Source organism: Grus americana, chromosome 12, assembly GCF_028858705.1.
Source record: "Grus americana isolate bGruAme1 chromosome 12, bGruAme1.mat, whole genome shotgun sequence".
In the NCBI taxonomy this organism is placed as follows: domain Eukaryota; kingdom Metazoa; phylum Chordata; class Aves; order Gruiformes; family Gruidae; genus Grus; species Grus americana.
Genome location: NC_072863.1, coordinates 11664794 through 11771085, shown reverse-complemented (window position 1 = coordinate 11771085; position 106292 = coordinate 11664794). Strand labels below are relative to the sequence as shown.

The 106292-nt window shown below is 52.2% G+C and overlaps 1 protein-coding gene across 19 annotated transcripts; it reads left to right on the top strand.

Moving 5' to 3' along the window:
• The first annotated feature begins 36952 nt into the window (after positions 1–36952).
• FRMPD3 (FERM and PDZ domain containing 3) lies at positions 36953–106016 on the top strand. Of its 19 annotated transcripts, none has more exons than XM_054839792.1 (17): positions 37094–37227; positions 37618–37715; positions 62402–62563; positions 68402–68564; positions 68812–68914; positions 69297–69342; positions 70611–70715; positions 71774–71881; positions 72433–72564; positions 73114–73233; positions 73379–73515; positions 74340–74463; positions 75172–75261; positions 76791–76970; positions 88110–88254; positions 98156–98977; positions 99797–106015. In XM_054839792.1, exons 4-17 carry the CDS (start codon positions 68414–68416, stop codon positions 102649–102651), a joined length of 5118 nt encoding a protein of 1705 aa, XP_054695767.1. In that variant the 5' UTR covers positions 37094–37227; positions 37618–37715; positions 62402–62563; positions 68402–68413; the 3' UTR covers positions 102652–106015. The 19 variants fall into 19 exon arrangements, with proteins under 19 accessions (XP_054695776.1, XP_054695778.1, XP_054695779.1 ...); XM_054839790.1 differs by lacking the exon at positions 68402–68564 and adding an exon at positions 61603–61721; XM_054839801.1 differs by lacking the exons at positions 37618–37715; positions 68402–68564 and adding an exon at positions 61603–61721 and having other exon boundaries at positions 36953–37227.
• Positions 106017–106292: the final 276 nt, after the last annotated feature.

Sequence of the window (106292 nt, the reverse complement as noted above, 5' to 3'; positions counted from 1 at the left end):
CCATTTTGATTTGTTCCTGCCTTCTGTCAGAACTATGGTGGTGTGCTAAAGTGCACAGCCCAGCTTGTTCCATGTGTTTCACCTCTTTTCGTACTCCCCTTTGTCCACATACTGACCTTCTGAGGCAAAGATACTTTCCTCATTCTACAGCACAAGAAAGAGAAAACCCAGAAGAGTTGCTCCATATAAACACCTGAAACAGAGCAAGAACTTAAATTTAGATTTTTCTCTTAAACCTGCAGTCTAGCTTCTGGGCTGCTCTCATTCCCATCTTCCTCCAGGTCTGTTGCTGGTACCATCATATACCCCTTGTATTTGTTTTAAAAGGAAGACTACTTAATTTTTCTGCTGTTCAGTTTAAAACTTGTATCTAAAATTTCTATGTACTTCTTTCATTGTGTGAAACACTGCTTTATTGGTATCTGCTTCCCTCCAGATAAAGTTTATCTAAACTGTATCTATGTGAACAGAAAGATCTCTCCTCTACAGCCTACAGAGGAAGAAGACTGGTATTGCTTCTGTCTTTCTCATCTAACCTTGGGCCCGGATGCTCAGTGCATGAGATTGCACTCCTGTGGGCAAAATGGAGCTCTGCAGCATCCCTTGCAGGCTGCAGTGCACACTGACACTCAGAAGAGTGTGAATACACAAAGGAAACTCTCAGTGACATAACCTCTGTCCCCAAGGCCTCCCAGACTTTCTCATTCAGGTAGCAGGTGACTGCTTTTAGCAGTATCTACTCTGGCTGTTTGGCAGCATGGGCTACTGGATATGCAGCAAAACAGACCGATGGGCAAGGGCACGCACCAATGCCAAGCCCTGCAGGCAGCGCCTCGAATATGTCCAGCAGGCTCACTGCATGCTCACATATCCATTTCTTGTGCAGCTCCTCATGCTGGAGTGGGTGCTTTTGAACCTGCTTGTGTTGGCAGACCTTTAGCCTCTTCTCTGCAGCACCTGCAGCTTGGATTCATCCTTATTCTCTGGAATCCCCTTCAAGAGCTGCTGCCACAGTCAGTCACTGTTGTCTGCCTATGGTCTGGGCTCCAAGGAAGGTGCCTGAAATCTGCTGGGGGTTGGGTTGTTTCCTATAATCTTCACAAACAGAAGACAATTTCTCTATGCGTTTCTCTTTGTCTTATCCTTCAGGTAGATTCTACTTTCAAATTGTGATGCAGAACAGCCAGTCCCCATTTTTCCTTTTCCCTCCTGATCGTTCCATGCTCGTTTCAGGGGACTCTGATTTCTTCTTTCCCAAGTGCTTTATCTCACTTCCCTCCGTCATTTTCACATTAGGACATTTCTCACCAGAGTCTCCTCACACGTTGCAGTTGACATACCTGACCCTTGCTGAATGTGCCAAATGTTGGTGAAGTGTGTGATTCACCTCCCGCAAGCAGAAGCACCACAGGTAAGACCTGGATTACATTAAGGCAGTTATAGTGAAGATCACGGCACAAAAGCAGCAGATGCTGCAGGTCAAGGCAGAGCTGTGTGAGGAGTGTTGACAGAATTGAGGAGGAGCCTCTCAGCACAGGCACAACCTGCTTGAGTCCATGCTTCAAACACAGCCAGCCCCACAGCTCCCTGGCGCAAATAGGGCTGGGAATGAAGGAATGAGCCAATTCAGAAAAAGTCAGAATCATTCAGAATTTCAGCCTGTCCCAAGGCCTGAAAAGTTTCTTTTTGCTTCCCAACATGCCTTTCTGTGTCCCTATCCTGGTTTTCAGCTAGGATTGTGTTAATTTTTCACAAGAATCTGGGAGGGGACACAGCCAGGAGAGGCGACCCAAACTAGCCAAAGGGGCATTCCATGCCATATGACGTCACACTCAGCATAAAAGGGGGCTGGTCACCTACAATTCTTAGAGACCATCTCTCTTTAATTGTGAGCATCTTTTGTGGATCCCAGCAGCCTGGCAGCTCACTTCTGATGCTGATCAGCATTTTTTTTAATCCACACCATTTTAACCTGGTGGTATCACAATCCAGCAAAGACTGCCAAGGCAGCTAGGTTGTATTTGGCAACGTATCTCCTGCAGCTGCTCAGCAGAGAAGAAAAAAGCCATAAACCTCTCTGGAAAATTCTTTTCCTGATGAAAAGCTGCATAAAAAGGAAGAGGATAGGAATTGAGATGGACACAGCTGATTTTGTTAACTCATAAGGAGATGATGTAGGCAAACCAGACAATTTTCAGACAGCAGCAGACTAGAAACTGTAGCAGATGTAAGCATCAATGCTTGAGCTTAAGGATGCTGTGAAATTTGGGTTGGTTCCACCCCTCACACATGTTTAAGTAATGAGAGTCTACTATCCCTGTGGTTTTCTCTAGCTGGGGACCCAGGTGATGGGAGCTCCTGAACAATAACTTTCTTCTTGGAAGACTCAGGTTCCTGTAGCATTATCCCTGAAGCAGAGCCTTGGGTAGCTCTGTAGCAAGCTAGCAAGTATATAGAGGGGAACAAGGGGTTGACTTTACCTAGGATAGTCAACTCTACCTTGTCTCACCTGAGCTAATCTCAGCCACCTGGGAGCCAGAGTGCTCCACCCAGGAGAAGTTTAATGGTTGCAGAGCAGCACTTGGAGAAGCTAAGCAAGTGGGGGAGCTAGCAGGGACAGTATGTGCTATGATCATGGTATTCCTGGGGTAGGGAGCAGAGGAGGAAAAGTTGTATGACTACTGTACAAGGAACAGTAAGGTAGCTGGAAGATGTGTGATTTATCTTGGCTTTGGGACTATGTGTGCTGTGTCTGGGAGATTCAAGAGGCAATTGGCCAACAGCTGAGTGTGGGAAGCTCTGACAGGGTGAGAAATGTTTCTGGTTTTGTTCTGGGTTACAGGCACTGTATGAAGGCTGGAGTGTCAGTGTGACTTAGCTGGATGTATGGCTCTTGGTCAGCTGCAACTGTCAGAACCATAACAAGCTTCTGGTGGGAACCTGAGGTGCTGAGAGGAGCTACACAAGGTCACAAGACACACTGAAAATGCCACCCTGGCTCTAAGTACAACTTGCATTGTTATTTGCCTTTAGTAACTTGCTGCCAGACCTGGATGAGGGTGTATTTGTGGAGCTGCTTGGAGGCCAGTGAATAAAGCAGGTGAAGGTGTTGCAGGCCATTGCTGATACATGTGGTAGAGTGCTGGGCAAGGCCTTGGTACAGAGAGCACCAGCGGGGCTGAAGGGTGCAGGCAGAGCTATATGGGAATTCAGGGCTAGGGGTGTAGGGGGTCATGTAGGACTGGAGCTGTGTGGTAAGGCAGTGAGTGACAGGTGAAATGGTGCGTGAGGGAGTGATGTGTATTGGCCAAAAGCACAACTATGAGGAGAAAGAAATTGTCAATGTTTCTTTAAAACCACTGTGCGGAAGGGAAAGGTCAGAGCAGACAGTTGATCACCCCAAGCTCAGGACGGATGAGATTCCTTTGCTAGAATGTCACCAGCACTGGAAATCCTGTGCCAAAAGTAGCTATGGGAAGGGGACCGTGCCTGGAATAGGTATGGTCTCCAAGAGGACCTGAGTGCTAAGATCACGTAGATCTATTGAGCTACAAACTCTATCTTGCTCCAGGGGTCAGCCCAAGGTGTTACATGGCAATTAATTTTAACACCAGTGGATGAAAGAAGAATCAGTGTGGATGGAGTGAGAAATGTGGCTGCAGTTCATGAACCCTCTCAAATGCTTACAGCAACCTGATACTGTGCTGTCCTTGCTGCACCTGTTTCTGGGTAAGCAGAGTTAGTGTGCAAAGTGCCTGGGTGACAGATTGCTGTGCCCTGGCCTGGAACAGTGATTGTCACATCTAGTTTTAGGCCCACGCACATACACTTTCTTGCCTCTATACATATGCCTATTTAGAGCAGGCCTTGTTTATTTAAAAAAAAAGAAAGAAAACGAGCCTTTGCTCGAAGAACAGTAGGTAAATAGTAAATGAGGAGATTAGAGTTCTTATTCTGCAACAAGGTGCTACATTCAGACCAGGGGCAGGGCATCTCTTGGATGAAGAGAAGGATTTAATTATCTAGAAAGATCCCCCAAGCTTGTCCTGAACCAGTGCTCAGATGAGAGAGATGAAAGTGATCAACTGTTTGCTGCTATCTGGGTCCTGAATGAAGAGAATAGCTAAAGCAGTATAAAACCCCATTTGTGTTGTTCTCTTTAATCATCAATTCCTCAGCTTATGCTTTGTGAGTTTATTTAAATCAGATCTCTGCTTCTATTTGGAAGTATTTTTATTTTTTTTAATAAAACATCTTTTCCAATGCTGTTGCCCCTCTCCAAGCCACAGTCAAGCAGCATCTCAGCCTAGTTCTTTAAATCAAGAGAATTGTTTATGTCCTTGGAGGCTGGAATAATAACATCTGAAGAAAGCCATGCGACACAGCAGGAATTCATTTGTAAGTTAATGAAGGCTGTGCAGTGCAGCGTAAGGATGATTGGGGCTGTTCCTGGGCAGCATTTACCAAGCTAGATTTCTTTCTGTTGGTATTGTTCTCCCTGGAAGCATCATGGACCAGCTTAAATACCACTTACATATAAGTTTATTATAGTATTTCTTGGTACAAAGATGTATGCTGTGTAATAGAGCAGCGTCCATGACAAAAATAGGTGAAAGTGTGATATGGATCAAAAGAGAGAATCTACTTGCTTATATGCCCTACCAAAATGAAGGGGGGGGGGAAACATCTAGGAAGTGTTTGGTTTTTTCCATGTAATAATTTGTCACCTGGAAGCAGGCTAATGCTTTGGGACTTACTGGAATGGATCAGACTGAAGTGGAGATGGGGCTGACCCATGTGCTGTGTTTCAGGCATTAGCCTGCTATGTAAAGTCCAGAACCACTTGGAGGAAAGTGTCGGTGATCTGCATGGGACTGAAATCAGAGCACTTGTGGGGTGAACTGCTGAGCAAGTGGACTGCAGGAAGCAATCTGTTGAGCAGCTCTTTCCATTTGGTCCTTGATTTGGAGGAGTCCTAGTGGGTTCTGACCTTGTTTCTCAACTGAACGGCATGCAGGTCCCTGGGGTAGAGGGTGGCAGTTTAAAGCCCTGACCCCGTGTTCACTCCCCTGCTGGTTGTTGCAGCCTCGGCAGTGCTCTTTAACCGTGCTATGACTGCATTTTTCTATTGGAGACACTCTAACTTGCATGACTCTCTGCTGGCCAGTTACTCATACATTGTACCTACAGACATAGAAGTGATGGGGGGCCACGTCTTCCCTCAGAGGGGTGCTGCCAAGAGATTAATGGAGAAGGCTGCTTCTGTAATAAGGATTATGTGCTGTGGACACTTGAGCTGGTGGGACTTGAGATTGCTGGAAGAATATCTATTGAGAACAAGTTAACTTGTAGGCCTACTGTGCACCATGCTGTTCAGCCCCCACAGATCAACAGCCCTGCAGTGGAGTTTTGATCTTTATAAAATAAATGCTATCAGCCAAACTGCAAGGGAAGAAAGGGTGTACTGTCACCCTATAACATGATACAACACTGGAATGTATGGTGGGTAGACAGTTGTCCCCTGTATGTGAGCTTTGATGCAGCTTGTGTGATCAGTTTGCTTAGTGCTAAAGAGGTGGAGAAACTTAATTCCAAATTTGCAGGCAGAGAGGCAGGAGATATCACTGCAGAGGACAGGAGGGGAAGAGGGTGTGCCATATTCAACCCATCTTCAGAAAGCAAATTCCTTGACTTAGAGGTGGTAGAACATTCAAGTGCTGCTGGGAGACAGCTTCTCCTCCAGTAAAATGAAAGCTGGCATACAGCATCACACCACCAGAGCGCGCCATGCTGCTCCGTCTCTCCCAAACCATTCCTGCTAGACACGCAGGCATTGTTTTCTTCCGTGCGGTGATTTTACTACTGGAAGCTGCAGAATAGCTGAATCCTACCTTTGTCCTGGGGAGGACAACTTCACCAAGGCTGTGGAACAAGTGTGCAGCAAAGTCAAAAGCAGTGGCCGAGTGATCCAGAGGGATTCTCAAAGGGATGGAGAGCAGCTTATTCCTTGTTATGCAGCTGGCTTGTGGCACCTGCTGTTGCCTCTGACAGATCACAGTGGTTGTGGCTTTTGGGATCTGGATACCTTTTCAAGTACAAATGTGCTATTCACTGGCTGATATGAAACAAGTAACCAGGTAGTAAATTGGGCTTTGGAAATCATAGAATGGTTTGGGTTGGAAGAGAACTTAAAGACCATCTAGTTCCAACCCCCCCGCCAGGGGCAGGGACACCCTCCACTACACCAGGTTGGCAAAGCCCCATCCAACCTGGCCTTCAACACTTCCAGGGAGGGGGCAGCCACAGCTTTTCTGGGGAACCTCTTCCAGTGCTTCACCACCCTCACAGTGAAGAATTTCCCCCTAACATCTAATCTAAATCTACCCTCCTTCAGCTTAAAGCCATTACTCCTCATCCTATCACTACACACCCTTGTAAACAGTCCCTCTCCAGCTTTCCTGTAGGGCCCTTTAGGTACTGGAAGGCTGCTATAAGATCTCCCCGGAGCCTTCTTTTCTCCAGGCTGAACAAGCCCAACTCCCTCAGCCTGTCCTCATAGCAGAGGTGCTCTAGCCCTCTGATCATCTTCATGGCCTCCTCTGGACTCGCTCCAACAGCTCCATGTCCTTCTTGTACTGGTCACCCCAGAGTGACCAGTGCTCCAGGTGGGGTCTCATGAGAGCAGAGTGGAGGGGCAGAATCCCCTCCCTTGACCTGCTGGTCTTGCCAATAAATTATTATTTCCCTCTAAATTATCAATAAATTATTATTTCCCAAATAATTATTTCCCACCCTTCAAGACCAGCAGCACAACTGAAAAATTCAACTTAGATCAAAGTGGGGGGAGGGGAGGGAGAGCGACGAGATGAGACTGTGCCATGGTTCAGGCCACTTGCTCACACCCCCCACACCCCCCCCCTATCCCACGGTGGGATGGGGAGGAGAATTGGAAGAGAAAGGTAAAACTCATCGTTTGGGATAAGGACAGTTTACTGGGACAGCAAAAGGAGGGCAAAATAACAGTACTTATAACAGAATGTACAAAGCGGGTGATACACAGTGCAGTTTGCTCACCCCCGGAGCCCAATGCCCAGCCTGTCCCAGAGCAGCGGCCCCTCCTCCCTGGCCAGCCCCCAGTTGTATACTGAGCATGATGTTATATGGTATGGAATATCCCTTTGGCCAGTTTGGGTTACCTGTCCTGGCTCTGTCCCCTCCCAGCTTCTTGTGAAAATTAACTCTATCCCAGCCAAAACCCAGGACATCATGAGTTCTTCTTTCCTTGCCTAAAGAAATTTTCTGTTGTTGTTTCCCACAGCTTCTTTTGGTCTGAAGGCAAATCAGCTGATTTGGGGTTTCTTTACAGAAAGCCAGGGAATTTGGAGACTGGACTCGAGAGTGGTAGCGTCTGCTTTTCTACCAGCTAGTGTGCAACAGGATAGTCAGAGAGATGGGACATGCATGTGCCCTGTCACTGATGATGTTGAGCTGTATGTTTCACATGTATATATGCACACAGACAACAGCATTCTTCACTCATTCTTTTATTCAAAAAAAAGTTCCAGTATCTATCTACCCACTTTCTGAGCAAGTGTGTTAACTACAGACTACTGGCAGAAACAGAGGCTAATGGCAACTGCATTCCCACCTACAAAAGCCAGAATGCAGCTTTGAAACCCCAAAACATATACTTTTCCAGCAAACATGCAATATGTTGGAACAGCCCAACTCTTGCTTGCATTTAGTGAGTTTAGGAATCAGTCATTGCAGTACACAGCTCTTGATGAGAATCTGCTTGGGACCTTCCTGAGGCAATGAGAACTTGCTACCCCCCAAGTCTGGGGCACAGCTCATCAAACCTGCAGAGCTTTTTCCAATGTTTATTGGAAGTACCAATCAGCTCAGGTGACCTGCATTAGTGTAACACAGTGCCACTGCAGGGATTTTGTTGCTTTTGTTGTTAATGCATCCCTGCTTTGAAAGGGAGTGTGCAGAGAGCACGCTATTCAGGTTGTTCCTATGGTGATGCCACTGTGTGTGTCTGGGCTTATTGGGAGTTGCACATCAGGATTTTTCCGGAGCACCCTAATGCTAGTTGTTCGTACTCAAACACCTGATAAAACCAAAGTACACAGAAAGCCCAAGTACAACTGAGGAAACACTGGTAACGTTTCCCCGAGAGAGCTGGGAATGAATTTGTATGCAAGATCTTAATCAGAAGACAAGCTGCTACAGTAAGCAAGGATAACTCTCCCCCTAGATTTGGGATTGCTCTTGGGGTGGGAAAATGGGGTCCTACAGTAAATACGGACACAAATGCTAAAGCTCTGCCTCCGTGCCCATGTGGGCAGAGCAGGCCAGTGGTGGTATATCACAGCATTGCTTGGGCTATGAGTCAGATCCAGACTCATCACCATCATGTGGCTTTCCAGTCACAAGGACATGTTTGTTCCCTCTCATACTTGCGTTGCTGTGTGCTTTGAAGGAAAAGGAGCCAGAACTCAGTTCTGTGGCTTACTCTGCCACGGGTCTGCAGCAAGACATTCAGCACCCAAAGGAACAGACCTGCTTCTGTTTTCTCCTTCTGCAAACCCAAGTGGCAGTGTGGGGACTGAGATGCAGGCAGCCCATGGCCAGCTGCCCTCCCAAGTCACAGGCTGGAGGAGACCCTGGGGTTGTTAACTGCACTCCCACACAGAGAGGGTCCCGTGCTCCTTCCTGGCTATGGGTACCTGGGAAAAGACCTTCAAAACGCATTTCGGGTACAGTTAAACTGAGTCAACTTTGTGTGTGTGGACAACTTGCTTCAAATGAGAGCAATGCGCTGAGTTAACAAAGCCTAGTTTCTATGCATTTGTCTTGCAGTGGATGTAGGAGAATCTAATACAGACTTTGGTGATCAGAGCAGGACGTGTCTGTCATCCGCATGGATTCAGATGCCTGATAGAGCCTGAATCAGCACCCTGGTTTCCCCAACAGTACAAGCATCAGTGTGTTTATTTTCCATCCAGTTGCTGTTGATATGCAAGGTGTAAAAAAACATCATTCCAGCTAACACTGATAGAGGTGTAGAGGTCTCATAATAATTAAACACCAAGCTCAGAAGTTGTTGAGAGTGGAAGGGGAGAAGAGATGCAAATAGCACAATAGTATCACTGCCTCTTTCCTAAAAAAAAAAAATATCTGCCAAACAAATTGAAATTGCTTAGAGAGCTTTGGGAGTGGGAAAACAAAACTGAAATTGCTTGGGGAGAGGAAGAGAGAAGCAGATTTGTGGTACTGTAACAGAGCTGCAAAGAACTCAGATCAGAGTAGCTAGAGGTGATGAGCATCATGCTTGCAGTGACTTCACAGACTTGAAGGGGTTAACCATGCTGTTAGCCTCCCCATTCTCAGCACCTTAGGCTACATGATAAAGTTGGGTTCCCAGAAAACACCCATATCTCCAAATACAGGCAAGGAAGCTGTTTGCTGCAACTCTTGTTTAGTTAGAGGCTAATCCTTGAAAACCCAAGTGCCTGCACTCCCAAGGCTGATCATCAGCTTGAGCCTCAAGGGAAAGACAAACACACAGCACCTGAAGCCCCTGTACTAACAGGTAAACAGGAGATACTGGCTTTTATGTTCACTGCAATACCATTTTTTTAAAATTTCTTTTTTAGCGGATTTGCTTAAGTCAAATTTGACAGATAGTGGGGCAGTCAGTTTGGATGCTCTTCCCCAGAACTGGGCTGCAGTGCAAATGGGGGTGGCATGGGTGGTAACTTAACTGCCATCTTCACTGACCCAGAGCATCCTCACTGGTCTCAGTCCTGCAGACTCTCAAGATGCAGCTACACCTAGCACAACAAATGAGGCAATCTAAAATTGAATGTTTTCTGTTTCTGTTTTATCTTACTGAGATCTGGTCTTCTGACTTCTGGCCTGACACTTGCTGCAGGCTCATTCAGGTTGCTAAGGGAGGCAGAAATTCCTCCTGAAGTCTTAGCTCCCCATCTGCTGCTGCTGTCTGAACTCTGAAGCAGCATTTGATTAAGATAACGGACTAGCTGGGCAAGGACCACAGCTGCCCTCATTGATGCAATGCCAAGTGGGCTTTGAGCTTTCAATAAAAAGTAATTAATAGTAAAGCATACTCCTGCAATCCTGCAGAGTCTCTTCTGTTACTTAGGCTTTTAAAGGCAACAGGATCACAGTGGCTTGACTTTCTTCTCTAGCCAGAAAAGGAAGAGCACTTAATCTAGTGACTTTGCATTTATCTTCTGCCCTTCGTTAGCGCCATCTGTCTCCTTCTGCCTGTTGAAAGGCAACTGTGCCTGTCCACATTGCAGGGACAATACAAATATTGCTCAATTACAGCAATGCTCCAAATACAATTAGTCAATTGCAATGTTAATTGAATTATTTCAGTTTAGTTATTCCATTAGGAATTCTGTCAGTACAGCCTAAGTTGCTTGCTTTCTTTCTGGGCAGCACAATGCAGCATCTGGCCACACAGGGAAGGACTAGTTTTACTCAGACAGCCCTAATTAGGCTGGGGAAAGTCTGGCACTGTTCAGAAATCATGCTTTCAAGTTCAGGGACTGGTGTCGAGGCTGCAGGGACCTTCTTTCCTTCAGTCAAGAAGTTTCTGGACACAAAAATACTTGCAAGCAGAGAACAGTGACTATTTATGCAGAAATAATTTTGTGGGAGAGCTAGTGTCAAAAATACTTGTGAGGGTTTTGTGAGTGAAGGAATCCATCCTAAGAGATACTTGGCAGAAACCACAGTCAGTGAGATGGTTGCTAAGGGCTGCTCACAGGTCATGTAGGCGCTGAGACAGGACTGCAGAGCAAAGCTCACCGGCTCTTGTGGTAAATTCACCTGGGCCAACAGAAGAGCTGTTTGGGGTTTGTTTGTGATTCATTCCTAGGAGAAGTAGGATTAAAAGAGTTAGGATTAGGAAGACATAGACCTCTATGCCCTTAGCTCCCTTTGAAATTCCCAAGCCATATGCACGCAATACTGAAAGCTGCTTTCCTGCCTCTCTGAGGCAAGGACAACTGCTGCCTCTGTCCATCTCCTATCCCAATATCCTGCCCCTATCATTAGTTTCTCCTCCCTCTCAACATCATCAGAAGCCCTTGTCTCTTGACTTGTGGGACACACTATGATTAAGATCTTTCCCTCCCTTCAACCATATGAGCTCCCTTGGTTGATGTAAGACCTGCAGCACCAGTTTACAGCTGTGACAGGCAAACTGGAAACAGCCTTGCCTATCCCAGCAGGAGCTCTTCACTCACAGCCTCTTCTCCTGTTAGCAGAGCTCAAGCCGTAACACATCTGTTCTGCAGCAGTCCAGGACTCCGACTGCCATCGACAGCCCTGGGCTTTGTACTCCTGGTAACTGTGTGATCCAGACCTCCAGCTTCCACCTCAAACAAATGGAGAGGTTATGCCAAGAGAAAAGGATGAGCCTCTCTGGGGAAGGGTGGAGGCTGAACATCCTGCAGAATAACTGCGTAGAATTGCAAAAATAGCTCCTAAAAAGCTTCAGAAGCTGAGCGATCCTAATGGCTGCTCCCAATGTTTTGGGCATCCCATCTCCCTTGTGTAGCTGCAGAGTACTCAGCAGCTTGCTGCTCAAGGTACATTCAGCCCATTGTGTGGGACTGGTTATTTGAATTTCCCAGGCTTTTTTCTGTGTTAATTTCCATATTCTCCAGTATTACACTTATGGGCTCTCTCAAACTTCTTCGTCTACATGCCTATGTGTACACACACAAGTGCCCTTCTGCATCTCCAATCTGCAGCCTCATCTCTGAGAGCTGTTACCCTATCAGTATTATCTTCAAAGCTCTGCCTTTTTCCAATTTAACAAGAATTGGATTTCTATGCCCGTAGTATCTCAGCATCTCTCCCCTATGTACCTGCTTTGTTTTCCTGCCTGCTCTCAGTCTCTGCCATTCTGGCAGAGCCTTTTTATTTCATTTCTGGCAGGTCAGGTCTGTGAAGTTCAATTTTGCAAAGCTGTTTTGGTGCCAGTGGATCTACTGAGGCACTGACTAGGGCTTTTTACAAGCACCCACAGCAGTCTCCTGCTGAGGCTTGATGGCTATTCCTGTGGCAAAATGGAATGGATTTACGGGGAAAGCAATAGCCTGACATTGGGTAGCCTTCATCCATCACCCTCTTCTGCCTCAGGCTCTGTGAGGAACTCTAAGCCCTGAAAGCCTCACCTCCTGTTTGAAATGGGAGGGAGCTGAGGGGGACTCTGAGCACCACTGGGGACCCAGCGTTAGCAAGGGGTAGTGCGGCAGCAGACCTGCACAGGGCCGGAGTTTGTGGACGTGCGCTTGCCCTCCGGCAAGGGTGAGACATGGGCTGTTGGGACAGAGCAGGAGCCACCTCCTGTTCCCTGCCAGCACTGGCGCCTGTGCTTGGGCAGGTTTGCTATAAATCCATACTGGTTTACGTCACAGGCAGTCAGAGCCAAACCCTGAGGGTATTGGAAAATGGCCTTCAGATGTGTAATTTTGTTCTTTTGACCCTAACGCCTCATTTAATATTTCAAAATCTTGGCAATGCATTACAGTGCCAGAGACGCCCACAAAGGCTGGCTGGAGGTTCAGCGACTGACGTTTATGTTATTAGGCTGGGGCTCCAGAGCTCACGCTTGGTGAGGTCAACAGGGCTCTTCCTTTGCTCCTAGCTGGAAATACAGGGTTTGCAAAAGCTTTCAGTACTTGCTTTTAGCGCAGATCCAGCTGATGGTTACAGATGGCGGAGAGAAGTCAGGACAATGCTGCTTTTGGAAACTTTGCATGAGGTTTTCTTTAAATGGAAAGTCTGGACCAGGGTGAAACCATCAAGAAATGTGTTGGACCCTCAATAAACACTATTCTGAGACAAAAGCGGTTCCCCAGTGTTCCTGGTCTGAACCGCTTCCAGATTCTCTAAAGACACTGGTTTAAATAATTGCCCTTCAGTTTGGAAATATTGGCTCTTCTCTTGTATCAAATAACTTGTATCTAATGTCACTGTTGCTGAAAGTGAGTAGCATAAAATTGCCGGCCTTATTTTTCCTAGTGTGTTGACATTATGTATTTGGCAGCATTTGGCAGCATTTGGAGTTGAATCAATCTTGCTTTCTTCTCCTGAACACGTACTTAGATGTCAGGGTACAGCTTTCATGCAGGGAGGGGAGAGGAGGCAAACTGGCTGAGAACACAGGGAAAGGGGTTGCAAAGTCCCACAGGCTGGAAGGGAAGCTCCAGGCTAGTGCATGCCTCTGAGATTCGCTATATCTACCTCCAGCTCCTGCCTTGGCTGGGAGCCTCCTCTGGGCAAGCTGCTCAGTTCAAGCTGCTTATACACTCTAAGACCCCAATCCCACTCACAAGCCGGTTTCAGATTTTCAAGGGCATCTAGATGCCTACAGAGGTATCTACCTGCTATCTAGGCTTCATGGTATCTGCCCTGGCTTTCAAGTTGTTTCAGCCTCTTTATGTACCTTGGTATGGGAGGGACTGAGGTGATGCGTGTGTTTGAAAATCCCTGTGGGCCAGGAGTGAGCAGTCATTCCTGTTCTCCAAGGTAGCAACCCAACGCCTTGTGTGGCCAGAGCACCAAGCAATGCTTGGAGAGCCTGGGGAGTGAGGAGCAGGGCTGGGGTGAGAAAATGCTGGTGGTTGGAGGTTGCTGCTTCCCTGTGGTGGGTGAGGTTGGAGCTAGGCACACTGCAGCAGCCTCAACGGTGTTCCCACTGGCTCCTTTCTCCCAGGCTCTGCTCATCAGCAGGTCACAGCCATTGCTGGATGTGTAACACAGACCCCCATCAGCATGTGGAGACCCCTTGCATACCCCAGCCACTCTGGAGCTGCAAGCTCTTGGTGCCCTCCAGGAGCATCCCTTCTGCTGTAACTGCCTTTATGTGTTTTGCCCCTTTGCTGCTCTAGATTCCTTTGATTTCACTGTTGAGGTTTTCTTCTTTTATCCTGGAGCTGATGTGCCTCAGTTTCCCTAGCTGTGAAGCAGGGACAACACTGCTACCTTCTGCAGAAGAGGGCTAGCAGAGGTCTAGAGGCCTAAATTTTCATAGAATCATAGAATGGTTAGGGTTGGAAGGGACCTCAAAGATCATCTAGTTCCAACCCCCCTGCTGCGGGTAGGGACACCCTCCACTAGACCACGTTGCCCAAAGCCTCATCCAGCCTGGTCTTAAACACTTCCAGGGATGGGGCATCCACAGCCTCTCTGGGCAACCTGTTCCAGTGCCTCACCACTCTAACAGTAAAGAATTTCTTTCTAATATCTAATCTAAATCAACCCTCCTTCAGCTTAAACCCATTAACCCTTGTCCTGTCACTACACTCCCTGATAAACAGTCCCTCACCATCTTTCCTGTAGGCCCCTTCAGGTACTGGTAAGCCGCAACTAGATCTCCCCGGAGCCTTCTTTTCTCCAGGCTGAACAATCCCAACTCTCTCAGCCTGTCCTCATAGGAGAGGTGCTCCAGCCCTCTGATCAGCTTCGTGGCCCTCCTCTGGACTCGCTCCAACAGCTCAATGTCTCTCTTGTACTGGGGCCCCCAGAGCTGGACGCAGTACTCCAGGTGGGGTCTCACAAGAGCAGAGTCGAGAGGCAGGATCACCTCCCTCAACCTGCTGGTCACACCTCTTTTGATGCAGCCCAGGACACGGTTGGCTTTCTGGGCTGCAAGCACACACTGCCAGCTCATGTTGAGCTTCTCATCAATCAATACCCCCAAGTCCTTCTCCTCAGGGCTGCTTTCAATCCATTCCTCGCCCAGCCTATAGTCGTGCTTGGGATTGCGCTGACCCACGTGCAGGACCTTGCACTTGGCCTTGTTGAACTTCATGCAGTTCGCACAGGCTCACCTCTCCCGCCTGTCCAGGTCCCTCTGGATGGCATCCCTTCCCTCCAGCGTGTCGACCACACCATGCAGCTTGATGTCGTCGGCAAACTTGCTGAGGGTGCACTCGATCCCATTGTCCATGTCACCAACAAAGATGTTAAACAGTGCCGGTCCCAGTACCAAACCCTGAGGAACACCACTCGTCACCGTTCTCCACTTGGACATTGAGCCGTTGACCACAACTCTTTGAGTGCGACCATCCAGCCAATTCCTTATCCACCACGTGGTCCATCCATCGAATCCATGTCTCTCCAATTTAGAGACAAGGATGTTGTGCAGGACAGTGTCAAATGCCTTGCACAGGTCCAGGTAGATGACGTCAGTTGCCCTTCCCTTATCCGTAGACACTGTAACCCCATTGTAGAAGGCCACCAAGTTTGTCAGGCACGATTTGCCCCTAGTGAAGCTGTGCTGACTGTCACCAATCACCTCCTTATTTTCCATGTGCCTGAGCATAGTCTCCAGGAGGGTCTGCTCCATAATCTTGCCAGGCACAGAGGTGAGACTGACCGGCCTGTAGTTCCCTGGGTCTTCCTTTTTACCCTCCTGAAAAATGGGGGTTATGTTCCCCCTCTTCCAGTTGGCGGGAACTTCGCCAGACTGCCAGGACTTCTCAAATATGATGGAGAGCGGCCTGGCCACTTCATCTGCCAGTTCCCTCAAGACCCGTGGATGCAACTCATCAGGTCCCATGGACTTGTGCACCTTCAGGTTCCTTAGATATTCTCGAACCTGATCTTCTCCTGCAGTGGGCAGTTCTGCATTCTCCCAGTCCCTGCCTTCTGTGACCTCGGCAGTGTGGCTCAAGCACTTGCCAGTGAAGACTGAGGCAAAAAAGTCATTCAGTACCTCAGCCTTCTCCATATCCTGGGTAACCAGGTCACCCATTTCATTCCAGAGGGGACCCACATTTTCCCTCGTCCTCCTTCTATCACTAACATACCTAGAGAAGCTTTTCTTGTTGTCCTTAACATCCCTGGCCAGACTAATTTCTGTCAGGGCTTTGGCTTTCCTAACCTGATCCCTGCCTGCTCAGACAGTTTCTCTGTATTCTTCCCAGGCTACCTGTCCTTGCTTCCACACTCTGTAGGCTTCCTTTTTTTGTTTGACTTTGCCCAGGAGCTCCTTGTTCATCCAGCCATTTTGTGACTACTGAGGTCCTGTCATGCTTGGGGACATGTACCCACTGCAACTGATGAGGTGTTTCTCACCCTGCATGAAGAAGCCATCTTTATGTCAAATCTGACTGGCTTTCAAGTAAAGGGTACCAAATGTCCTGAAGAGGAGTTGCAAGGGACAGTCCTCCTCACTCAAGTACCTTAGGACCTGTGTGGACTCCAGACCTGCAGATGGGGTGGAAGATTACCTTTGTACAAGGCTAATATCGCAGGTGGACACACTCCACTTGCATCAAGCCATGGGATTTCCACTGCTGCCAGCACGACTCTGGCATGTGAAACGTGCACAGCATGCCCTGTGCTGCAAGTGTCTAACTAGCGCTGTGGCTCGCTGCTTGTCAGAGCTTTCCTTTCCTTACCCGTTCAGGTGCTGTCTCTTCTCTCCATCACTGTAGATGATTCCTTTCATTCTCTTCAAGAGGCCTCCTGCTGCCTCTTAAATCTTTTCAGTTCACCTCATTTAAATACTGCAGCCCACTCCAAAACCTGATAAGGCTGAGTGAGCGCAGTGAAGATTACATCTTCAAGAAATGCTTTCCCTCTTGGCTGGGAGGCTGGGAATTGCTCTTCATGTGGGGGTGCTGGGACCGATGAAGGGCAGGTGGTTGGCAGCTGGACTGTGCTGCTGCCCATCGGCCAGGGCCCTGCCATGGGAGCTTGGGGTGGCTGGCGAATGACCTCCCCGAGCACACAGATCCTTAGGAGGCCACTGTGTTTTTCAGCTGGTGCTGATGTGAACCTCTTTCACCTTTTGGGCAAAAATGGCATTCTCTGGATGGAACTTTGGAGAAAAAGCCTGTGGGTGAGGCTGCAAGCTCTGAATTTCTAGTCTTCTTTCAGCTGCAGCACCTGCATTTCTCCCCTCCTCCCACGTGCGGCTGCTCCTCAGGCTGGCTCACTGTCCCGTGAGCAACGATGGAGAGAAATCTTCCTCTCCAATTAGTGCTTTCAGTGCAATTGCAGCCAAGTGCTCCCTCAGATCCCCAGCCGCTGAAGAGTGCATGTTTTACAGTTGCAGCAGGGGGAGCATAATCTCCATTCATTGCTTTATTAGTGCTGTAACTGCTTTTGGGCTATAGTTACCTTTAATTGCTGCCTCTCTTGGGGCTGGTTGTGCTCTTTCAGTGAACAGTTTGGAGGTCCTTGCTCCCAAACAATGAAACCACCTACCATCCCTTATCTTTTAAATCAGAGCTTATATTTAGCTGGTACTTTCCATTCAGTCTGCTTCTCAAAACCTGCATGGAGAAAAGCCATGCAATCATGCTGTTCACAGAAAGATTTGAAAGCTATCCTCTAGCCCTGCCACTGCAGCTGAGTTGGGACACAGTGTCAAGGAGAACATCATGGCCCATAGCATTTACCTTGTTGTTGAGCTCATTTTTGACACTTCCTTAGCTTTGTGCATCATTATAGAGTGAAAAAGTCTTCCAAGCACATACAAAGTCATTAAGGCATACATAGCCACCGAGCAGAGCAGAGGAGAGATCAACTGAGCATCCACCTTACTATGTGAGTGTGAGATGAGCTCTGCATCTCTATTTCATGGGTGGTGAAAGACAGAGCTCAGCAAGGGGAGCAAGCATCTGCTCAGGATGCAGATGAGCTGGAGACTTCTTCTGAATATAAGTGCTGTAAACCAGGAAACTGGATTGTTTGCCCTGAAATCATTATTCCTTGGATTTTACACTAGCTGAAGGGAACCAGGGGCAGCCCCGGCATGTCCCAGCCTGTTGTTTCTCTTTACATGCAGCCTCAGGAACAGAAACTGCTGCAACAAGTTATCTTCAGCAAACGCTGGCTCCAACACCAAGAGCTTTGCTCCCAGCAGCACCACAGAAACTGAGGCAGCAGGCAGGGAAATTGTCCTTTCTGCTCATCCCCTCCCAATGACCATGGCTTTGGAAAAGCTGTCTAGAGGGACAGTGTTTGGAGGACACAGTGCCTTAAGATACATCACCATCACCTCCAGTCACTCCTTTGACCTTGAGTGACCTGCATCTAGCAGAGAGGATGCTTTCCCCCATGGCAAGGCCAGCCATGCTGTATCGTGTTGGAGCTGGCGGGTGACCGAAGCCATTTCACACCATTTCCCATGTGTTTCGGGCAGCAGCAGGAGAGCATGTGTCCAGAAGACACTACAGCCGACTGCCTGGCATGGCTGGCAGGGTCTGCAGAGGACCACGTGCCATGCCGTCTGCCTATGTGTGCTCCTTGCAGCATGAGATACCAGTGAGAAGGCAAAGAGCCCTTATGTAATTCTTGCTGCTATATTTATACATGTGTGCTGGTTTTGGCTGGGATAGAGTTAATTTTCTTCATCATACTGTGGAGGGTTGACCCTGGCTGGAGGCCAGGTGCCCACCAGAGCTGTTCTATCACTCCCCTCGTTCACTAGACAGGGGAGAAAAAGTATAACTAAAAGCTTGTGGGTCGAGATAAGGACAGGGAGAGATCAGTCACTAATTATCATCATGAGCAAAACAGACTGAACTGAGAGAAAAAATTCATCTAATTTATTACCAAGCAAAACAGAGAGAGCAATGAGAAATAAAATCAAATCTTAAAACACCTCCCCCCACCCCTCCCATCTTCCCGGGCTCAACTTCACTCCCAGTTTCTACCTCCTCCCCCTCAGCAGCACAGGGGGACGGGGAATGGGGGTTACGGTCAGTTCATCACACGTTGTTTCTGCCACTTCTTCCTCCTCAAGGGGACTCCTCTCATCCTTCCCCTGCTCCAGCATGGAGTCCCTCTCACGGGAGACAGTCCTTCACAAACTTCTCCAACATGAGTCCTTCCCACAGGCTACAGTCCTTCACGAACTGCTCCAGCGTGGTCTCTTGCATGGGGTGCAGACCTGCAGGAACAGACTGCTCCAGTGTGGGCTTCCCACAGGGTCACAAGTCCTGCCAGGAACTTGTTCCAGTGTGGGCTTCCCACGGGGTCACAGCCTCCTTCAGGTGTCTCCACCTGCTCCGGCGTGGGGTCCTCCATGGGCTGCAGGTGGAATCTCTACACCCCATCACCCTTCCTCCATGGGCTGCAGGTGGACAGCCTGCTTCACCATGGTCTTCACCACGGGCTGCAGGAGGATCTCTGCTCCGGCGCCTGGAGCACCTCCTCCCCCTCCTTCTTCACTGACCTTGGTGTCTGCAGAGTTTCTTACATCTTCTCACTCCTCTCTCCGGCTGCAAAAGCTCTCACTAGGTTGTTTTTTTCCCCTTCTTAACTATGTTATACCAGAGACACTCCCACTGTTGCTGTTGGGCTCGGCCTTGGCCAGCGGCGGGTCCGTCTTGGAGCCGGCTGGCATTGGGTCTATCAGGCATAGGGGAATTTTCTACCAGCTTGTCACAGAAGCCACCCCTGTAGCCCCCCCTCCCGCCCCTGCTACCAAGACCTTGTCATGCAAACCCAATACGAGTAGCTAGTATGAGGCTATGTTTTGGATTTCTGCTGAAAACAGTGCTGATAATTCACAGATGTTTTCCTTCCTGCTGAGCAGTGCTTACACAGAGCCAAGGCCTTTTCTGCTCCTCACACCACCCCACCAGCGAGTAGGCTGGGGGTGCACAAGGAGTTGGGAGGGACAGCTGACTCAGACTGGCCAAAGGGATATTCCATACCATATAAAATCATTCTCAGTAAATGACTGGGGAAGCTGGCTGGGAGATGGGATCGCTGCTCAGAAACAGGCTGGGCATCAGGGGTGTTTTATTCTCTGCAGGTGGTGAGCAATTGCATTTGTGCATCACTTGGTTTTTTAGTATATATTTGTTCATCACTTGGTTTTTTAGTATATATATGTAATCATTATTGTTATCTTCCTTTGTTATCCTATTAAACTGTGTTTATCTCAACCCACAAATCTTTTTTTTCATTCTCCTCCCCATCCAGTTACCAGCTGAGGTTAAACCACAACAATGAGATAGGGAAGTGAGCAGGAGACACAGACTGGTGCTGGGAACTTGATGGCCTTAGGTGAGTGAATTGAGAGACAGGGCATTCCAATTAATTTTCTTCCTTTTGCACATAATTACTCTCCTTTCCCTTGCTTGCCTGGGAGTCTGGACTATCTGCAGTGCTCCCCGAGGCAGGAGGCGGCTGCAGGGGAGCAGGGGTGTGCATTCCTGGCAGGGAGCAGGAGGGACCCAGTGGGGGTGCAGGGACGGGCAGGCAGGGCCAGACAGCAGCCGGGACAGCCTGTCCCACCATGAGGGTTTATAATAACATCCTTTTGGTGCTTGCCATGCATGGAGCGGATTGAAATGCACCGTACTTTTGACCAGGGTTTTAAAATGCCATTAAGGTATCAGAGAGTGCTCCAGCCCTGCATGCCTGGGTGCTAGCAGCAGGCAGGGGAGTGAAATAATTGATTGCTTTCTCCCTGTGATCCAAAATGGTTTCGATGTCAGGCCATTCATTGCAGTAGCTGGAATACTAACACAATTCATTTGAGCTGCAGCCCCGCAAATGGGTGGTTTTACTAATGGCTAATCAGGGATGATGGATGAGCTGGGGGGGAATGCTACTGCTGAGTGAGCAGAAGGCAGTGAGAGGAAGGCAGCAACAGGCTAGGACCCAGCAGGCACAGTTCCCAACTGTCCCCTAGCCAGCATGGGAGCTTGAGGGGGAGGCAGTGGGCAGGCAGGTTGGGCAAGCATACATGTCCCTGTCCCCTCTGCTTGGGGCGGTCACAAGAAAGGGAACATCAGAATTTAGCCACCTGATTTTTCACCATGTCTGGACTACAGATTAACAAAGAGATGACAAGTCTTCTCTCCACCCTTCCTGCAGCCCTCTTAAAAATTAGATTTATTTATTTATTTATTTTTAATTAAAAGTGCCCTGGGGTTGCCAGCATCTTCAGGTAAATGAAAGGCAAAGCTGAATGCGAAAGAGAGGGCAGCAAAACCCAATAAGATTAGTGATCCTAGGGGAGAGCACTCATGCTAATTAGCAGCAGGCAGTGGCTGGAGCATTCCCCAGCACGTTAGCCCAAGCTTCCCATGGATCCAGCGACTGGTCCCACCTCTCCAAGCAGAAGCACGTAACTGTGTTTCAGAAACATTGCTCCTGATTTGCACTGGGCTGAGTGAGAGGAGAGGTGGTAACCATGGCCTCTCCACCCTGCTTCAAGGCAGGGGAAGGGGATGCACACTGGGGAAGGTTTGACTGTAACCCACCCCCAAACCATGGCTCGTGCTGAGGATTCCATTCGTGGCAAGGCTGGTGGCTCAGGGAGAACTCCTGGGAGGAGAACTGGGTTCAGTCAGGCCCTTGGTTTGATCTGCATGGAAGTACCATGCTGGGCTCTCATGACAGTGCCTTTCCACCTGAAGAGCAGCTTCCACGTTTGCATGCACATGAACAGATTGACTTTAAATGGTTGCAGATCAAGAAGGAGCCTCTCTCAGTTATTGATCACCTACTGATTACTCCAGCACTTGGTATTCAGCTTGCGAATAAGATTACAGGGTAAATCTAAAAAGGAAGCAGACAGATGATAAGATTCTGCTCATTTACCATAACCTCAAAGAACTTTTCCCCCTCTGCCCCTCTCCAGCTTTATTACAAAGTCCAATAAAATACCCTGGGAATGGGAAGGAAGAGAGAGGAGCGATTCAAAGGGAACATCAAAAGGCACCTCTCTCCATTTTTAGCATGTCAAGTAACAGGCATGGAGAGATGCTCCCAGCTAAACACAACGGCTGCTCCAAGCACAGCAGCCCAGTGCCCTCCCTGCTGCCCTGGGTCAGCTCTGCTCGGCCCAGGCCTTCACCTCCTCCATGCTGGAAAGACAGACCCAACCCCATGTGTTTTTGTAAGATCTCAGATAAGGTTCTATTTTGATGACAAGCATTTGAAGTTTTAGATGGGGAGTTCATTACAATAGGCTGTTCTGACTGTTTTCAGCCTAAAGAGGCTGCAAAAGAGGAAAAAACCAAATGCTTTGCAGCTAAAAGTAATGTATTCCTCTTCTTTCTCTGTGCTGCTGCAGTGCTCTGCCTTGGGCTTCTAGCAGTGCCAAGTGCCCTGGATCTACCAAGACAAGCTGAAGGAGACTGTGATTTAATGGCAGAACATTTAAGACCTTTGCCAGCTCTGGAAGCATCAGTCTTGTGATATCAAGTGGCTGAAGTAAGCCCCAGCTCCTGGAGTCATGGGAATTATTGAGAATTTTTAAATCTGGAAGAAATGTAGTCTCTTCCACTGGACAACCATGGGAGGTTTCTCCCAGCTCCACCCTCCAAGGGCAGGGAAAGCATCTCCCTCCTCTAAGCAGCAGCCAGGATATTGCCACAGGGAGCTGTGCAGGCACTGTCCAAAAAGCGAGGATCCTCTGGACCTTCTTTATGGCTGCCACTGCTTTAAGGAAGGGAACAATCTCTTGTTTTGAGTTAACTTAGGACCTAGCACCATCCAGCTCCAGGTGCTCCAGCAACATGGTTCAGGACTGGACTTCCCCCTTCATAAAAGGATGGGTTGCTCTAAATTTCCCATGTGGGGTCTCAAGGAGCCTTGAGAACATTTGGTCCAAATTTTGCCTTTCCCCATGAACATTTGCAGTGATTCACCCTTGGCAGGAATTATGCCAAGTTACTATTCCTCAGTGCCGTGCCGAGGAAAGCTGTAACCCCCTGCCCCAGCCCTCCACTGGAAAGATTTGGACACCACAGTGCTTACAGCAGCTTGTGCCCTCACTGCAGTGGGGCATCTGCACCCCTGCCAGGGTTTCACACCACGTGCCAGCACTGACACCAAGCACAGAGTGGTTTTGTGGCAAGCAGTGGTCCTTCAAGAATCAGGCTTTTAAATACAATAGCATTGACTTGAAACCCCCAATACTTTCATTTTTAAATACCAGCCTTTGGATTCTTATCCTCTGCTTCTAGGTATGTATCCTCAAGCTTCCCTGGGTGTTTATGAGATCTTGAAATTTAACCCTTAATGAATACATTAAAAATTCAGTCCCTTGTGCAGTCCTGTGATTTCGGAGGCTGAGGTCTGAAGGAAAAAACAAACATTGAGAGACATGTGGTGAGACAGTGAGAACCCATAGCATTTTGTGCTGGTGGGATCGGGACAGCAGTAGCCCCGTGCTGATTCATCTGGGGTAGCAACAGCCTGCACCAGCCCAGGGCATTTATAATGTTGATTGCAAGAGCACAATGCAAGTAGTTTTGCTGCAGGAGGAGACAGGGCTGCAGCGCTGGTGTGGGCACAGGGTCGCTGCTATGCAGGAGCAGGGCTGAGGTGGCAAGGTTGGCACTCCACTGCCTGCCCTGGCAGGGCAAAGCCAGCCTGGGCAGCATCTGTGCTGCAGTGACCTGTGCTCTGGTCTTGACCTCTATGCATTAGAGACTGCCACAAGCCCTGAAACATGAGGTGTGGGATCCCCTGGACTTTCGGGACCTGTTATCAGTGACATATCAGTACACATGTACTTCCCTGCTTGGGACCTGCAGTAGTGCGAACCACGTGCTTCCCGCAAACCCCACACTTTCCACTGCATGAACTGATGGACCTTGTGCTTTTACAGCTTTTGAACAGCTACTGATGTTCCTCTTCTTCCCATGTTAAGAGGAGGCAAAAGCCTCCACTTTCTTCAGATCTGCTGTGATCCACAGACCCGAGGCGTCTGTGGATTACTGCTTAGGGTAAGGAAAAAGATAAAGTGAAGTCTGTACATGTGCAGGGTGAATTTCCGGAGGGGCTTGTACCTCCTGAGGAAAATTCAAAGGCATCTACAAAGCTGCTCACATGTGGTTTCTGGCTGCCAAGGGATGGGGCAGCTCCTGAGCCATGGAATCATTGGCATGATGCTTCCAGATATTTGCAAGCCCAGCTGAAGGTCCCTTCCCCCTTCATATGTTTTCAAGCCCACAGCCTCACCCAGCTGCTGGGGAATCTGCAGGTTTTCAACAGACTGCCCAAAAGCCCACCCGCCGCCCAAGGAATACCTGTCACATTTCACAGCCCCACTGCCTGCTGCTGCTGGGCAGGAACGGCTGGGGAGGAAAGCCTGCAGTCACATTTCCCCAATAAGAGAAGTCCCCTCCAGCCTTCAAAAAGGTATGAACTGCCCACAAAGATTCACACCCATGCTGAGAAAACTGCCACCTCCTATCCAAAAAGGTGAAAAGAGAGGAAAAAGTTATAACAACTCTGAAAATGACTGCTGGGAATAGAAATATGTGTGTAACCATGGCTTCCTCTCTGCAGTGCATGTCTGAAATGCAGATGCCTACTGCTAGCCCCACTGAGCCTGGGAAATGGCCCAGGAAAATGCTCCGCTCCTGGGGCTGGGGATGCTGCTGAGGATGGCGGGGTGGAAGTCCCTGCACCAAAAGTGGGGAATGCTTGAGCAAGGGGCAGAGAGGCAAAACCCCAGGAACACTAATGACTCCCCTGTCCAAGAGCTGCCTGCATGAGCTCAAGGTCTCCTGAGGTCGGCCCAAGCCAGCCCCCTTCCCTGTTGTCAGTGAAGGGGCCTTTCTGGGTGATGTTACTCCCACCAGCCCCCGGGAACACAGCTATAGTCCTCCTGGGACAGGCAAAGGCCACTTCTGACCCAGATACATCCCAGAAACATCCTTCCTTTCAGCCTGCTGCCCTTTGATTCATGTTGGTGCCCTTTGAGTCATGAGAGCATCTGGAACCAGAGGCTCATTGCACATACCAGATACATATGTCCTGCTGCCAGCAGCACTCCCACCCCTGCAGGGTCTCCACCATGGAGGGATTTATAATGTAGGCAGGGAACTGGGGCACGAATGTGCGCCAAGACTGAAAATGCCAATATCTGGATGCCTTCACTTCCTCCCTCCAAATAAATCACCACAGGACTCTAATTATCACGCTTGCCCTGTGTATACACCAGCTTAATATGGAAAATAAGTGTGGAGGATTTATTACTGCTGATCCTTGATCTTTCATTTTTTTATATGAAAACATGTTTAATTCATTACAACATCAATTAAAATAAGGAAGGCGACAGGCAGCCTCTGGTTTCACTTGGGGAGAATTTGCTTGCCAGGGCTGTGGCTGTGCTGCCCACATCAGGAGCTGTACCATGCTGGCTCCTGCACCCTTCCATGCTGACTGCAAGTTGAGGTCTGGCTGAATCATATTAAATTTCACCACCACACTTTCTCTGGCTATGGATTTGTCATTGTTTAGACACCAACATTAGAGAGACATGTTGTAAATGTGCTATTTTCCCCGGACAGGCAAGTTATAGCAGAGCTTATATATAGGCCTGTTAGATGCAATAGGAGTGAGAGATTTCTGAGGTTTTAAGCTTTCCTAAATAAACGGCCATCTCTGTTGGTATGAATCACCTCTTTCTTCAGAAAATGCCTTTTTTGTGCTACAAGAGCCTTTGGCCTTCAGTGCCCCGTTTGCATTGAATCTTCAGCTATCATGAAAGCATTTCTCACACAGCCTTGGGAGCGTGCTGCAGAGCCAAAACCTTTTTGGCCATTTTGTTTTTAGACAGCAGCATGGTACAGCTTCTGCAGGGCGATGGCAGCCTGGCCGTTTATGCAGGGCCTCGGCAGCTGCTCTGGTGCAAGCAGGATGCTCAGCAGGCACAGGAGCCAAGCTTACAGGCCCTGCTGCCCACAGCTATGTGGGAAGCACACAGGAGCATCAGTATCCACCATGAGGGCAAAGACACATCCAAAGGCGGGGAGGACACACATGCATTTGAACACCTGGAGTGGCAATGAATGGGCATCCCAGCAGAGCATCTCCCAGGACCAATGCAGCCCAAAGAAACCAAAGAGATGTGTGGGGCAGGGGAGGGAGCAGAGAGGCTCCAGGGATAAGGAAACATGGAGCAGGCATGTGTCCACTGCGCTTATGGTTGCCTCCAACCAGGGTAGCACAGATGGGGAAAAGGCTGAGGGCAGGGGAAGGTAAAACTGAGACAAGGAAGCTTTGGGCAGGAGGGCTCCCTGGTTGCACCGGTGCCATCCCACACAGCACTGCCCCAGGCTGGACAGCCCAGCTTCTTGCACACACACCTTCTATGACCACACCAAGCTGGGCACTGGGGGTGAACCAGGTGTATGCTGGCAGCATCTGCTCCTCTGGCATTATGGGAGTGATCCACATCAGCTCCATCCACCCATCAAAGCGCTTTTCCCATTTCCCCAATGTAAAGCTGCTGAGTACATCAATGGCTATAGCTGAGGCATACGTGAAGTGCGGCTCATGCAAAGCAAGGCAACTGGGCAGCAGCTACGCTGAATAATTCATCACCCTCAGGAGCCCAGTGTCACCCTCCCATGGGCAGGTGGTACACCATGTTACTACAGCCCAGGGCTGAGGAAGGGGATGTCACCTCAGGCTGCATGTTGCCCCCGCCTCTGGCTGGGGAAGGAAAGAGAGTCTGCACTCCCTGCTTTGCCAGTGCATCTCCAGCCCTGTGGCATTAGGCCACCCCTTCCAGGGCAGCTGCATGCAGCTCTGCAAGTCAGGCACTCTTTAAACCATCCATGAAATACAGAGGATGAGATCCATTCCTCTGATCACATCGAGCCAAGATGCATCTGCATTTTGGGGCACACAAGGAGGGGGGACTGCTGGAGGAAATCCTTGTTAACGGTCTGGAGGGAGAAAGCATGGGCAGGCCGGCAGCAGCCCAGAAGCTCTCTTTTCCAGCCAATGGCTTGCCTCTCACTTCCTCCTGTCTCAGCTCAAATAGAAATTGGTTTCTGGTGTGTGAGAGCATTTTGTCTTCCTGGGGCCCATCCGCAGCTCTGCAAAGCCTGCTCGCGTCCTGACAACACTGATGCACATCTGATGGGAGCAGAGCTAGTCCAGTCAAAAGGCTGTGAAAGGCAAGAAAGGGGAAGAGAAAAGCACGGAAAGGAAAGGAAATGGAGAGAAACCACTTAGCTCACCCCAGCACCTCCTTCCCCCACCTCTCCAGCTCCAGTGGCTCTCTGAACTGGGAGTGAGGCCAGCCAGTGCTGAGCCCTCGCTTGTGGCTGCGCTGCTGGGATGGAGAATGTGGGATGCACCACAGACCTGTGTGACAGGAGACACATCGAGCCCCAGACCTGCCCCAAGGGAAACCTGCTGCCTGGGCACCCTGCTGTTCCACAGCAGGGACGGGGATGGGGAGGTGGCAGTGCTTCACATTGCCATGGCAACCCACAGAGGATGGCTTAACCATGCGCATCCTGCATCTCAGGGATGAGCCTTGACAAATCAATAACCCTGGCAGGGATGGTGACGGGCTGAGACAGGGTTGGGCTAGGGGTCCCCTCCTGTGGGGTTGGGGAGAGGGGTGTCTCTGCCCTCTGAGCACCAATTTGCTAATCCACTCAGGAGCAGTTTTGCCCCATACCCAAAAGGCTGAGCCAGAGGTGCTCTTTCTGTGGCCACAGCAACCTAGCTCAGATGGGGGCACCAGTGTTTCTCTGGACCAATATTTCTTCCCTGACTCTTAGCAGGAATTTTCTCTCCTAATGAGGCTCTTGGTGGAGCCTTGGTTAGTGCACAGTAATTGAGAGACTGCGTCATACCAAACTGACAGGGAGCTGGCGTCCCCTGTGCTGATGGAGCTGGCTGATTAGGAAAATGCTCTTGCATTTCTAACACTGAAGAGATTTGGGCCAAGAAGCTCCTTGGAGGAAATCAGCAGCCTTGAGATGCTCTTGCAAAACTCAGTGTTTCTGCCCTGGTGGACAGCTCTGACAGGATGAGCTCCCATCCTCACACTGTGGTGTGACATGCGTGTGCCTGCCTCGCGATGCCTGCCAATGATTCAGTGCCTCTTTGATCCTCCACTCTCCTGTCTCATCATCATGGCCCCGTGTGGGACCACAGCATGGCTGGGAGAATGGGGCTCCCTGCCTTTACCTCTGCCTTTTCTGAAGCCACAGATCTACTTGCACCTTCCAGAAAAGGAGGTTTCATTGAGTCCTATTTTGGGAGAAAGCCTTTGGGGCTGGGTACAGGCAGCACTGCCTGTCCGGTTCTCCACCCTCCTGGCATCTGCCTAGGGGTGATGTCCTGCCTGGACAGCTTTGCCTGGCCCCAGGGAGCCCACTCTGCCCTGACATGTCCCTGGGACACGGTGTACATCCCAGGGCTGCCTGGCATGGACACAGTGCTGTGCCCGAGGCTTCCCCAAAGCAATGGCCAGCAGTGAGCTCGTGTATGATGAGTCTGTGTGTGCTCAGCATGGGGCAGTGCCCCCCCATCTCTGCTGGTGTCTGTCAGCGGCTGCCCTTCAGTCCCAGCTGAACCATGGGACCATTTAAAACATGGATGAACGTGCCATCACTCCCCAGCAGCAGCTGAAGCCTGTGGCCACCCTGCTGAGCTGGCTGTCCCTTGCTTAGGGCCAGACCTTTGCCTGCGGGTGCCAGCCAGACTCCTGGCCACACCTGTCCTCCTCTTTCCCAGCTCTGGCCTGGCCACCACTTACAGCCTGCAACCAGTACCCATGTTTATTTAAGTTTGATTTGTGCTGTGGCAGAAAAGCCATTGAGGTGGTCTTGTTAGTACAGAAGGAAAGTGGTCTGCTCTATGCCCATGGCCACTTTAGAAAGCTGGGATGAGGGCAGTAAATAAGGTTTCACTGTATTATGATGATTAGAAAATCTTGAACAAGAGCAGCAGGCTAGCAGAGCTGCAGAGAAGGTATCCTCCGAGGGGCAATTGCTGAGCAGCAATCTGCCAGCACAGTGCTTTGCTCTCCATTTATCTTTCTGCCAAGCCACAAGATGGTTTCAAGCTCCTTGTGCTGCCTGAGGTGGCTGCAAGTGGCCCTGAGATTCTCCTGTGGGACAGGTCAGGGTGGAGGTCTCATCCAGCAGCAGAGGTCTGGGATTTGGCTACATTATGGGCAGCAAATCTGCTTCCTGGGGATCATGAAGCAAGGTAAAACACGTGAAGGGTCTGTCCTCCCGCAGGTGGTGTGGAGTGGGAGCAGTAGCTGTCCCCAGCTAGGATGCAGAGGGTGGTGGAGGTCTCTGCTCCCACTGTCTCCCTGACCTCAGTACCTCTGTGTGCCAGCTTCATTCCCAGTGCAACAGCAGCTCAGCTTTCCTCTCCTCGCTGGGTGATGGGAGACTTAATTCATTAGCATTAACAAAGCATGCCTGGCTCTGCTGCAGGGGCATGGTGGTACAGCTCATCTGAAGGTGTCTCCAGCCCCAGGGAGGTGCTCAATGGAGAGTATGTGCTGGGTGGTTATAGCCCTTGGTTTCCCCTGTTGCTGAGTTACATCAGGGCTCAGTCACAAAGCAGGCTGTAAAGTAGCTGGTTAGGGTTTATGGGGTCCCTGCTCTGATACAGCATGTCTGAGCAGCTCCAGTGCCCCTGCAATGGGCCAGGCTGACAGCAAGGGCTGATCTCAGTGAGGTTCTGCCCCAGCCCCAGGCTCTCTCCCACAGCATTAGGAAAGGAGCAATGTACACCCAAGCCCTTGCAGCACTTAATTCATCACTCTGAAGCACAACGCCAGGTACCTAAAATTAGACTTCCACCTCCTAGTTTAGGTACTTCAATAGACTGACTTGCCTCTTCCTTTCTGCTCTCTGGCACTGGCACCTTCCAGGGAGGTGCTCTGGTCTGGGGCATGTTGGATCAATCCAGCAGCCCCAGGTGTAAGAAGCCCAAATCCTCCTGTATGCCTGATTTACCTGGGTAGAAGTCAGGGCCTGGAAATGGAGGAACTGCAGCAGTTCCCCCACCCCTGGAGAGGAGAGCCTGGTGGCTGGCAAGTGGCTGCTCCAGCAGTTATACATTAGCATCATAAATAAGCAGGGTGGGCTGGGGGATGTACCTCAGTCTGATTATGCCTCAGGGGGTTTCTGAGACACCACCGAAGTGCCCCTGTAGCACCTCCCTGCTGCACATGACCTCCCCAGCCTCTGTGAGGGACCAAAGCAGTTTGACCTCTCTGGATCCAACGACAGGTAACTGATGCAGTAGGAACGTGTTGGACACAGCCAGCAGCATGGAAACCTAGCTGGGGCCATAGCCCTGTGTAAAGGGAGCCACAGGGGCAAAGCGATGCCATCCCGGTCCCTGCCCAGGGGTGCTTGCTGCAGTAGGACCTGCTGTTACCTCCCCATGCCTGGAGAGATGGACAACTGCCCAGCAGCTCCCCACTCAAGGCTGCGGCTGGAGCAATCTGCCTATGCACGTTTTGTAGCACACGTGTCCCATTAAGAAAAAGATCAGAGTTTCCGAGAGCTAAAAATAACACCAGGCAGTGAAGTTTGGCCAGAAAATGGTAAGGGAATGCGGGGGTGTGGAGCGGAAGGTGTAATTTGACTGCCAGCTCTGCCAGTAACAGGGCACGAGGAGAAGGGTAATGAATCAAGCCTGCCATCATGGAGGTAAATCGCTGCTGAATGAGTAGTGTGCGTGCTGTGGTAATTCAGCTCTGTGCTGCATTGCTCCTTGTCTGACTCGCAGCAGGTGCTGGGGGGGTAGCACAGCTGGGGCGCAGGGTACCCTGGGGCTGTGCTGGGGTGCAGTGGGGAAGGGGCAGAGCTGGAGGCTGGGCACTGCCAGCATGTCTCCCAGCAGGCAGTGGTGTTGAGATGCTGGGGCAGCAGCGTCTCAGCAAGATGGGGTGTGAACTGTTCGGCCCTGTAATCTAGTAGTGACAGGGCTGCTTTTGAGTATGGCAACCTCTGGTGCTAAATGAAAGAGTGAGTGCAAACACAGACTCTAATTACCACAGCTCCTCCAGAGCCAGCTCTGTCTGCTCTCCCCAAGCTGTCAGATGCTCTCTAGTAAATGCCTCCATCTCCTTTCCACAGCCAAATCAAAGCTATTTATTCTCTCCTTGAGATCCAGCCTCTTCTGTTTTACCACTAGCTGAATGTCAGGGAGAAAGAGCAGGAGGAGTGAGGAGGGGAGAAGCCCCTGTAGCTCCTTGTAGCAGGATCAGTAATACCATGAGGTCCAAGCCCTATGTGACACAGAGGGGACAGAGGCCACTGGCCCTCCCTGCCAAGGGAGCACCTGGCCCGCAGCGAGCCTTGCTGAGGGAATGATCTTTGTTCCCTGTAGGTGGCATGGGGAAAGGCATGGTCAAAGGAATTTGCTCTTTAAGATACTTTAAGGCCTTGTCCTCCAGGTCTTGCATCCCAGCATGGGTAAGAGCACCTGGCAGATCCCTCATAATCCCAGCAAGCTCCTACCACAGTCTGGAAGGAAAACAACAACAACAACAAAATCCATGGTAACAGGTCCAATTAGCAAAGGCATTTATCTTCCCAGCACCATTCCCCATTGCCGCTGGCTTTTGGAAGGGGCTGGGTGAGATGACTGGCAGCCCCAGCAGCTCTGTGCAGACAGACCAATTTAGTCAGGTGAGGAGCTGGAGAGCTGCTGTCTCCCCGGCTGGCTCTGGCGTTTCTCTACTCTTTAATTGCTGCTGCAGGAGGGAGCAGATGGCCAGTATTCATCGCCTCTCCTGCACCCAGCCTGATCCTGCTGGGGCCTCCTGTTGGGTCAGCACCCATGGCAGCACCAAGGAGGTGCTGTTCCCTGGGTGCTGCATCCCTGCAGGGGCTGGGCTTGGAGCCCCAGCTGAGCAGCTTGCTCTGCGCTGGGGCTTTGGGCTGAGTGCTCCTGGCATTGGTGGTTCATGCTCTCTCAGCCTGGCTTCCCTGGGTGTCTATGCTGACTGTCCATGCTTGGCCCCCTGGCCTGCCCTCAGCTTTGGGGTGAAACCAGATACCGGGTTAAATCTGAGATCCCAAAGATGATATCTGACAGGTTTCTTGAAAATCAGCAACTGAGTGGAAGACAGAAACCCCACATCCTGCCCTTCATGGTGGGGAAAAAAATCTGCTGTGTAAGATTAATGACTCCTTAATAACACCAGATGGGAGACTTTGAGTGTCCCCTCCCAAAAAAGCTTCACTTCAGGCTGACATCTTCAAGGGAGGCTGATTTCAGGTCTGAGAGACAAATCCACAGGGGAATGGCCATCATCGGTACCTGTCAAACCCCTGTCTTTCTCCTCTGTTCATTTGGCCCAAATGTGAGCAACTGCAGCATCCCTGGTACAGAGCATCCCTGTCCTGGGAGGAGTGTGAGATGTGAATCCAGGGCTGTCCCAATCTGTCTGGACCAGAAAGGCTCCCTAGCACACCTATAGCAATAGCACTGAGCTGAAAACTACTTTATAGACCCAGCCAAAAACCTCCACCTTGCTGTGATTGCCAGAAGTGAGTGCCCATTGCCTTGCACCCAAAGCTGTGTCCCATGTAAAGGCAGCCTTGAGGCACCTGTGTGGCAGTGGCTGGGCTGCTATAGATGCTTCCCCATAAGGAAGCACGTGAGGCCTGGGGCAGGAGCACGTACAGCTCCTAGGGCAGGAGTCAGCCCCTGGCTGGACTGCAGTTCTGCCAAACAAGACAATAACTCTTTACAGACAAAATCACCCATCTTCTGCTGAAAACATTGGACTTTGCCTTCAGTGAGCTCCAGTGAGCATGCAAACTTGCACTCATCTAGCTAAATTGCTGTGTGAAGAACGCTCTTTTTTTTCCAGCTTGAAGGGTTGTTTTGCTGTAATTGGAATGCATTTCTAATTGCATGTTTAATTGAGGCCTTTGGGGACTGAAGAGGAAGAGGCTGGGCTGAGGAACATGTAGTGGAAGATGGGCTTTGGGCATGTGCAGAGACAAATCTGAGAGAGGCAGGAAAACAATGACCTGGAGGCTGGTGGTCCCTATGCCATGGCCACTGTTGAACTTTCCTTCCCAGGCCTGGACTGGGCATCTTACTCCTGTGAGCAGGGTAGCAGGATGCTGCTACCAAACATCCCCGTGACTCTTCAGAAGTCACTATGTCACCCTGGGGACTCCTAGTCCTCAGCTTGTGCAGGGTGCCTGTCCAAGTACCTTCAGCCTGGCTCTGTGTGTGCCTCAGGTTCCTTGGCTGTGAAAGCTGTGGACCTTGTGGCTTGAAAGCTTCATGTCCTCACTGCCTGTCAGTGACTTTGGACAGAGGGAAGGAGAAGGGAGAAGCTTCCTCACAGCTGCAGCTTTGAAATTGCCAGTTCTGGGCTGACCGGGGCTTGCCGCTCTCCTTGGCATCCCACGCAAAGGAGCATCTCCATAGTCCCCTGAAATAATTGCAGGTGCTAGTGTGCCCTGCCCGCTGGTGACAAACCCTTTGGAAAAGGCAATGGTCTCCCCCTTCTCCTAGCTCTGCTCCCTTATGCTGCTGCTCTCCTCTCAGCTGGTGAGCCTGTTGCTTATGTAAACTACTTGCTCTCAAGCTCTAACAGAGCTGTTTGCTTCCCACCCCACTGGGCTCTGCAAGCTCATTTTATTTTTTCTTGGCTTAATGGGATGTTTACTCCACAGCAGGCTTCCCTCAACACCCGGCAAGAGGGACTCTGAACCATCACCCCAACAACGCTCTGACTTTCCCGCTGAGCCGGGAGCAGATGCACACTCCCTTCCTGCTGCAGCTCCCAGTGCTGCTGGGGTTGAATACTGATCCCCAAATCCCACTGAGAGGGCTTGTGCCTGGCTGAGCTCATTTCCTGCCTGGGTAAGAAGCTCTTTGTTTGGTTTGGAGTCTGAGGACTCTTCAGCCTTGAGCAGGTAGGGCTGAGGCTGGGACACATGCCAGAGTTCTGCCATGTCGTGACAGTGCAGCTATAGCCAGGCAACAAGGATCTGGCTTGACAACTGCCAGGCTTGTTTCACGACAGCTACCAAACAGCCATCAGGTAGTCATGATTTCTCCTACTCTCTCTGGCTTGGAACAAGGGACAGAGTAGGAGGGGCCTGCTCTGTTTTTCTTGTAGAAGAGAGAAAACCCAGGTATGTGCAGATCCCTTTTTCATCTGTCCCCCTTACATGAGTGTGACACTTGCTGTGCTCCTCACCTTCCATCCTCATCTGATCTCCTCTGTGTGCTGCTCCTGGGGCAGTGAGAGTTGTACCAGGGCAGGTGTTCCTACAACAGCAATTGGTACCACGAGAATCACTGGTTTGATCAGTGGCTGTGCACATTGGCTCCATGATACCTCTGTCACATGCTGGTGTCATCTTCCTTTACCCAAGCCTCTACTGCTGGGGTAGCCATGCCTGCAGGTATGCAGTTTGTTTGGAGAACAAGAGCCCCCTTGAAGTTTGCTTCTTGCTTTCCATGAGCTCTGTGGTGCACATTTGTCATCTTGGTCTTACCTCCATTCTGCCATTCTTTCTGACCATCAAAAGCCTCAGCAGAGTCTCATCTGATGTTCCTCCAGTATTGCACTCCATGGTGAAACCCCTCATCAGTGAGAGTCCCTGGGAGGAGGGCAATAAAGCAGCTAATTAATGAGAGGCTAATCCAGCACCGAGCAGAAGTGTGGAAGAATGGCAAGTGTTGCAGTGTGAACCCAGTGGTCTTTATCTCCTCCTGCAGCAAGGAGCTGGGGACATGCAGTGTGGGCACTGTACTAGCACTGCCGGTGAGCCCACAGCATCCATGGGAAGCATGGGCAAAGAAATGGATAATGTATGTGGTGGTCACATTGTGAGATTAGGAGATGCCAAAGGAGGGTCTCTGAATTAACTGTACCTGGCAATGAGCCTTAAAAAATTTGAAGAGGGCAGAGAATATTCCCAGAGCAGCTATTCAGGTACCCAAGGAAGAGAAAGAACTTTGTGTTTCATTCCCAAGCAGTGTGCAGGACAGGGAGTAAGTTGCATGTGTTGCAGTTTCCCACCACTTCCCAACTCTCACCTAACACCAACTGCAGAACAGCCTTCTGGAAAACAAGCTGTGCAAAAATAAGGAAACTCGGCCAAAGCAGCAGCTGAAAGAGTAAAATTCTCACAGATGATACTGTTGCTCTGAGGCACTTAGCTCCTGCTTTTAAGCAGGATCTATACCAGCATCCAAACTGAAAGAAAGAAAAAGTGACAGGTGTATATAAGCAGGTGGGTGCAAATAAACAAATCCTAATACTCTGCAATGAACAGCTTATCCTTTGTGAGGGATGTCTTCATGTACAGGCAGGTAGAGAGAGGACATGGGTTTTTATGGAATAAATACTGACATTAAAATCTAGAAAAACATTTGAGCTTTGTTATATCTTCTTCTCAATCTTCATTCTGGAAATATTTTTTTCATAGCTGTACCTGTAAAGGGCCAAAAACTATCAACAGGTTTAAAATAACTGTGTAAAGGAGACAATTAGATGTCAACAGACAGCCTTCAGAAGGTGCATGTTGTGTTCAAACAAGGAAAATAGGAGAGGACATAAATTTGGGTGAGGTAAGTGTAAACCGCTAGGATGAGATAAGTTTTAAGTGGGACATGCTGAAGGCATAAAAACGTTTAATGAAGACTATGCCAACGTCATTAGAAGGAAGGCAGTCAGTGCTGTGCTGGCTTGTTGGGTTTCTGCGGCTGCAAAAAGCTCTGAGATAAGGGCATTGCATAAAACTGAAATTAATTTCTTTACATTAGTATCTGCCATGGAGGATATTGGAAAATTCACATACTGTGCCCTTTCCTATGGCAGATAAATCTGAAGAACTCTCTCAAACTGAAATGTCAAAATAGCTTTTGGAAAATACTGATGAAATAATGGAGAGCAAGGGATTGCTGGGATCAGGCAGGATTTCCCTAAGGGATCTGAAGGAAGTAGCATGGAGCTACTGAGCTACGAACGGGGCCAGGTACCCTGCTGCTGAGATGAGCACTGGTATACAAATGGGAGGCAGCAAGTGTGACTGCAATTTTTGTAAACGCTTAGAGCCAGGAAACTACAGACAAGTCCAACTTGTGTGCAGAGCAAATAAGTTGCATGAAGCTCTGAAAAAGAATAGAAAAGGGAGATTTGGAAAATAATATAATCGAAGTGAGATTTTCAAAGGAGGAATTCATATCTTGCAAATCTATTAATCTATTATATTAATATATAATATGTTAATCTATTATTTCTTGAGGATGTTAGCCAGCTAACAGTGTACTTGAATTCCTCAAATCCATGGTAACTTCCCTGGCAGCCCTCATTTCCCAATCTTTTAATAAGAAATGCACACAAACCTCCTTTTATGCATTGATGACATAGTTTCCTTAAGAGCTTTTGTTGATTTTTTTTTTCTCCAGATTGGGAGGGAGGTTACCATGGAGTTACCTATGGATGGGTAAGCAGACAATCCCATGCATTTGGAAAAGAGGATGAAGAGTAAGGTGTCAATGTTTGCACATCATACATAATGTTTACAGGTAATTAAAAAAAAATATCTAACGGAGTACTGCAGAAGGGTCTCATGATGTTGAGTGAGTGGATGACAAAATGGCAAATGGCATTCAAGGAAAAGTGCCACAGGCAGAGGGGCTTGCAGAGGGAGCAGGGCAGGCACGGCCATGGCCCTGAAACGGGCTGGTGCTCGGGGAAGGAGCCTTCGCCGCTGCAGACGGGTGGGTGCTTGGGCAGGCTGGCTCAGCACCTAGCAGCGGTGGGAAAGGCACCCGGGCTACTTGGAAGGGGAAAGGGAGCAGAGCGGAGGTTTGCGGTGACTGCCAGCTGCTCTGCCTGCAGGCCTGCCTGGGCTGTCTCCAGTGGTGCGGGGCTGGAGGGGGGAGACCCAGCAGGAGGGACCGGAGAGATGCTTCGGCTGGGGATGGGGCTGGCGGCGGGCAGGAGCGCACGCCGCGGAGGCGTGAGGAGGTGGGTGAGGGGCTGCTCCGGTGACCGCTGATGGAGTCCCGGTCCTTCGGCACCCACCGAAGCGACCGTCCAGGCGCGTCCGGAAGGCAAAGAAGGGCCATGCCCGCCGGCTCCCCAGAAGGGGTCCGCCCGCCTCCGCCCGCCCCGCGCCCCGCCCCGCGACACCGCCCGCCCTCGCCCCGCAGAGCCGCTCAAAGCGCCCGCCGCCGCCGGCCGGCCGGGTGGAACGGGGAGCACCGGGCCGGGCCGGCATGGCGGGGGCGGGCGCTGCGGAGCGGAGGCAGCAGAGGCGTCGGGCCCCGGCTGAGCGCTGAGGGCGGCGGCAGCGGCGGGCCATGGGGGCGGCAGCGGCGGGGGGCTGCGGGTGTCCTGCCCTGCCCGCCCGCCGCGCCGCACCGCCCGCCTGAGGCTTCAGGGGGTTACAGAGGGAGCGACGGCGGCGGAACCAGGTGAGCCCTTGCCCCGGGGGGCGAGGGGTGCCTGCTGGGGTGCTGTGGGGCACGGCGGCAGGGGGACCCGTCCGTCTCGTGCTCCGACTGGGGTGCTGCCAGTTTGCGGGAGTTAAGCTGGCTTCCCGCGGGGACGTGCTAGCTGGAGCAAGGTGATTGTGAGGAGGCAGGAGGCCTGCCGTCTCATCCCCAGCACTTTCTAACACCCTAGTGCCAGGCGGCTCTGTGTTTCCCACGGCGTGCCAGGAGGGATGTGCAGCTAGCTTCCTGGGATCTGGGTGCCCAGAAGCTGCCGGTAGCATGGAGGTGCTGGAGCAGGGCTCTACCCCATCCTCCTGTGAGAGCCCGGGCAGCAGGGGCAGCTGGAGACATGCATGTGGCCTTTTGCAGGCACCAGGATGGTGATGGGGTGTCCCCTCCCTGGCCATCCCACGGCATCATCTCCCTGTTGCAGCCTCGGTGGCCCCCAGATGGTGTATCTCCAGGAGGTACGTGCCATGATGCATGGGAGGAGGAATTGGGTTTGAGGGGCTCACATGATCTGAATCAGCTCCGTGCTGCTGAGCACTGCTCTCACCTGAGATGGCTTTCCCCATCCCCAGGCCCCTAGGCAGCACAAGGCTGCGCAAAGAAAGTGGAGCACAGGGCAGGGAGCTCTGCCACTGCCCCCTAGGTCACCTTGGCACTGTCCCGGGTGGCGATGTTCTCGGTGTTAGCCCCATATCGTGGCAGTTGCTGTCACAGATTGTGGCTGATTGAGCTGATAGAACAGAGATGAACGCACTTGGCTTCTGGCTTGGGGCTTGTCTGGTGTTTTTTTTCCTCATTTCCCTGCTCTAGAGCAATTTGGCTGGGATGAGTTTTCCTCCTGGTTGGCAGCAGGACTGGTAGAGAGATGTGGCTTGCTTTTGGGGAAGAGCAATTTGAAAACATTCACATCTCTCTCTTCTCTCATGACAGCCAGTGAGCTGTGTGACATCTTCCACCTTCCCGTACCTCAGTTTCCCCATGTCTACAAGGGAAGGATGGAGGAGAGAAAAGCTGGTTTGCACCAGGGCGGGCTGGGATGTGCATTCTGGTGTGCGAGAGCCTCGCTGGGCACAAGACTGCCTTGAGGGCAAGAGTGGTTCTGGGTCAGGCCCAAGGGAGGCTGAGCCTGTGGCCCATTTCAGGGTGGAGGCAGGTGCTAACAGCAGGGGAAGGTTAGCACTGCCTCTGTTCTGGGCAGAGCCCTGGGCAGGGTGCTTCCCTCTGCTTAGCAGCCCTCCATACTCATCCATGCCCCTGTGTGAGCTGCTGGTATCCATGTTGTCCTGCAGCAAGGAGTTCACGCCGCACTTGAGCAGCAAACAAAACCCCATCTTTTTCTTCTTTTTCTCTATAGTCTTTTTTATTATTATTATTGTTAAAGAAGGAACTGCTCTGATGGCTCCTCTGGTCATTGCTTGCCCAGACAGTGCCCTCTCCTTGTGCCTTTCAGCACTGGTGTGCAGCTGAGCCTACAGCTTCCCGCTCTCTGGCTGCTTGCTGAGGACCTGCTGCTGTGCTAACCCCCCCAATGCTGAACTTTCCCTTGCATTTGCTAACGTGCTGTCTGCCTCCTTCCAGCGTGGCTATTGCCACACAGCTGCCGGAGAGGCGGGGACGAGCTGGCACTTGTGTCTGTAAACAGCTGCTGGCTGGAGCTGGGCTGTGACGGTGCAGGGCTGCGGTGGGGTGGGGAGTGGGCTCCAGGGGCTGCGGTGGGGTGAGGAGCAGGCTCTGGGGGCTGCATGCACCAAGGAGTGCCTGGTGCTTGGCGAGGGCATCAGCCAGGAACAGCTGAGCTCCTTGGACTGTGCCATGCTGCTGCAGGAGCCCACGGGGGAAAGCAGCCCGCTGGGGCACCCTGGTGTGGGTCCATCTCCAGTAGCATGGCTGCTCTCCCAGTTTGGTAGTTCAGTGTGCTGACTTAATTGGCATGGTAACAGCCACCGTTCTGCTGCAGCACTGCTTTGAAGCCCCAGCTTCAGTGTTGTTGCAGGCAATCACTGCGGCACCCATCCGTGAAGGGGGCACAGGGTGCTCCTGGCTGTGTGCTCCAGCATGGGTAGCACCAAGCTACTGGTGCCCCATGGTTGGAGCATGTCTGCCTGTTCCCAGGGCTTCGGCACCACTGGTACCAACAGCTGTCTCTGCAACAGCCCTGGCTGTTGTGGCCTGTGCCAGTGTGAAGTTCCCTTTCCCATCCCAGGGGCCAATGCTGCTGGCTGCCAGCAGCTGACATGGCTTCCCAGGAGGCTTTCTCAGCATAGCGGATTTGGGATCGCTTGTTAGGGAAGGGCCTGTGGAGCAGATGCAAAACCACATCCTCTTTGTACAGTGGTGGGTGGGGGAAGAACACTGGGAATGCAAGTGAAATGGGGTCAGGCTTGGTTCCTCTCTCTGTAAGCCAAGGAGCAATGCACTGGAGATAAGACCAGGGAAGCGAAGAGGTCCCACCTGATGAGTTAGGATCGACAGAGACGCGTTGGCCTCAAGCTTCCTGAGGCAGGAGAGCAGCCTGATGCTTGCAGTGAACAACGGTGTGCTTGTAGCAAGCTCTGGAGCTCATTTCTGTCTTGAAGTAAGCTAGTTCAAGCTTTGAACTGAAGCCTAAAAGCCCAGTCTAGCACAGGAGAAGTCCCCGAGCAGGAAGCAGTCAGGAGATTTGCACCAGCCACCTACACGTTTTGCTTTACCGCCTGAGCTCATGGGACCTGACCTGTGTGCTGAGGGCAAGTGCGGAGCAGGGCTCTGGGAGCAGGGCTCTGCGACTTGCCTGCGGGTCTGCAGAGCCGAGATTTTGCCTTCAAGTGCAGCCCCATGATACCAGGAAGATGCTTTTGTGGTTTGCTTGGCAGCTGTTTCCTGGCGCTGAAAGACAAAGCCTCAAGTTCTCAGCTTTGCCTTAGCACCGGTCCTTCCCCTCTCCTGCTGAAATCAGCAGCAAGCCTCTCTCCTGATCCGTACCCATGAATTCAGTGTTGTTTGCCAGGGCAGCTCCAGCACACAGGCACCATGTTTCTGTAGTGAAAAAAGTGTTCATATAATGATCAAGTCAGCTCCTGCCTTGAGCCTCCAGCCTGGCTGGAACAAGGCTCAAATCATTTGGGGGTCTTCCACCGAATGAGTCCCCCACCATCGCTGGGGCCTTGGGCAGCAGGCCTGCTCCCACCTCTCCTGCTGTGGGGCAGAAAGTAGCCTGAATCTCCCGTGGCTGAGTTGCTTTTCAATGCCACCTTCCCTTCCCAGGGCTCAGCCATGGCATTGCTGGGTGATGTCTCAGAGCCTGTGACGGGAGGAGGGAGGTGAGCTGATGTAATGGGGCCTTTTGCTCCCTGGCAGAGCAGGGCTTGTTTGGATGTGCTCCTTCCCATCCAGCACCCACCCACAGCACCAGTGCTGTTGGGTTGCTCTGGCTTTGAAATTAGGGGATGGAGACATGGATCCACATCAGCCACGGAGAAACGCTTGAGGACGTGGAAGGAAATGTGGCGCCATACAGCTTGGGGAAGTGTTGGCCTTGGGCACTGCAGGCTGGAAGATGCCCCTGGGTTGCTGAAGAATGCATCTTTTTCCAATTGATCCAGCCTACCTAAACCAGAGTCTTTCTTCTTCTGTGGCTCCTGCTGGGAGTCTATTCAGATCCTTGCTGCTGGAAATCTCTGATCCGGCTGAATATTATCTCGGGGCAGTGCAGTGACAGTCTGTTGGCATGGCAGTACTGTCCTTTGGGTTCAGCAGTGCTTTCCCTTCTGTCATTCTCCCTTGAATGCTTGTAAGGGATGGCTCTCCTCCACAGGGAGGAGAGGGATGGCTCCTTCACAGTCTTCCCCTGCGAGGCTGGGTGAGCTCCGCTCATCCCCTGCTCTGACCTGTTCTGGTGGGAGTTGTCCTTTCCCAAAAATGGAGGGCCAGAGGTGGGTTGGGGGAGGCCCTACGTGCACCACAGCAGAGACTTCTCCTGCAGCCGGGACAAAGACATGGTGGCCAGGAGCTACCTTTCAGGGCTTGGCAGCCAACAAGCCTTCTCGACCCACTCAAAGTAATGATCAAAACACCAAGGCTGGGTGTGGGATGGTAGAGGAGCCTCAAATCCAGCACAGGCACAGCTGGACTCAGGGAATGCAATGTCCAGTTTTAATTTGTGCATGGCACAGCGAGTGCTCATACACGTTCACAGATGAGCCTTTTCTTCCCCAAGGATGCACGGATCCTCAGCTGTGTAAAAATCAGCATGTGTCTGCTGGCAGTACCTTATGGTCACTGCTGGGTTTAAAGAGGCTCGATGCTCTGGTCTCAGGTCACAGAGGTGTTTGGCAGTGGAGTTGCATCCCCCTTAGAAGATGGGTCCCTGCACAGCCCTGTCTTGTAACCTGGAGACAGACGGCCCAACCCATCCCCAGCCCAATCCATCCCTGCCTGCACAGCCTGAGCATGCAGGCCTGATGTCCAGTGACGTTGGGAACACTTCTGAGCTCCCTCGCCGTTCTCTCCCTCTCTTTTAAATTAATCAGGAGCTGGCCTCAGCAGCCAGTCAATAGTGAGATTTATCTCTTAAATAGTATTATTGATTGCCTAGGAAGCCTGGTTTTGTATTGATAGATACATACACATGCAGACAAGCCCCATGCCAGGTCCCAGTGGTGAAAGGCACAGTGTAACGTGAGGAGATGGCTTGTTGCAGGTGGAGACCTGCGTGTGTGTCCACATGAGGGAGGTGCAGCTCCCCATCGGAGAGCAAGGTGAGGCACCCCAGGGTCTTTGGGTACAAACCTTTTCACACATGTCCAGCATTATTGTGCTGCCTTGACCACTGCCCCTTTCTTCCTAATACATGACGTTGCAATGCAAACACCTCTGCCAGCTTGCATTGCCTCTTCATTTGCAGGTAGGATGCTGTATCCTTCCTTAGGAGAAGATGTGCAGATGTCTGCAAATTGCAGGTCAGTGACCCTGCAGGGATTCTCATGTGGGAGACTTGGGCTAGATGTGCAAAATGAAATCTGCTGTAGCATTGCCTGGAAGGGCCAGCTGGAGAGGAAGATGGATGAGATGGGCTGGACCTGTCCTGCCAGAGAGGGTTTTCCTTTGTGTTGCTCCCCAGGCTGGTGGTGTGGGCTGTGAGCCAACATGTGCGGGAAGTGTGGTGGGACCAGGGTCAGCTCTGAGCAGGTGGAGCAGTGGGAGTGTGATAGTGGAGATGGCTCACTGCCATGTCTGCTTGGGGAAAGGCAAAGTGTGCTGCCGCTCTCGAGCAATGTCCCCCCATGTAACAGGGAGCGAGTGGAGGAGGGTTCCCATGAGCTGTGGGGCCTTCACCGGCTCTGTCTTCTCAAGGCTCAGAGTGGCTCTTGTCCCTTGGAGGTGGCAGAGTGCTTGCAGCAGCTGGAGTTGTGGCACTCTGCTCAGGTTCCCCGTTGCCTAGCTGCCTGCACTGTGCACACCTTTGTAGTAGAGGCAGCCCCTAATGCGCGGGGAGTGGGTGTTGGTAGCACTGTAGGAGAGAAGCTGGGGACTGGAGCTGTGTGTGAACTGAGCTGTTGTCCTTTTAGTTTTGGGCAGCACTGCTAGACTTTCCCTGAAGCAGCACCATGTGCTGGGAGCCTGGCTACCCTGTCCTCCAGGGTCATGGAGCACAGCCAAGGTGCAGTGATGCTCGTGAGAAGAATTGCAAAACCACTTGCCAGGTTTGCCGTAGCAAAGTTCAGGCTGTGGCCATTTTGCATTGGTGCTGCAGAGCCCTGCTCCCCAGCCTTGCCTGGGGCTGAGAACCCTGCAGCTGCCACAGCAGCAAGCCTTACCTCGCCACATATGCTAACTCACACTCGCTCCATGCAGCATGACAGAGCCATGTGGCCCCATGTCCCATACCTTGTGTCCAGCCTTGCTTTGGACTGTGCTGCCTGATGCTTTGCTGTCTCCTGGGATTAGCTAAGGCTGCAGAAAGCGTCAGCTGCATTGGCACAGGCAGCTGAAACAGCACAGATGATCCATAGGGTCAGGTCGTTGAAGCCTGGTGGATAGGGGCTTGGAAGACTTGTGTGTGACAATGTTTAGTTAATCAACGGGCATGGGAAATTCTTGGGTGCTGTCATGCCTATGTGTAAGTGCCTATATTTTTGTGGGGGGGGTGTGTGTGTATGTATATGTATGTAGCACTATAGCATCCTGCTACTGTTTGGACCCCATAAGCATTTTTCCAGACAATGTCTGCCCGCAGCAAGCACCCAGTCGCCTGATATTAGCAAGCCAATCTATGCAGGGATTTCAGGAAAGAACAGTTGGGGTTTTATGAAGCTGGCATAATTTACAGCTAAAATAGCACACCAGAAATATGTCCAATCCAATCTCCTTTGTAATCTTGTTTTCATATAAGCCTCCAGGGTGGTGATGGGGGGAGTAAGGAAAGCAAACTGCGAAGGGAGTTTATTACCCGTGCCAGGGAGATTTGCATGATGCTCTGTACTGAATGACCTCAATTTGCAGAGGTTAAAGCTGGCTGTTGTGCTCCCCAGCTTGAAGGGGTATCTCTTGCCTGTGCTGGGGGCCTTGGCTGGAAATCCTTTTGCAGATGGCTGTGAGGTGTGCTCAGGACCATCCACACTGTAGAGCTGTCCCAGTGCCTGCTTCTGTGACCAGGCAGAAGGAGCAATGGCGATGCATCAGTGACTGTTGTGTTTGTGTCGGCCTGGCCTGCTCACTGGGAAAAGGAATGAAATTATCCCACTGCCGCTGCCTCTGCAGGTTGCATTTCTCTTTAGTTTTCAAGCCACATATTGTCCCAGATCTCCTGCCAATAGCAGGGAGCGAACTGATAATGCAGCTGCTATTAATAAAGCAGCATTGTTACATATTCATATCAACCAGACTTCTAATTCTACAATATTTAAAAAAAAAAAAAAAAGGCAGTGCTTCACTGGGGTGATGGAAGAAGGCATCAGGTGTGATGGTGTTGGAGATGCATTTCACCAGCACTGGCAGAACCTGCTCCCCTCATGTTTCTTCTCTTGGGGATTCCCACGCTGAACTGGCCCTGGGGTCCTCGCCCACCTCCCCCTCAGCCTTCCTTCTTCCCAGCAGTGCTGAGCTAAAAGGTGGGATCCCAACGGCGGTTGCAGGATTCCCGGCGCGCTGTCACCGCAGGGAAATGGGAGCGGTGTGAGACAGGGGAGTGCTGAAATCAGGCGGGTGGGTTGGCGGGAATGGCTCAGTGCTCTTCTCCATTTTATGTAGAAAATTTCACATATTATGTAAATTGAAAGGCAAAGTATGGAAAATCTGGGTATAAATCCGGGATGTATGTATGTTTGTACAGTCATTAGAGAGGAAAGTATACCACAGAATCGTGGCCAATGGATAAATATGCTTATGCTGCCATTCCTGCAATAAAATATGCTTTTTGTCATTGCTACAGTATAAAAAAGTACTGTCTCCAAAACTGTAGCAGCATTTTATGGTAAGCCATAAATTGGGAGAGATACCTAATTATTCATAGAGTATTATGGAGGTGTCGGTAAATGACTTCACCATTAAGGCCACACTGAGACTTGCCCATAAAGCAACACCCTCTCTCACTTCTTAATGATTGAATTCGGTGTCCAGATTTGGTCAAATAAATCCTGCGAGGCCAAGCACGTTTTCTGTGAACACTGGTCTGGAAACTTGCCCTTACCCTCTGGCCAGGAACGTTTTGAAAGCGCAGCTGTGCGATCTCCGAGCCTTCCAACAAGCCCTGCGGTCCCCGAGCCATTCCTGGCTCTCTTGTCCCTGGTGCGTGTTGGAGCTGCTCCCATCTCAGCTCAGCTTCCTTCGTCTCCCAGCACATGCCAGGAAAGGGAGCATGGTTGTTCTACCAGGTTCCCAGCGCTGGCAGCGCCAGGAAGCAGGCTGGCGTCGAGCCCTCCCAAGAGCAGCTTTCAGTTGCTGCAGCAAACAGTTTCCAAGCAACTCGGAGGATGCTGGTCTAAAAGGACTCTTGGTAGAGGCATGTAATATTAACTGGAGTTATTAAAAGGAGCAATGCTAAAAAGGATGTGGGAAGGGCAGCCGATGTGGTGTAGCCGATATCCTTCTGCCATCACTCATATTATAAGTGCTATAACAAATCTGGAGGCATGTATCAGCTGAAATGCCTACAGAGGCTCGGCAAGACTGCAGGCAGCTCTGGTTCCCAGCCTGGTCCTATGAGTGCTGTGGGTGGGCAGGATACAAGGCACTGCTCTCCTGCCAGCTCTTCAGCTGTGCACTGGGACAGATGCAGAGGATGCAGAAGATGTTGTCCCTGCCCTGAAGAACTAGCGTCTCAGGCCTCCATCCAGCTTTTGGACCATTTTTGAGCAGATCTGTTCCCTGGCATTGCTGAGCCTACAGTGAGTGCTGCTCATCTGGGAACAGGTGGGAGAAGGCCACTGGGTGGATCTGCCTGCGCTGATCTCCAGCCCTGCTCCATGCCCTGCCGTGCGTTTCCTCGCTGGAGGCTTAACTGCTCTTTCAGGTCATATTTTCTTGCTCTGCCTCTCTTTATTTCCATTGTTTCAATGTTCCCTTGCATCCTGCGCCCATTTCCGTCACTGTCTGCAGCCATCTCTGAGCATCCATCCCCCCTCTCTTCGTCTTTGTTGTTGCTTGCTCCCGTTGACTTTGGGCTGCAGTGGCAGGGCTTGCCCATGCGAAGACTGGGGACTGGTCACTACTGAGAATTACCATGCAGCGCTGCATTCAGGTGGAGAGAGCAGTGGGAAGGCACTGTCCACAGGCACTTGAACCAATCTGTCCCTCCACGGGGAGCAGTGTGGAGATTGCTCTCTCCATTCCTTTACAAGCACAAGCTGGAAATGCTCCTCTTGCTGCTACAGCTTGTTAGCCTGGGGAGATCGGTGGTGTGTGGGCAGCTGAGGGGTTTGGCTGTCTGCAGAAGGCCCCTGTAGCATTGCTGTATGTTCATAGGAGGAGGCACAGCAGGATCTCTGCCTTCATCCCCATCATAAAAGCGCGAGGAGGAGTGCTGGGATGCTTCCCTATGGCCAGTTGGCATCAGTGGGAGAGGCCAGCATCATCAGCAGGGCTCCTTTCAGGTTTTCTGAGCTCCCAGGAGCCTGAGCCTGAGAGGAGAGACCCCATAGTGGGCTCACCAGGATGTGAGCTCTGATCCCCAAAGCTAAGCTCTTTCTTTGGCAGAGGGAGTGAGTGAGTGTGGCTGGAAGGTGACAGGCAGCTGGGAACAAGTCCGCCTTGTCTGCACCAGAGGCTGGAGCTCCAATCCCACTAGACAGACCTGCACACTCCTCTATAAACCATCTTTGGTGAGAAGCCATGCCGTGCCAGAGTGCTGGAGCAGTGTCCTGCTCTCGCAGCGCTGGCAACGCTGCAAACAGATCTGCCACCCTCCCTGCCTCCAGCTGCCCACAGTTGGTGAATTAAGGCTCCATGTTAAGATAAAGGCTCAGCAACTCCTCAAACCCAGACCTTGGTTTGGATGCAGGGATGCCACAGCAGCGGAGCTAGGGTGCTGGGGGTGGCCTAGCAGGGTTGCTGGGGGAGAGGAAGGTGGTGGAGCAGCCTGTGGGATGCTGAGGCAGGCAGGAGTGGGGTGCTGGATGAGAGGGAGGAGAGACAAGGCGCTGCCACCCGGTCACTTGTTCCATTGTGTAGCAGTCGAGGCCAAGCTTGTTCCACCTGAAGTGGGTAGAAACTGAGGTTAGTGCTGCTCGGTGGACGGGCACTTCTAGCAAGCCCCTTGCCTTCCAGCAGAGCATAGGATGCTTGATTTTTGGAAAGAGTAAGAGAGATGGAGTTAATTGAGAGAAGTCAGGAGCTGCATTGGTAGCAGGTGGGATTACTGGTGTGACAGGGGATCTGCAAAGTGCCTGTGCTCTTTGCTGTGGTTATACATAGCAGAAGACATCTGGCTTTTCTTGCCTTGTCCACAAATTTAACTTTCTCTCTCTCCTGAGGTGGTGTGAGCTCAGGACTGGGGGGAGATAAGGAGGAGGTGGTTTTTTACTGATCAACAGCAAGTCCAACACATAGGTGGTTGTGAGCAAACACTGGCATTGCAGGAGTGCTGAGAGGCCAAACGTGGCTTTCTGTGGTGGAGGCCTGCCCAAGGGAAAGGTAGGGGAGGGGCTGGTCAGCCAAGCAGGGGCTTGCGGACCAACTGGGAGTGAGATCCATCTCTCCCTGAGCATGGGAAGAAACTCCTGGAGTCTGCAGATATCGTTGAGGCACTCAAATCTGGAGATGGATTTGAAGAGGTAGCTGCTGTCATGGTCCAAGCAGGCAAAGTCAAGTCCTGGCACTCAAACAGGCATTTCACACTGGAAATGGAAAAGGCTCAGCTGACATTACAGCTCTTCCTGATGATGGTTTGGATTGGGCTTTGTCATGCTGCCTGAGCCCCTGGGGTGGCCACCTGTACCGGCCACCTGTACCAGGGCAGCAGCTGAAGGAGCCACATACCTCCTGGGCAAACAATACCACCAGTCTACATGTAGCACCACCTACATGTGCAATAGCTGCACCAGGCTGTTAGCAAACAGACTGTGCTGGAAAGGTGGCCAAAGAAGGACTGTGACAAGAGGAGGGAGGGCAGGGTCTTCCCTCAGCACCAGAAGCATGAAGGGCTGACTTGCAGTGTGGGGTCCCATGTGCTGGGACAGCTGGACCATCAGGAGCAGCCAAGATGGGGGCTGGCCTGCTGCAGTCCAGAATCTCCTCCTCCATGAAGTGGACTTTGCAAAATCTGGGTCCGCACCTGCCCTGGAGTGCCAGAGGAGATGCTTCACTATCTCTGGCCAGACAGTGCTGGCAGTGGGAGGGGGTCACCCGTGCTGCCCACAGAGCCACTCGCACTGGAGGACTTGCTTCTGCCACTGGCTGAGGGAGGGGATGCTGGACTGCAGGACAAGCGCAGCAGTGCCTGCACTGCTACCGTAAATCTGCCTGCCATCAGTGTGTGGGGACAATGCGAAGAGCATTTCTGCTGACTTATGGTTTCTCTGCTCCATGGGGATAGGAAATAGCATTGCGCGACTGGTTCTACTGGCATTTACTGCGTCATGAGTTGTCCTTCCTCCCTGTGCAACATCAGCGGGACTTGGCGAGTGACTACTGCCAGGCAGGTGAGCATGCACAGGGCAGGGACCAGTATGCCAGGAGCTCAGACTCATGTGAGGGTCTGGTGGCTTTAGCGATGTGAGAAGCTGTTGTTCCTGCTCAGGGTTGCAACGTGGTTATGGCACAGCAGTATCATATCAGCTGTCCCTGTTAGACCCACCTTGCACCAGGGAAAAGGTGATGGCCAGGTGTGAAATGTGCCACTGCTGCTGTGCTGCCTGATGGCCCTTGTCTCACATGCATCACCCTCCATCCTTCCAAATCAGCACTAGATCCTTCCAAAACTGCCTTGCTTGCAAAGCTGAAACAGCTTTGCAAGGGTCATCTGCTGCCACCAATGGTGGCACCACGCTTGTGTCCCACTCTGCTCTCAGCAGCAGGGTAACCATGCTCACCCTTGTGGCTCTGGCACCAGCTATGCAGCCCGCTCAAGGGCTTGGTGGTGCAAAACTGACCCACTGTGGCGGCAGATGAGACTGGAGGAAACACAGAGCAGAGGAGCACAGCCAGGACTGTGCAGCAGTGGGTGGCATGCAGAGCCCCTCTCCTCTCAAGCAAGTAATGTCAGGCCTTGGTAACGCCACTGCCTCCGTGCCAGGGAGCATGTGCTGAGGCAGGGCAGTCCCTGCCTGTTGAATCAAGACTCACAGGTCCCCCCTTAGCCCTCCCCTAACCAGCCTCCTGCCTGCCATAGTGGCTGCTGCCATCCCAGCCCATCCTGAGTAGCCCATGTAGTTTTTTTCCCCAGCCCCATGCTCTTGTTGCCTCTTTCAACACCTCCTCTCCACGTGAAGCCGACACTGGCAAGTCCAACCCATCACACCACAGCAGCGAATGCCAGCTGCACAGGAGCACTCGTGGGGGAATGGGAAGCAGCAGGGTGCCCTGCTTTGTGCCTGGTTTGAGGCATCCCGGCAGCAGCACCTTAACCTCTTCTCTGTCTCCGCATGCTGGGTCTCAGTGGCCTTCTTCTGTGCCTTGGTTGTCTTAATCTTCCAAGGAGAGTGGTAGTAATGGCTCTGAAGTGCTTTGGGAGGAAAGGGAAATGCCAAGCACTGTCTCTGCCCCTGGTGTGATGGTCAGTGGGCTGTGGCAGCCTCCTGAAGCCCCTCTGCCCAAGGATGCCCCTCTTCACCTCTCAGCACTTTGAAGAGACATGATGCGGCTCTTGGCTAAACAAATTTTCATTTTCCATGGCTCTCTTCTTTCCTACTCAGCATTCAGGGAGCATCGTTTTGGTAACCAAGGTATTTGCATAATCTGTATTTTGTGGTAATTGCTCCCTTTCAGAAGAGGTGCTTATCATTCCATCGGTTTTTGGGGAGCTTGTGCTATCTTTGAGGCCAGGTGAGGAGATGGTCCCCAAAGGGGAGTGGCTGAATTGCTGTGCTGTGGCTCCAGGGATGCGTCCCCCAGGGCAAGGAGGCTCAGGGGAGCCTTTTGCCCATAGGCTCCTGCACCATCAGTGATCTCTTGTTGCAAGTCCCTTCCTTGCCCCATGCCTCAGTTTCCCCTTAGCCCCAGAACCTCCAAGCTGTGAGGCGGAGGATTTTCTCATGCTGCGTGCCTCCATGCAGTGGGACACAGGGTCTCCATCTCTGCAGGAAGTGCCTTCACAGGGCTGCTCCCTCTCTCCCTGATGCCATGGCACGGAAAAGCAGCTGCTGGGAAACGCTTCGTGGCACTTCAGCAGCTACTGGAGCAGTGGAGCAGGACAGGAGGCAGGGGCTGTCACCCAGCCACAGGAGATGCCACTCTGTGGGAACACCCTGGCTTTCTGCCCTGTGCCACCGTGACACGGCACCCAGGGGAGCAGGGGGTCTCAGGGGCTGAGCTGTGGCCAGTGCCTGGCATGCCTGCCTGCTGCTCTCACCCGCCCAGCAGCATGACTCACTCCCTGAGTGGCAGCTCCCACGTGGCAGCGTTTCTAAGAGACCAAGGAGATGTTTCCAAAATGGCAACAGCTGAACAGGAGCCCAGGTCCTTGTCCCCGGGACCTGGGTAAGGCATGTGTGCTCCCGCTCTGCCAAGGAGAGCCGGGAAGTGGCTGGCTGGGGGGCAGGATGCCTGCATCTGGGGTGGCAAACTGGGCAGCCTGTGTTGGAGTAGAAAGCAGCAAAGCCTGGACTTGCCCAGCATTGGCAAAGGTTGGAAAGGCCGCGAGGAGGCGGCTGCTTGCTGGGTGGGATGTGGCATCGAGCAAGGGAAATGCCCAGCTCCAAGGGCTCAGCCATCCACAGCCCCAGACAAGGAGAGGCAGCCAGCCAGTTCTCTGCAGGCTTGCAAGCTGGTTCTCAAGTTTGCTGCCCATTAAGCATGGGGAAGCAGAGTCTCTTCTGGTCTTGAATTATTTCTCTGTCTTGCTCTCGCAAAGCCCATGTGTGCTGTCCACAAGGCCTGGGATGCCTATGGATCCGGGACAGGCAGCAATGCAGAAACCAGCCTGGCCCGCAGTGCAGAGGTTAAACCATCCCTGCGCTCTCTGACTGCAAGAGCATCCTCTTCCAGGCATCCAGGCAGCATTGGTGCTGCCTGACCTGACTGCTAAGCAGGAGCTGAGGTTTTTCACAGCACCAGTCTCAGTGTCTGCTGAGCTGTGCAGTCCCCCCATCCTTCTCTGGGTGGGAGTGGGATGCTGCATCTGTCCCTGCTCCCCTATGCCAGCATTGCTCCCAGCATGGCTCTGCCATGCAAAGTCAGCTCCTCTTTATTGCCTGCTCCACCCTCCAGGCCTTGCTTCTGCACTGCCATCAGCCAGACAGTGGAGGCTGCTCCTGCGCCAGTACTGATTGTCTCCCTGGCTGTATTAAGTCTTAGTTTATCTATATAAAATCTCACATCAGACTGGCAGGTAATTCTGTAATCACTGTCCCTCCTATCGTGCTGGCCTCTCCTGTCTCACTGCTAGTTTGATATCCTCTTTAGGTTTACTCTCCCAGAAGTTAACATTGTCTTTGCATTCCCCAAAGAACAATGCTGCTAAATCTGGATCCCAGTGCTGGTCTCTATGAGAAGCCCTTAATTCCCTTTCCCATTAGAGAGATGCCCAGTTAGCAACCCCTCATGGCTCCTCTCCTGGTCCGTCTCCCTGCTGAAGTGCTCCGGCCACAGTGGCTGGCTGTGTGTGGTGCGGGGGCTTGGCCGTGGTGAAGTGCGTGCCGTCTCCTCCTTGGCAGCTCTCATCTGGCCCCAGTGCCTGGCTCTGGTGGAGGGTCCTCCCATCTCCAGGCAGCCAAACCCAGGACTGAGTGAGCCTGGGGTGCTGGCACACTGCAGCAGTGTTTGCCCCACACCTTGCAGACCCCTCACTTTGATTCCTTCTGTGGGGAGGCAGGTGATAGTTCCCACACGAGGTAGGGCTTCAAAGCACTTTGCACCCAGTGCCTTGCCTCAGAGACCACATGAACCCCATGGACTCCATGGAGGTTTCTCTCTGCAGCCCCCCCGGGAGGCAGCTCATTACCATCTCATGAGCAGGGTAGGGGATGGGATGTGGGGTGGGGGGAGGCTGCACTGGGAGCATCTCCCAGGCTGTGGGCTAACCACTGGCAGAGGATCCTTTCTTCAGGTTAGACAGAGGGTGCTTTGAAGTGGTTTGGTGCTTGGTTGGTTTTTGATCTTTGGGGGGTTTTTTTCCCCTCTCTTTAATGGGAATTGTATTCTGTGCGTGGAGCAGCTGGTAATTCTCCTCCTGGCTGCTGCCATGTCACCTCTGAGCAGCTCTCGTGAGACTTTCCACTGGCTGAACAGAGAACTTGAGCAAGAAGAGCCTTGGGTCTGCCCTGCTGTAACCCTACTGATTAGAGAGATGTTTCTGAGAAGGCATTAGATACCTGGTCTTGCCTGGGCTGGGGACACAGAGAAGAGAACTTGTGAGCAGCATCCCCACCCTGTTAGCTGTGATTGTCAACCTGGAGGTCTGTACGATCCAGCCAACACAGCACAGCATGTGCCTCACTGATGCTTAACAGCAATAAAATGCTGTGGTCTTGGGTTTTGGTTTTGGTTTTGTTTGTTTGTTTGTTTCCAAAAAGTGCTTTCTTTAGTCAAAATCCTCTAGTCCCAGAGGAGACTTAGGCCTCAGCTGGGTGAGGGAAGATGTTCCCTGGAGAGTTGGGGCCAACCTGGAGCTGTGGGTTCCTCTGGGGAGGGAAAAAGACCTTGTGGCTGCAGGAGAGAAGCTGGATGCTCTGGTCTCAGCTCCCATCCCTTGGCTCTGTAAAAGGAGGATGTTGGGGTTTGTTTTGTCTCATTTCTTCAGAGGAGATCTTTCTATGGCAATGCCTTCCCTTGCTACCTGTTCGCGCAGGATGAGATCCAAGTTAGATAGTCTCCGCTAACGCTGATACTAATAACTTGCCTGTGTTTACCTGCCCCCAGCAATATTCTTGCAAATGAGGTGTCAGCAGGGATGCTGGCATGTGTGAGCCACTGCATGTGGGTTTTACAGGACCAATAAAGCAAGGCTGGGGCATGTGGTCAGGAGGAATCATGCTGGCATCCAGCCAGAGAGCCAGTGGCATGTGGGAAAGATCCATCTCCCAGGCTGGTTTGAGATGACCGCGTCTCAGCACTTGCTCCTTCACCTAGCACTTGTTCAACAGAGGGTCCTTGTGGAAATGGCTTGAACTTCATGTGTGCTAACCACAGCTCCTGCAGGCTCCTCTGCTGAAAGGTAGCAATTTGTTATCCAAGCTTCGGTGCAGGCTGCTTCTACAGGAATCGCTCTGCCTGGCATGAAGAGCAAAGGACGGATATAACACCTGTGGGTCTTCCAATCCCTGTGTGATTTGGCTGCAGAGCCCTACTCCTGCCTGTCCATGAAGAAGCTGGGCCAGATAAGTCTCCAATCTCCCAGTCCCATGCAGGATGTAAGCGATGCCCCCAGCCACAGCTCCAGGGAGACTGGGAACCATCTCTTAGTCAATAACGCTGCGTCTCTGCCTCAGTGGCCCTAGACCCATTCGGAAACTGCCCCTAGACCCTGAGCGACTTATGGTCCGTAGCCTCTGATATACCTCAACCACTACGTCTGCAGCAGCAGGACTGGCAGGGCTGTAAGAAGGTGACCAAGGACTTGGGAGCATCTCATCTCTGTCCTGCAAATTCGTGGTACCACTTTGTTACTGAAAGTGCTGCTGTGTAATCCATCCCCAGTGTGCGAACGGGCTGGCAGGGAGCTATGCCTCTGGGAGATCTGCTCCTCCTTCCTCTGCCATGGGCACTGGCTCCAGGATTTGCAGATGCTCTGGGTCAGAGGGTTTTGTCTCTCCTCCTTTTTAATTGCAACAAGGATAACTGGTTTTGTGGTTAAGCACTAGTGCAGGAAGTCTGTGAGCTCTCCTTCCTCCCTGGCACTCATGCAGCTCCCTGCCAGCAGTCAGGCATGACCAGAGGCTCCCCTCCCCCTGCACCTTGGAGGAGCTGACTAGCTGTGTGCCAAGAGGGTGCCAGCGCATCCCAGCATGTTCAGTGAGGAGAGGTCTGTGCTAGCTACCTTCCTCTGGCTGCCTGCTCCCCTCCAACCTCCTTGTGACCCCTTCCCATGCTTGCAGAGAGCCCATTATCATGCCTAGTTAATGGACAGGGGGAGAGGCTGGTGTGTCTGGATTTAGCACCAAGATGGTGGGCCTGGAGCCCAGCTGCTCTTTCCTGAGGTCTTGCATGCACTTCTCTTGCAGGGCACCTCTGCCCGGCGGGTGGCTTTCTGAATTGCAAGATTTTGAGGGGCTGTGACTGACCTTCTCCCAGCTTAGTGGCCTTCCTTCCACCTATTCTGGTGGCCTTCCTCCCACATGTCCTGGTGACCTTCCATCCTTTGTGCTTCATTATGTAGGGCTATTATGAAAAACATTCCCCTCCCATGAAGGCTTGGCCACTGCTGCTGTCATTGCTGAACTCCAGGGCTGGAGCTGAACCCCCACATTGTCTCTTCCCACTCCTTGGGAGGAAGCCCCCCCAGCTGGATATCCATCCTAGCCCTAGGACAGAGCTTGTAGCTCCTGTCTCCCCATGACAACAAGCTGCTGGCAGCCAGGAGGTATTAAGGACAAACTGGCTCATCTACTGAGAGCGTTTGATTGTTGTTGTTATCATTTTGATTACATTTTTTATAGGTTAGCAGAAGGATTTTAATCTGGACAGTGAAGTAGGAAATGGAAGAAGCTGTGCCTGGAGCTCACCAAGGAGGCGGCAGGGCCTGGTGACTCCTTGTCCACATCTCTGGAAGGTGATTTTGATGCTCTCAGCCAAACTAGGAATGTCAAGGAGAGGCGTTTCTGGCCTGGCCTCATGGGACTGCAGCTGCCCCTTGTGTTATGCACAGTCCAGCTGGTGCCCAAACGGCCAGTGGTGCTTAATCCCAGCCTCACAGCTGCCCAGAGCTGGTCACTGCCTCAAAGCATCGATCTGAGCAGGCAGAGGAAGAGGCAGTAAGCTCCTGAGGCCAAGCTTCAGCTCTCCCTTCTGCTTCTTATGACTCAGGACAGACAAAGTCATATTATGTGTTCCTGCCAGCAGTTACAAATTATCATTCACCAAAAGTGCCAAGGTGACAGCTGTGGAGACCATGGGCAGTGGTTTTGCGTGCAGATGAGAAGCAGCGTAGATCCTGGCTCTGCCATGCTCTCTGGATGGTAACGCAGCCAGTGTGAATGGGCATGGCTGTTTAGAGAGCTGCTGCTGCCGTGCCGGCCTGTGCCGCCTCTCCTCCAAGGCTTGGCCACTGCCTAGCAGTGGGTTTGACCTGCCGCAAAATGGGTTTGTTTCAATCCCCCTTGATAAAAGCAAAGTAGCAGATCTGTTTACTTCACACTGCAGTGGCTTGAAGGCACAGATGGGAAGATAGCGTGTGGCAAGGGAGGGAATGTGGAGCGGGGCTGCATCCAGGGGACTCCGCCAGCCCCACCAGGGCTGGCGTGAGGAGTTGTTTTGCCCTATCCTGAGCTCTCCATGCCACCACCAGCTTCCTCACTGGGGATGTGTTTCTGGAGGGCTCTTGCAGTGTGGGTGTGAGGTGCCCTGGGGCTGTCACACAGGACTTCCATCACTTCCCCTGCCATACCCACAACCCCGGCCCCCTGCCCCCTGTGCCAGCCCCAGCTCCAGGTGCTCCAGTGGTAGCCAGTTGGTTGTTTCAGCCTGATCCTATTGGTCCATCATGGTCTGCAAAGCTTGTGGGCAGTAGTCCGTGGGCGTCCTACTGCAGGAGAAGACACACAAGAGGCCAGGTGACAAAAGTGGTGGCTGGCACCCCTTGGCTTAGGAGGCTGTCCAGATAGGTAATGGAGGGGAGGCAGCACTCCCACACACTGGGGGCTCTGCGTGCTGTGGCATAGCAGGGGTGCCGCAGCCCCGTGGTGGTGTGGGTTGCAGGGCACTGTGCAGTAATTTGTTGCAGCTAATGCTGTGTGACAGTTTGACAGGTCCTCCTGGGACAGCCAGAGCTGACATGCCATCTTCAGAGCTGTCACTCTTTGGCTTCCACACTACAGTGTTTGTTATAAGCAGGCAGCATGGGTAACTCTTTCCCCCAGTGTTTAAGGAGTGAGAAGCGCTGTGGTTTTATTTGCATGTCCTCGGGAAGATGCTCAGCCCCACGTTAACGACACTGGGCTGTATCCTCCAGAGAGATGGAGCCGGCTGGGGGGAGGGCAGTGAGGAGGGGAGTCTGACATCCCCCTGGTCTGAGGACGTGATGCACCTCCCTTAGAAGATTCAGGGCTCTGGCAGGAGCTGAGCATTGCCATGCCCTATTCTGGGGCTTGCCCCTGCCCAGGCCCAGCAAGGGGTTTTGCACCCACTTGGGTGAGCCATGGCTGCCGCAGCATACAGTGCTTCTGGCTGGGGAGCAGGTGGGGATGGCATCAGCTCCTTGGGGCTGGGGTAGCCACTTCCAGGCTCAGGAAGCTGCTTTAGGAAGGAAGGGGCTAGAGATGCTCACGTGGGGCTCACCCAGAGAAGGCACTCCTGCCCAGCCCCAGAGTTAACCCTGGAGCTGGATGTGGAGTTTCACATGTAAAACACAGGAGCAGGACATATTGCTGCCTTCCCTGTCCCCCTGAACTTGACCCAGGATGTAAGCAGCATCCTGTATGGGCCACTGTCACCCTGTCAGGAGCTCTGGGGCATGAGGTGCCATCACAGACCCAGCCGGGGGATGCTTGTGGTCCCATGCCTTCCATTTTTCTGCTCTGCCACGTGCTCTTGATGCTCTCCAAGAGCAGTGAGGCTCCCAGTGCTCAAACCCTTTCACTCTCAGAGAGAAACAAACCGGGAACACTCACAGCAAAGCAGAATTACTGGCGTGTCTGGAGAGGCAGGGAGCTGGAACAAGACAGGCTCTGACAGCTGCTTTTGGGAGGTCTGCGAGAGCCACGCACAGCTCGCCCTGCAGAGCATCAACCCCCATTTTGCCCGGCTGCCTTTTGGCATGCACAGCCTGTCCACATCTCTGGAGCTGTCTGGGTCTACCTGTCCTGGCCATGAAATGCTTTTGGGGTGGGCGCTGGAGCAGCAGCCAGGGGCTACTCCCTCTTGGGACAGTGGCTGAGCAACAGGGATGCGCCAGTCCTGGTGGTGGGGCTGGGAAGCAGCATGTGCTTCCAGGCTGAGTCATGCTGCGGATTGTGTCTTGTTCCTTGTTGAGAGTCCAGATACGGTTATTCGCTCAGCAGAAATCAGCTTATCATCCACCTCTCCCCACCTATCTTTCTGTCCATCTGTCCGCCCCTCCCAGCTCCTTCACGTAGCAGCAGAGTAGCATTTGTAGGGGAAAAAAAAAAACAAACCCAAAACGCTGCCTGGAAGATTTGGGTTGCTCTGCAGGGCTGTAAGGTCAGGAAAGCAAAATCTGGTGCTTGCTATGCAGAGCACGGAGCTGGCATGCCAGGCAAGCAGGTACTTACTCAGCTGCAGCTGCAAGGGCCGGCTTTGCACTGGGATGGGGGCTTGCATCCATGGGAAGAGGGAAATGATACTACCAAGGCCAGAAGGTGATGGTAGGTGTGCAGGGGAGATCAAGGCACATTGAGCTCGTGGGTAGGACTTGATGTTCCCTATGTGGGCCAGCCAGACGGTCAGAGCTGCGGAGGGGCACAGGGCGCCTGCACTGCTCTGTGTCCCCTCACCGAGATGTCTTTGTTCAGCTGCTCTGTGCCTAGGTTATTTTAGCTTTGATTCAGCTCCAAAATTGCCTTGGCTGAACCTCTGTCTTTATTGTTTTTGGTCTGCAGAAGCATCATTGAACGTGTCAAAAAGATAAATTGGAGAAAAGGAGAGGGGAAAAAAAAAAAAGAAAATAAAAAGAGGAGAGCAGTGTGGTTGGTGGGGAGAGCTGTGCCAGTTGTGGTCTGCCAGGGCAGCTGGCTGCTTTGAGCACACACTCCCTTCCCAGAGGCAGCTCCTTGCCCTGCTGCCTAACTCCCTCCCTGCAGTCCTGTCCCCTTCTCTGCAAGGCTGAGACACCCTTCTGGGCATCCCCCTTCCCTTCTGCCAGAGGGGTTTTTCCTCTCAGCAAAGCTCATTTAGGCTTAGCATCTGCCCTGCAAGCCTGGTCTGGGAGTGCCAGGAGCACAGCCACTGAGACCTGTTCTGTACCTGCCCTGAATAGGGCTGAGACACTGACTCTAGCCCAGTGGGTGGTGAGCTGAAGCCCCTGCAGATCAGCCGGGAGCACTGTAGCAGGGCTCTGGAGACGAACAGCAAAGAGGTAGGAGGGAGCGAGACAAACCCAAGCAGGCCAGACAGCAAGAGGGGTCCTAGGGTTTCTCTCACTGGTGAGCTTGTGCACGTCTCAGAGTACAGCATGCCAAAATGCCTGGTTGAGGGTCCATGGACCTGGGGAAGGTCTGTGCAGCACAGACTCAGTCTGCATGGGTTGGCTTGGGCTGCAGCCCAGGCTCTCTAAGGAGTTCAGGGGGCTCCTGTCCCAATGGTTTGAAGAAGTTTCAGGTTTCAAGGGTCAGGCGTGATGGATGAGGTTTGGAGGTTCTCTGTCCATTTGGGGTTATCAGTCGGTGCTGGAAGACATGGCACCATCCAAAAGCTCCTGGACCCAGTGCTGGGGATGTGCCATTGAACAGCTCAGGGCAGGTTGCTGTTGGAACACCTTCACCTGCAATCAGCCTTCTCCAAGACACAGCTGTCAGTGGAACCCCTGCCCCAAGGGCTCATTATCTGCCAGGCAGAGAACTAGCCTCCTCCCAGAAGGATCGGGAGAGTTAAATCCCGCCGAGGTGCTGGGACCCTTGGTTTGGCTCCCAGGAAAACTGTTCACAGTGAGTTATAGGAGGTTGAAGAGGTGGTTGTTATTGCTGCTGGGGATGCTGGGGCAAATGAATAAATGAATTAAATAAAATGTCAGCCAGAAATGAATGAGAACTGGCATTACTTTTTCAGCTTGCACTTTACAAAATGAATCTCCTTGTGCATGGCTGATTTGCATATTCAAAATAGGCCGCAGCGGAGGGGCTCTCCTTATGAACCAAGGGCTAAATTGTGTAAATTCGGTTATCCAAACACTCTTCTAAATGACTGGAACAATCTAACAACATAATCCATTGCCAGAGGAGATGGGTTTTCAGAGCCTAAGCCCCTTTGTTTCTGGAAACAATGTCAACTTGCGCATGAGAAATGAAGCCGAGAAATTGCCAGCAAGAGCCAAGCTGGATCCCGTGCTGGGGCAGGTGAAACCATTCCCTGCCCCAGTTGCCTTTCACACCTGAAATGGGGAAGATTGGTCTGTGTGAAAACTTCAGGAGGCAAATACTGAGTGGATCCCATTAAATAAGGCTGGTTTCAAATAGAAACTGATTTGCATGGGCTGATCAAGCTAATTACTACAGCAGGAACTCAGAAAATCATCAGATTCTTATGCAGCAGGAGTGCTGAGGTCTGCTGCTATGAAGCTTGGTGTAAAGAGGCCTGCCAGCATTACTGTGCCTTCAGCAGCAGCCACACCAGCGTCTCCATCGGGAGCTGTGCATGGGATGTGGCTATTGTGTCAGCTCCATTTGAGGCCGTCGCTGCTCGCCTGCCAGCAGCAGCCTGAGCTGTTGTTCCCCTTCATCTGACAGGGAGGCAAACTCATGACATCAATAATTTATAAACCATTTAGTCTGGTTTAGAAACCTATCGGGGTGTTTCTCTGTATTACCGATGCTTTCCAAACACCATAGTATGTGCAGAGTGCAATGGCGCCGTGGAGCAGTGCCTGCTGGCACAGACAGAGCCAAGCTGCCGATGGCAGGAGGCACCCACGCAGCATGTGGGTAATGAGCGTCTCGCTCCTGCTGGTGATTTGGTCCCATCTGGTATGCCTGCATCCCACAGGGACCCCAAGTGCCTGCATCCCATGGGGAAGCGTGCTTGCATGCATCCCATGGGGACCCTGGGGCAGAGATGTCAGGTCGTGCTGCCACAGGAGCAGCTCCACGTCCCCATGCCTGCGCTGTTTCCCCAGGTGACTTCTGGGCGAGCAGTTGTACATCTGGTGAGACGTGTGTGTCTTGTGTCAACAAACAGAGAGATGCCGTCTCCCGAGGCTGCTGGTTTGGTGCAATGTTTGTACACACACAGGTAGAAAACAGAGTACACATGGGCCTGGCTACCTGTGAAGTGTGCTGCACTCACAAGCCCACTTGCTGCAGCTTGCAGAGTCCCCCTCCTCGCCCTGTGCCCCCAGGAACATGCTGGCAGGCAGCAGAGCTCAGAGCAAGTTATAAAGAGATTATAAAGAAGTGTAAATTAAGCCTCTGCCAGAAATGCCGGCAGCCCCAGGCTGAAAGCATCGCACTCAAAGGCTCCCCCTGCTCCTTTGCTTTTTTCTTTTTTTAATGGTTTTGCCTTTATCTGGCATCAACTCAAGGGCTTTACTGAGCCTCAGAGCATGGAAAGGGATCCCAGAAAAGACAGGGGTGGAGGGGGACCCAGTGATGCTGTTTGTCATCTCCCATAAGCAAATTCCTGTGTAGCTCTGGTCAAGGCTGGTGACAGTATCGGGAGCTCGATGGGACAGTCCCTGCTGCCACACAGGCAAGCTCGTGGGCCAGCTCTGTTGTGTCTTGGGGGACCTTCTCACCAATGTTGTGCTGCCAGAAATGCTCCAGGGTTTGCCACCTCTATGTCAAGGCGAGCTCTCACCCTGGACAGGCTGGTAGGGCTGAGCCATGAGTCACTGGACCATACTGGGAGGTGCTGGGTGAGTTCATTGAGTCCAACTCATGCTCCCTCTGCACCCGGGAGCTGTCATGCAGTCGTCTGGGTGGGGGATGTTGCTGTCACTTCTGTGGTCCTGCCACCTCTGTTGACATTCCTTCCCACAGGTCCCTTCCTTGCTCTGCTCTGCGCTGCTCTGGGTGGAGATAGCAGTCCCGAAAACCACCAGCAAGTCATCAGCTGAGCAAATTGCTCTCTGTAAAGCCAGAGTGAAAGTCCTGGGATTCATGAGGGCCCAAATGAAAGCTGCTTTCTGTGGTGCTGGGAGAGAAGGGCTGACAGCCTCCCTCACTGCTGCGTGGGGGAGGAGGTAGACTGTGCCCTCTCACTAATGGGATGTAAAGGATCCATAACTCTCCCCCCTTTATTTAACTCTTCTCTAGACTTTGTATGCAGCAATAAATTTATCTTCCTGCAAATCCTTTGGAGCAAGGTGGTCAGCTACGGGATCCCTTGCCTCGTGCCCAGGCAGGTGTGGAGGGAGCCATGCTCCTGCTACTTAGCTGCCAGAAAGGCGCTGCCACGCTGTACAGCAGCCAGACCCTGTCCCCAAGGAGCGTGAGGCTCTGGGGACATGCTGTGTGCATTGGGGGCTCTCTTGTAGGAAAGGCTCAGTTTGGGTTCAAGCTGCCTGTGCCAGCATGAGAGGGGCAGGAGCATCAGAGGCTGGCACCCATCACCCAATGTAAGCTCCTTCCTCCCCACAGGGCTGAGAGCGTTTATCTGCAGTACCACCAGAAAGCAAAGTTAATACAACACAGATGTATCCCAGGTTCAAACTGGGGAACACAGGAGCTGAGTGGTTCAATCAGCAGCAGTAGCTGAGTGGCGGATAGTGGCCGGGCTGTGGTGGGGAATTGGTGTCACTCCAAACCCTCATCACACAGCTGAAGTGTCACACAAATAAGGGAGAAAAGTGCTGTGGATTTTATTCCATCACTCCTTATCCCTGATTAATCCTCTTATGTGTTCATCTCATTTTAGCCCAGTGTTGACTGTCTGCTTACTGTATTCCTATAGTCCTCACAGAGATAAATATCCCTCCGAGTCTGTAATGCCTTCCCCAGCCTTGCCCTGCCTGGGCAAGGGGGGTCCCTGCCTGCTGACACTGGTGGAGCACTGTGGAGGAGAGCACCAAGGTAACCTGCCGATAGCAGTGGATGGTAGCAGAGGAGGGGCTGGAAAACAGATTCTCTGAGGTCCTAGATTAGTGCCCAGGTGCTGAAGGGAAAGAAAAATACTCTAAAAAAATTGTACCATGGTGGGGCTTTGCAGTCCATGCTCAGGGCACGTGCTCAATGCACTAGAGAGGAGATGGGCTTTTCTTTCACCATCCCTCTCTCTCTGCAGGCAGATTTGTTAGAGCTCTGCAAGGGAAGCCCTGCCTGTCCCAAGTCCCTCTCATCCAGCCCAGGCTCTCCAGCCTAGCTCGGTTTTGCTGGCAGCCCAGGGGTAGCAGCTTCCCTGCCTGCTGCTGGGTGAGGCTGCAGCATGAGACTTCTGAGCCTGACCCTGTTGCTAAAGGATTTTGCTTTGATCCTCAGCAAGGTGCTTCTTCATCTGGGGAGAACAAATCCCTTAAACAGCCAAAAATCATAGGGAAAATTGGAGGAAAAAATTGTGGAAGCTTCCAGGTAAAACCAATTTGCATTTATAGGAGAACAGTGTATGTAAATGAGGCAACCCATTGTCTTTGGGGGGCATTCAGACAGCACAGCACCCCAGCTTGTCCCCAGTTTGTGTGGGCATGGCCAGGCTGTGTGTGCAGGCACCCTGGAGGTCTTCATCATCTCACACTCATCATCCTTTGCTCCCACAGGTACCCGATGTCCCGTGACACCACTGCTGAGTGCCTGCCCTGGAGCCCTGCTGCCTCCTGAAGGCACTCAGTGGCACACTTGGGCACGTGCAAGCGGAGTCCCATCTCTGCCACGCTCGCACGCACCTCGGGGAGCCCATGCCAGTGGCCTGACACACGTAGGTGGGTACACGCCCCATTGGTGTGCCATAGAGGTGGGCTCAGGTCCTCTCTCCTGCTGCATATTGAGGGAGAGGGCTCATCCCAATCAGACTCTTCTTGATGTAGATTCTCACAGGTTTTGGCAAGCTATAGCATGGGAATTTTGGAGGCCTCTGGCTTTAGTAGCTGAAAATTTCTTGTCAAGCCCAGTTGAATTTACAGGCTCACCAGCAACCTGTGGCAGTGAGCTCCAGGGATTAATTGGCTCTTGGGTGGCAAAGTCCTGCCTTTTCCCAGTGTTAAACCTCCTTCCACAGGTTCTCATGCAGTGCCAGCTCCCTGCCTCATGTCAGATTGGTTTTAGGGGCCCCATCATGGTCCCTCTTCCTCTTCTCCTTTTCAGGCTGGAGAGCCCAAGTCTTAGATGGGAAGATGATGTTTGTGAGTGTTTGCCTGTGGAAGGTGTGATCCAGGCTGGGCTTCAGATTCTCGGTGGTGGTTCTGGCCGTGTCTCACAGGGCTTGTTTCAGGACAGTCTCTCGCTGTGCAGAAGCTGTTTCTTCCTTTGACCTGAGTGTGTCTGGATGTTGGGGGGCAGGGTCTTTGTTAGCCATGCTCACACTGTATTTTTCTGTTAATGAGCAGCATTACTTTGGCAATGGTCCCTCACCCTCCAAAATGCAGCTCTGAGCGCCAGGTCGGACCGGTCCCACTCCTTGCTGGTGGGGGGCTGAGCCCCTCTCCATCGCTCTCTGCCACCCCTGGGGTACCACAGGTCCTGGGATTTCCACCTGGTCCCCATCCCTCCCTGCCTCTCTGCCTGTGTTTATCTCTAGCTGAGATGCCAGGACCATTTAAAAAGCTGCGGGCTGAGCAGCAGAGAGCTGTAGCTACTGCCTGGAGCCAGGCTGCAGCTGCTGCTTCATTATTTACAGCTGCCTTTAGCCATTGGCTAGCTTCTCCAGCAGCTCAGCTCCAGCTGTGCTGGGGGACACTGCTCACCATCTACTTGTTCCTGCACTGGAAGCCAAGAGTATTTTTGCCCTCGAATGGTTGACATCTGGCACCTGACCTCTGTACCAGCAGTGTACCTGGCATACCTGCCAGCTCAGGACAGACCCAGCGCCATCAGTAAAGCTAACCCTTGCTAACCCTTTTGAAGAGCTCTACTGATTTTAAATTGCTTCCTAATATTGACAGCAAATCTGAGCTGGAGCACAGAGGGTAAAGTCCCGGGCCATATGGCAGAGCTGCACACAGGCTGCAGTTGTCCAGGCTGGGTCCATGCAGAACTTCAGCCATGAAGGCCTGGGTCATTCTACTGACTTTAATGTTGGTCTCAACCAGGCTGGCACCCCTCAGTCCAGCCCTCTTTGCTTCAGCCAGCTGTTAACTGCTGCCAAAGCAAGGGCAGCCATTACTGGGCCATCAAACGTTGCTTCCCTGTTTATTGTGCGTCTGAGCAGTTTCACTGAGTCTGGAAATACAGCATCTGTTTGCCGTTGCTGGGGACATCTGACATGTTAATGTGGTCCAAAAAGGCATCTTCCAAGGTAACCAGATGCTTGCTGGGCACAGATGCACAGTACTGATGGAGCAGAGATGCACATCATCACGGTGGATCCTGTGCCAGCCAGCTCTGCCCACTCTGCTCTTGTTCCCACCATTGGTCCCCACGCACCCTGGAAGCCCTGTGGGCTCCATCTGAGATAGAGACCAGCATGTGAGGCTGGAGCTGCTATATGTTCCCCATAAAAACACTTATTGGCCCGTTCCCCAGCGTTTCCTGCCACTGCCACATGTGCTCAGGATCCCACATGCCTTGCAGCCTGGCAGATGGAGGAGCCGGGCACAGTTTTGCATCAGGAGAGACAGGAATCCACAGGCTCTGTTTGTTCTCGGGGTGTTCACGGCACCAGAGGAAAGGGGAGAAGAGCTGGCACCCAGTCCTGCAGCACCGTCTGTGCAAAGTGCCCCTCTGCCAAAGCCTCAAGACCTTTCCATTACCACTCCCCATCCTGGGGCTCAGCTGTAAGCCCTTCTTCAGCTACAGAGAGTACTTCCACCTGGTGCCATCCTCTTTAAAGGCAATTGGAAATGGTACGAGTGTCTTGGGTATATGGAGACCATTGTTGCTCCCAGGCAACTGGTTTGTTCTGGTGGCTTTTCCCACTAGCAGAGATGGTCAGTCAGCTCTAGAAGCAATGGGAGAAAATCACTCCTCAGAGGGAGCAGAGATTTATTGCAGTAGGAAATTAAAAATGTATGTGTCAGCTTTTGGAGTAACTCTTGCTCTGCCTTTATCCATCTGGGGAGGAGTGAGGGCTCTGGATTCAGCCCTGCTCTGTCACGCAGAGAGCTGAAGGTGCTCAGGAAGCTGAAGGCACATCCCTTGGCAGCATATTGTGGTCGGGGATGACCAGATGGAGCTGATGTCTCTCTTACCTTGGGCGGCAGAGCATGACTGGATCGGTGTCAGAGCTCTAAGCACAAAAGATAAGTGTCCAAGGCCCAGGACAGGGGATATCTTCATGCCATGTCGGCTGAGACACCATGAAGAGCTGGGTGAGGAGCAGACATCGTCCCACAGGGACACATCTGTGGTGGGCTCCTGCTGCTCATAGGCACAGGGTATTCTCCTAGTGAGCCTTTTTACCTTGTGCTGAGCCATTTTCCAATGACCTTGTGTCTTGGCGGCATTGTGCCACGGTGATCCCCACGGACATAAGAGGATGCAGTGCAGCTTCTTGGGCTGGAGGCGGGCAGCAGGCAGGGACATAGGCAGGGTGGGGACACGGACATGAACAGCCATCGGCTCCCTGTGGTGGGATGGGGTCAGTGCTGGTCTGTGCCCACTGAGAGGGGTAGCAGGTGTTTTCCAAGCAGTGTGACCTGGCTCACTGGCCGCTGAGCCCAGGATGGGGCTGGGTTTGGGTGCTGCTGACCGGGCAGAGCTGCTGAGCTCCAGGGGTTGTTTCATGTTCCCTGCTGTGAGAGCGAGGCCAAGAGATTTTTCAGCCCAGCGCAGTTCTCTGCCTGGGAATTAGAAGAGGAAAAACAAAAAAATAGGCTTCAGGGAAGCGATGGCTCCTGCAGTCCTCGGGTGCAGATGAGCTGTAATTAACAGTGTTAGGGACAGCATTACCTGCTGCTGCTGCTGATTTTCTCCGACCTCTTGCTCTGGTCCAGGGCGAGCACATGTCGTGCCCCAAGCCCAGCATGGGACAGCTGCCATGGGAAGGACATTCAGAGCTGCAGCCTGGAGAAGGCATGTTGTACCTGCTGCTGAGCATATTATTGCTTCTCCTAGAGTGGATAAGTCCTGCTTACAAGGACACTGGTCCTCTTTTATTTAATTTCCTGGTAATGCTTCTGCAGCATCAAAGTCTTATCAGGAGAGGAGCAGCTTAAGAGCCTGGTAAAAGAGTTTTATTGTCAGTCTCCAGCTCTTTATTCCTCTCTTCCTTTTAATGCTGGACGGCAGACTGGTTGTGGCTGAAATGAGGTGTGCTTTCTTTTCCTTTTGTCCATTTAAGCTGCAAAGAATTCCCCACTAACTTTTTCTGATGGTAGTTCAGCTGCGTGAGATGCTGCTGTTCCTGGGTGGTCATTGGAGGGTAGTGGCTTGGCCACAGGCTCCGTGGGGAGGAGTGGGAGTGAGACTCACTCCCAAATTGCACACAAAAAGACAAATCTGGGGACACAACAGCTTTAACTGGGCAGCTGTAGTCCGGGACTTGCCATCCACTTGGCTGTGACTTGGTGAGCAAACACCTGCCTTGGTTTGCCCAGAGCAATTGCACTGAGCTCAGCCACATCTCTGAAGCATCCCAGTGCTTTGAGCCTCACAGCTCATCCTCCCATTCATACACTGATGGGGCTTGTTAGATGGGGGGGCTGGAGTTGCTGCAGGCAGTTTGAGGGGAATGAAAAGGGGGGGGTCTCCTCTGGGAAGCCAGCAGCTTGGCGGCTCTGCTGTCTCTTGCAGCCAGCTCCATCCCTGCATACAAAAGGCATTGTCCCTGGCCGTGCCAGGCATGTGGAGATGCAGCACTACATTCAATCCCCTTTTCAGCCACAGACAATGGCTTTGGATAAGGTTGATTTGAGAAAATTGGTTGAAATCGTGTGATTTTTTTGTTGTTGTCATTGCTGTTGTTCTTTTAAATGCTCATGGGAGTAGCAGAGCAGCTAATGAAGCGGCGTGTAGCCAGTCACAGGGGAGATAGTCTCGCCTGCGCTTCCCTGCAGCTGTGCTCTCCTGGCGATGGACCTGGCCCTGCACCCCACACCTGCAGGTGCTGCGCCCCCAATGGGACCGCTGATGGGTGTGGGACTCCCCCCTGCCCTGGGAGATGCCTGCACCTTTCTGCTGCTCAGCAGTTCCCTTCCCCAGGTCTCACTGTTTTGTTTCTCCAGCCATGTGCTGCTGCATGAGGGAGGGGAAAGCCACAGATACCCATCTGGCTGGGCACCAGGGATGGGTCAGGGTGGACCTGGCAGTGGTGGCATCCCATCACCACAGAGCACAGCTTATCCACACCAGCACTGTATCTCTGATACTGGGTGGATGTGCCCAGTGCTCAGAGCCCTCCTGGCTGCCATGGGAGACAAGGCAGCAGGGACAGGGTCTGACCCTGCTCCCTTAAAGGATGTTGGGACAGATCACCTGGAGATCAGGTACAGGACTGTCTTTCCAGGCAGCGATGTGCTCAAGCCCAAAGTTGTGGGTGTGCTGGCACAGAGCTGCAAGAAGCTCCCATCCTCTTTCGGCCCCACGAGCCATCCCTCTTCACTCTGTAGCGGGTGCCAACATGCGGCACTGGGAGTGGGTGGGGGGTGTCAGAAATGCAGACAGATTGCATTAGATGGATGATGTGTCAAATCCTAAACTGATAAGAGACAGAACAATTGACATGTTGCCAAAAGGTCAGGAAGGATCTTTCTTAAGCAGGCTAAATAGTCTGGACAGGAACAAGCAATGAGCAGCACAGAAACAATGGTGCGTTCATCACTTTGTTTTTCTGGTTGTGGCTGTGCACATTGCCATCTGTCTGTGCTGCCCTCCACTGTCATCCCGATGGTGTTGAGACTGCTGCCTAATAGCAGGCTCACAGCCCTGCTGAGCAGCCCAGAGCCATGGCTGGCATTGCTCTGGGATGCCAAGGGCAGGTTTGGCATGACCTTGCCCTGGGCTGGGTCTTCCCAGCTTCTGACTGTCAGTGCTTCAAAGAGTCCCAGGGCTGGCAGCAGAGAATTGGTCATAGTGCCAGAAGCCATGGCTGAGCCTGCCTTAATCCCAGTTTTTAAACTGGCTGAACTTGTTTCCACTTATCTCTGATATTATGCAGCAGTGTTATGTGGTGTGAAAAAGCCAGCCCTTGGGTTTGCTCTTAAACCTTTGCAGAATAGGCAGAGAGACGTCACTCTGGCTGTGCCAGGGCTGCCATGTCCTCTGAACCTCACGGCTGTGACATCCCTCAGGTAATGGCCAGAGGGATTTTATCCCGCATAGATGAGACATCTAATGAAGTGAGATGCTGGGACAGGGATGGGACAGTGAGATGCTGGGAGAGAATGGCATGATTTACCCTTGGGGAGTATCTCCATGAATGTCCCCCTGTCCGAGCTGCTGGTGCTGTGGCAAGGACAGGCACTGAGCAGCACTGCTTTGCAAGGGAGGTGGAGGGTTGCGGGGGGGAGCTGTGGACATCCTGGCAAGCTGCTGGGACCTGCAGTGCCACCAGCAATGCAGGAGGCAGGTGGAGTGGGGCTGCCCTCCAAGTTGCAGAGGGCTTGGGGTGAGTGGGGAGGGCTGCCATGATGGGGTGCATTACAGCCTGCCCCTCCACTCTGCAGCACAGCCATGTGATGCCGGAGGAGTGTGGTGGTGATGATATGGAATGTGGGCAGTTGCCTTCGGACACACTCCGACAGGTGACAGTCCAGCGCCACCCCCGCTACGGATTCGGCTTTGTGGCCGGCAGCGAGAGGCCAGTGGTTGTGCGCTCGGTGGCAGCAGGTAGGGTGTGCGGTGCGGGGGTCCCTGGACACGGCTACAGGGTGCCAGGAAGCACAGCGGTACCTACTGCTGGTGGGACCCCTCCCTGGGCTCCTGTCCTCTCCTGTCCCCTCCCATGGGCCTGCAGGGTGCCCTCCACAGCCACATACATGGGCAAACACTTTGGGGGTGCTTGGTACCCTCCTGCTTCCCCCCTACCCTGCAGCCCTGGGATTCCTGGGCTGGCCCTCACCCTCTCTCCCTGCAGGTGGCCCCTCTGAGGATAAACTTCTGCCAGGAGACCAGATCTTGGCCATCAACGATGAGGATGTGAGTGAAGCCCCCAGAGAGAGATTCATTGAGCTTGTAAGGTGAGGACAACGCTTGTCCCTCATCACCTCTGTGGAGGGGGCTCATGCCAGGCTGCTGTGCCCCAGCTGGAGCCTTGGGGTGTTAATGCACACCCCCAAGCTTCGCTGTCCCTGGTGGTCACTGCTGGTGTGGGGAAGCCTCAACTTGAGTAGGGAGAGTGCCTTTAGAGCAAGTGCCATACCAGTTCCCAGCTGGCCAAGGGGTGGGCAGCACCAGGAGAGCACCTACAGCTGTATTACCAAGCACCTCAAGGAGCCCACGAAGGTCCCAGCCACCATTGGGCTGGGGAGGGTGGGATGTGCTCTCTCAATAGCCAAATGCACATGTTGAGGTCCACCACCGTGAGATCCCAGCCACCTTCATTTGTCTTTTCTGTCACAGGAAGGCCAAGGACTTCATCATCCTCACGGTCCTGCACGCCCACCAGGTGAGACCAGTGGGGCCATGGCCAGCCCCAGGGGAGCCAGGACAGGGGTTAAAAGCCTTTTGGGAGACCAAGGTGGGGTCCCTGGCGGCCCCAGGGAACCACTCAGGCAGCAAAACTGAGGTGTTGGACTGGTGTCCCACTGCCCCAAGGTTCTTCCAAGCTGTTGCGTCCTAGAGCTGCTGCAGCCTGCAGAGTCAGTGTGGGCACACAGCCATCTCCCTGTCCTCATCACTACTTCCTTGCAGGAGGGAGGGAGGAAGAATGTCCCCAAACCCATACGGTTTGCTGAGGGCATCAGGCACATCCGATGAAGTGACCCGTCGTGCCAGAGGCAGCAGTGAGGGATGTGCCATTGCCATTCCCAGCAGGCTTTGCCAGGGAGTCCCTGGGGAGATGGGAGTGCCAGGCTGTGGGCCCCAAGCAGTGCAGCTGGTGGTGGCACTGGCACCGGGTGGTGATGGTGCACTGGGGCTCGGCGCCCATGGCGCTGGAGCAGATTGAACCATCATGCCTGTGGTGGTGTTGGCAGGGCATCATTTCTGCTTTACTGAGCCCTTTGATGTCAGTGAGGGAGATAAGTGTGAGAGCTCCCCTGTGCTCCCTTCCTTTCTGGGAAGAAGATGCCACTGCCCAGTGCTGCTCTGTCAGGATCGGGCATGTGCTGGGGTCCAAAAAAGCTTTTTTTCTCCTGGCCCTGGATGGCTGCCAGCCAGGACAGGACCAGCACCCTCAGATGCACACAGCTCTGTGGCACAACCACCTCCATGCTGGGACACGTGCAGGCAGAGGCTCCCTGACACCCAGCACTGCCACCCGAAAGTCCCACAAGGCTGCCTGAGATCCTGCCATCTCCCATCTCCCAGCCACCCGGCTCCTCCCTGTGGCTGCAGATACACATCTGAGGGGCTTGTCTCTCCCATCTGAACCAGTGCTGGTGCCTCCAAGCAAGCCCTGGCTCATGTCTGCTGGAGCTCAGCCTACACAGTGGGTACCAGGCACATGTGCCTGCTGGGGCTGCAGCCTTCCCTGTTACACTGAGAGTGCTCGAGTAACTTCAGGGGCTGCTGCTCATTGGTCTGGCCTTGCCTGCAGCACTGTATAACCACAGCGAAGGGGACTTACTTTCCACGCCCCCATTTCATGGTTCACTGCCTGCTCCCCATTGTCATGCTGGCTTCGGAGAGGCTTTCTCTAGGCCCCATGTCTGGCTTTCCCTGCGCCACGGCTCTGAGGGCAAGCAGGTGATTTACCCGGTGCTCTCTTTCCAGTCTCCCAAATCTGCTTTCATCAGTGCAGCCAAGAAGGCGAAGCTAAGGTCTAACCCGGTGAAGGTCCGATTTTCAGAGCAAGTGACAGTCGGCGAGACGGACCCAGTAAGTCCTGCCTTGCTTTCCTCCATGATTCAACAACCCCTTGAGGCATACCCGGGGCCATGGGGTGCAAGGTGGCTAGGGGCCACAGGCCTTCTCTCCCCAGATTTGGGCTCCATGGGTGAGAGCAGCCCCCTGGCCCAGGGAGCCCCAAAGGATAGATGCTCTTGGGCACATTCAAGGCATTGGGTCAGTGCTGGGGGGACATGCCACGGTCCTCCTCTGCACTTCCATCTCGATGGAGCCCTAGAAACTGGCCTTGGAAATCTAGTCCCACCTGAGTCCCCCTGGGCACCCAAGAGTGACATCCAGGTAGTGCCAGTGCATGCCCTAAGGAAGGTCTGTGACTTCCAACCCAGTGCCAAAGGCTTCACAGGAGTGCCCATGCATGGGGCAGGGTAACCAGAGCACTGCTGTATGGCAATGGAAGCTGTTATACTGCAGTACCGTTCCAGCCTAGTGCAATTATCTCTTAATTGCAGAAAGGTTTTATTAAGCAGCGTACAAAACCAAACCAAACCCTCACCCTGTAAAGTGCTTCTAGCAAATTCTATTTCTAAGCAAAATCAATTCAGTAATTATCTGATTGAAACGCTTCTTGCTAAATAAAATCATCTTTCACCCAACTTCCTGCACAGGACATGTGCAAGGTTGAGGTGGGCTAGGCTTGGGTTATGGGTCAGGAAAGGGGGATTGGCTCTGAGCCACCCCGGCCATTGCGTCCCCTCTGGGACACCAGGTGGGGGGCAGGACAGGCTGCCAGGCATGGGCACAGCTCTGGGATGTGCCAGAGTGGGATGCTCCATTCCTGCTGCAGCTGCTGGGAGCTGGGGAGGTTAATCTGTCAGGCAACTCTGAATTGCTCCAGCTCTGCACTTCTCAATGGCTCGGCAGAGATGCTGTATTTTCAAGGGAAATGTGCCTCTTAGTGCATAAGCCCAGAGAAGTGGCGGATGCCATAACTGCTCCATCACTGACACTCATTCTCTTAACCCACCCTCCCTCCGTCTCTCTGTGACCCCACCCTCTTCGCCTTCCCTGTTGCCGGCTCCATGTGCCAGGACATGTTGAAGAAAGAAGCTCTCCTCCTCATTCCCAACGTGCTGAAGGTTTTCCTGGAGAACGGGCAGATCAAATCCTTCACGTTCGATGGCCGAACCACCGTGAAGGTGGGCCCTTCTGCTCCCCCCCCACGGCACCATGATGCTTCTCTCCTCCCTCCTGCTCGATCCATTTTTCCTTGTCTCCTGGTTCTTTGCACAAACACTGCAGCAGCACTTGGCTGGCTGCGAACTGCCACCGCATGATAGATAGCCCCTCTGCCTCCCCAGGCAACATGCTTTGCCGCTGGCAGGGATGGGGGTTTGCTGTCTTTCTCCCACTCCTAACTTTTCTCCTTGCTGTGAGCCTGCCCTCCAGCCAGGATGGATGCTCCTGCAAGTCCCTCTGCTAGGGGCCAGCTCCCTACAGCCCCGCTCTGAAACACTGCAGTGTTACCCAAGGTGCTGGAGGTCTCACTGCCAGTCGCCACCTGCTGCAAGGTCACTTCACCTGGCAGTGGCTGTGTACCATTCTGTGGCCCCTCTCAGCACTGCAGGATCTCATCCTGCACTGGCACAGCCCCAGATGCCAGGGAGGAGGGGGCTCTCAGTGGGGTGCCAGCTCCCACCCTGGGACGGAGCCAGTGCCTTGCACCCAAGCCTGTCTGTGGCATTTGCAGGACGTGATGGTGACGTTGCAGGACCGCCTGTCCCTGAGGCACATTGAACACTTTGCCCTGGTCCTGGAGTATTCCAGCCCGGAGCAGAGCCGCCGGTTCCTGCTGCTCCAGGACAAGCAGCCGCTGGCCCATGTAAGCTGATGGGTGCGGGAGGGCACTGGGACAGCCATGGCTGGGGCACAGGGAGGCTCTTCTCCCACTGGCATGGGGCTTGGCCAGGATTGTGCCGTGGGGTGGCACAGCTTCTCCTTGCCTCTGGCATGGTCCTGTGGGCTCAGGGTTGCAAAGGGTGGCCAAAGAGGGAGATGATCAGGATTTTACCCATCCCACCCTGACAGAACCATGGAGGTGCTCTGTGCTCCAGCCTGGGCAGCTGCATAGAGCATTCATGAACATTCTTGACCTGCCCAGGGGAGCCAGGAAGCTGGTGCTGCATAGGATCAGGATTAAAATGGGGATTGTGGAAGAAGTGTTAGCCTTGGTGACATAAATCCCTGCAGCACCAGGCAAAGCGGTCATGCCAAGGAAGGCTAGGCTGTTCCTGGGATGAAAGGATCAGGTGGTGCATGGAGGAGAGAAACCAAATCTCCCTCCTGCACTGGAGAGGAGAGGAGGTCTCCTGCCTTGCAGGCAAATATATACGGCTCCTGGACTCACTGCTCACCTCTGCTCCTGCCACAGGTTGTGCAGAGGACACACTACCATGGCATGAGATGTCTCTTCCGTGTGAGCTTCTTCCCCAAGGACCCAGTGGAGCTGCTGCGCCAGGACCCTGCAGCGTTCGAGTACCTGTACATCCAGGTAGGGAACTCGTCCTTAGGAAATGGGACCTGATGGTGCTCATGGCCCACGCATGTGCCCAGGCTGGGCCCTGTGGAGGCATCCCTCAGGTGGCGGGTGCCTTGTCCCTGTGGCTGTCCCAGGACACCTCTCCTCCCTCTTGCAGAGCCGCAATGATGTGATCAGAGAGCGCTTCGGCACAGACCCCAAGCCAGAGGTGCTGCTGGGTCTGGCTGCCCTCCACATCTACATCACCGTCTCAGCCACCCACCCCAGCCAGAAGGTGTCCCTCAAGAACGTGGAGTGAGTCCTCCTCCCTCTCCCCATGCAGCCCTCCTGTGTCCCCTCCCTATGCTCCTGCTCATAGTGCCTGTGTAACTGGGGTGCTCCCAGCAGTGTTCCGGGGTGCTGAGCATGAGATGCCCTGGGAGCCTCCCTGTAGCTGGCTGGTGGCTCAGAGGCTTGGCAGCAGTGACACGCAGCCGCTGGTCCCACCATGGGGCTGTGTAAGACCCATACACACTGACATGCCACGCACGGCAGCCTTGCCAGGGCTGGCGGGGATATTTGCTGCAAGCCCAGGATCATATCCATGGGAACCTGGGCTGATTTTCTGCGTGGCATCCAAGGCAAGGAGAAGGCACTGTGGCTGTGTAATCTCAGCCTATCACCAACCTGTGCAGCCCTGGCTCAGCCCTCCTACAGCTCCCGATGGTCTTAAATCCATAGAGTCCGTCTATGCAGGCTGGCCTTGCCCAGTGTGCACAGGTAAGAAGGGGGGAGATGGCACCCCGAGAGGATCCCAAAAGCGGTTTGGGGATTTGCCCTGCATCCCTTAACCTTACATGAAGGTGAGAGGGAGCTGGGCTCAGCTGCAGAGCCTGGCACCGCTGCATTCTCCAGCCCTGTGCTGGTGGCTGTGACACCAGCCCAAAGTCCCATCCCCTTGGGGACCCAGACTGGGGGCTGCAACTGCTTTGGCTGTGACACCAAGGAAGTGCTGGTGCCACTTCGGCTCCCTCTGATGGCAAGAGGATGCTCCTGGGCAGCATCTCTGGTGTCTGGCCCTCTCTGCCATTGGTGGGGGTCTCTGGCCTGGCTACTCAGGCAGGCTTCCCTCCCCACAGGAAGGAGTGGGGCCTGGAGCCCTTCCTGCCCCCCTCGCTCCTGCAGCTCATCAAAGAGAAGAGCCTCCGGAAATCCCTCTCGCAGCAGCTCAAAGCTCACCAGAACCAGCCTGGCGGAACCAAGGTGAGCCCAACCCACGTGGCCATGGCTCATTGCTGGTGGGGTGTCAGTGTGCCCTCTGCTCTGGCCATCCTGTTGTCCCTGGCTGCTCAGGGCCTCCTGTTATTGCTGCTTAAGTCCCCTTGGATGAGAGATAAATGCTGGGGTGACAGCTAGGCAGCTGCTCTCTCTCCTGAATCCACTTCCAAGAACTGACCTGGATTTCAGGATCTGCAGTGAGGAACAGTGGGGTGAGATCAGCCAAGAGCCAGCTCTCAGCTTGGCTGACGCGGCCCACATCAGTTTAGCCTATGTTTATCGTTATCTCTGCTTCTGGGCTTGGAAAACTCTGGAGGAGGCTGCTGAGCCACTGCCTTGGTCACTGCAGCTGTCAGAGCTCTCCAGGGGGATTATATATCCCCCAGGAAGGTTATACATCTCTGCAGGGATTATACATCCCCCAGGGGAAGTATATATCAAGCGTCTGGGCTCCTCCCTGGCTGTGCCTCTGCTCTGAGTTAACCTCCCAGCATCTGCCCAGGGCAGCAGGGGAGTGGAGACCTCCTCCATCCCATGGCAAGCCCCCAGGCTCACTGCCAGCACAGCCCATGCCCCGAGCTGCCTGCCAACACACTGCGCACCCCTCCTTGGGAGCTCCTAAGTTTGTGCCAGCCTCTTGCATTTCTTCCCCCTTGTGCTGGTGGTGATCATCTGTGTGATGTGTTTTGTCAGGTCTCCATGGCCCAGGCGAAGCTGCAGTACCTGAGGATCCTGAATGAGCTGCCCACCTTTGCTGGGGTCCTCTTCAACACAGTGGGACTGGTACGGTAATTCAGGATGGGCTGGGAGGTGCTTGGCACTGGTCCTGAGTGTGCACTGGAGGGGAGAGCCAGGGGAGATGTGGCTCCCACAGAGATTACTTCCCTTAGTCTGTTGCTCTGCCTCACTGGTGTCCAAGCCCATCGAGAAAAACCTTCAGAGCCTCTGCTGACAGTAGGTCAGATCTTCAGCTCCGCAGGGTCAGGGTCAGCTCTTCTCTTGCCAGCCTTTTGGACAACAAGATGACCTGCTCAATGAAGTCAGAGTAGTTTCAGACACATCCTTATAGCTCGGTCCTGCCCTGGCAGCATCCTGCCATCCATCTCGGAGGGGGGCCACCCTTGGCAAAGGCCACCACATTCCCTGCTTCTCCATGCAGGGAGTAGCCCAGCTGGCCTTACCATCTCTGTTAGCAGTGGTCCAGCCCAGCTGCTGCTTGGCAGCTTTCAGGAAGCTGCCACCGCCACAGCCCACTCCTTACTCATCTCCATCAGAGGCATCTCCACCCCTCACCCAAGCCACCTCACTTTCTCCATGGCAGGAGGAAAGCTACCAAGCCAAACAGGAGAACAATGGTCCCGCTAAGTCTCCCTGCTGCCTGGCTCATCTCTCCATCCCTCTCGTTCCACCTCCCCATCCAGGGGTCTCCATGTAAGTGTCACCTCTCTGCTATCCTTCCCTTTACCCCCACCCAAGGTCTCAGCACTTCCCTGGCTTCCCTTGCTTTGCTTCCTGGGTTCCATCTCTTGCAGCTTTTGATCTGCTCTGCTTCCACCACACCTTGGAGCTCCTCACCTTGCAGCTCAAAGGGCTGCCTGTAGGAAACTGGTGAAGGCAGAACCATGTGTGTCTGGTCAGTGCCATGGCTGAGCAGTTGGAGCCTATTTCTGACACTGCCTGGGTGTGCAGTGTTGGGCAACTCACCTCTGGTGTGCGTGCCCTGTCTTTTTCCATCTCTGATACCAAAGCAATGACTCTGAACCAGCCTAGGAGTTGAACCACGTGTAAGTGGTAAAAAGTATTCTCTTATTCTCTTCTGCACTGGTCTGCCCAGTTCCTCTTCACCTCCAGGTCTGGCTTGAAGCATCCTTCCTGGGCAGACCAGAGCAAGAAAGATCTCTATTTTCAGTCAAGGCTTTAGTCTTTCTTCTTTTCTAAAACGCATTCACTCCCTCCTCTGCTTCCTTCTCTCAGAGGCAATGTCAGATCAGGCAGATTTGTAACATGTTCTTACTTTACTGTAGTGACACCAGCAGGCCTGAATATTTCATGTGGACAGTCAGTTAGGTGTTTTATTTTTAAATAGCCTTGGCATCCTGCACACTGTTCCCAGCTCTGCAGAGAGGCTCAGGGAGGGGGTTTCATGGCACCAGCTTCACCTGCTGCTCTGCAGAAGCCATCTGGGACCTGGCCAAGCTGCCAACATCGAGGCTTGGCTCCACAGAGAGAGCCAGAGGCAGCCCATGCAGCTCCAAGGTGCATTTATTCACCTGTCCATCTGTCTCTCTTTCTCCATGTGCTTGTGCTACCAGGACGAGAAGCAGCCAGCCACCACACTTCTGGTGGGACCCCGGCATGGCATCAGCCACGTCATCGACCTGAAGACCAACCTCACCACGGTGCTGTCAGAATTCAGCAAGGTCAGCAAGATCCAGCTGTTCAGGGAGAACCAGGGAGTGGCCCGGGTGGAGACGAGCATCCTGGATGCCAAGGTAGACACGAGTGCTGCGGAGGCAGGCACTGGGAAGAGGGGCTAGTGTGGAGGCTGTTGTTTGGGGTTTGGTGCTTGCCTTTGAGTGGGTTCAGGACACAAGTGCATGTTGGAGCATCTGCTTGGAGATTTCTAGGGACTTAAAAGCCCCTTTCACATTGCCATTACAGGGCGCGTGGTCTGCAGCATTTCCCCTGCCTGCCTGGCTCTTTGTGCCATAGGAGCAGGGACTAACGCTGAGGATGCGTGGTGTAGGCATTCTGGCCACGACCCAAACACCTACCCAACAGTTCAGGCAGGGTCCTTGGGGCAGAGGGGGATGACACAGGCCAGACAGGTAGCAGGGCCCTTTGGAGGCAGGACAGCGCCTTGCCTCTGCACAGGGCTGGAGAGGAGCGGTCCATGGCCATACCTGGACTGGATGCAGGTACTGGAAGGGACTGATGGGGTTTCATGTGTTAGCAGCACTTTCAGAACTTGTCAAGCCATACAGGATCATTGAATGAACTGGAAATGATGGGACGGGGAGTGTCAGGCTCAGAATATGAGAAGAGATCACTGAGCCCATGCCCAGGGATGGGCATGGGTGTCCCTGACTCCAGTAAGCCACCCCTTGGGTACCTTGCCAGCTGCCTCCATCATCCTCCCCTTCAGCCCATGGAGCAGTCTTTCCACTCCTCGGCATACATGCCCGCCTAGGCCCTGAGCATTATCATCCTGCCATCCTCTGCTAGTTGTGTGGTGCAGTGCTGGTTCTGGTAGTCAATCCCCATAGTCAGGCCCCACCACCCCTCCTCACCCCTCGCAGTCTCCTGTTTCTCCTGGGTCCCAAACCCTTCAGAAGGACTGTCAGCAATACAGTAAGAGCTTTAGTGACTTCTTTGGTGTCTGGTCCAGCAGTCACAAGATCCTAAGCAGATCTTCCATTGGCCTTTGCTCAGGTTTTTAATAAGCTAGGACATCTCTGGCACACCTGCAGGCAGGTAGCCGTGTGCGTGCTGCAGGGCATCCTCAGTTTCACTGCCTCCCCGTGCCCAGCTCTTCCCTGCCCTGTGGGGAAGGACAGAGATGAGAGGGAGTGATCTGACAGATAAATGCCAAGCCTCATCTTCTCCTCCCACCTTGAATTCAACAGGACAGAATTAGGATCACATTTGAGCTAAGTTAGACAGCAGCAGTGCTTGGCAGAGGCTATCTCGTGCCATGACATCTGGCACAATGGAACTGTGACTGCTTTGGGGCATGGAAGTGCTGCTGCACAGCAGATAGGGTGTCCTCTGAGCCTTTGGCTGTAGGTCAGTTTTGCAGCCCCCACATTTATCCCTTTCCCCCCCCCCCCCGCAAGGCTGATGAAGCTGAGCTGCTTTGCTGGCGGCCTCCACGTTTCCTCATCTCCTGTGAGGTCTCAGCCTCAGCCCTCTCTGCAGCCCTTTCCTTGCACTCTCTGTTTCAGATGTAGCCTCACAGATGTAATCACAGTGGATTTGTTTAGGATTCTCCTGCTGCCGCCTCTCCTGGTGGATTTTAGCACCTCCTCCCACCAGGCTCATTAATTCCTCCAAGTCTGTTTTCCTGCTGCCACTGTGCCTGGTCCAGTAGCTCTGCTGAATCGCACTAACACCCCGATTGCCTCTGCCAGAGCCACATTCATCCTCATCCCCCCTGCTTCAGCTGTCCCTTCCAACAGCCTCATCAGTGAAGCCCTTTTTTTTTCCATTTGTAATTCAGTGGGTATTTGTTCCACTGCAATATATCTGTAATATTGCCTCTTCTGCATACCACTGAGGTCAGTTGTTGCCCAGGTGAAGTCCTGGTGTCCTTCTGTGCCTGTCCCTACCCTTCAAAACCCTCAAACCTCCCCCACTGCAGCGCAGGCAGGTGGAAGCCCTCCCTGCCTGACCCCTCCAGCTGCCTGGTCTGTGCAGGAGCCCACTGCGTCTCCTCCCTACTGCCTACAGAACAGGTATAACCAAGGGATATTGTCTGCACCATGAGTAACCCTTCTGGTTCCTCCTGGTGCTCACACCCCTCAGATATGTGTGTATAAATCGTGACATTAATACATTAATAATAGGCTGGTCACGACCCTGTGATTGACTGCTTGTGGCTCACTGCAAGCGCTTAGAGCACAGCATGTTCCTGCTGTCATGTAGCTCCATGGCCGTCTCGCTGGCTGCAAGTACTGTGCGGGGAGATGTGCGGCATTAGCTCTGCTCCATGCGGTGCTGCTCAGCCCCAGGAGCGCATTGAGCTCACGGTGGGGTGCATGGGCCCCTCTGGTGCCGCCGCCCCCTCTCTGGCATGGAGGAGGGCAGTCATCACCCCCCCCCGGCACTGTATGGTGTGTGGCTGAGACTGGCCACAGGAGCAGCAGATGTGCTGGAGGCTGAGGTGATGCTTGCATCCATCTGCTATAAATTAGATGGCGATTCCCACATGGCTTCTCCACAGATCCTGCAGTGCCGCTCCCCTCAACCATGCTCTGCAGCAGTAATTAACTCTGTAACACCACCAGCCCTTTCCTGATGTAGGAGTAGACTTTCTCCTGTGTCCCCTCTATTCAGCCTCCCAATTTCTGGAGGAAAGGCAGCTCACATACAACTTCCTGCAAGCATGTATGAAAAGCCCCTCTGCCTGCCTGGAGCGGAGTGAGCATCCCATTTGTGAATCTCAGCAGGCTCAACAGCACCCTGACAGTGCAGAGGCTGCTGTTATCTGTCTTCATTTAACTATTATCTAAAGTGCTGGGTTTTAAAGCCAGAATGTCTGCTCCAAAATGAGGCATACGCTAATCCTATGCAGGACAGCAATGGATGAGGCAGGCTAAGAAAAGCAGGCAAAAAAATCATTACCTTGCAGTGCTAATCTGCTTTCTGCAATTATTCTATTGCACTGAACGTGTTGCTAGCTGAAGCCCTGGGTTGCAAATAAATCTGTTTCCACCGTGAGTCATAAACCGTTATAGAGTTGTACTCGAAGTAGTGTCCTGACTGCTCTGGGGACCTGCACTCAAATCAGTATCACCCCTGGAAGCCTGTTGGAGCCCTGTGGCTTGCCGAGCAGGTGGGAGTGTCCCCCTGGGGCCATGACACCGTGATGCCTGGCGCTGCATTGAGGGGTGCTGGTACTGGGGCAGCTCTGGTGTGTTCCCCAGGTAACGACAGGGATGTGGCGAGCCAGTCTGAATCGGTGGGGTGGCAGCAGCCCATCGCAGCTGCTCGCTGGGTTACTGTGGAAACAGCAGATGTTCAGTGACAGGGGATTAGTGCAGAAAGGCCATTTTGAATTTCTAAGCACCAGGTTTATTGATGTTGTGTAGTTGATCCTAAAGGTTAAAAAAAGGGGTCAGGTCATGGAGCAGCCATCAGCCAGGAGGTCTGCACACCCCAACTGCACCGCCCAAACATCCTTATCTGATGCTTGCCTGCAACCGCAGCTCAGACATACCTGCCAGGAAGGAGCTGGGGAAGATTTTTCAGGTAACAAGCAGGCTTGAGGAGATCGAAAACTATTTGCATTTAGTTCAGAAGGAAAAGAAATGGTGTTTGTCTTATAAATTATTCACTGGGTAGTTAATTGGTTTGTTTTGGAGCTTTTCCATCCTGGGCTTCAGTTGCTGTTTAAACCAGCCCATTTGGGATATAAACCCAGGGCTGGCACCTCTGCTTTGCTTTCTTTAGCTGTTTTCCACTGTGAGGGTGGCAAGGGCGGGAGCAAATGCTGTCAGGAGCCCTGGTAGAGGAGCTGCGCAACCTCAGGACAGAAGAACAAAAGCCTCCAGGCCTCTGCTACTGGGTCCAAGAAGGATTTTTATTCCCTGTAATGTCTGAGGGAGCTGCTGGGAGGAGAGGAGCAGGTTTTGCCTCCACAGCCATGGAGGGAGCAGGGCAGGTTTGCTTGGAAATGCTAAGAAGGTTCACAGCACGCACCTAGGGGCAGGATGGTGCTTCCCCAGCTGTGCTGCAGCCATGCATTTAGCAGGATCGCGTGGTCATTCCCACCTGGCAAAGTCCTCTCTCTGCTGGGGCTGTCACTTCTCCGCTCTTCCTCCTGTGCTCCAGACTTACCAGTGTTTGAGCATTGATTCCAGAGCTCATAGATTTGCTGGGAACAGGGTAGTGGTACTTGGTGTCTCCTGTGATCTTTATGCATTAAATGCAGCTTTTCTCAGTGGTCTGGGGGCCCCACAGGCCTACATCTCCTGGGGGCTTCTCCTCCATCTGCCCAGCAGTGCTGGGACCAGCACTGAGAGCAGCCAATGCTTCTGAGCAAGCTCAGATTTGGGCTTCCAGGCATGCGTTTCCCCTCCTCCCCAGCACAGAACTGCAAAGTCCTCTTCTACCTCCCAGCATCCTGGGAAGGACAGTGCCAACATCTGCGTGGCATCTGGACAAGTCCAGCAGCACTGATGGGTTGCAGAGGAGGCAGACGGGCTGCTGCTCACTGTGCTCACCCAAGCTTCCCAGTGCAGGAGGCAAGGGGATTGCTGCTTAGCTCCATGGGCACGCTGGAGTCAGCTCCTGACATCCACCCAGGTGGCTCCACCAGGTCGCACCTCTGGCTGTGCTGCTTCACAGCTCCTGCAGAAGCAAAGGTTTTGTTCTTACTGAAATGCCTTTTCAAATGGAGCATTTCTCCTTTCTGATTTACACAGCTATACGCCGCTGGGCTTTTTATTATTAACAGTTTTGACACTGGTAAAAAGGCTGCCAAGCCCTCTGAGTGGGAACGAAGGAGGAGTACCCAGGGGGGCAGACGGATCGCCTGAGGCTGGACACACGTCTGCAATTTAACGGAGGAGCTGTCCCAGGCTGTGCCTCATCCCTGCGCTGGGTTGCGGGGCAGAAGCCCATGGCATCTGGCCACTCGCCAAGCACAATTCAATCAAAGGCATCGGCGTAATTGACTTCATGTCTCCCAGCAGGGCCTGCAGCCAGCCAGCGCTTTAGCAGAGATCAAGACTCAACAGAGGAAAACAAAGGAAAAATTAATTCAGAAAGGTCCCTGGCTGCTGCTGTGCCTGGAATCTAGCTATTGATGTCAGTGTCCCAGGGGCCCTGGCATGCTTCCAGCCTGCCATGTAAATAGAAAGCTGCCATGCACGGCTGGGGCGCAGCCTTCCCCTCTTGCCCTGGAAGGAGCCAAGTCCTGCCGGCCACCCCTCCCTCTCACTGGCAATGGGATAGTGGCCCCTCTGCCTCCAGGCCTTCCCCACCAGAGCTGGCAGCACCAGGTGCCGGCGGGGCCACAGCCGGTCCCGAGCCCAGTGGTGCTCCCCCTAGCCAAGCATAGCAGAGACACACTGTGGGGGCCAAGGCCAGTGCCATACGTGTGTTTGCCAAATCGTAGTCTGAAAATGGTGAGGAATGCCATCAAACTGACGAGGGCGGGCGAGGCCAGCGTTACTCCCACTCATGCAAGCAGTGACTGAAGCCCATCAGATTTCTCCTACATGAAGAGAGAGGCTTTGGAGTGATGATGGACCTAAAGGCTCTGGTTCTCTAAGCTGAATTCATCTTTTTTTTGCATGAAGCCATTCTGAAACACTGTCATCACATGGGAGAGAGGGAGAAATTGAGATTTTTCTTTGGCTCAGTACCTGGGGTGGGAGGCGTGGATGCAGTTTCCCCCCCTTGCAGAGCCTTTCTAGTGTGTGGTGCAAGCCCCAGCGCCACCCATAGTGCTGCCCGTGGGCACCCGGGTGGGCGCCAGCCAGAAGCATGGGAGTCAGCCAGAAACACAAGAGTCAGACAACATGTGGAGAGGAGGAGTTTCCAAGCCTGCGAAGTCAAATTTGATTTGTTTATTTAAACAAAAAAAAAGAATAAAAAAACCCCAAACAAGCAGGCCTCAGGTGTGGGCATGAGCACAGCCTGATGGTGCTGCAACCATGGGAGTCCTGACAACTTGCTTCAACAAATAGGAAGTGTGGAGAATGCCAAAAGCACTGGCAGGCTCTGGTTATCAAAAATCCCACAGGGAAGAGCACAAGCCCTCTGAGTAGCTGGGGGGAGAGATGAAAGCTGGCCAGGGTGGCTGGCATGATGGAAAAGTGTAGGTTGGACCTGCGCCTTCCCCAGGACTCAGCAGCACCTCAAGGGGACACAGGACCCCCATCAAAGTGGAGAGAAGGAGACACCTACAAGTTTGCAGCCTATAGAGGAGCCTCTCCACCCACTGTGACATTTTGTGTGACCAAGCAGGGAACAAGAAGAGCATTCACCTGGCGGAGACTGTGGCTGCTCAAACCGTAAGGAAGGAGACGCTGATGCAGAAACCTGAAGGTCTGCTGCTAACAAAGGCAGGAGGTTTATTGATCAACAAATGGGAAATAATGGTCCTAATCACAAGCAGCCTGGTATTGATAGAGCTGAGTTAATAATGCTTAAAGAGAGTGAAGGAAAGGTCAATGTACAAGTGAAAAATTGATTGCTGTCTCATTAGGCCTGGATGCCTATATTATTAAATATAAACTTGGCAGTGCACCTCAAGTAAACCAGGCAACGTAAATTATGTAAATTCATCTCCCACCTTTCTACTGCACTACATTAAAGGAAGAAGAGTAAGACCCAAAGTACATGATAAAAGGGAGAGATTAAAAAGAAATGCACATAAGCTTAAGGGTTATAGGATGCATAGATCACGTCATAAATTAATTTAAATATGATTGTTAAGATCCTCTAGCATAACCCTGGCCATACAATTTCCTCCAGACATTCTTCTATGAAACCTTCACCTTTGTCTGAACAAGAGAATATCCTCCAGAAAGACATTGAGTTTTGATTTAAAGGCAGGGCATACTAGAAAAAGCACTATATCCTTAATAAGCTAATGGAAAACTTATCTCTCCTATCCAGTATAAATGTATTTTGTTTTACATTCCAGAGAGACTGGTTGCCAAGCAGGAAACTTTAAGTGAAAAAATGACCTTTTCATATTGGGACTAGAAAATTGAGAAAACCAATATGAGTGAAAGATCAAAACATCAATAATTTCGGGCTGGTGTTATGCATTTAGATGTAGAAAGAGCATTCTCTTTTAAATTTGCTTCTTTTCATGTTGGCATATTACAGGTCAGAGATGAACCTTTACCTGTGCATCCCACTGGGAATCTGATTTTTGGCATTTTTAGAGCAGTAGGATTATGTAAGTAAGTTTGCTTCTGCATAAAACCAGCTTTCATCCTAAAGGTGCTGCTGCCCTGACAAAAATCAGACAGGCATTGCTGCTCTGGCATGCCAGGGAAGCAGAGCCCTCTGGGCTGCTGGGGTATGAGCCCTCACCACTGTCACAGCGAGAACGCACCAGTGAAGAGGAGAAAGGGGATGGGCTGTTTGGCATGAGACACGCCACCAGCGCATGGCAGAAGGATAACCAGAGAGTTATCCTAGTTAATAACTTTTTCCCCATTGGTGATTAACACCATCTCCTGATTAAGAGCTGGAAAAGAGGTACTGCATTTTGTGGCCACTTCCAAAAAAGTCAGTGCTGATGGGACAGGGAGCAAGTCTTAGAGGAATGACACCAGGTTTGCTCCTGCTGCATCCTTCCCTGCTTTCTGGCTGCTCACAGAAGTCTCTGCTCTACCACACCACTGGGTATAGAAAACCTATGAAGATTCATGCTCTTTCAGGTTGCTGCCTTTTTGTCAGGTCTGGTTGAGATTGAGCAGCAAGTTAAAAAAATTGCAGGGGAGACAGGGATGTTGCATGAGCCCCAGCCCCTTGGAGACCAGGCCAATACTGACCACAGGCATGAGCCCTCACTGCTCCTTCCAGGAAGTTTCCAAGGGAAAGGAGGTCAATCCTGTTTGCTGCAAGACATGGGTATCACAAGGAAGCCCAACACACAGACTACAGTCCTGCGTTGTTGTCGCTTAGAGCAGCTCCCTACAAAGCTGCCCTGAATTTGCCATCTAAAACCCTTAGCAACATTCATTGGAAATTTTTCATGCAACTATTCAGAAAGTCAATGTTTGCTCAGCTCGTCTGTGCCTGGCTGTCTCCACGAGATCTTGTTTGCCTTGCCTGTGTGGAACAGGGTGACCAAGATTGCTGAAGTCTAAAAGTAATATCTCCATTATCTGCCATCCCTGACACCTCCTCTTTGTAGCCTGATTTCCCAAGGAAACAAGGCTGCTGTGATCGTGTTGCCTCTTTGCCTCGACCACACAAATCATTTTCAGATCTGTTGACCACTTTCAGGGAGATGTGGCAGCAGGGTGGAAGTCTCAAAGGCAGCTGAGCTGCTGCAATCTAAGCAAAATTACCTAGGTGGGTGGAAGAGAGATTCAGTCTTGTAACCCCACATGGGAAAGGGTTACAGCCAGACCTCTGTTAGTGAGCAGCAGAGAAGCCACCAAGGCAAGGGGAGACACACAGCCTGACTGCAGCAGCTTTGCTCACGTTCAGTATCTTTTTGAACAGCCAATAATCCATCAGCAGGACACAGAGCCCCTGCAGTGGGGGGGGCTCCTGGGCCATGGGCTTCTTCGAGCTGCCCCTGAAGTGATTTAATCCCTAATAACAATATTTGAATGCTTGACAATTAGAGAAGAACTCTCATGCTGCTTGCTTGCCAGGATGTGAGAGTAATGGTTTCAAAGACCCCTCGCTAAGCTGTTAATGTTAATCAGTATTAAGATTCCTTTTCTTCGGAGCAGAGTGCTACAATTAACCCCAGCATGCCATGCACCAATTGCTGGAAGCTGGTCTGGAGGCTGGGCTTGCTTGGAGACCTGGCAGGGAGCTCGTGGCATCCTGGTGCACTGCATGTGTTTTATTTGTAGGCAAGAAACACCATTTTGGGGTGGTTGTGTCTCAGACCTGTCTCCTCTTGCGGAGGACTGATCCAGGGGCTGCTTGAAGAAGCAAGGTCAGCAAGAACCTCCAGTCCCATATCTGGATGGGTGGGACCATCCTGAAGCAGAGGTATCTGAGCAAAGATGGAAATAGGACTGAGTCTCAGAGGTGGTGGTACCCAGCTGTAGTGCTGCACTGCAGGCTGAACAGTGAGCGCTGACAGGGAGGCACTGAAGGTCCATGACGCTGTGCTGCTCAGCCTTGGTGTCCCCAAGAGCTAGCTGTGAATCTCTGGCATGTGACTCGCATGTGGTGGAAACTACCTCCCTAGTTTTCCTTTTGAAAGGGAATTCTCAACCCACCTTGGCCTCTTCATTTAATCTCCCAGTAGTGGATACTCAGCACCCCCTTGGCGTTTGCTTCCTTTCTTGTTGCTAGCACTCAAACCCCTACTGCTGCATAAGAGAGGAAGGGAAATGCGCAAATATCTCTTTATTCAACAGATGGCTTGAAAAACCCAAGAAGGCTTAGCTCTGTGTAGAAGGCACTTGTTTTAAGGATGCTTCATACAGCAGAACTGGAACACATGATTTCCTTTCATCACTTATGTCAAGACTGGAGCTGGGCTAAGAGGTGTCACCCCCCACCACCACTGCATGCCTGCCTCCTGTGAGCTATGTGGGGAATCTCTTCTCTCCTTTCTCTCTGTCTTGATACTTTCCCTTCGATCTGTGTCATCTCAAGGTTATTTTTGATGACACAGAAAGAACGTCGTCAAGTGGGCAGAGCGCGTTTGCCTGTTGGGTTATTTCTCTTCCATGTTGGGCTATTTCTTCTCCTTTCTCTTCCTGCACAGGAGCCAAGGAAGGAATTTCTTTACCCTGGCTGTAGGAAGAATCAGCCCCTACCAGGGGCTGGCGTGGCCTGGGGATCACATGCGGCTCTGCCCAGGGCTGATGGTTTCACACCCAGGTTTATTGCATTGTATGGTCCAGACCGTGATGTGCTGTAAGACTGGGTCTTCCTTTGCCAGAGTTGGCTTGGTGGCTTAAAAAAGCAAGTGTTGAGCAGAGCACAGAACTGGCCAGTGGGTACCAGGAACTTTCTGGGGTTATAAAACAAGAAAACCAAATTAGCTTTAATTTTTTTCACACTGCATAGGCTTAAGTGTTTTTTAAAATAGGCTTGTTTTGCCCTGGATGTGGTAAACGAGTTCTTCTGAGTCCTGGAGGGCTGTCAGTGTGCAAGAGACCGAGCATGGCAGGACAGGCAACCGAGCTACAGCAGTAGCTAGAGTTGCCTCAGATAAGCCCTGTACCTGGGTACAAAGGTCCTTTAGGTAGGGGTGCTTTCTGCAAGGGATAGATGAGGGCTAGAGCTGCCATGCAATAACTTTTTTGAAGGCACTGTCAAATTTTTTTCCATCTCATGGGTCCGCCTTGAGCAGTGCTGGAGGCTCAGACCAAGCATGGACCACTCAACTGAGCTGTGCCGGTGCAGGCTGCTCTGCCCAGCCAGGTCCCAGCAGTGCATGGGACCTCACCAGGCAGGTAAGAGTGGATTGCAACCCGACAGCTTCCCCAGACTAGCTAACCTTCTCCTTGGGACAAGCCGGGAGTTGGGGAGTTGCAGTGTCTGCTGCTAGATTGTGCAGTGAGGTTATATGTGGCAAGCAGATCATGCCTGATTTTTTCTTCTCTTAAAGCAAAGACCTTTTTTAGCATGCTAATAAATGCTCTCCTAAAAGAGAAGACACCATCTGCTCCTAAGCACAAATTTAATTTTCCAAAGGGTTAGATTTAAATAAGATTCACAGGCTCAGAGTGGAACCTGGAATGGGTTTTTGCCCCTTCTGCATCTTGCTGGAAGCAGATGTCTTAGTTTATGGAGGGTGATGTGGTGCCTGCAATGAAACGGGGGTTCTGGCAGCTAGAGACTCCACAAACTCCCTGAGCTCCCCAAGGCCTGATGGTTAAAACTAATGCTTGCAGGTAGGCTTAGAGCATTGGCATGCGGACAAACGATCAGGAGCCAGTTGTATGGGGACCCTGCCACGCACAGCCTGTGCCCTGCAGGGCTCCACCTCTTTCATCATCCTTAGGGGAGTCAGCAAGCAGGAATTACAGCTGCAGCAAGGTGCTTTCTTGTGCATAGCGATTTGTTTGGTGATCTGGAGCAAGGACATGCACCTGGCTGTTTTTTCCTGTGCGGATGCTAAAAGCGCCAGCCAGCTCACCAGTCACACCAGTGCAGGGCCCCGGTGCAACCCCTTTGAAGCACTGGTCCTATGTCAGCTGAGCTGTATGGCCCTCATGTGCTTTGCCTCTCTTGCTTTCCAGCCACTGGTGTTGCTGATGGAGTGGCCTGAAGCCACCAACTTCGCCTGCCTAATCGCAGGCTACTGCCGTCTCCTGGTGGACTCCAAGAAGATGATATTCTCCAGGGCTGCTAGCCAGACACCCCCACCTCAGATTATCAAGGCAGGTATGTTTCAGCCTCTGCTTTCTGTGTGAGCCCTTTCCCCAGCCTCCCCCTCCTCCTCCCTTTGCCTAGGGCTCTGCAGCACTAGAAGGGAGAAGGGTTTCTCTGGCATGTCCCCTCTGCTCCCATTTTCCCTGCAGAACCAGCAGACCCCCTTTTAACCAGAAAACAAGTAGCAGGGAGACAAGTCCTTATTTTGGATAAGCTCTGACTTGCGGTGTCAGCTTGGGCCCTGAACACTCACTGCAAGCATTGTTCTGGCAGCTCCTAGAGCAGATCCAGGAGGTGCCATTTGAAAAGACCTGTAATGCTGCCAGCCAAATGCTGGGTCCTCACAGAACAGCCTGTGCATTGCCACAGGGATGCTGCATGCGCTCCTTGGCTGGCATCCCAGCTCAGGAGACCAATGCGAGTGTATGCGCTCAGCCAAGGACTGCACTCCTGCTGCCTTCGGACACTGCTGCCTTCATCAGTGGGGGTCTGGGCTGCACAGGCAGCTCTGCAAGCACAGCTGCTCCACTGATTTCCTAAATCAGGAAGGAAACTTTGGTGTCCCAGCTTTTCAGGTGCCCAGCCTGATGCAGAGAGCAGAGGACTGGTCTGGGCAGTACAGGAGACCAGAACAGCTAAAGACAGGTTCTGTCCCACCAGGCACTGATGCTCTGTTCCTTGAGGATGGATTGCAGGTGTGAGTCACCCTCAAAATGATCGATGATTCTCAAGAATAATTTCAAACAAGAGCCAACCATGAGCTACACATTGTCCGTGCAGGTGTTCACATAGAATATGTTTTGTATAGGGAAATACAAAATGCAGGATCAGTGGCTGGATATGGCCAAAATACCAACCCAGCTAGCTCTGGAAGGTTGCTCCCAGACCTCCTGAGTGACACTGCAGCTCCAGAGAGTGTGACAGGTCTTCATTTTAGCTAGCAGAATGCCAAAACTGCCTCCTCAAGATGGAACTAGCTGGAGGAGGTGGGAGAAGTGCCGAGAGCTAGCAGATTCCTTGGGAAAGGACTCGGTGCCTCTGAGGTCTGAGGAAGGCACCTGAACATGGGCTTAGCACATGTAGGAGGACACACTCACAAGAGGCATCAGGAAAGCATCTGCACCAACCTCAGTGAATCCAGGGAAGGACCTGGCAGGTGATGTTGGTGTAAGTATATGTGCATGGTTTCCTTTCGTTTCTTCACCTGTGCCTCTTATTGACAGCTGTCATTGTGCTCTCTGCTCTGGGTGCCCTACAGAAACACATTTAGTCACATTTTTGCTATGAGTGGAGGGTGTTTCCAACTTAACTGGCTATCATCAGAGTGGTCTTTCCATGGGTCATGTCACCCTGAGATGGGCTACAGGGGAGTCAGAGAAATGCAGTATGAAGCGGAGACCATCCTAGAATTTCCGCAAAGGCTTGGAGGGGGGCTGGCAGTGCCCACAGTTACTGGTCACTCAGGGGATGACTCAGCATGTGCGAGCGGTGCTTTTCCACACTTCTGATAATAGCCAGGATTTTTTCTTGGGGAGATTTTGCTTCATGGGCATGGTCCAAACCTATGTGATAAGGGGTAATACATCTTGCCCTTTTCTTGACAGTCTCAAGAAACCAATATCACTCTGCAGGGGGCTGGAGTGACTGTGAGGGGAATTCACAGTGTGGGTAGAACAGCAATGGAGCAATGAAATCATGGTCTTCATACCAAAGAGCTAGCCCTTCTCTGGATGGTCTGCTCTGTCCTCAGGGGTGCAATGAAAACCTCTTTGACCAGTGGAGCAGAAGAGTTTCCCTGCAGACCCAGTACACTCAGCCCACCTGCTCAGGCATCCTTCAGAAGAGTGAATTTAGTGTGTATTGAGAAAATAAAGTCTGCTTACAGTTCTGGTCTCACTGCGGCTGCAGGCTGAGCTGTCAGGAGCTAGGCGGATCACAGGGAGCAGGGACTGCTGATCATTACCACATCTCTGCAGGAATGATAAGAAGGCCCCACTGGGATGAATCAAGTTAGCCCAGGCTTTGACTTTTCAGGCTGCAGGCAGGCTGTGCCAGAATTTTAAATGTAAAATCAAGCCCTGGCCCATGCTTTTTGCCTAGAAGAGGAGCACATCCATCTTCCCTAAGGCCCATTAAAACCTCCTGCTGAACTGCAGACATTTTTAGAAATGCACGCTCTGTCCAGATGCTGTCAGTTAGATCCATCTCTCAGCATTTCCCTGTGGAGCTGTATGCCAGATCCTTGCCCTCCGCAAGAAGGGTTGCGCCATGCTGGAGCTGTGCAAGCAATTCAGCTCCCTGCCCCTTCCACTCCCACCAGCAACCATCGTCAGCCAAGTAGCTCCGTGCCCTTGGTTGCTCTCTCAGCTCTTCTTCAGGACCTTCTCCCCCAGAGCATCCAGCAGCTGGACTATGGATTTTAGGGTTTTGGCCCCATTCAGCAACAGGTCCTGGCTCAGAATGGGTAGCCAGTGAGGCTGTCCGAGCAGGGCAGGCTGCTAGCATGATCTATCAGAGGTGTCTGGCTTTGGGAAAGCCTCTGCTTCAATCCATGCTGCCACACTGCAGCCCAGCACTGAATGCATGTCCCCAGCTGCGGAAGCCTTGTGTACATTCACACAGCTGTCATTTCTGAGTACCAGTATGTCCATAAATGAGAGAGATGTTGTTTTGATTGGGATTTTAGCATTGCAGGTGATGAACAGTATAATACAAATATGTGTTTGGGGAGACAAATTGTCCATTTTGTTGAGCTAATGAATTTAATTAGGATTTATTTGATTTAATTTATACTTGGTAAGATGAAGCCTGCATCCCCCTGGCAGCTGTTCTCAGCACAGCTGCACAATTCAACCTGTAATGCAGACAGATGCCCCTCCTGAGGGCTGGACCACTGGCCAGAAGTTCAAGCAATATTTCAGCTGCTTGCCTTGCCTTGCACTAGGGAGCAAGGGGAGACTGTCACAGGGAAATGTTTAACAGCAGGAGCAGAGGGCTCTTTCAGAGCTAGCCTGATCCAATAGCTGTCAGCCAGACAGAAACAACGCATGGATCGCGGGCAGCGAGGGACAAGGAACTGGTGGGGGTGTTTGACACTTACTCGGCCAAGCAATATTGGATGTCTCCCCAAAAGGCAATATTGCGCTACATTTAGCAGTCTCCCGAGGAAAACTGCTTGGTCTGGCCAACATTGTGCAACAATGGCGACAACAATTCCTTCTTGCCATGTGACATGTGAACTGGCAGACTGAGGCTGAAGGTCCTCATTCATACGTGCAGCCAGGCTGCTCCCGTTGCCCTCTGAATATGGCTGGTGGCTCGGTGATGCAGCACCAGCATCCCCATGTCTCAGTACCCACTGTGCTGGCCAGCCCTCCTCTGGTTCTGCCCAGCTCTGCCTCCCAGCAAGCTACTAGGATCTTGCTTCCTCTCCCTGCTGCTGTCACATAGCACAGAAACAAGACATTTTCCCAGGTAGCTGACATAGCTGGAGTCCAGCCCAGAGCAGTAAGAAAGCTGAGACATTTAGGAAACAGACTTGTTGAGAAAGGTTAAAGGAATTTGCTGTGGTTAGTCCAGAAGAGAGATGGGTGGGGAGATGGAGGAACAGGACAGTATTTATGATGTCTAAAGGTTGTTTGTAAAAGGGCACTGATCAGTTGTGCTGCTGGACCATGGTGTCACTGATCTAATTCCTCACAAAAAACAGCTTTAGGGTCAATACTTTCTTATCATAAATGTTATAATCTTTAACTTGATAAAATTTATATGATTAAACTCTATAGCACGTAATCATTTTGGAGACAATGGAGAAAACCACATGAGGAGGTGGCCTGTTCCATCAGTGCATCACAGGGCTTTTGCTGGCTGGAGCTCAACTGCTTCTAAATCCTCTCCAGCCACCCTCTAGGCTCTTCTGGCCTCCATCCTTGCTATACCCCAGCCACACCTAAGGGCCTCACTAAAACACTTTCAACAGCTCTTTATTAATGGGAATCCAGATTTGATTGATTTAGGAGAAAAAAAAAGGCATGTCAACTTCTTCGATACCACATGGGCTTTATTTGATCTGACCATCTTCCACGTCCATCATGTGAATCTCTGTACATCCCTCTCCCTTCTGCCTCCTCCAGGTCTTCCCTTCTCTCCTTATTGAGGGAGGGGTTGATGTCTCAGACTCAACTCAGACGGTCCCTTGTCTTCAGTATCAGCAGTCTCCTCCTGTTCTTGGTGGCAACACACATGGTATCCTTCAGGGCTTAACCCTTTTCTTTAGAGACCCATGGACTCAGGTGGGGAGGCAAAGGCAAGTGTGGCTCATACAAAGCCATCCATGGGAACGTGCTCCCCTCCATCACACACGCGTTTATGAAGGTTGCTTTAGTTACAGTTTTCCTGCCTCAGAGGTGGGGTACATATGAGCTGATTACCCAAAATCCTTTCCAGCCCATGATCTGTTCAAGGAGTTAGTCAACAGGACCCCCTGGGAAACTGCCCTCATGGACAAGGCAGCAGAACAGAGCTGGCAGATCTTTCAGGACACTTTCCATAGGGTGCAAAACCTCTCAATCCCCATGTGTAAGAAATCAGGAAGGGAAGGCAAGAGACCAGCATGGATGACTACACCAGTGGACAAGGAAAGAGCTACTGATGTCATCTCTCTGGACTTCTGTAAGGCCTTTGACACAGTCCCCCACAACATCCTTCTCTCTAAACTGGAGAGATATGGATTTGATGGATGGACCACTCAGTGGGTAAGGAATTGGTTAGATGGTCACACTCAAAGAGTTGCAGTCAATGGCTTGATGTCCAAGTGGACACCAGTAATGAGTGGTGTCCCTCAGTGGTCCATGTTGGGACCAGTAGTATTTAATATCTTCATCAACAACATAGGCAGTGGGATCGAGCTGAATGGTGTGGTTGACCACTCTGAGAGATGGGATGCCATTCAGAGGGACCTGGACAAGCTCAAGAAGTAAGTCCATGTGAACCTCATGAGGTTCAACAAGGCCAAGTGCAAGGCCCTGTGCCTGGGTCAGGGCAACCCCTGGTATCAATGCAGGCTGGGGGATGAAAGGATTGAGAGCAGCCCTGTGGAGAGGGACTTGGGGGTGTTGGTGGATGAGAAGCTCAACATGACCCAGCAATGTGTTCTTGCAGTCCAGAAAGCCAACCATATCCTGGGCTGCATCAAGAGAAGCATGGCCAGCAGATCAAGGGAGTTGATTCTCCTCCTCTACTCTGCTCTCATGAGACCACCCCCCCCACACAGTACTGCGTCCAGCTCTGGAGTCCTCAGCACAGGAGAGACATGGAGCTGTTGGAGTGAGTCCAGAGGAGGGCCACAAAAATGATCAGAGGGCTGGAGCACCTCTCCGAGGAGGACAGGTTGAGAGAGTTGAGGTTGTTCAGCCTGGAGAAGAGAAGGCTCTGGGAAGACCTTATTGCAGCTTTTCAATACTTAAAGGGGGCTTATAAGAAAGATGGGGACAGACTTTTTAATAGAACATAGAATCATAGAATGGTTTGGGTTGGAAGGGACCTTAAAGACCATTTAGTTCCAACCCCCTGCCATGGGCAGTGACACCCTCCACTAGACCAAAGCTCCATCCAGCCTGGCCTTGAACACTTCCAGGGATGTTCCAGGGATCCACAACTTCTCTGGGGAACCTGTTCCAGTGCCTCACCACCCTCACAGTGAAGAATTTTTTGTTTATATCTAAATCTATCCACCTTCAGCTTAAGGCCATTACTCCTTGTCCTATCACTACATGCCCTTCTAAACAGTCCCTCTCCAGCTTTCTTGTAGGCCCCCTTTAGGTACTGGCAGGCCAGTCTCTCTGGATCCTTCTCTTCTCCAGGCTGAACAACCCCAACTCTCTCAGCCTGTCCTCATAGGAGAGGTGCTCCAGCCCTCTGATCAGCTTCGTGGCCCTCCTCTGGACTCTCTCCAACAGCTCCATGTCTTTCTTGTACTGGGGACCCCAGAGCTGGATGCAGTACCCCACATGGGGTCTCACCAGAGTGGAGTAGAGGGGGAGAATCACCTCCCTTGACACCTCTTTTGATGCAGCCCAGGACACGGTTGGCTTTCTGGGCTGCAAGCGCACACTGCCAGCTCATGTTGAGCTTGATAATCCAAAGTCCTTCTTCTCAGGGCTGCTCTCAATCCGTTCTCTGCCCAACCTGTATTTGTGCTTGGGACTGCCCCGACCCACGTGCAGGACCTTGCACTTGGCCTTGTTGAACTTCATGCAGTTTGCACGGGCCCACCTCTCCAGCCTGTCAAAGTCCCTCTGGATGGCATCCCTTCCCTCCAGCGTGTTGACCACACCACACAGCTTGATGTCGTCGGCAAACTTGCTGAGGGTGCACTTGATCCCACTGTCCATGTCGCCGACAAAGATGTTAAACAGCGCTAGTCCCAATACTGACCCCTGAGGGATGTCACTCGCCACTGATCTCCACTTGGACATCAAGCTGTTGACCACAACTCTGAGACCATTCAGCCAATTCCTTATCCACTGAGTCTCTCCAATTTAGAGACAAGGATGTTGTGCGGGATAGCGTCAAATGCTTTGCACAAATCAAGGTAGATGACATCAGTTGCCCTTCCCTTATCCACCAATGCTGTAACCCCATTGTAGAAGGCCACCAAATTTGTTAGGCATGATTTGCCCTTAGTGAATCCATGCTGGCTGTCACCGATCACCTCCTTATTTTCCATATGCCTTAGCATGGTTTCTAGGAGGATCTGCTCCATGATCTTGCTGAGTACAGAGGTGAGACTGACCAGCCTGTAGTTCCCCAGGTCTTCCTTTTTTTCCCTTTTTAAAAATGGGGGTTATGTTTCCCCTTTTCCAGTTGGTGGGAACTTCATTGGACTGCCATGACCTCTGAAATACGATGGAGAGTGGCTTAGCAACTTCATTTGCCAGTTCCCTCAGGACCCGCAGATGAATCTCATCAGGTCCCATGGACTTTGCCCAGGAGCTCCTTGTTCATCCATGGGGGCCTCTTGGTGTTTTTGCCTGACTTCCTCTTTGCTGGGATTCATCACTCCTGAACCTGGAGGAGGTGACCCTTGAATATTATTAGCCAGCTGTCTTGGGCCCTTCTTCCCTCCAGGGCTTTGTCCCATGGTACTCTACCAAGCAGATCCCTGAAGAGGCCAAAGTCTGCTCTCCTACAGACCAGGGTAGCGAGCTTGCTGTGTGCCCTCCTCGCTGCCCTGAGGATCTTGAACTCCACCATTTCACGGTCACTGCAGCCAATGCTGCCCGTGAGTTTCACATTCCACACCAGCCCCTCCTTGTTGGTGAGAATAAGGTCCAGCATGGCACCTCTCCTTGTGGGCTCCTCTGTCACTTGGAGGAGGAAGTTATCATCAACACATTCCAGGAACTTCCTGGATTGCTTATGCACTGCTGCATTGTCCCTCCAACAGATGTTGAGGTGGTTGAAGTCCCCCATGAGGACCAGTGCTTGTGAATGTGAGGCTGCTCTTACCTGTCTACAGAGGGCCTCATCCACTCAGGCATCCTGGTCGGGCGGCCTATAGCAGACCCCCCCACTATAGTGTCATCTGTCCCTGCCCTCCCTTTAATCCTGACCCATAAGCTCTCAGTCAGCTCCTCATCCATCCCCAGGTGGAGCTTCATGCACTCCAGATGGTCATTGACATAGAGGCTGACATCCTCTCCTTGTCTGCCCTGCCTGTCCTTCCTAAAGAGCCTGTATCCTTCCCTTCCAACACTCCAGTCATAGGAGCCATCCCACCATGTCTCCATGATGCCAATCAGATCATAGCCCTGCAGGCGTGCACACATCTAACTCCTCTTGTTTATTCCTCATGCTACATGCATTTGCATAGAGGCATTTCAGTTGGGCCCCTGATGAAGCTGACTGACTGCCTGGAGTAGCTGGAATTCCTTTGTGCTGCACTTCAGGTGCTCTCCTGCTGACCTGTGATCCTTCTCCGGGCTCTGGGCATCTATTGCTGGCACTGGCATCAAACTGGTAGGAGTGAGATGGATTGAGGTTCCCCTCTCCCAGCAACTTTAGTTTAAAGCCCTCTTCATCAGCTTGGCAAGCCTATGACCAAAGGTGCTCTTCCCCTTCTCTGACAGATGGACCCCATCAGCCCCCAGTAGACCAGGTTTCTCAAAGTGAGTGCCAGGGTCTAAATAGCTGAACCCCTGGCTGTGGCACCAGTCCCATAGCCATTTGTTGATTCGCCAGATTCGACTGGCCCTTTCGTACCTCTTCCCTTTGACCAGGAGGACTGATGAAAAAACTGCCTGCACTCCAGAATCCCTTAACACCACTCCCAGGGCTCTGTAACCCTTCTTGATACTCCTCAGACTGCTCCTGGCTGTATCACTGGTGCTCATGTGAAACAACAGCAGTGGATAATAGTCAGTGGACTGTACAAGGCTTGGTAGTCTCTTGGTGACATCCCTGATCCAAGCCCCAGCAAGCAGCACACCTCTTGAGGGAGTGCATCAGGTCAGCAAATGGGTGCCTCTGTACCTCTCAGAAGAGAGCTGCCTACTGCTATCACCCGTCGCCTTTTCTTAGTTGCGCTGGTTGTTATACAGGGACCAGAACGGGCTGCCGTACTCAGCTCGTGTCTCCCCTGATGCAACGGGTCTTTCCTCTTCAGTCTGCAGAGCAGTGAAGCGGGTCTGCAAGGACACTTCAGGCTTCAGGGGAAGTCTTTTCTTCCTGATGGTCCTTGCTGTCTCAAGCTTCCATTCTTCTGCATTATCGCCCCCCCTCCCTTCTGTGTGTGCCAGTGGGGGAGGCTTTGGCTGTTTGGCCATGAGTTGTAGGTCTACTGCAGACTGTGCTTGGAACCAGCTATCTAACTCCTTCTCAGCTCCCTGATGTTAACGCAGCCTTCTCACTGCCTCCTGCAGCTCAGCCACCACTGCAGGAGATCCTCCACCTGGGCACACCTTTTGCAGGCAGGTCTGCTGCTTATCCCTGCCCCAGGAGAAAGAAAGGTCTGGGCACTTCCTGCAGTCTGAGGTCTGCAGTGCAGCCTCTCCCTTCAGCAGCTCCATCTGGGTGGAGGCATCAGCCACTGCTGGGGTAGATGGTGCAGACCCCCCAGCCGGAGCTGCAGCCTTTGCTCTTAGACGAGTGCCCATCATTCTGCCTCAAGGGTCAGGTAGGATGGGTGCCCTTGACCTGTCACAGAACAGTGGATGGTTGCTGGGTTATGCATGCTTCAAGTCTCCCACTTGGCCAGTAGAATGCCCCTCCTTCAAAGAGGTGCCCTCCCTGCACGCCCTCCTGCCAAACTGCTGCGCAAACTGCCACACCATGCCATTTGCCCACTCTGGTCGCAGGGCTCCTGGCCGCTTGTGCTCCCTAGGCATAATAATAGGGCCTATAGCAATAGGATAAGGGGTAATGGTTTTAAACTATAAGAGGGGTAGATTCAGACTAGATATAAAGAAGAAATTTTTACAATGATGGTGAAACACTGGAACAGGTTGCCCAGAGAGGTGGTAGATGCCCCATTCCTGGAAAAATTCAAGTTCAGGTTGGATGGGGCTCTGAACAACCTGATCTAGTTGAAAATGTCCCTATTCATTGCAGGAGGGTTGGACTTTTAAAGGTCATCCATTCCAACCCAAACCATTGTATGATTCTATGATTCTATGATCTGCATGTGCAGGACATTTCGTCCTACACTCATTACTGGCAGGTAGGCCCAGTGGGTTGCAGAAGATGATTTTTCAAAAGGCCAGCCGGGCGGCCTGGCTGTGCCACAGGGTTGCCTAGCACACCAAGGGCTGTAGGGCAGAGAGCACATGGATGCTTTGTGAGCAGGAGCTTCCTCATGCTGTTTTCCCTTCTCCTGGGTGCTGCTGCTAATGTGCCTGTTGTGGTTTTGGTTTAGATTACATCAACACACACAACCTACACTGGCCAGACACGGCGGAGCACACAGGAAAGAAAGAGAGCGGGTTGGTGGGTGGCTCTGCCACCAGCACCGGAGCAGCCGGGGCTCCAGCTGCCAGGGCATCGGACTCAGAGCTCATCAGCTTTTGCTACTTGCACATGCGAGAGCAGAGGAAGGAAAGAGAGAGCAGGAGGGATATCAATGAAAACCTGATTTTTTTTGAGGAAACTCGTCCCAGGACCAAATCTGACCCCACTTCCAAAAGCTCTGGCCAAGGCTACAACGGGACAGCTAATGAGTACGACCCAGATGGCCTTAACAAAGACAGGCATGTGAGCAGGGCCAGGGCGCACACCATCGACACCCACCTGCGGAGCGATGCCTCACACTTCTATTGTGAGTCCTGCCAAGCCAAAATCAAGAGCCGGCTGGCCTCATGCAAGGGGGGCAAGACTGGCAGTGCCTGGGACAACATGGTGGACTTGATGTCGCTTCCCCCTCCTGGGAGCGATGAGGAAGAAGATGAGACAACGTCCCTGCTCCCCGCCATCACCGCCCCCCCTCCCGGCTTCCGAGACAACAGCTCAGATGAGGATGACCCCAAGCGCCGCGCAGCTGCCCAGAGCCAGGAGCAAGACCGGCACCTCTGTGGCATCCTCTACAATGAGATTCCTGTCACACTGATAGACAATGTGCAACCACGAACAGTCCGAGACCATGCCCAAGAGCTGGACGATGCCCTGGTGTCCACCCTGCAGGCACTGGAAGCCTTGGCTGCTTCAGAGGATTGTCCACATCCCCCACCACAGCAGACAGCAGGTATTTTAGCGGCTGTGACTTTCTTTTTTCGCTATAGCCTTTCTTTCCTATGGTACATCCTTCCCTTTAGTCTCATTTTCCCATCCTATATGTGATTGTGGAACAACTTCCAGTAAAAACTAAGTTGTAGCAACAAGCTCTAGCAGGAGCAGCCAAGTTGCTGCTCAGAAGATTTCTAAGAAGCTGAGGGGGGGCTCCTCTCCCTGACAGTGGCTGAAGGAGTCTCTTGGTTATCCCGTACCTGCCATATGGTCCACATAGCGTGATGCTGGGGTGAGGCACTAACAAACCAGCACTGTGAGCATGAGTTCCTCCCTTCTGTGACCCCACTCAGCTGGTACCTTTTGCCCTTAGTCTTCGCACATTCCCACCCAGGTTTTGCAGTGTGTAAGCCCTTCACAGGGCCAAGCCTGCTGTCAGATGGGTGTCTCTAGGACAAGCCTGCTGGCAGCACAGTCCTTTGTCCCTCTCCCCACGCTGGTTGCCCTACTTGCTATGGCAGAGTAGCTGTTACCTGATTTTCCTTCTTGCTCTAGACAACTCCCTGTAGCTCTGCTATTGCTAACACTGGAGAGCTTCCCGGGACCTTTTCCTCGGCCAAGAGCTCTTGTTGGATTGAGCTAGCAAGCCAGCTCAGTGCTGACAAGTGATCTCTCTTAAAAGCATCAACTCTTAATTGCGTGAAATCACTAAAGTTTCTCTGATGGGATGCCGTGTCCTGCCTTCCTGGCATGCTCCTGCAGCATGGAGTTTCCCTCTCCTCAGCACAGCAGTGTGGTGTGAGTGTTGTCATGGAGTTTTCTTTGTGTCTCTCCTCAGGTCTTATTGTCCTGGCTGCCATCACTCCTGAGTCATCCTTGGATTCTGGCCATGAAACCAACTCTTCAGAGCTAACTGATGTCTCAGAGATGGTCTCTGCTATGAAGCAGCATCAGAATGCAGCCTACTTCCTCACTCAACACATCAACAAAGAAAACCTCCTGGCCAGAAAGGACTTGCCTTTCCGAATCCAGAGCTGTGCTGCCCAGGCTGTTCTCACCTCACCCTATCCCCTCACCCACCAGGAGCCGAGCCCTTCATTGAAGCCAGCTTTCTCTCATCAAAGCCCCAACATTACCAATTGCAAGAGCAAACAGGAGCAGCAGCCTGCTGAGCGGAGCTCCACCGTGGCTGTCCAGCCAGTGCTGACCCCCCAGCTTTATGAGCAGAACAGGGGGGCTCCAGTGCCTGGCTCTGAATGCAAAGGTGCAGGCCACACCAAAGCTGCCTTTGAGGTATCTCTGCATGCTACAGCAGCCCCAAGCAGGGAGCAGGCACAGAATCTACAAGAGAAGATGCCCAAAGATGTCCAGCCAAGCTCCAAGCTCCTCCTGGATCAAAAAAGTGGCATAACTCCAGCCATCATTTCAGCTGCTCTGCAGCAAGTGGTAAATGCAAAAGGCTCAGCTCCCCAAGTGGTAGCATCCTCAAAAGAAGACAAGAACATGAATGGTACCAGTAGCTGTGCATCAGCCAGCAGCAAGCCTTTGAAACTTAAAGGAGGTCCACAAACTGCAGAAACATTATGCAACTGTCAGGAGCAGCAACTCTCTCCGCAGCAGCACTGTGAAGTTTCTCCAGGTCCTAAAGAAGCTCATGGCAGTAAGGCTGAAGCTTTCCACCTTGCCTCAGCAGGGGAAGAAATGATGCCCTGTAAGACTTTTGCTTCTAAAAGCTACCAGCAAAAAATGAGTAGAGATGCTCTAGCAAAAGCCACAAGCGGAGAGCCAGGTCAGAAGGCAGGTGGGGAAGCTACAAGCCTTGTCTTTCAGAAACACACAGCTCCTTCAAACCAAGGACAGAAAATGCAACAGGAAAGTTCAGCCAAAAGCTTAAAAGCTGAGAGTAGCAATCTGCACTCTCCATCAGCTGGTAGCACTTTCAGGAGCACCAGTGAGGAACCCAAAGGGCCAATCCAGTTGGCGCCCAGATCCGAGAGCCTGCAGATCAGCACTGTGCCTTCCAAAAAAGTAGAAAAAGTCCTGGAGGTGACCCACCAAGATGCTGATGTCCCAGCTAAACCCAAAGCTCCAAAAGCTCCCTTCAGATTGAGGAACCTGTTCTCTGCAACATTTCCAACCCGGCTGAAGAAGGAGACGGATGAGCGGCAGGCCCAGCTGCAGAAGGTGAAACAGTATGAGCTGGAATTCCTTGAAGAGCTGCTCAAGCCAAAGAGCAAAGGTGACCTCCCACCACAGGAGTATCTGCACCCTCCTGCCCCTGGGCGCTGTAGCTGCCAGCTAAGGAGCAGTCCTGTGCAAAAAGTCCCAGGGATGTCCAGGGAGCAAAGGCGCAGCTGTGACTGCAAGCGGATTTGCAGAGGGGTGAGGCCACCCCCTAACCAGTTGGTGATGCCAGAACTGGAGAGGCGAGGGAGGGATAAAGTTACCAATGACCAGAAGCAGGCAGAAGCCATTAGGTTGACAAGCATGAGCAGCCCTTCCAAAGGCAAGCGGATACGATCCACAAGTTTAGAGTCCAGAGACTACCGGTCAGATCCAGAGAACAGCATGTCCTGTTTGACAACATGCACTTCCCGGGGGGAGTGCATGGGTGCTCCACACTACAGGAAGCTCTTGCGTCGCTACAGTGTCAGTGAAATAGATAAGACTGATAGGACATCCCTGTCCTCTGACACCTACCAGAACATATATACAACCAAGCCAAAAGGTCCCCAGAAAGAGCCCGAGCACAGCATCCTTTGTCCTGTTCTGAAGAACAAAATCCAGGAAGCCTCTGGAGTGACTGACCCCTCCTATGTTCAGATAGCACAGGAGAAAAAGAACCAGAAGGGTTCAGCAGTTTTCTCTGTCCAGGAGGAGATGTATCCAAGTCCTGCTGAGCTGCGGGATGAAGACACGGAGGATGAGAAGTGCTGCTCCATCCGGTACTGCTTCTACTACAGGAAGTGCGATGTTGCAGATGATGGGAGTGAGAAGGATGAGCTGTCCTATTCCATCCCCATGCAGATACTCCCAGGAATGAAGCTGGACAATCAGATGGTCCCAGTCATGAGCAGGACTCTTCAGGTCCTAGATGCAACAGCCTGCAGCAATGATGGTCAGACCCAGGAAATAGATTTAAGGACCTCTAGTTTTGAGGGGAGCTTGGCAAAGATCAACATCCTTCGAGGCCATGCCTACAGCTTTCCCAATGGGTTTCTGCAAGTGCAGCTGGACACCAATGAGCTCCTGACTATCCTGAGGCAATGTGTGGTGAGCCCTGACATCTGGGACTGCAAACCCTACATCTCCCAGCTGGCAGAGTACAAGCAAGAGCTTGCCCTCAAGTTCAAGGAGTTTCGGGCGTCCTGCCGCCGCGTAGCAGCCGTTGACAAGAGTCCTACCCACATGCTCTCCGCCATCACAAGCAGCTTCCAGGTGCTAAGCAGCCTTATTGAGACATTTGTGAGGCTCGTGTACATCGTACGCTCAGAGTCCCAGCGCCAAGAGCTGCTGACGAAGGTGGAGGAAGTGGTGAGAAACTACACCTTCCTCCTGAAGGCTGCAGAGGAGTCCACAGCCAGAACACTGAGCCACCAGCAGACGGTGGAGCAGCTCGCCCGCCAGTCAGCCACGGTTGCCACTGTCATGAGCACGCTCACACGATCCCTAAAGACGTTGATCAATAAGTAAACCAGCTACGAAAACCAACAAGCCAGTGTGTGCCAGGCCACATGCTAGTGATTCTCAAATCGCATAGGTCTGGTGAGGATGCATGTCTACAGGCCCACATCTGTTGGGGTTTGTGGTAGCCAAGATGCTCTTTTATCTCTGCAGAATGGATGGTTGTTTTGGTGGTGTTTTTGAAAGGTAAATTCATGCCCTGTCACAAGCTGTGCAACCAGCTCATCGGGGGTCTCAAGCAGCTGCTCCGCTTGCTCTCCCATGCTGGTTTGTCAGTGATGGTACTTGGGGGGCACAGTCACCCCATCTCCATGCTAGTTTGATTCCATGTGGTTCTGCTCCTCACTTGTGCAAAGACCTTTGTCACGATGTGTGGTGGGCCAGTGATTTAGCAGGAACTGAGCTGACATCTCCTGGCTTCACTTGGGCAGTTTGGAGCCAAACCAGTGTCTCGCCACATAAACAGCTCTTCTGCCTCCAGGGTCTTCCTGGCCCACAAATGCAACATAATTAGCAGTAGAAGGGACCTCTGGGGTGCAAGTCCCTGCTGCAATGTTAGGGCTTGGGAAGTAGTCCTGGCATGGGCAGGATGCTGTAATCCTGGGGCAGAGCTCAGTCACCCTAGCAGGCTCTACTCTCACAGCTTAGGCACCAGTGCCCCAGTCCTGGGCGCAGGTGCTGTCTGTGCAAAAGGCAAGGGCTTAACATGTGCGAGTAGGGAGGATCCAGGGAACTACAGGCCTGTCAGTCTGACCTTGGTGCTGGGGAAGGTTATGGAGAAGATCATCTTCAGTGCCATCACACAGCACGTACAGGACAAGATGATCAGGCCCAGTCAGCATAGGTTTATGAAAGGCAGGTCCTGCTTGACTAACCTGATCTCCTTCTATGACAAGGTGATCCACTTAGTGGATGAGGGAAAGGCTGTGGATGTTGTTTACCTGGACTTTAGTAAAGCTTTTGACACTGTTTCCCACAGCATTCTCCTGGAGGAACTGGCTGCCCATGGCTTGGATGGGTGTACACTTCGCTGGGTAAAAAACTGGCTGGAAGGCCAGGCCCAAAGAGTTGTGGTGAATGGAGTTAAATCCAGCTGGTGATTGGTCACAAGTAGTGTTCCCCAGGGCTCAGTACTGGGGCCAGTTCTGTTCAATATCGTTATCAATAACATGGACGAGGGGATCAAGTGCACCCTCAGTAAGTTTGCAGATGACATTGTGTTGTGCAGGAATGTTGATCTGCTTGAGGGTAGGAAGGCTCTACAGAGGGATCTGGACAGGCTGGATCAATGGGCCAAGGCCAGCAGTATGAGGTTCAACAAGGCTCAGTGTCAGGTCCTGCACTTGGGTCACAACAACCCCAGACAACGCTACAGGCTTGGGGAAGAGTGGCTGGGAAGCTGCCTGGCAGAAAAGGACCTGGGGGTGTTGGTCAACAGCTGGCTGAATATGAGCCAGCAGTGTGCCCGGGTGGCCAAGGCGGCCAATAGTATCCTGGCTCATATCAGGAATAGTGTGGCCAGCAGGACTAGGGAAGTGATCGTCCCCCTGTACTCAGCACGGGTGAGGCCTCGCCTCGAGTACTGTGTTCAGTTTTGGGCCCCTCACTACAAGAAAGACATTGAGGTGCTGGAGCATGTCCAAAGAAGGGCAATGAGGTGGTGAAGGGTCTAGGGAACAAGTCTGATGAGAAGCGGCTGAGGGAACTGGGATTGTTGCGTCTGGAGAAAAGGAGGCTGAGGGGAGACCTTATTGCTCTCTACAGCTACCTGAAAGGAGGTTGTAGTGAGGTGGGTGTCAGTCTCTTCTCCCAAGTATTAAGTGATAGGACAAGAGCAAATGGCCTCAAGTTGTGCCAGGGGAGGTTTAGATTGGACATTAGGAAAAAATTCTTCACTGACAGGGTTGGAACAGGCTGTCCAGGGAAGTGGTTGAGTCACCATCCCTGGAGGTATTTAAAAGACGTGTAGACGTGGCGCTTAGGGACATGGTTTAGTAATGGACTTGGCAGTGCTAAGTTAATGGTTGGTCTTTGTGATCTTAAGGGTCTTTTCCAACCTAAATGATTCTATGATTCTATGTTCCCCTTCCTCTGCTGGATGGCTGTGTGCATGCTAAGAGAGCCTGCAAAGAACCCAGATTGATCTTTTACTGTTGCAAGCCAGAAGCTGGGCTAGCAGATGAAAGGAGATCTCTTTCACACCATTCTTCTGAGGTCAGGTTCATGCCTCCAAGGCTCAGCCCAAACCCTCTTCTATTTCCTTTCATCATGTCCATTAGAGAAGAATCCCAGATTAGCTTTGTCTGTGAGCCACAGCTTGCCCTCAAGCCAGGCAGTGCTACTGCCATTGGCCAAAGCAGTTGCCATCCTTGCCAGGGTGTTGGGGTACTTTTCCTGTCTCCACTGGACTGACTGCCATAAGAAGCATTGTTTAGTACTGTGTGATGGTTATTTATTTGGAGTTGGGGTTTTTGGAATTTTTTTTCACTTCCAGGTGAATGGTAAAATGATTCCTAATTGCTTCCCTTTGCATCCCAAAGTTCCCCTCCTCCTCCCAGTCTAGATTCTAGACCTAATCAATCAGATCGCCTTAATTGGTGCTTCACTGCGGTCACCCACCTTCCAAAACAGAGCGAGGACAAAAATGCAAGGTTACACATTGCATTGCCCTTACCCTGCCACCCACTGCACTTCACACACGTGTGGGGAGAGCAGGTCCTGCCGAGGTCCCTGTGCCTCTCCCCATCGCACCCACCTCCAGCTGGAAAGGGAGAGCGTGGCATCGGCCTCACAGCACCAGGAGTGAGACTGGTTATCAAACCCAGCCAGCTTGCCCCAGCGCTTGAGGATGATCAGGGATCTCTGTATGATCAATTGCTTCTCATCTCTTTTTTTTTAATAAATACACACATTCAAAATCTCTTGTTCTTCCATAGGAGTTATGGAAATGCACAATGTGCTTTTAACATGCGCATCTTCTACCAAGTGCAATAACCTCCCCTGGCCCATGGCTGTCCCGGACTTTGGTTGTTGCTGTCAGCAAGGCAGAGAGGATCCTGCTGTGGGGAACAGCCTCCTGCTTTCAAGAACCATGTTACAAATATACAGTGGAAGAGCCAATTCGGCTTTCAGTCCGTGCTGGGCAAAGCCTGTTACAATGCTGAAGGCCGACAGGGAGCAGTGTTTTTCTTTTCCCTGTGAATTATCTATTACAAAACTCAGAGTTTCTTTGAGCTCCCTGTTATGCCTATATCATTCCTCCATAAATCTTTCAGTCTAATACAGAAATTTTTTATTCTCTGTATATAGTATATATAAATAAAAATATATAAATTATATATACACAAATTTATGTCTTGTTTTACAAACAAGAAAGATTAAATATATTAATCTTAATATCCAAACTAGCATTTGTGTCTTTTTTTAAGAACTTTGTGGAAATGTGCCTATTCTTAGCTGTACAAAACACTGTAAGCAAACCCCCCACCACCTATTTTTGTTGCTATAGAAATGTGTGTATCTCCATACTGGAAAGGCACAGCTTAAGGACTCCACAACATTAATGGACTCCACAGCAGTTAAGTACCAGGCTATGAAGGAAGCCATGAAGCAGCAAAAATGCAGGTTTGAAATGAACTTGGCACGGTTTT

Bases quoted from the DNA above. Each gene is read 5' to 3' on its own strand.
- FRMPD3 (XM_054839789.1), top strand. The intron at 72,565-73,113 runs GTAAGCTGATGG...CTCCTGCCACAG, and splicing joins ACAAGCAGCCGCTGGCCCAT to GTTGTGCAGAGGACACACTA. The intron at 76,971-88,109 runs GTAGACACGAGT...CTTGCTTTCCAG, and splicing joins CGAGCATCCTGGATGCCAAG to CCACTGGTGTTGCTGATGGA.